Genomic DNA, 144179 nt, shown 5'->3' with positions numbered 1-144179 from the left:
TGTGACCAACAGCGATAAGCCACATTCCAGCTGCAAGGCCGGGGTGAGATTAACCCTTTTTGTGCTGTGAAGAGCTGAAAACCTGAGGGCGAAGAAAGAGGAGATGCTTAAAGCTGAAATTCTGTTGTAAAGCTATGATGTATCAGAGTACCCGTTGTAATTTCATGAAGGCATGGGGGGTGGAGCGTTCAACTTGTATTTGTGAGCGAAAGCACCTGCGCTGAGATAGGCAGATGCTGACACAGCTGTAATTTAATGAGAAGTTTGAACAGGGAGAGATGGACCAGATGAGGACTGTTGCTCCAAATGGAAAGGAGAAGACCTCAGTTCCTAGAGATACTCCCGGAGATAGTCCTAACGATGAAGATGAGGAAGACCCTTTGCTCCCAGGGAAGGAGAAGGGCCTCTGTTCTTAGAGATGAAATGCTCCCAGAGATGGGTGAAGAGAACTTTTGTTTCTGAATGGCTCAACCTTAAATTTATACCCCAGTAATTCAAGAGTGGACCCTGGAAAGCAGTTGTGGGAAAAGCTGCAAGTCGTGGGAAGGGACTCACATGCGAGCAGAGAACCAACCTGGGCGGCTGTCTCACTGTGATAATGTTTTCATAGCACAAGCAAGAGAGACTCCTCTTCCTAAATGGACTGAACAAGGTTATTATGGAAGTGGTAAACAGACTGAACATCTCAAGGGTTGTCTTTCTCCATTGTCAGTGGGAGAAGGGAGGAAGGTGGGGGGGGGGAAGGAGAAGTGTTCTGAAGGTGTGGTATGATTTTTTTTCCTTCTTTTAGGTCTGTTAATAAACTGATTTATATTCTTTCAAGTTTGGTGCCTGCTTTGCGTTTCTCCTAATTCTTATCTCACAGAAGGTAAACAGTAATGAGTATTTTGGACCAAACCACTGCACCTATTATTACCTATATCCCTTAAACCTAATTTTCTACATCTCTACATATTCCACCCAGTGATATAACTTTTAATTACACAGCAACAATCTCAGTGTTATCACATAATTTAGGAAGCTTTTCCCAGGGTTTTGGATCGAATACAGTGTACTTCTGAGGGTCACTGCCTCTCAGCACTGACAGGCTGAAATTCTCAGAACCCAGGGTTCCAACAGGGCTCTGCTGATCACCCAACACAAAACTTTCATTCTGAGCTGTCTGCCTTTTTCTGAGATGTATGGGCACTTGCATTTAATAGAGAGGCAGGTTTTGTGTTTGAGATTCAAGAAGTAGTCCTATCAGGCAACTCCTTTACTGCCAGACAATATCCATAAGGAGATTTTCATATATTGTTCCGTTAAGATCTAATGAATGTGCATATACTGAAGGTACATTTACCTCTACTGCAGACAGACAGACAGCTCTAATTGTGTTTCCAAGTGACTGGAAATCATGCAGACATGGTTGATGCAGGCCAGAGCTCAGGCTAATAGGTTCTACTTGGAAAAGGATTACATCAGCACTGAACAAAAGAGACTCCAACAGGTTCCCAAAAGCTTAACTGTGACTTGAGTAAAAGCAGTACAATATTTTTTCCCACTTATAAATGTTTATTTCCTTATCCATAGAAAATCCTGTTATCGATACCCAAGTGTCTATTTTAAAATGCTTTCTTATGAAATAATATTGATGCCTTGAGGTGGCCACCTAAAACACAGAGACTAGACAAGAATAAGAGAATAAAAGGAGGTATTTATTTGAAGGGCCTTCAAAGGTACACCCTGGGCAGTCAAAAGGCTACACCCTAGATGGACCTCTGGGTCATGAGTTCTTCACACTTTTATAAGTTTGGTTCATTTGCATATCAGGTTAATTCTCCAATTATAACCTCAGTTCATGATGTAATTACCCCAAGTTTGCCCCTCCTTCTCTAGGCTTTAGTTTACACATTTTGGGTCCTGGTGTCCTTGAAGTGCAAACCTAGAGAGGTTTGTTACGTCTAACCAGCATGAGAGAACAGCAGCTAACAGGCCACACAAAACTTCAGCGTTACACACTAGGCAGTACAGGATTTGAAAAATATAAAAGTCAAAACCTAAGGCATCAATATAAGCAAACAAATTTAAAAGTCAAAAGTAGGAGTTCTATTGTGAAGATATTTTTGTGTAAATGATAAGAAAAGGAACATATTGCATAGAAAATGGCTTTGAAAGCCCTGCATGGCCATTCTGAAAAATTTGGAACAGTTGCAGGAAGAAATTGCTCCTTAAAACTGACAAGCCTATTTGAGACATCATCTCATCTGCATTGACAGTGAGTTCTGCAAGCAATGCAGCCAACTTGCTTCTCACAAAGTAAAATTTCACAGCATCCTGGCACAAAGGCAATAAGCTTTTCTGTGCAAATTTTAGTCGCCAGTACATCAATCTGGTACTTCAAATCAACAGAATTACTTTCATGACAAATGTTTGGTAAACAAACTGAGAATAGAAGCAGGCAGAGGAACATTTCATTCCTATTAGCTCATTTGTAAACCAGGTGTGAGCTTGGAAAAATTACTGATTATCCTGCTAAGCCTTTTACTTAGACAGTAATTCTATTACCTTTAGAGAATAGGAACCTGCTTTACAGCAGTCATTCTCAGGATGCTTGTCATAGGTTAGCAAGCTGAGTCTCGGAAGTTGATATTCTTCTTACAGCTTCCTCTATGACCTGATAGAACCTATCAGATGGTCAGTTTGAATACGGACAATTCTTTAAGCCACTTAAAGTTGTGACCGCCTCTGTGATACACACTTAAGAACAGACAACCCCCTCCAGGCTCTCTCTCTCGTTTCCGAGAGAGACAGGTGGCTGCAGGCCCCGTGCGGGGGCCAGCGGGCCTGGCCCAGGCCCTGCTCGGGCCAGGCCGGGCCGGGCCACGGCCATCCTGGAGCCATGGGCTTGTTCCATCCATGGAACCCCCCCCACTGCCTTGCTGTGGGCAGCCGGAGTGGCTTGGCTCTCCCCCCTCTCCACTGCGATAAGCCACATTCCAGCTGCAAGGCCGAGGTGAGATTAACCCTTTTATTGCTGTGAAGAGCTGAAAACCTGAGGGAAGAGAAAGAGGAGATGCTTAAAGCTGAAATTCTGTTGTAAGGCTATGATGTATCAGAGTATCCCGTTGTAATTTCATGAAGATATGGGGGATGGAGTGTTCAACTCGTGAGCAAAAGCACCTGCGCTGAGATAGGCAGATGCTGACGCAGCTGTAATTTCATGAGAAGTTTGGACAGGGAGAGATGGAAGCGATGAGGACTTTTGCTCCAAATGGGAAAGGAGAAGACCTCAGTTCCTAGAGATGCTCCCAGAGATAGTCCTAAAGATGAAAATGAGGAAGACCCTTTGCTCCCAGGGAAGGAGAAGAGCCTCTGTTAGAGATGAAATGCTCCCAGAGATGGGTGAAGAGAACTTTTGTTTCTGAATGGCTCAACCTTAAAATTGTACCCCAAAAACCTTCAAGAGTGGACCCTGGAAAGCAGTTGTGGGAAAAGCTGCAAGTCATGGGAAGGGACTCACATGCGAGTAGAGAGACCTCTTCCTAAATGGACTGAGCAATATTTGGAAGTGGGCGGCTGTCTCGTGATAATGTTTTCATAGCACGAGCAAGAAGAGACTTCTCTTTCTAAATGGACTGAACAAGGTTATTATGGCAGTGGTAAACAGACTGAACATCTTAAGGGTTGTCTTTTTACATTGTCAGTGGGAGAAGGGAGGAAGGGGGGGAGGGGGAAGGAGAAGAGTTCTGAAGGTATGGTATAATTTTTTTTCCCTCTTTTAGGTCTGTTAATAAACTTCTTTATATTCTTTCAAGTTTGGTGCCTGCTTTGCGTTTCTCCTAATTCTTATCTCACAGAAGATAAACAGTAATGCGTATTTTGGACCAAACCACTACAATGCTTTACAGTTTCAAGTGCAGCCCAAGATAACTATTGACCTCAGCTAACATGTCTGTATCAGTGCATGGAGCCATCACAAACAGATTTATAGTAGGACAAAGTGTGTTCAGGGCTATGCATGCTGCTAGTGTAGTAGCGGACTTCCCTTTATCAGAGCTGAAAATGCAGGGTTTCCTCACATATGCATTGTACAGTCTTTCTGCTTCAGCTATCCCTAGAGCAAAAAAGTTCTGTATCTACAAACAGAAAGATAATTTTAATATGAACTACTATTCCATCAAGTTTACTTCTAATGTGCAAAAGGATTATTTGTAGCTTTGTGTAGCTAGTAAAATATGTTTACAAAGTAAATGTGTGGGACTCTTTGTGCAAAGAGTATATGCAGCTGATGGAAGAATAATTCTGATCGGTGTGATGTACTAGCATTTTAAAAGATCCATTATTGTTTCTGTATAAGCTTTCTAACAGCACTCCGACAGTCTGTTTTGTATCCCAGTGAAATCTGTTTATGACTGAGTTCTTCTCAAAATACCCCTGTGTCCTAGAAGGCATTGAAAACCTAAATGTAGTAAAAAATTATATCTGCTTCAAAGAGTTTATATACTGTATTGGAAAACTAAAGTGAGTTTTTGCTTCCACTGACTTTTGCAGAGAGGTGGAAGTATAATTTCTAACCTGCCTAAATTGCTTAAAAATGGTTTATTTGGGAAATTGTATTTCTTTATATGGTATTGTTCCATTTTGATGTTGGATAATAGGTTCAAAGAGATGAACGTGAGCAATCAGAAGTAATCTGCCAGCAAGATAGTCTCTTTGAGGAAATCTTGACTTTGCAATGTGGACCAAAATACTGATGTTTATCATTCTCCTCATGCTGCAGTCCCAACCACTCTTATATGTTCTGTCTCTGACAGAGAAAAAATTGTGGGGTTTTCTTTAGCTCAATGGGATTAGTGTGCTTGGAGCTTAAAGTTGGGCTGTTCTATCAGATGCAGCACTACATGAGAAGGAGAGATGCAAAACAGTTGCTTGAGAGCATTTCCAATCATTTTAATAGTTAGACTTGAATTATTGTTGAGTTATTAGAACTTCCAAAAAGTCATATCTGTTTCATTTAAGATGAAAGATAATATATTAGAAGTAAGATAATTGGTATTTAGTGCATGGAGGATTCTTGTTTTGTAACCCTAGATAAATGATTTCTCAGCATTCACAACGTGCCTTTTTAAAAATTATTTTTGTTAGAACTTTGAAGAACAGAGCAAGAGAGGAATTGAATCTGTGACTGAGTTTCTTAAGTTAACTGTAGAAGAATATTTGTTTCTTCATTCCTCTGCCCAGCTGTTTTAGAAATTCGTGACAGAAGATTTCTTTGGTAAAAATCCAAGTCACTGAGATTTTAATTGAAAAAATATATTGCCTTTAACATAAACATTGCCTTGACGAGTCAAAAAATTAGATGTAGTGTATGGGGCAATAGTGATGGTTGCACATGGACAAATTGCTACAGAGGACCTGTATAAAACACAAAAAGAAAGTTATGCATCTGGAAAGGGATAGTAGGAGCTACATTACTTGTTGGTGATGCTGGTTTCTCCTCTTTATACTGCTTACTCTTTTTACCTGTGTTCCTCTGTGGGTTGCTCCTGAGGCTCTAAAGCTAAATGCCGCCTCTAACTTGCAAAAGGAAATAAATTGACCATCTTGCACTTGCGCTTTTTCATCCGGTGCTTAAGATTTTTAGTCTTAAAAGTTGACAGAAAACCAAAAATTATAACCTTAGCTGTCAAGTAATGTTTTGAAAACTTGTATGTTCTCTCTGACGTTGAAAGGCATGTTTTTGTCTATCAAGCAAATCCAGTAAAATGAATGTAAATACACAATCATATTTGAGAAATTTTGTTCTCATTTCAAAATTACAAAATATGGAAAGATTTCTTGAGAAATGGGAAGTCATCAAATATTAACCATGTGATTTCATTACTGTACTGTGGCATTTCACATCTATCTTTTATGTTAAAATTTAGTTTATGTTTTGTGAAGTAGCTCTTCTACTTTCATTTTTTAGTACTGTTGTTCTACTCTTGAAATATTACTCTGCTGTGTAATATCTCTCTTTTTGTGTCATTGGACCCACGTCTATAAGCTTTTTGTGTCATTGGACCCAGTTCTGTGTCACTTACCATTTCCCTGGCAGGTATGATTTGACATTCCATGATAACCACATTTTGTTTACTTAATCAACCATACATTTTTGAGTGTGCAGTGCAGAAACCCTTGCTTCAGTTCATTATTTTTATATCTTCTGTGGGAGAATTGAGATGTGACAAGGAAAAAATCTCTTCTCTTGATTTTCATGATACTTTTCCTCTCAATGCTTACTAGTGGGAACCATTGATTAGTGATTAGAAATCTAATTCTATGTTTTCCTGTTGTACTTTCCACCTCCTTGCTGACCCCTCAGTTGAACAAGTTCAGCTTCTTGTGTTACCGCACCCTGAACCAGGCTGTGGTTAATTGTTTTTAAATGCTATTTCATTCCTCACTCATTTAGCAGTTGCACTGATCTGTGAAACTCATGCTTCTGATTTTTGGGTGTTGTTTCTATTAAAAGAAGAGAGATGTGTATATTGTGCAAAATAAATATTTGGGAAAGTTTTGAAAAGGAAACTCATTGGTGAAGAATAATCAAGTGGAAAAGATGGCCAGCATGCTTTTGTTCCTTGATAGAAATATGAATTTCTCTCAGTTGCATTTGTTTTTTCCTTTGGATATATTTTCCTGAGCATTTTTCATTGCTCATAAATCTCAAACATGAATAAAAGGGAAATTTGCTTTTGGATAGGGCTAGGATATTAGTTTTTGAGAAAGTTGGATGTGTTCAGACAAGGCTCAGTATTATTATCTCCTTGAGGTACTGGAATCAAGAGAAAGCAGAAACCTTAAATATTGAGGGGTGATTCTGAGATTATAGCTCCTGCAAGTTCTATATTTGATTGAATTATTCATGGTTAATTCAGCTATTTAGTATGAATCTGTTAGATACAGAATGTACACTTCTAACTGTTCAGTCTGCAAATCAAAGAGCATTTCACTGTGTTGTAATCACTAGATTTAGCTTAGCAGGCTCTGGCTTCCTGAGAGCTCAGTGGGGATGCTTAGGGCAATGCGTCCAGGTTGCAAACTGTAGTCCATTTCGGACAACCCCACGGTCTTGCTCAGGCCAGCTATCAGCATTACAACCAGTGATGGTGAAGGAGGCGAGAAGGGTCACCCATGAGGGTTTGAGAAGACTTTAATCACATCTTATCCTGGCGACCCTCAGAGGCAGAGAGACCTCGTGATCTGGGCACGGGGAGCTTTTCTCAGGGTCTCAGGGGCGGTCCATGGGCAGGGTTGGGGTACAGGAACCAGCAGGGAGAGCCTGAGGGAGTGGCCAGGACTAGGGGCAAGGAACAGAGCAGGGAACAATCTGGGATAGGAAAAAGCAATGGGTTAACAGATTGCCACATCACTGCTTGTTTTGTCTTGGTCTAAGAGCAAGATTAATGCAGTTTTGATTAAAGTATATTAAGTTTCTCCTCTTGAACTGATTGATTTTTCTTGCAGTTTCAAAAGGAATATTTCAGCTCAATCAAAAATATTCAACAAAATAAATTTGGAAATTATTTCAAGTAGAAAGAAACACATCATTTTGCATAAGATAATACACATGTATTTTAAACTTCATGTTAAAGCCCATTTGAAGGGGCTACAAATCTTTCCTCAGATTAGTAAAATTAACTGCTTCAATTGGAAAATGTTAATACTTCGCAGGGTTCAAAATTCTTCTTACTTGCAGTGCTACCTTTTCCCCAAAACAATGCAAAAAAAGATTATACATTTTCCTAGAATTCTGCTGCTTGCCAAACTCTTATTTTTAATGAAATGTTTGATCATCTTCTTTGCTATATATTTGTCTATTGAAAATATTTTATGTATATGAAATATAAAACAATTTATATAAAAGTATAGTATGAATAATTTTTGTAACTTATTTTACATGTGTTACAGAGTTAAAGAATAAAATCTCAACATATTATCATCAGCTTTTATGACTCAGCTTGTATTATAACTTATATGTGAAACAGTATTTCCTAATTTCTCTGTAGGGCAATAAACTGTTGTAGTGGTTTGGTTCAAAATATCCATTACTTACTTATTTTGCTTCTGTGAGATAAGAATTAGGAAAAAGCAAAGCAGGCACAAAACTTAAAAGAATGTAAAGAAGTTTATTAATAGACCTAAAAGGAAGAAAAAAAATCAGACTAAACCTTCAGAACACTTCTTCACCACCCCCCACCTTTCTCCCTTCTCCCACTGACAACGTAAAAAGACAACCCTTGAGATTTTTAGTCAGTTTACCACCTCTATAATAATATTTTTCACATCACTTAGGGAGACGAATAACTCTTGCTCATGCTATGGAGACATCTCCACAAGAAACAGTTCTCTCATGGCTTCAGTATCACAGTGAGACAGCTGCCCGGGTTGGTTCTCTGCTCGCATGTGAGAGTCCCTTCCCCTGACTTACAGCTTTCCTCACAACTGCTTTCGAGGGTCTAATCTTGAGCTACTGGGGTACCATTTTAAGGATGAGCTGTTTAGAAGCAAAGGTTCTCTTCACCTATCTCTGGGATCATCTTCATCTCTAGGAAGAGAGGCCCTCCTCCTCCCCTGGCAGCAAGGGTCTTCATCACTTTCATCTCTAGGAATAGGGTCCTTCTCCTTCCCTGGGAGCAAGGGTCCTCATCAAATTACAGCTACTGTCATTTGCTTGTTTCAGCACGGGTACTTTTGCTCACAATTGCAATTTGGACGCTGTACCCTCCATGCTTTCATGAAATTACAACAGGTACTCTGATATATCATAGTCCATCACCACCATAGATTTACAACAGAATTTCAGCTTCTAAGCATCTCCTCTTTCTCCTCCCTCAGGGTTTCAGCTCTTCCTGCTTCACTGACTTTGGTGTCTTTATGGCATTTTCTTCACGTGCCTTCACCTTCCCTCTTCCTCTGACTCGGGAGAGGATTGATGTCTGCAAGCTTCATCTGTTCTGGAGGAAACTTGCAGCACTAAAAGGGTTAATCTCACCCAGACCTTGCAGCTGGAGTTTGCTTATCGCTGTTGGTCACATGATCTTTGCTGGGCAGCGGGGCATCCTCAGATGAATCTTTGGCTGCACTGGAGGGGGGGATGGGGAGCTGGGCCGTGCCACCTGAACGGAGCAGGGCTGTGGAGGGGGGGCGTGGATGGAACACGGGCCTGCTGGGCCACCTGCAGGTCTCCCCCGCTACCTGTCTGAAAGTGGGAAGACAAGAGAGCTTTCCCAGGCTCTGTTTGTTCTTAAATGTGGGTCACAGAGGTGTGTCAAGCTTCTTAAGTGGCTTAAAAACTTGCCAATATTCAAACTAGCCAATTGATAGGTTCTGTTAGGTCACAGAGGAAGCTGTAAGCATCTCTTTGCAAGAGAATCACTTCTGTGGCTGATGGAGCCTTCTTTAGTAAAAAACCAAACTATGCTAAACCATGACAACTGTCTACATGGTTTTTTTTCTGTGTCCTGCTGTGTGGTCAAAGCAAGTTAGATCAAGTTGCTCAGGACCTGAGATCTGATTATAAACAAGCAGAATCCAGACTCCTCAGGCAGCATCAAACCTGGCACTAAAATTTATCCACTTCAGTTGAACGTCTTGCTGCTGAACTCTAGTGGGAGTTTCTGGGTTCAATGGAGGAAGGAGCCCTTTGACATTTCTACCACTTGTTTATTGAAGGTGTTTTGTGCTAAATTCCTCAAACAAGGAATGGCTTAGAATCATGATGTCATGAGTAAATGACAAATGCTGAAAAATCTCTCAGCATTGGATTTTTTTTCCAACCTCCTTTCTTGTCCTGATTTGGGTTGAATTGTCCGTGTGATGAGTCTTCATTTGCAAGACACATTTAGTGCAATGCTTTCTGTGGTTACTTACCTTTTCATGATCATTACACAATGTCTAGATAATAATTTCTCATCACGCCCTAGAAAATGTTACATAAGAGACGCTGTTGCCTGCATTTTCTTCAGAGGCTACAAAAGCATAGTGTTTCCTACTGCTAGCATTTGAGAAATATTGGACTGTTTCAGGGCCATCAAAAAATAAAAGCCTCTAGAAACAGTTATGGGTTTCGGGTTTTGTGTTGGTTTTTTTTCTGAATACCGATGCCCCAGAGAATGGATAAAGCAGGATGTCTTGTTTCGTGTCTCTGACCCCTTCAGAGGAATAGGTTTTTCTTCTTTTCAACTACATTGTCTTTCTGACTGTCCAGCAAGGCTGATATGCTGGTTAGCAGGTAACATGAGATGCTAAAATGGTAGGCACATAGTAGTCAAAACTCATATCTTCCGGTTTACATAGCTCCTGTCTGGGATTAACCATCCTTCATGGATAGCTCTTTCACAAGAGTATTTTCAAGCATGGCATGTATAATCAATGATACTGGGAGATGTGGCCCTACACAACACAGACGTTGAGAGTTTTAGATTTAGAGATTTAGAGCTGAAAAAGAAGTGGGATAATCTTGCCACTTCAGTCTGGATCAGTACCATTAGTGGATCACTATCCTTTCTTTCAGATTTTTCTCCACCTGATATGGCTTCAGCAGAATACTAAGTAAAACAATTGATCATAACAGGTAAAATGGGAAGCTTTTTTTTTTTCATATATTAACTGTTTAATGAGGGAGTTTTCAAAGGAATTGGTCCTTCTATTCCAACAACAAAAATCTGGGATTCAAGATTAAGGTTCATATGTGTTATTCATTCCCATCTCATCTTCCAGATAGGCCCATATAGGTGACTGCTGGCTTCATGTCAACAAAGTCCTTCCTGCCCTAGACAGTCTTGCTCCCGAGTCAGTTCCGCTTCTCTATACAGACACTTACAGAGTGCCTGTAGTAAAAAATCTACTCATCCTTGCTGTGCTACCAGGCCTCCTGCACTAGGGAGATATCTCACTGTCTTGTACTAGCTCAGAATATTCTTCATAATGAAAAATAACCTAGCATGGGCTCTTCCTTCTCTGAAGAATATTGAAGGCGAAGTAGTGGAAATGGGACACATTACAGAGAGAGAGAATGAAAGTGGGGATTGGGAAGTTTTAAGAGACTTCAGAAGGCAGGATCCTACCTTCTTCCTCAAACAGCCTTCAGGCTGTTACCTGATAACACTGCACTGGGACTACAGTCCCTTTACCTTTCCTCTAGGCACCTGTGAAGAAGTGGTCTCATCCTCCATTTTTCACACAAGTACCTATGACAGGAAGAATGTAAACAGGGCTAAGTATTTCATAGTGCTCCAGGTATTGATAAAACTCCTCTGTTTCTTCTGGCACATTTCAAATGACCAGAACTACTGGTATCAGTGCTTATAGGAATGCTACATATTCAAGAAAAACTGCTTGTAGAATATTTGTTAACTAAAAATCAGTCCCATGTTTTGCAATACTACTTTCAAAAATTGTACCAATTGCTCAGAACTAAATGTAAATTTCCCTGTAATTGTGAATCAGATGCCCAAGATTCACTAAAACTAGTATACTCCTTAATAAGAAATTGAAGCGGTCGGAAACTTTTCAATAAAGTTTTTTTGCCATGGGAAAATTCAGGTTGCTAAGTCTGGATACTTTATTGGAATATATCTGCTTCAACAAAACTCAGCCCCAGAATATTTAATGATTAAGACATTTTTATATATTTTGTTGTTGTTGTTGTTGACCATTTTGCCACTTCTCATTCTTCACACTTCGTATTAGAATTACAAGCTAAATGCCAAAGTCATATTTTTGATGAGATAGAAAGCTTGCTTTCTAGCTAGTTTTTATCAAACCTTAAGGCAGTGTTTGAAATTTAATAAATTCAATTTCACTCTGAGAAAGGGAACAGAAATATAAGTACTGCAAGATAGATATGCTTCTTTCAACTAGAATCTTACTTTCATTTTATTATGATGATTTTGTATACTGTGGTAGGTACAAAGAATATTAAATAACATACAGCATCTGATTAGTGATCACTATCTGAACATAGCATTAGAAAAAACTGCTTCTTACTGCATATTTTAGCATTTTTTCTTGTACTTTGTATTTCCATTTCAAAGGGTACTTCCATTTAAATCATATTAACATGTGTTAATAACTTTCTATTCTTTACTGATTCAGCTCCTGTACTGAGTGTACAGCATAAGCAGCCCAGCTCTATCTTATTTCATTCTGCTTCAATGACTTTTTAAATCTCCTGTCAAAGACAGTTTATGTTTTTATTGGTGCTTCTGTTATCAGGATTTACTTTAATATAAAATTAATTAGAAAAGAAAATTGCATGCTCCTGCTTCATCAGGAATGTTATTATTTTTAAAAATTATTATTAAGGGCACTAGTGGAGAAATTCATCCTGATCTAAATAAAGTGATCAAGAAAGTATCTATTGTCACATAGTTTGAATGTATGTTTAATCAATCACTCATACAGCCAGATTGTACCCTCTCCAATACCTGTTAATAATCCAACATCTCTGTTATGGTTTAATACCTGAGATAAATCAAAGGACAGCCATAATCACCAGAATTAACAAAAATAATAAGAAAGATGACTATAGTGTTTAAACTTAGGTGCATTAAATCACATGGTAAATTTAAAATAATATGAAAAATTAAAGTACAGATTTTCTTACTGAGACATACATGCCAGCAGTATTTCTAATTTAATTTCTTTTTGTTCTTTACACTGTGAACACATAACCTCTTTTGATGACTTGCCTTTTTTTTAATGAAGTCTTGCTGTTGACCTGTGTAACCCATTAACATGTTACATGTACTGTCAACGTGGAGTCATTCACATGTCACAGATGTGTAGTTCCTTGATGTGTAATTCATAGAAAGATGCAGTAAATTGAAATTCCAAATATCTCCAGGAGTATTGAAGTATTGCAGGAAATTCTAGTTCTGTTCACTTCTTGAGCCACTACAAAAAACTAGAATAAGAACACAGGCATAAGACAGTTGGATTTTCCTAGCTTCTCAGCAGCTTTATTGAAGATTTATTTTAATATGTAGATATAATAACTGTTTTGCATGAGAGATATTAGTGCCCAGTGTTAATGCACTGCTGTGATACATTTTCTTCTTTTATGGCATAGAAACTTCACACTGACAGAGGACTTTCTTGATACGTGGGGGTGATCATCGCATTTCTGCAGAGACTAGAATGGCAGAGACCATGCATCATAATTGCCTTAGAAGTAAACATTGATCTTCAAAAAGTCTTTTCATAGTTCCTTATAGAAAACTGTTATAATTTTAAAATAGGGGTACCAGAAGAGTGAACAGATGACAGCATAAACAAGCACATGATTACCACCAAAGAATAAATAACTGAAGCCATAATGTGATGGGATCCTCTTCTATGTTGTGTTTGTGTCCCAGCAGGCACTTAAGTCTCCTACTTTCAGATAGGAATATAATGATAAAATAGGTATCTTCTACTACTGCCAGAATGTCAGATGTCAGCTCACAGATGAGAGGAATGGTATTTTCTCTTTAGCCTGACAGAGATATTAGTGTCAAAGAATGGAGACTAGATGTAAAAAGACCAATTTGCATTTTTGTTAAGACAAAGACTATACTGGAACAAAAAATTAATCTCCTGTCACTGGCACAGAGAGACCATGGCTACGATTTAGGCAGAAGGAAGGTACTTAGCACAGTTTTGACTCGTACAAAAGGAGTATGAAACTTATGAAATCAAAACAACTGGGCAATCACACTGTTTGGGCACTGGTAAAGTCAAAACTGTTGGTGAGTAGTCTGAGAAAAAAAAAGTCTGTTCTAAGTTCCAGAAAATATAAAACAACTATTTAACCAAAAAAAAAAAAAAAAAAAAAAAAAGAAAAAAAAAAGAAAGAACATGCATGATATTTCTGAATCCTTTTTCTATTCTAAAAATGCATTAATTCAATTCCATTAAGCCATTTACTATCAGTCAAAAGAAAAAAATAAGTACAAGCCTAGACCTCATTGCTCATTAATCTGATGAAAAACAGGCCCTTAATATTTAAATTTCTACTACTTCAACATTGATTAAAGACAGAGAAGAGATCTTCTGAAAGACTTAGGAACAACTCACACAAACAAAGGAGCAAATAGCTGTTATTCAGCTTGGTTTACCTAATCTATAGCTCACGTTTAATAGGACTGCTATGTCTGGCCAAAATTCTGCAAAAATAAGACCTAAGTATTTGCAAGCACTCTGCAGTAAAAAAAAAAAAACCAACAAAACGTATATACTTTCATTTCCATTCAGCTACTCTGTAATATGTTCTCTGAGTTCTGAGGGACAAGTTTTAAAGATAATGACCTGTATGGAGAAAAACAGACCAATGGAATAGTATTTTTTTTGCTAAACAATGCATTAATACATTTTTCCAGCTGCCAGACCTCTATATACTTAACTGTTTGGAATCTTCTCATTTTCTTGATATTAAAACTGCATAGATACAGCAGTGACAATTTCAAACAAACAATTGAAGATATTCTGATAAAATAAATATATTCTCCTATGATTTGTATTCTTAACACATACTGAAATCAAATTACATTTTGGTCAGTCATTTTTTTATTACATAATGTAGTTACAGAGGGGTAATATGAAAAGCTCATTTGACGTTTGTGGTATTCTTGGCCAGAAAACTGAAAGACAAAATGGTTTTGTCATGGATATAGTAAGCACAATTCAGTAAAAGTTATTGAGCTTTTATAAGTTTATTACTGATTTTCTCCCAAGTGTCAGATATGAACTTCGGTGGTTTTTTTTAAAACTATATCAACATTTTTTTGGGTACTTTTGATGAGGGAGGAGTCAGATACCATTTAAAACAGCTCTAAATATAAACCTGTGTGGTGTCTGGCATTTAGTTACAGTCTATCCCTGCCACCCATTCCTTAGACCAAAAATACTACCGAGGCAGGGAAAGCAACTTCCTTTGCTTGGGGTTGACTTAAACATGAGAACCCTTAGAGAAAAAGGATGAAAAATGAAGGTTTCAAACCCTCTTATTGTACAGAAATCTTTTGGGAAGGACTTTCAACACAAGCATAAACCGTGCAGTTTTCTGTTTACTTTTCTTGCCCCAGAGAGGCCAATCCTTACAAAGGTTGAGTAAAAACTGATCTTCAGGGCAGAAAAAAAAGCTAAATGAGTGTGAAAGCTAGTAGTATCCCCATGGGTTTTAGTGTGGGCAAAATGGAGCACGTTCCATAGCAGATAAACATGATCCTTCTGATCCAAGCACAATTAGCTGTATGGAATGGTTCTAAAACAAGAAACCTTTTGTCAAAGGTTTGCTCTTTTCAGGAAGAGAGAGAGGATTTGAACTATGAACATCCAGTGTCAGGTCATTTCTCCAAGCACAATCTGCTGAGTAAGTAGGACTGAAGGCAGGGAGATTGGCTTTTCCTCTAATTCACTTGAGCTCAGGAGCTTTGAGCATCCTGCTCAGATGTATACCCAGTGATGCATAGAGAGAAAATTTCAGCCATACTGTAATTAGCTGTGATGGGTAGATATTAGGTATGAGATAATAATGAAATCACTGGGTAGTTAAAAAGCTGTAGACATTTGGGCCCTTTGGAAGGATTGGGGGAGGGGGACTGACACAAGCAGATGTTCCAGAGGGATTTACTCTAGGAGATGGCAAAAGTTGTGAAGATCTGAGTTTCACACAAAAGTACCTGACTCTCTATTCTTTGATTTTAGAGGATCAGCCCATTAGAACCACAGTGGTATTTTCCATTTAAATTAGTAGTTTCCATGCAAGGCTTTAATCTCAAAACACTTGGGAACTATTTTCAGGAGAAACATGGGACAGGAGAAATCCCTCATGGGACAGGAGAAATCCCTCATGTTCACATTTGATGTCTGAAGCCAATTGAAAGATCCATGGAACACGAGTAAAACATTGGTAAGGGCTTTTGAAAATCTCACCAGAGCTGTTTACAAAAAGACATAACAGATGGAATCCCATAAACTGCTGTGTTCAGTGAATTTCAAATAGAGGCCACTCACAAAAGGAAGGAGAATAGGGTGTTTTCTTTGGAGGAGTTTGTTTTTCTTTTAAAGACAAACTTGCTGCAGAAGTCCAGAACAAAAGAAGTATGTGCCATTCAACAAATAACATACAGTTGAAGATAACCTACAGTCTGAAATTAGTTTGAAGAATGTTATAGCAGATAGAAAATAACTGCTGCTTTACTTTTTCAAGCATTTCAAAAGATCTTTTCAGATTAAGTATATTAACCTGCACAGTAACTGACTGTATCATTAAAGCAGATTCTAAATTAATATGAATGGACAAGAAATGGTGAACTCATTTTAGAAATGTTTCCGAAGCCATTATCTTTCTTCTTCACGCATGAATCTAGAGAACTATGAACAAAGCATTGACATTATCATTGATTTGCCATTGAAACATACATTATCTACTGCTAAGTGCTGACACTGAAAAATCCACTTGCATGAAACCTAGCTTCTATGAGAAACAGCTATATGGAAAGAAATTTGGGAAAGTATATCTTTCAGTTTTAAGATACTGACTTTAAAATATCTCCCTGCTTTATAGTAACTGTAAGCAGGTTTGTGATTTAAATTATTCCAAAAAAATTGGATTTTCCAAACATGTGTCAATAATTTTCTGTCCTCCAACAGCAATAATGGAACTTGAAACAGGGTACTACATTCAGAGAGATGAATATAAGATAAAAGGGCTGGGAAGGGTCAATTGTGCAATTTAAGATAAAACATAGGATATTGCCAATTTATCCTCCTACTTCATGTCCAACAGTGGTTTAAGAAGAACAAGGAAATAGTCTTCCTCAATTGTACTGATATTCAGAAAAAGTATATCTGTCAGAGCCTTGATAAAATTTTAACTGACACATTTTTAAATTTAAAATCTTTAATTAAAATTTTATACATACGTCTGATAACATATGCCCTTTTCTGACAACATACATACTGTAACATTTTGGGTTCTCAGGCTGAGCATATCAGACCTTAACTTCCTACACAAAATAAAGAGACAGAGTTCCCCAAATTGGTCACTACACTGACACAACTACCTGAAAGCTCTCATACTGAAGGGAGGAACAAATTCTATGTGTGGTTAGCTTGTTTCGTATATAGAAAACACCCTAAAGCTTGTGAATTTAAATTATCAACAGCAATATTAGAAACATGTCATCATTGATGTACTTCAAAAACTGGAAGTCAATGGTTTCAGCATTCCATAATTGAGCAGATTAGATAAAGAACTGGAGCAAACAGAGGCATTCAGGTTTAAAAATGGGCCCTAGAGGGAAGCCCAGAAGATAGATTCTGCTGTTTGAACACTGCACTGTAGACCAAGACATAAACATGACTTTAAATTTTGGGATAGTAGCAAAGACAGGAGGACCAGCACGAGTCAATTAGTGCAGACAATCCCTTGATGCAAGCAGGTACCCCAGGGTTTGACTGGGCTCACGAGTAAGCACAAAGTAAGAATTATTCAACAGAGCAGAATCAGGCTTCTAACTGCTGGACTGGAAGCTACAGATTATTGTTTTGTCCCCTTGTTCACTCCAGCCTCATTCAGGTCGAACGTCTAGACTGAGAGGTATCACACATTACTCTGAGACATGACATGTGCAGCAGCCTTTTGACTTCTACAAGCTGCACACAAAGTTCAACACCATCACCCCACAGTGTAATCTCTGATTTCCCGGAACTTTCAGAGAGTATGCAATACGCTAGCCCAGAATAAGGAGATTTAGGATTTAAACTCATTAATTTTTCTTTTCCCAAGGGAAGAGGCAATCTCTTCATCTCTGATGGGGGAAATACGTATTAAGCTGAAGCCTATAAGCAGGCTGAAGAAAGGCAATGCTATGTTGCTAATGCAGTAGAAGGTCTATAACATGAGTTCTGGTTCCAACTAGGGAAAAGAAACCAAAACCAAACAGCAAACCCTCCCAAATGTTTAGTCTAGCATTCAAGACATGTTCCAGTGTTGATGGTCAGCGATATGTCCAGATAAAAGAATGTATTAAGACAAATCATGCAACAGCAGGGATTGTATCCTATATTCATCCACTCAATCAAGTCTTCAAATCAATAAAGGAAACTCCCTGAAATTTGGAATCATGCCAGAATTTATTATTTGTAAATTAATCCCCTTAAGGATTGACATCATTTAACTGCAAAAAAATTATTACAGACTGTAGTCTACCATCGTTTCCAGCATTAGAATTGCAGATAATTTTGTAAAGAATGACAGAGATTAGAGCCTACCAATATCAGCAAATAAAGTTAATGTTTTACAAATCAGACTCCTGCTTCAAGCAGTCCTCAAGTAACTAGATAAGAAGTCTTCATTAATACTGTATGCAGCTCCAGGAGGGTTTTCTTTCTTGTGAGGAAATTTTGCTAAAATTCAGGGCTGGGGCAGGTGAGGGGAACAGAGAGGAGGGAATTATTATAACCAACTCACAAAGTGCAAACAATATGCTTTGACTAGACATTTTGGTGTTCCAAAAAGGCACCATTTTCAGGTATAAAAGCTCCTTTTCTTCTTCTGAGGAAAAATGCAGAATGCTTAAATTTAGGTCCTGAGAAACTGTAGGGAACACAGCTTAAATGGAACATGATCATCACCATGGGAGACTCTGAGAAGCTCTGAGAAGGTGGTTCCCAAGCTGCTTTCTGTCAACGCTCTTTTGGATTCCTTTCATTCGTTACACGACACTCTACTCCTACTTGGTGTCTACTTTTATTCTGTCCTGATTACTTGCCTTCTTAGCAGCAGAAGAGAGTGACCACTTTATTCCCAGGATGCTTTCCAGTGATTGAAATTAACTTTTCTAGCTCAAAAGGCAGCTTTCTTTCTAACATAGTCCAAACTGCTGTTTGTGTGCCCAGGTAATCCTTGTTTATCTAGTTCTGATGGTACTAGAATATACTGAATTGTACCTTGATTATACTGAATTGTCTCTAAAATTTTAACTGATTTTTTTTTTATTTCACTGATTCTTTTACAAGGAGGACAATTTTTTTAAAGTTAATGTTATCATCTTGCAATATAATATCCCAATGTAAGAGAAAAAGCTAAAAGTTTATGAATTTTTGACAAAAATTGAATCAACTGTGCTTGTTATGCAGTCGTATAAGATCTATCATTTCTATTACTATATCTGAAGCTGATTATAAGTGAAAATCATGTATCAACAAGGATGTCGTATTATCTTTAATTCTCAGAAATAATCTGCTGTAAACTGATTTTAAACTTCAATGGTTACATTCAGAAAAGTGCTTATCACCACTTACTCTGAAGGTGAGAAGGAAAACTGAAGCCACTTGTTAAAAAGGTCAGAATTTTTCATGTGATTCCTTAGAAGTAAAAGAAGAAGTAATCAAGAAATACAGTAAATACTACCTGAGAAGTAGAAAATAACCTCCTTACATTGCAATTCTGCTACAATGGAACTACCTCCTACCAGGACTAAAACCTTTAATTTTTCTGAGATCATTCCGGCATAGTCAAGAATAGGCTGAATTGCAGTACCAGTGAGAACTGACACTGCAAATATTTCATTCTGGTTGTCAGCCGATTCAATTGAAGCACTTCTTTCACTGGTCAGGTTTCCAGACATTTTTATTTTTGGAAGTATGTATTTTTAATGACATATAAAGAAAACCTAGGAAATACCTAATAAAGAGAACACTCCAAAAGTAAGAACTAGTGTCTGAACTTGAAGATGGGAGAGAAACATCAGAAGTGAACAGAGAGAAATGATCCAGGGACTGAAGACAAGGTCTTTGTCTCATTTTATAGGAGGAAATAAAATCCCCAAATTAATAACTCCATAGTCTGCCTCAGAGCAGATGGGGATGGAATTTGATTTAATAACCCCACAAATGTGGAAAAATATCTAATCTCTTCCTCTTGCTCCCAGCTGTAACAAATAGAAAAACAATTCACAGACATTTAAGTGCTTTATAAAGTAAGCAAGTATTTTTGCTTTTTATAGAGAAGGGAAAAGCAACGTAAGTGGCTTAAGAAATTCATATGCAGTCATAAAAACCAGCTAGACTTCAGGGATTCTGGGACAATGTTAAATGAGGAGAGAAGAGCAGTTGTTTAAAACTGAACATAGAAGGATGGAGTTGATACTAGAAGGCATGTGCCAGAAGGCTATAAAATGTTAGAACACATGGTACAGTCTTGATTAGTGTGGGATATAGCCCTTTGTTCCTTGATTCAGATGTTCAGGAATACCTTGGATTCAGAGGATCTGGCGAACAGAATGCCTAGGATTTTTTGTTGAAGAAATTTAATTGTAGGAGCATTTCCATTCAAACAGGGCCAGGTGGTAACTGTGAATGAATTCTGTTAAATAAAAATGTCTTTGAAATCTGTTTATCTTTTTTGATTTTTTAAAACCCAGAAAGTTCAACGGTCTTAAAGGCATCAATTGCAGAAATATTGCCAAGGTCACTGAAGTCTCCAATGACCAGGCCTCACAGGGTTCCTAGTTGGATTTACTCCAAATGTATTTTAACAAGGGTTTCTACAACTCTGTGGAAATTTGATTGTTTGATATCATTCCACATGCTCCAAACTCTTATAATTTCAACACATAACAGTTGTTATATCATTTTTATGCCATTCATAAATTAATGTTGACAGGTTGACAATTATGCGAGGTAGTAAAAAGTGCCTGAAAATATTGTAGGTCTTCATGATGATCTGCAACAATCTAACTAAAATGAATGCCAGAGAAAACCAAATCTATGACTATATTTTCATCTAAAATTTCCTCTGAAGAAGCAATGGACTGACAGTTTCTTCCAGTGTCAGATGGTATTGTTTCTCCTTTTTGGTACAGAATTTGAAATAAGGTATTAAGTGCAGTTAAACAAAATTTAATACAAAAACAATCTAGAATTAAATTTATCTTTTTTTCAAAAAATATTTCTTCAATAAACTTAGTTGTCTATATTTGCACAGGAAAAAAAAGTCCTTTCAGTCTCTGAAAAACATAACTCTCTGATGGTTGGACTGATAGAGAGGACACGGACATGACACAGCTCCAGTTCTCCATTATTTGAGCAGTAGGGTTGCTGTGGCTCTAGGCAATTTTAATACTTCACTGGGTTTTTGCAGGGCCATTCATATAGTCACTTACGTGTTAAGGCAATATGAGATCTGACAGGCAAGAGCTCTATGTACTGGCTACCATTATTTAAAGTCCATTGATCCATTGATCTCAACAGAGTTACTTCTGATTTATGCTAGTTTGAGTCAGTGAAGAATCAGTCTTCCTAAGTTTGCTGCAAGTGTACATATTTTCAGCAAGTTCAAGAAACCTCTGTTACTACAGAAGACAGTTTCTGGATCATATAAGTAAGTGAGATCTTATTACCAGTTAGAGAGAGAATTGAAATGTACTGTTTTAATTTTTTTATAATTTCTCTAGATGAAGTAATCAAATGATATTAACCTGGATTGATGTCTCTAATAGGCAATTTTCTCTAATTAAGCAGCTCAGTTTTATCTTAAACACTTCTTTATTGGAAAATGCATCAAAAATTTCACATGATCTTCACTGAAAAAGAAATTTTTCTAAAGCAAAATTACCAAACAAACATAAACTTAATGCCATTTGATAAAATAAATCCTTTTCAATCTGAAAAATGTTATTAAGTAAATTCTTTAATGAAAGCTGGTACCTCTTGTCTCTCATTAAGATGACCTCTTGTTGTATCATGCATTTTAACCTGAATAGTTCTCAGTTTAGTTAAAACACACACACATTTGTTACATCAGTGCTATACAGTCACCCTGCAGTTTGAAGTTTTACAAGTTTTAGTGCAGGTAAGGAAGTGGAAACTTTCCAGGACTCAAATACCAATAATAACTATGGAGCAGATTGTGGAACTGTCTACATGGTGGCCAACATGTTTTGGCAAGTTCTCACGGGTTTGAGTTTGCTCTAAGTGTGTGTACATAGTAAAACTCCTGTCTATTGTGAGTACGAGCTGGGATTACAGCCAACCAGTAGCTCTTCCCGGGAGGGATTCCACCTCTCCAACAGACATTGCTATTCAGCAACAGAATGCCACCACCGCCCTATATGCTCGGGCCTGAACTGAATATTTGATAAGCTAGTGTTCCGGTTTGGCCAAATTTAGAACTATATCCTCTGAGAGAAGACACAACCACCCCTCCCCCACAAGATTTGGGAAAAAAAAAAATTTTCCTCGAAGGAAAGTGAAGAAGATAAAACTATTTATTTAACAAACACACGGGAAAGGAAAATAATGTTAAATGGTAAAATCTTTCGCTGCAGAGGAAAAACCTGGGAAAGTGTTCGAGTCCTCCCTTTGGTCTCCTCGGAGCTGGGGCTTGGCCCAGGGCCAGGACCTCTGTGCCCGGTGGAAAGTCCTCCTGATGTACTCTGATGTTACAACAATCAGGCAGTCCAGTAGAAAAGGGAGAAAATCCGGAATTCCAGAGAGGGAAAAGCAAGGTGCAACTCTCAGTCTCTCTCCGGAGAACAAGAAACTGAAACAACTGGCCAAAAGCTGACTGGAAAGCCGCAAGCCAGGTGCTTCCTCGCTCCCCTGCCGCAGCTGGGGGGAAAAAAAACCTGCTATCTTTATGTGACCTTGAACAAGCTGCAAACTGCTTTGAGAAAGTTTTGCTCAGTTTTTTCCTTCCCCCTCTCAGGCTCAGTTTAGAGGCATAGAAAGGCAAAAAAATTAATTTCTGGGCATAGGCAGCGATATGGGATACACATCATAAGGTCACCCCAAGACAGCTAGGAAAATTCCACTTCTTTCTAGCAATACTTAATCATCACCCTTTAAACGTGCTCCATTGTCATGACCCAGGAAGCATTGTGCTGGGTTTGGCTGGAGTGGAGTTAGCTTTCTTCATGGTAGCTATCATGGGACTATGTTTTGAATTTGTTTGAAAAGTGTTTTAGCTATTGTCAATCAGGGCTTACACAGCACCAAGGCCTTTTCTGCTCCTCATCTCGCCCTCCAGTGAGAAGGCTAGGGGTGCACAAGAAGTTGGGAAGAGACACATCCAGGGGCAGATGACCCCAATTGACCACAGAGATACACCATTCCCACTCCAAAGAAGGAGAAAGTGGGGACCTTTGGAGTGATGGCATTTTTGTTCCCAAGTCACTGTTTTATGTGATAGAGCTGTGCTTTACTGGGGGTGGCTGAAAACCTACCTGCCCACGGGAAGTGGTGAACGAATTCCTTATGTTTTGTTTTGCTTTGCTTGCACGCACAACTTTTGTTTTCCCTATCGAACTGTCTTTTTCTTAACACATGAGTTTTCTCCCTTTCATTCTTCAGATGATCATCATGTCACCAGGTCTTTTTTGGCTGAGGAAAAGCAGTGGTGAAAAGAGTAGCTGGAAATTCTACAAATGAAAATGATCCTGCAGGTGATCTCCACCTCCTGACTAGGGGCAGATGAAGCACGCCACCTCCAGTCAAGGTACAGACTAGAAGGTGTCATCACAAGCTCCCTTGCTCTGCCCCGGAAGATACCTGTGTTACCTTCTGAAGATCTGAATAAAAAGAAATTTGGAAAACAAAAGAGCTTTTCAGAGTGGGCCCTGGCAGAATGGACAAATAAGACAGCTGAGGCTGCATTCTTCTCCTTCAAGTATTTTGTTCTGATCTTTGGATTTTGCTCTTTGGGGAGTGGGAATGGGGGAATGCCCTGATAGCATTTCATAAAGCTCATGATATTGGATATTTTTAACAAGTTTTTGGGTAAATAGCCCAAAGTCTCAATACATACTCTGGAACTGGACAGTGAAAGGAACATGTTCTCATTTAAGTTTATTGCTACTGCAGGGAACCCTTTCTCAGTTACCTGAGGAATCAAAAGCAGAGTGTCTTTGTGGCTTTAACCTTTCTTACTAACAGTCCTGCTATTGTCAATAGGATACATGGAAACCGAGGCACTCTTGGCCCAAAGAAGCAGGCAGGGGATTAACAGTCTGCTACCAATTTAAACCAGTGCATACTCCTCCCAGTGATGGGACTTGTGTTCCAGACCCCTCAACAGCTCTGCTGCCCTTCTCTGGACACACATCAGAACTTCAATGTCCTTCTTTCTATGGGAAGCCCAACACTGGACACAGGAATCAAGGTGCAGCCTCACCAGTGCCCAGTACAGGGGACAATCCCTGTCCTGGTCCTGCTGGCCACACCATTGCTGATACAGGCCAAGATGCCATTGGCCCTCTTGGCCATGTGGGAACATCCAGGCTCATGTTCAGCTGCTGTCACCAGCACCTCCAGGTCCTTTTCCACTGGGTAGCTTTCCAGTCACTCTGCCACCAACCTATGGCAGGCCATCCAGATAGTTTTTAACCCAGTGAACTGTGTATCCATCCAAGTCACGAGCAGCTGATTTCTCCAGATGAAGGCTGTGGGAAATGCTGTCAAAAGCTTTACTAATGTCCAGGTAGAACATCATCAACAGCCTCTCCATCATTCACTAGGCAGGACACTTTGTCATAGAAAGAAATCAGGTTGGTCAGGCAGGGCCTGCCTTTTACAAACCAGTGCTGGCTGGGCCTGATCACCTGGGTTTCCTGTACATACCATGTCATCACTCTCAAGATAATCAGTCCCATAACCTTCCCCAGCATTGAGGTCAGGCTGACGGGTCTGTAGGTTCCCACATCTGCCGTCCAGCTCTTCTTGAAGATTGGCATTGCATTTGTGAACCTCCATCCGACTGAGGCCTCCAGTACTGATAAAAAGTGGCTTGGTGAGCACTGTCATCATCTCCTTCAATACCCTTGGGTGGATCCCATCCAGGTCCATAAACTTGTGCTTGTGTAAGTGGTCTAGCAGGTCACTGACCTTTTTTCCTTGGATTATAGGGGTTTATTTCTGCTCACCTTTGCTGTCTTACAGCTCAGCAGACTGGTCTTACTATTAAAGACTGAGGCAAAGAAGGCATTCAGTACCTCAGCCTTTTCCTCATTCTCTGTCACTATGTTTCCCTTTGTATCAGTACATGATGAAGATTCTCCTTAAGCCTTGATTTGTTTGCTGATGTATTTAATAGAAACATTTGTTTATTCTTTACTAGTAGTAGCCAGTTCTAGATGACCTTTGGCCCTTCTAATCTTCACCCTGCATAACCTCATGATATCCTTGTAGTCCTCTGGAGTTGTCTACCCCTTCTTCTAAAGATCATAATCTCTATTTTTTCCCCTCTGAGTTCCAACCAAAGCTCTCCATTCATCCAGGCCGGCTTTCTTTCCCAATGTCTGATCTTTTGGCACATGGGGACAGTCTGCTTCTGTGCCTCTAGGATTTCCTACTTGAAGAATGTCCAGCCTTCCTGGACTCATTTGCCCTTCAGGACTGCCCTCCAAGGGACTCTGTTAACAAGGTTCCTAAACAGGACAAAGTCTGTCCTTTGGAAGACCAAAGGGGCAGTCGCACCCTTAGAAGAAGCAGTACTGCTGCTGGTGACCTCACCCTGTGACATACTGAGACCATCCCCAGGGCCATGCTCACCAGAAGCTCTGTTTCTCCAGCCATCACTCAGATAGCAGAGGCCTCCATTTCTGTTGATAAAAAAATTAGGAGGGATGGGCTTAAAATTGCCCCATTAAAAAAGAAATATTGAAAAGATTAGTCACAAAATTTCAGCTACACAAAATCTTGCTGAGTCCAGAATATTCTAGGAACCTTGAAAGTTATTCTGAAGCTCTGTAATACCAAATTTTCTATGGCAAATATGAGAGCCAGAGTTTTTGCCACAAGATTAGGAGTCTGAAGCACCTGGCAGGTCAAATTTCTACCAGAAAGGGTTGACACCTCAGCACTTCAGGTGATATTAAGGCACAGGTTAGAGGCACACGTTTGGTTAGAGCAAGATTGCTCTAGTCTTTCTGGATCACATCTCACCACAGGCCTAAGAAATCAGATGCCTAGAAAATAGACCAGAAGCCCTGCAGTGGAGAGGAGAGAAGGCTTATGGCCTCTGTTGGGATTCAGATGCTTTGTGGTTTTAGGTGAATTCCTCTACATGGACTACCCAAGAGCCAAGGACCCAAACCTTTCCACTGTGCCAAGCAGATGGCTTCTGGAAGTCTTTTGGAGCAGCTAGCCCCAAAGTGTGACATTTCTATAGCACTGCACAGGGCAGAGGTGCACAGAAGCCATGGGCCTAACACCCTGGCAGGAACTGGTCCACAGCATCTTAAAGAACTGGGAAAAAATGCAAGGAGCATTTGGAATGGAAATATGTTTTATTAGTATATCTAATATCTTCTCTTTGGTTCATAGAGAATGAAGAACATTTGGTTCTGTTAATAAGCAGAATAATTAAAAAAAATACTAACCTTGCAATAGCATAAAATTCTACAACTATCAGAGTGTCAGGTAGCTCTGTATTGAGTGCTGGAAAAATAAAATGGTTTTGTATGGCCAAAGGTGGGCTTCCCTCACAAGACAGGTCAGCATAAACAGGTTCTATATTTTGGTAAATATGTATACATGCACTAAAGTATCTATGCTTTAAGCTCTGTCCTTGTGGTCTCAAAATACCAGTTTTGAGAGAATTTAATGTGAAAGAAACTTGGTGTTGCAAAATGAAAGTCATGTCTTTTTAATGGAGAGTAGAATGATTAAAATGGAGGTTGAGTTCAGTGGTAGATCATATTTTCATGGTTATTAAGTCCTGTTACAGAAGATAATAAGTATTAACTATTGTAAAACAGTGTTTCCTTGCTTCATCATTTAAACACAAAGCCGATAGAATTGTTTGTAGCATACCTGGCTCATAGAATAGTGATTTAGGTTATTTCATGAGCGATTACATCAACTGTTATCTCCATTTGCAGAAAAAGGATTAAATACTGCATCAAGTCTAAGTAATAACTTCTGCTGTGGTTTGTCTGGCTTGATGTGATGCCTGAAGGCTGAAAGCAGCAGGTACTGCCTGTCAGTCACTGGACTTGAGCTACCAAATAACTGCACTTTAGCATTGGTTCTGTTCTGCCCCTTCAAGGGCATCTCTAAATGTTTCTTGTTAAAATGTTCTTTCTGAGGCAATCAATATGTTATGAAGGTGTGAATTTGCTGATTTTGTATATCATAGGTTTATAAACTACAGTGAAGTGATTTAAATCAGAAAAAGAATGAGTTTTGCTTGCTTTTTATATATTTTTTTAATCAGGTAAGTAGCTTCGTGTAATAAAAGTGGAGAACAAAGGCAAGAGTAATGATGATTTTTTTTTTTAACTGAGGTAATAGCATTCTCTTTTACTGTTACTTTTCCCTGTGGGATCAAGGTCAAAAAGGCCAGTCAAAAAAAATTTTTTTAGTATACATTATGTTTATTTCCATGTGGAATAAACCTTTGAAATTTTTTTTTTTTCCATAATGCCATTTGAAGGTACTTGCTAACAAGTAAGTTTCTTGCTTATTTGATGTCTCCTTATTCAGAAGCTGACTTGTTTCTGGCTGCCCTAAAGGCATGTACCTCTGTTCCTCTGCACAGACAGAAGGAACAGAGGTACATTACCTTCTGAAGCTGCACCACAGTTCAACACCCAGATAATCCTGATAGGATCATAAGTGGTGATGTCAAGTGTTTTGAATACCAGAGTGCTGGAGTTCTATTGATGATGAAACCTCAGTAAGTAATATTTTTCAGGTGAAATGTTAAGCCTGGAGCTAGAAGTTGGAACAGGATGAAGATGACAGTGAAGACTGCAGGCACCCAGCAGAATGAGCATTAAACATCTTCCAGCTGACCATGATCCATTTATGAACCAACCAGTCTGCACTTAAGCCATTGCAATTACCTGAAAAGAAAACAAAAAAAGCAGTTGGTTGTTTAATTTTTATATTTTCATACCAAAATCTGTATGTTGTCAAGGTGGATGAGACTCTCTAGGCTCTCCTAAATTTCAGGCTTCCAAGTTGAATATCTCAGAATGAGTCCATATCAGAGTAAGGGTTATGACATTTATTTTGTGCCCTGAGGCCAAATGGCATGACCAGTCTGTTCTTGGACAGCTGCATGTTCTCCAAAGGGCAGCAGCCAAACTGTCTGCTAGGAAGAATCCCTGGCACATGCTGTTTTCAGACTGGGCTTAGACAACGTCTGAGAGAGCTGCAGCAGCCTCAGTGACTTTGCTGGGGACAAACGATAGATGGGTGATACAGCCCTTCCGCCTGTCCTGTTTTATTTAGTTTTATGACACACCTACCTACCTATATATCTATCTGTCTGTGTACATATATCTGTACTCATTGTGTACTATGTACCAGAGGCTTTATGCTAAAGTACTAAATGAATACAATCCACTACATTGCCTTCCCCTCCTACTTGCAGGAGTCTCACTGATTTCATTCAGCATCTTTCAGCTCTGCAACATGGGAGTGAAATGTCAGTTTCTGGAAGGTAGCAGCACAGTATACAAATTCACACAGGAGTACTGAACACCTGAAGTACAGAACAGTAGAGATCTCAACCCATTCAAAGGGTTTGTGAGACCTCCAGGTAAGACAGTGGTCCTCAAGGCACTGGGAGGTCCTTGCACCTTTGCCCTGACCTGCAGAGAAAGGGTAAGAAAAAAGTTATAAAAATTAAAATATTATTAGTCGCTGAGTTATAAGTCCCTCCCCAAATCTTACTCCTTTGAAAATATGCTGTTGTCACCTCTGGGGAACCATCACAAGAAGGTAATGTTCTATTCCCTTTGAAAATATGTCCTAAGCAGCGAAGTGAAAAACATCTTTTGCTTTGGGAGCAGTGGCAAGAATTAATTCTCTGTTAAATGCAAAGGCTTTTTTTTCTCTCCTTCTAAACAGTTAACAGAAGTTTGCAAACATTACTGGCATATCTCTATTTCAGAAATTACAGAAATACATCTATATCATCTGGGAGCTACTATTATTAACACTGAATCTTCCTACAGAAGAGAAGTTTAAAAATTACTACTGTGTTTAGCTTCAGCACACATGGATTGTTAAGCCTACAAAAGTTATACTAAATTAAATTGAACTGATGAACATGTGTGTGTACCCTGTGTGCCACATACAACATTTCCTAGCAATAGGAGGGACCTCCTGTGGGTGTTCTGCACATTGGCTGTGAACAGAAATCCCATATAAGCCTGTTTTCAGGGGCTGAGGACAGGGCAGAGTCCTCTGTTTAGAAGGCTTTACTGTTAATGCAGCTGCACACATAAAACACTGCACTGGAAGACACCAGTGAGAAAAAACCAAGGCTGGAGGTTCCTATCTTTTCTATCTTCCTATCTTTGACCCCAGCAAAGACAAGAAAATAAAGTATCACCTCAGCCAAAAAGATTAGAATCATTGAACTAAGGGGCCAATCACTGCATTCCAGATCAACTTCCAGACACTGCTCTAACCATTATCAATAAGGCCCCAAGGTAGTGCCACCTCTGAGCTTTCTCGTGAGGGTCTTTCCCTGTGCTCAAAAGAACAAGATTATTTGGGATCCAGAAAGAAACAAAGTCTGAATGCTGTTGTATATCTTGGTACAAAAAGGACTCATCTGCACATAGGAAACAGGGAGATAATCTGTTTTCCAATGTTTATTTGTATGTTTGGTCAAATGGCTATTTAATTTATGTGGAAAATATGGTCAACTCTAAACAATTTAGTGCAAAATGTCTCTGATAAGGTATTTTATCTGGATGAGAGTAATGTCACTTCCAGATAGGTTTTTGAAGGAAAGAATGACATAGACTTTGTTTGCATAACTTAGACGCATGACTTCATGAGAGGGTTAGGAGCTCTAAATATTGAGCAGGAGCAGGTGCCTCCCTGATGAGTAGGGTATCTAAGCTGTGAAAAGGCAGAGTTTTATGCGAAGGCTTGGGTATTCCGCTGACAATTGTCCTTGTCTGTAGCTCTCACTCAGTTCTCCACCCATGCATTGTAGACCCTACCTATGAAATTCAGACCATGGATTTTGTTATGGAAGCCACAGCAAGTCCTAGCAGATACAAATCCTTGCAGGCTAAACTGTGTAAGAAAGACATCACTTATTGAAAACAAATCAAAAATAGAAGGCAAAAAAGGCAGTAAGAAGAACTCGGTGTGGGAGGCCGGGCAGCATATCACAGTAATTCATGTGAAGACAGACATGTTGTTTAACAAATTAATGTCCAAGATAAAGGGACAGAAGAATAGCTACTGCCTTGGACTTGCTGTAGTCTTTGCAACTGTGCAGAGTGGATGTAAAATTAAACCCTTGTGTTAAGTACAAAGAAAATCCTACTACATATTATGCAGAATTATTACAATATATGATATACCCACTTTTCAAGTACATTAGTGATTTCAAAGATGTCAGGTTTGGGGAAAAAAACCTGAACAAGTTGAAAAGGATGTGAGAAAAAGAGCGCATAAGGGACAGTAGGAAATACTATGGATTACACACTCACAAACACACACTAAGTTTGTCTGTATCTTACATGGACAATAGTGGAGCTTACATGGAGCTCTGCTTGAACTGAAAGCGATATATTTATCTATAGCACTCTTGATAACAAACATGATTAAAACTATACTCAAGAAACTCTTCAACTGATGTCCAGTGTGTGCTGATGGAAGCTGCAGCCAACTGCCTGTCAGAGGAAGCATAAAATTTATGAGAAGCTCCTGAGGTTGGTAAAAAAACCCCAGGGTTTCATCCCTCAGAAAAATAAAGAACAAAGAATTCTTGCTTGGAAAGCATTTTTTATGCCAAGTTCTCCCAGTCCTGCTGCTCTGCAGCTATTGCATTGTCTGCACAGTTTTTTCTCCATTTAGGTATTAGCTGGACCAATTGTCAGATGCAGCCAAGCTTAAGAAATAGCGTGACATCTTCTGAGTGACTGCAGATTACAAAGTGGAAACACCACCAGCAGTCTCTAGTCTTAAGGGACATGGCAGGAAAGAGAGCTCAACTTCATTTTAACTAGGAATAAAAAGGTATGCTAAAACATCTGAGAATAAAGTATCTTTCCACGTTAGGTAAAATGGGATTTAAAAACAAGGCATTTTATCAAAAACACAGAAATCTAAATCCCTCTGTGTGACTAGTGTGTATGCTGTACTTTTAACAGGTAGAAATGGACATCCCTGTACTCTATGTATAATGTTTATGTGACTGGAAAAATTTTGGCAGATTTTGCAACTACCTGGCACAAGTAAAGGTAAGTAGAGGAGGGTCATATCACTGGATGATGCAGATTGGCCAAAGGAAGATATCCATTAATACAAACTAGGAGTTAATTACTGTACACTGACCATACGAATCACCATATTTGACATCTTAGGTGTTTAGAAACACCCCTACCATTCTGCTGCTTGTAGGAAAAGAGGAGGGAGTACAGTCTAGACATAAGAGGGGAAGAAAGGGACATGTGCTTGTTATATAGCTTCATTTTTTTACTGGCTAGATTAAAATTGCCTAGAATCTAAGAAGCAGGACAAATTAATCATATTTCTCAAGAAAACCATTTTACAAAAGTGTTCATGTGTCATCTCCAAGGTACTTTTCTATTAAGCCCAACCACAGGGCATACTTTGGGGTCATTGGAATATAGTGCATTGCCAAACCAGGTTACTAAAGGCATTCCAGCTGGGAGTGATAAGTAGAGAAGAACAGAAATTTTCTACTGAGGAGGAAGCATAGACAATGCTTATGGGGCCCAAATAAACAGCTTGTGAAGGGCATGTTTTCTCCTTTCTCTCATTCATTGGCCATCTTTCTCTGGTTCCCCTTCCTGGTCCCTAGAGTAATGATTAAGAAAATATCAACACCTCATTATGACAGAAAAATATATCAGTGAGTTCAGAAGTAGAAAGGTGTGAAACCAGGGAGTGCTATCTAAACAAATCACGATTTTACTGAATGAAGCTGGAATTGTTTGAAGAAGAGAATTTTTATGAACACTGTCTTATGTTTCCACTCTCTGGAATTTCGGAAGTGTCATGAAGTATTGTACTGGCTTTGGCAGAGGTAGAGCCAATTTTTTCACAGTGGCTGGCATGGGGATGTGTTTGGGATTTGTGCTGAAAATGGAGTTCATAATACAGAGATGTTTTTGTTACTGCCGAGCAGAGCTTACACAGAGCCAAGGCCTTTTCTGCTTCTCATACTGCCATGCTTGCAAGGGAGATGGGAGTGCCTGGGAGGCTGGGAGGAGACACAGCCAGGACAGGTGATCCCAGCTGACCAAAGGGATATTCCAGACCACGTGATATCATGCTCAGTGTATAAACTGGGGGGAAGAAGAAGGGAAGGGGAGACATTTGGAGTGATGGTGTTGGTCTTCCCAAGTCACAGCTATGTGTGATTGGGCCCTGCTCCACTGGAGATGGCTGAACACCTGCCTGCCCATGGGAAGCAGTGAATTCATTCCTTCTTTCATTTTGCTTTTGTGTGGGGCTTTTGCTTTCTCTATGAAACTGTGTGTATCTTAGCCTGTGAGCTTTTACCCTTCTGATTCTCTCCCTTACCCTGCTGATGGGGCAGTGAGAGAGCAGCTGCCTGGGGCTTGGTTGCTGGCTGGGGTTAAATCATGAAAAGTATGATAGACTCCAATGGATAAATTTACTTTAAAGGTTTCAATAACTGAATATTTGCATTTTCCCTGTTCAAAGGGTTTCGATTTGAAGGCTGCTAAATAGAATAAAGCTGATTAAGAGGAAAACCAGAGCACCTCACCTTCTCTCAGCACTTTGAATGTTAACAAGACGCATTTGTAGGGGCAGCTAAGCCAATGGAGAGTAATTTAAGTGAAAAAAATCCTTAATTCCAGTAACATATTGTCTCTAAAGTTACAAATCAGGAAAGGGTTTCGGTGACAATTAAATATGCCACATATTTTGAAATGAGAGATAGTAACACTTAGCCATAAGATTAAGAGCTTTCGATCAAAGCTTTTTCAAACAGCTTTGCAAAAAATAAGCAAATATAGTTGTAAGGCTGAGCCATCATGTTCCAAGTCAGCTAAAAGGAAATGTGCATGGACAAACCCTAACTTCACAGAGTCTAAAAGGAAGTGCTGACCCAAGTTTAACTATAGTGATGTGAATAATACTACACTAATGTAGCATTACCATATGTATTATAATTCCACAGCCATAGATTTTCTTGAAGAAAACAGCTGCAGTGCTGAAGTTTTAATCTTCTCAAAATTACAAGGTAGAAAAATTACTCAGGCCTCGGAATCCAAGTATCACAAAAGGAATGGTTATGAAGACTGTCATTATGGCAACTATTTGCTCTTTCTTTTTGCTAAAAAGATTTTTAATCCTCAAATTCGGTTTTGATATCTTCTGGTAATAGGCCACTGGTATACGTTTTTAAATGTCCATGTATTCTTTCCAAAACAACAGCAAACTTCCTAAGGTCTGTGATAAAGGGAGAGGTGTTAGGGAAAATACTGTTCCAGCTCAGTTAATGACAGATCTTTTGCTCAAAATGAGGAAAAATACCTATCATCTGGATGAGCTGCCAGAGTAAAAAAGAAAAAAAATCCACTTCTGATTAATCTTCAAATATACTAAGGTATACGTCAGTAACGTATACCAGGGTCATTTGATTGTCAGGTGAGGAATCTGTTAGAAAAGTAGTATGGCTGCCTTTTGACTTGCATACCCAAGTTTCTTCTGAAGAAACCAATTCCAGAGGAACTCCTGTCTCTCATTTCATCATAGTGCAGATGTGAGAAGATACATGCTTGGGTCAAGAAGCCTGGGCATGCTTTCAGATCCACTAGGTTAAATATAGTCATAGCAAGGAAAATCCAGTTGAGCCCTAAAAGTTTCAACTATCAAAGATATCAACCTCTTAATGTGTGTGTCTTCCTCCTACACATGCACTGCTAGAGTTTCTCTTGCGATTTGGGACGTCATATGGCACATCTGTCTGGAAAACATGATGGTTTCCACGGAGGGCTCACAGAACAGGACAAAGCTTCCAGTACTGGGCAGTCAGTATTCTGGTTACCTCATGGAGTTCTGTAAAGAAAACTTACAGAAAGTGTATTTTCATTACCTTCCATTTTTGAGCCACCAGGATTCACTTGAGTAATTTTTCCAGATTTCCCCAGTACTTCTTTTCTAACAAGGTCATTTTTCCCTAGGAGTAGGCTGTTTTAAGAAACAATAAAAGAAAAAAAATTGCAAGACTCCCACTATAAGCCTCAAAGCAGACCAAGACTTTCTTAGCCCAAGACAGTGAAAACTACATGAACTGTAGTCTTGGTTGTGCTAGAACAGAATCAATGGGTTTTAACTACCACATGGTAAAGAAGAAGATCATAGTGTACACAGAAATCATGTACATGCATGAGTTAAATGAGAAAAAACCCAAAATTTCTGTGTTCAACAAAGTCTCACTGATAAAAATAGACACGTCTGCAATAACTTCTTTAAGTTAAACCTGAGTTCTACTATTTTTAAGAAATCTCCACAGTGGGGAAATATAACTTCAACAAAAAGATTTAAAACTGGAGATAATAATGTAATGCCTTTTCTCTACTCAGCATTGAATGCCTTATTTTTATTGTAAATAACTACATAAATTTGTATGTTTGAAATACTATGGAGCAAAGCCTCATAACTCATGTCCACACAGGACAGTATTTACTGTTATCTTCATTCTGTAGGTGGGTTATTTGAAGCGGGAATAACACTCCTCAGAGAGCTGGGATTATTAGAAATGCGTTTTCATGGCTCCCCAATGTCCATTCTCACTCCAGTGCCCACTCTGACTCCAAGATAAAGCAGTATAAATAGAATACCAAAAAGTCTTAATCTCACTTGAGGTAAATTGCAGTGCAAAATTTAACTCTGATTTCTGGAAACTTATCTCAGGATTCTCGGTATGTCACAAACTGTTCAGGGGTTACTCTGCCCTATGTTGTCTGGACTTTGAAGACCCTGTGATGATTGTCTTTGTAGCCATCTACAGAGGTAAAAAAACCCCAAAAAATGGCTTCATTCAGCCTTCTTTACCCTTCCAGTCATACAGGGCTGTGCTGAGGGACAGATATAGCACAGGTCATCTGAGACAAGATGCAGAGATTATGAAAACACCTCAGGTCCTGACCTACCTACAAACTTCTCTAGATAGCCACAGTTCAGTGACTAGATAGTTTGTTGTCAGCAATGAAACTATGTGCCTAGCAAGTAGTATGACAATGAGTTTGTGGGATGGGTAGTATTGTAATTTAACCCATAAGTGGTGGGCATTACTGCAGGCCCAGGGTCTGGGTACCCATTTCCTAGCTCTGCTTCTACTTCACTGCTTTTGTCTTCTTTATCCATCCCCTTCACTGTAGTAGTCATATAGCTAGATGGGTGTAAAAGCCAGACAAATTCCTCAGTCATACCTATCCCTGTCAGACACCCAGTATTTTAGATTTATGTCAGCAAAGAGTAATTCTGACAAAATTAGTAGAGTTAAATTAATGAAGAAATCTTGGTATAAGTGAAAAGAATAAACCTCTCCAAAGCCTTAAATGAACATTCATCAATGCATCCTGTATGTTTACTGCTATTTCACTTATGCAACCACTCATAAACTCAGTTTAAATGACAAGTTAGCCAGGTTTATAAATACTCAGTGCTTGAGAAAAAAACAAGGGACACAAGTTAATTCATCTATATACTATTTGAGATTAATTAGTATTTATCTGACATAATTTGTTTTTATTTTAGGTAAGAGTGTAGGAGTTACAAGGTTTACAACCAGGAGTCTGATGATGGTCTTTTCCAACTGCACCAAATTCACCTAGAGGTAACCTCACAAATAATGGGAGGTTAATGATATGTTCAATATGAAGCCACTTAACTGATGCATCAGGTTTTCAAATTACCATAACCCATTTAAAATATCTCAACCAATAGTAAACCAACCAAAAAAGTTTTCGAATAATCCAGGACTTAAAATCAACGCAAAAGAATAAGAACCACTGTCAGTGATAATGTTGTTTTGCACCATATCAAATCAACAGATTTCCATTTTTAGTGGAATGTTTTGAAAGTATATTCTGACCTTTATATTTCAGTGCAAACAACAAGTACTAGTGGTTGCAGATGACAGCACTGAAGACCTTACTACAGCTGAAGCTCATTACTTACTGGTACACTAAATGCACAGCATTGTTCTATTTATTCAGCACCTTTTGTTTATTGTATCTGTTCTGTAAAATACAGCTAATGACATTTTCTTTATGCAGAATGTGTGCATTTAATCTGATTAATTTTTACAATATATATCTTGTTCCTTAAGGCATTTAATGTTGTTTCATGTTTTATTTTGTTGAAGTTTGTTGTCAGTAACACTTTGTTCCAATTCTAATGTTCAGTAGGATTGAGATGGAACCCTGTAAACCTCATTTGAGTAGGAGACACTCTCCTAGTGACCCACGAATCCTGGCTATCCAAAACAAACATACCCAGCTAATGTGTTCTGTCTGGAAAGTGGTCCTAAGGGAGACATAGAACATTGGACCAAATAAGATATTTCAAGACAGGCTTCTGAAGTTTTCAGAACTTTCCAAAAGTTTCTCTGCAACCAGTGGCCACTGCACAAATCAAATTTCCAAGGGTGTGTGCCCTTGCACTTGCATCAGAGGTGATTGCCTGTTTTAACAGGACAAAATAATGTATTTAAACTAAAAGCTTTGTAATGAGAAAAAGTCAGATATTGAAAAAAAATCCATCAGCAAAACTGCTGAGTTCACGGTGACTAATATACTATATTCTGAAAATGAGCATGTATTGTCATGATACACAGCCTCTGAAATGGTATGTGCTCTGTTGTGAAACTTCAGGTGGTATAATTTTTTATGGTCTTCTGAAACTTTCACAGACTGGAAAAGTCACATCTAAACATTTTCTTAAGGGATTCTTGCAATTTCTTTGACTTAAAATCTCTTTTTAATTTTACTCTTCCTCTTCCTGGAGGGAGAATATTCCCCTTTGTCTATACCACAGGTAGAAGCAATCATATCTAGGTGTAGTGACTGACTTGGAAGGTGAGGCAAAAAATACCATCAGATAGCATTAGTCCCAAAGAAGGAGCTGGTCACATTATAGAAGGAGGTTGTGCTTGATCATTTGTGGCTGACTGTAACAGTGGGAATTACTCATTGTTCAGTTTTAGATAAAATTAATAGTGCTGAGAAAGTTATTTTGGGTAAGAGTTATACCTCCCCTTATGACTGGGGAGAAATGACTAATTTTCATATTATGGCACAAGGAGGCTGCACTCATGCAGGTATAATCTGTTTCTCTTGTAAGCTTTGATTAATGTCATGTTTTTTCATGCAGGAGCGTGCTGCTGTTGGAACAATAACTCTTTGGTGGAAGCAGCATTTGCCTTTCAGGCATGTGCTAAAGAATATTAAGGATCGTGTCTCTTAAAACCTTACTGCAAGATCAAGGCCACCAAAGTTCCTCATTTCAAGCCGGGCTGCAGGCCACAGCAATATGTAAGGTGATTGCTAACAACTAGTAATGAAACTGGAAAAATCTGTAGTGTTCAATAAGCTCCATAGTCTGTGACTGGAAGCAGTGATGGAAGAGATACTAGTTCTGGACAAACAATACATGTGCTCCTGTGCCTCACAGGCTACAAAACTTCCCACGGCTTCATAGTAGTCAAAAGGCCTGAGGTGAAACCTCAGAAGCCAGAATCATAGCTATGCATCACAGAAGGAATTATAGGACTTGCTTTTATTGTAACTCTCCACAACAGCAAATAACTTGTTGGGATCACCTCTACCAGAGGTCAGAAAGGAAAGCAGAAAACACCAGAGAGCAAAAGGGAAAGCAGTTCTAAAGTTGCCAACATGCCTTCAGGCAAAAAGTATTTCTTAGTCCATATCTGCTGCCAAGTGCAATGCAGGTGCATTGGAAAACACCTATCTCACCAATAAATCAGCTTTCCAGCAAATAAGCCTTCTCCCACCATGTTCTTGACTCTGTACATCAGGTGAGGAAAGCCTCCACTCCTATGGTGTGTCTGCTAAAGATAAACATAGCATTTGCAGAAGTCCGTAACTGAACCGTGATACCAAAATTCCAGGCTTCATTTCTCAAGGCTAGGTTTTCAAATTTTATAGATAGAGCCTAGCTCTTTTCTTAAACCAGATTTCTGTTAACGGGATAATGGTGAAAGTTACATGCTCTAGTGCAGTTACTCATAGTGATCTCTACCTAGTGAGAGTGAGAGGGCACTCACAGCTAGAAGTTGTGTTCACATACAAGGAAACACTGCACAGAGGCCAAAATTATTCCAAGTAAAGAAGGACCTTCTTTGACTTAGAAAGGTTACAGAGACCAAGGAAGAAAAGAATAATAGACAGAAATGTTTTCTGTCTGCTAGAGAGATCACTGGAAACCCTGAGCTCTTAGTGAGTATGTTTTCAGAAAAGGTCTAAGGAACAGTTTATTTGTTTAAAACTCAAAAAATCTTGAAGTCTAGAAACTATATTGGGTCTGGTTCTTCTATTTTTCCACTACATGCTCAGTCAGCCTTGATATTTTTGTCTTATATTTAATCTGCTCTCAAATTGAAAATAAAGAACCTCTCCATTTTACCTGCACATCATAAATTGATTGCCACTAAGCTGTACACTAAGTTGCATACAGCAACTACCACAGTTATTTCAGGGACTACTCTGCTGTTGTGGTTTATCCCAGAGGGCAACTGAACCCCCCACAGCCACTCGCTCACTTCCTGGTAGGATCAGAAGAGAATGTGAAGAGTAAAAGCAAGAAAACCTGTGGATTGAGATACAGACAGTTTAATAGGTAAAGCAAAAGCTGCACACAGAGGAAAAGTCAAACAAGGAATTAATTCACTACTTCCCTTTGGCAGGCAGGTGTTAGCCGTTCATCCATTCCCAGGAGAGCAGGGCTCCATCACATGTAATGGTGACTTGGGAAGACAAATGTTGTCACGCAGAATGCCCTGCTTCCTCCTCCCTCCAGGTTTATATGCTAAACATAATGCCATATAGGATGGGATATCCCTGTAGTCAGTGGGGCTCAGCTGCTCTGGCTGTGTCCCCTCTCAACTTCCTTTGCCCTGCCAGCCTCCTGGCTGGTGGGGTGGGCTAAGGACCAGAAAAGGCCTTGACTGTGTGTAAGTCCTGCTTAAAAGTAGCTAAAATAGGTTGTGCTATCAACACTGGTTTCAGCAAAAATCCAAAACATAGTCCAAGATAGCTACTATGAAGAAAATTATGTCCACCTCAGCCAAAACCAGCACGTGTGCCCATTTTTTTTTCTAGTGTGTTTTATACCCTTATGACATAGACGGTTTGTCTAATACAGTAAAATTGTTCTATCAATGCAGTTGAATGTGTTGTTGTAGCTTAATTAACAAGCAATTAGAATCTACCAACTCTCAGTCCGTGTATCAGCATTTCACACTGCATTCACATTGCCTTCTGGCATAAGCATTTAATCAGTTTATGTAATTTGATGCTTCTGAAAGATAGTCACTAGACATGATGACTCAGGAGCTGTTTTTATTTAGGGAGCTGTTTGGCAAAAAATCTAATCCATATCTCCAGGTGCCACATGCAGATGCCTCTTGAACACTTTCAAAGACAGTGACTCCACCATGTCCCTGGGAACATATTTCAATGCCTAACTACTCTTTCAGTGATTGGGTTTTTTTTTTCTAATATCTCACATGAACCTCACCTGGTGCAAATTAAGGCCATTTCCACACTTTCACTTTAATCATAGCAGAAGAGGACAATCCCCACCTCACTACCCCCTCCTTCCAGGTAATTATAGAGAGCAATGTCGTTCCCTCTGAGCCTCCTCTTCTCCAAACTAAACAATCCCAGCTCCCTCAGCTACCCCTCATAAGATTTGGTTTTGCATCTGTCAGCCACAGATTTGTTCTCATGGCACATAACAGATTTTTAGGATCTTCAGGACATACTGCCTAGCCTCTGACTACTTTTTTAGCATGGTGCAAAACTCCCATATATCTGTCATATCTATGAGCCCTGTGAAGAAGACTCAGATGTACAATAAAATTAGTATTTCATTAGAGTTTGCATTATAATGCATGGGTGTTTCATGGAAAGAAAGATTAGAGGCACTAGCTTGTCATATCCCCAGTAAAGCCAGGATTTTGAAGCTGTAGATAAAATTACCTTTTTTCTCATAGCTGTTAATCCATTACAGCTCTGGACTTCTCGCAAATGGACTCTTGATTCTGTCTCCTGCTTCTGTTGTCTTTTATCAATCTTTCTCAACTCTTAGTCCACCTTATAGATCAAGATGGAGTTTCTCAAAATGAGGTAATGAAACTGAAGTATGAGTGTGTTTCCAGAAAAGAAAGGTGCAATATATGCCAACATACTGAATTAACTCATTAACCCTAAGACCAACATATGCTGTCCTTAAGGACACAAGCAAGTCACCAAGGTGCCAAACTGCCTTCCATCCATTCCCTTGCAGAAGCTTCCATTTCTAACCAGTTAATTTGAGTAAAAGAAGGGTTTGTCACCTTGTGAGTTGCATGGAGTGCCACAGCAAACATGTGTAATGGGCAGGCACAACAGGGCTGCTGAGGTGAGCTAATCTATCAGGGCAGAGGTTGGGATTTTGCATTGAGTTGCTACATTCTGGAGAGTATAGATTCCTGTTGAGTGTCACCTCTGGTATGCAGCAATCAGCACTGGGGCTATGAATTCTTAATGAGCAATGGGACAAGTAAGTCCGGGAATCATCTTTCATACTCATTCTCCAATCAGTTGAAAATTATAACTGTTATTTATGAGAAGCATATGATATGTTTATTTCAATTTCATTATGACTTTATATGAATGTTTCTGGGCAAACTGTTTCAAACCCATTTATGTTCAGCCTTGAAAAAGAATGTAAGTTAAGTAGACTTGACAAACTCTGAGTAGATGGTCTTTTCTGAATTCTCAGTGTGAACTGCATTTTGCACATGGATCAAATGTGAAACCTTTGCTGCAGGAATGTAACAATTGCAGTAGTGAAAAAGATGAAAATGCCATATATGCTGAGGATCAGAAAATATCACGCAAAAGTTTACACACAAAATGAAAACTTCCAAAAGAAGAGGGGTATAAATGGAGTTTCCTAAACAGTACTTACCTGAAACTGAAACTGAAATATATTGCAGTACTCAGGTACAGAGACCCACAGCATGCAAAATCAATTTGCTATGGAAAAATCCATAAGACTTCACAGATTTGGAGGAGATTGAACAGCATTCATTCAGCAGCAAGCTGAAGCATCTGGGAGGCCACATGAGCCACCAGGCAGTAGCAGTTCTGGACCACAAGTGAGCAAAATAATGCATCATGGCAATTGCTAGGAGCTGAGGAAGGGCAACTTCATTTTTCTTAGGGGTAGTACATTGCCGAAGTCCTCATGTGAGTCCCATTAGCCAACTTCAGGAAGTTTCTGACCTAGCAATGAGTAGACAACAGCTAAAGGGGCAAAATGCGAAAAACATGGCAAAGCGGAGAACCTTTTACTACAGTATCTAGATAAGTACCTAAAAAGTCACTTCTTCCTAGCAGTGGCAGGCTTTGTTCATCTTATAAATGATGTCATTAAGCTTGCATGTTTGTGCTACACACTCTTCTGCATGCCTTTTTAGGAGAGTTTTATTTCAGTAGCACTAAAATGCATATAGTGAATAAGAAGTAAATGGAAAGTATATAATGGGTTTTAAGGGGTTTTAGAATTTTAAGAGGTGCTTCTGGACACATTTCCAATTAAACTAGATGCACAGTAGGTTTTTTATACTTCAACCAATGCCTAAAGATTTTTTAAAAAGTCTTATCTGTTAGTTTCCTTGAAATAGTGGAATGGCTGAACTTCTCACATGCATCTGTTTGGTAGGGTTTCTTTCTGACTGAGTGCAACAAGATAGCCATCTGCCAACACAGGTCAGCTGGCAACAAGCTTCATCAGCAAAGAAAATTACACCATTGTGTACCCTTCCACCCTATCTGCTGTTTAAAAATGCTGTCCCCACACCAGAATGTTGGAGCTGAAGCCTCTGGAGAAGACACATGAAACTTATGTAAACCACAGAAGCATTCCTTCAGGCAGAATAACACTTCCTCTCCAGAGCACTCAGAAAAGGTTTTGAACCCTGAAATCAAGCTATTCCTGTGTTAACAGCCATGGACATTATGGCAATTCTTAGAAGTGGAAGATCTCTGCTCACCTAAGGAAAATTGTCATGGATGTTTCAGAACTAAATCCTGCTTTCAAAATTATTGCTTGAGATTCATTTCTCCTCATGCTTCCCATTATCTCAGTGGATATCTAGCCTAATAGCCCTCCCAACTGTTTTTGCACCTCCCAGACTAGCTGCCAGAGTCCTTTCATGCTCTAGAATAACAAGTTCTCAGCCTCCCCATTCCACCTCTTTACATTTTTGCACAAGCCTAGATACCCTTGAGCTTTGATATACAAAAGATTGGGTCCTAGCAGTGGTGCTTACCACTTACTTTGCCATCTTTTGGACATTTCCTTGTTTTGCATTACAAGGCTAACATGAAGCAAAATGTGACATTAATTATTAGGCAAGAAAAGCCATGAAGCATGCCTTAGGTGCTCATGGCTACTTTTGGTCCTCTGGGTGTTCATAACTGTCATGCTCAGAAGGAAAACTAAGCTTCAGTAGGCTTACATGCATTTGTTCAAGATTCACATCATTTACAATTGCTTATATATGCATTAGCTCTACAGATATTGGCTATATTTAATATCAGTTAAGGAATGCCTAGCATACTGTTGTTAATACGAGATACTTTTAGTTTAAATAGTAAGTAGAAAAAGATGCACACAGTTCAAGTGGACTTTTTCTTCTTCTTTTTAATTAAAGGGTAAAACCAGACTAAATAGGCATGGCCCTTTTATCTTCTGACTCGATCTGTAAGTAGGCAAGACTCCTCAGAAATCTGAATGTAATATGGAATATGTTTCTCTCAGATAAAACAGATTTAAATTCTCTTCTCCCTCAGAAAATCCTTTTTATGTGTAAATTAGTAACATTTGCTGTCAAATTATTACCAATGTAAGCATGATAAAGCATGTAGAAGTATCTCATGTTGGTGTGTGTGCCATTCCCATTTATGTTTATAGTGGAACACATAGTTTTGAGTGGGCTAGAGCATTGCTTTGTGAAAGGTCCCTCAGCCAAATGGTGGTCAGTGTCAGGTACATAGCAGAGGAGTTTATGCCACATTCTCATCCCTCACATGAAGCAATAAAGTGTTTCCAGATAGGAAATTGATACAAAAAATGGGTTATATGAGGGTTTTCTAGTCGATTACTCATTACATATTAGAAATCCATTTCCACAGGTAAAACTCTCTGCTCTAAATCAGCAAATATGACTTACTACACAGGGCACTGTCTAAATCCATGGCATTTGTTGTTACAGTGGGGAAACTGCAACACACGTATCAATCAACGAGGCCCATGGAAAAGAAATATATATGGACCGATTCTTGATAGATGTTTCAGAGATGTTTATTTCCCCAGCCGCATGGCCGGGGCTCTGCCCAGGAACTGCTCAATCACGGGACCCGAGGGTCCTTCTGCCCGCGCAGGGAACACAAAACAACCCATGGGAACGAGGCTGAGCAGGGGCAGGGAAACCCTGTGTCTGTGCCCTCAGGGCCCCTCTCCCAGGGCTACATCGCAGGGGGGAAGGGACCCCGACAATGTGTTACTCTGTAAAGTTAATCCAGTCCAGTACCTTTTATAACTTTGAGCATTTTCAATTTTCTCTTGACATCATGAGACATGGATTAGTCACAAATATACAAAATCAAAGTACTTTTTCCCATAGAAACTCACTTCACATTTGCGAATTTGTGTTAGAGATCCTGTCCTTCCTTCTCCTTATTCACCAGGGTGTATTCACTTGGCAGATAGGTGCTTTTAAAAGCTCAAGGTGGAAGCACGACGAACTCATTCTAATTCTGTCATTAATTTGCTTAAACGTGTCACCAATAAAGGAAGAAAATGACCTCTCATAACATGAGTGGCTTGAAACAATGATTTTTTTTTTTCAACTAAGATTAGTAGTAATGTTTTGATAACGTGTTCCTGAGACTTTATGGGCTTTCCAAAAGGCCATAAACACTCTCGTTTCAAATTTAGCAATTGTATTTTTCTGCTGCCTCTTTTCCAGTGTTTACAGCTATAAGCTTATTAAAGGATGACATGTTCTTTCTGTACTGCACTTATATAATATATAATATCTTTTTATTCTATTCAGTGGTCTACATCCAGATTGTTCACAGGTATATGTACATAATTTGAGGTACTGTTTCTTTAACTGATAACTACCTAAGCAGAAGACTTGCTATGAATGTAGATTCTACTAGAACAGGCAGAAAAATCTTACTCTGTGAGACCTCTGCAGAAAAACTGACCAAGTTATTTTTTGCAGCGGAAGAAATGGGGTTTTTTTTCATGGTGGAAGAAATGAGGATATTTCCAAATAAAACCATCTTCTGAAGTGGAGCAAAATAATTTTTTTTTTTTAATTGTGGTTTCTACTGTGGGGTAGTGGTTAGGTCCAAAATACTCATTACTTACTTATTTTGCTTCTGCGAGATAAGAATTAGGAGAAAGCAAAGCAGGCACAAAACTTAAAAGAATATAGAGATGTTTATTAACAGACCTAAAAGAAAGGAAAAAAAAATCAGACCAAACCTTCAGAACACTTCTCCCCCCACCTTTCTCCCTGACAACGTAAAAAGACAACCCTTGAGATTTTCAGTCAGTTTACCACCTCTATAATAATCTCTTTTTTCAGTTCACTTAGGGAGACGAATCTCTCTTGCTCATGCTATGGAGACATCTCCACAAGAAACAGTTCTCTCATGGCTTCAGTATCACAACAAGACAGCCGCCCAGGTTGGTTCTCTGCTTGCATGTGAGAGTCCCTTCCCCTGACTTACAGCTTTCCTCACAACTGCTTTCGAGGGTCCAATCTTGAGCTACTGGGGTACCATTTTAAGGATGAGCTGGTTCAGAAACGAACGTTCTTTTCACCTATCTCTGGGATCATCTTCATCTCTAGGAATAGAGGCTCTCCCCCTTCCCTGGGAGAAAAAGGGCCTCATCAAATTACAGCTACTGTCATTTGCTTATTTCAGCACAAGTACTTTTACTCACAATTACAGTTTGAAGGCTCCAACCCCCCATGCTTTCATGAAATTACAACAGGTACTCTGATATATCATAGTCCATCACCACCATAGCTTTACAACAGAATTTCAGCTTCTAAGCATCTCCTCTTTCTCCTCCCTCAGGATTTCAGCTCTTCCTTCTTCACTGACTTTGGTGTCTTTATGGCATTTTCTTCACGTGCCTTCACCTTTCCTCTTCCTCTGACTCGGAAGAGGATTAATGTCTGCAGGCTTCATCTGTTCTGGAGGAAACTTGCAGCACTAAAAGGGTTAATCTCACCCAGGCCTTGCAGCTGGAATTTTGCTTATCGCTGTTGGTCACAAGATCTTTGCCAGGCAGCGGGGCAGCTCCAGCTGGATCTTCAGCCTTACTGGAGGGGGGGGGGGGTGTGAAGCGGGCCGCTGCCTGCACGGAGCAGGGCTGCAGGGGCTGCGGGTGGAACAGGGCTGCACGGCTCCAGGATGGCTGTGTCCTGGCCCGGCCCAGGCCGAGCAGGGTCCATCCCAGCCCCACTGGGCTGCACGGGCCCCCGCCCAGTTACCTGTCCCAAGGCTGGAAGCAAGAGATAGCTTTCCCAGGGTTTGTCCATTCTTAAATGTGGACCACAGAGGTGTGTCAAGCTCCTTAAGTGGCTTAAAAAGTTGTCAGTATTCAAGCTAGTTGATAGGTTCTGTTAGGTCACAGAGGAAGCTGTAAGCACCTCTTTGCAAGAGAACCACTTCCGTAGCTATGCTAACCCATGACATGTGGCCTCACATTTCAGGAAAACGAACTTGGGGTTATGATAATTCTACGAAAACATCATCTCAGCAGCTGAAAGCAGTCATAGAAAAAAACAAAATGCTATGAATTACAATTAGAAAGCATAGGAAACAAAACAGAAATCAGTGTACTGCTGCACAACTTAGAGGCTCATCACTGTCTCAAGCAGAGTGGGCATATATGAAAAAAAATCAGGGAAGAACAACAAGGGCAGCTAGAGGCACAGGATAGCTGCCATGCAAAACCCAGTCCAGTAGGCTGGGAATCCTCATTGTGAAATCAAGACTGTTTGGGGAGAAATATGATTCAGGCCCACAGATGAAGAGGGAAAAAAAGAATAGCATAGATAAGTGAGATACCAAATTCAACAACGAGAAATGAAACTAGAACACAGAGTGAAAAATACAACAGGTCTCTGTCAAGGCAAGAAATGGTAGCTGTCATACAAAACTGGACTTGACACCAACACAAGGAGATGGAATTTCACAGAAATGGTGGCAGATTGATGGATCCTTGCTGCAAGATGTTGGGGATGCCATCTCAGGACAAATGAGGACAGAGAAAGTACTGGAAGAGAGAGCGACTGAGAGTTAATGAATAATGAAAAAAAAATAGATTAAGAAAATTCATTATATTGAAAAATAGAGAGACTGGAAAAATCTTTTGGAAAATATCATTGATGCCAGTTGCATGGGCATCCACTTAACTGCTGGAGACAGAAAACTGAGCAAGACAGGCTCTTGTCCTGCTATGAGCAAGGCTCTTGTCTTGATAGGAGCTATAGCATAGCTATGAATTTTAATATTAAAAAAAATCAAAGGGCTTGGATTATGGGTGTGAAAAAGAAGAGCTGGTTAATCAGAAAGATTAATTTAGACAGTGGAATAGATGGAAGATCTTTCTGAAAAGATACAGTTGCTCCTAATATTCATCAGAGGTACTTGGACTAGTCAATTGGGAAGAATATTCAAGTGGACAAAAAAATTCAAAAACCCAGCTAATTTTAACAAACTTCACTGTTGTATTTCAATGTCAGTCAGAAAAAACATATCTTCATTTTTCCTTAATTTTTGAGGAATTCAAAAGTACTTGTTATTTCACCATCTCTAAGTTTTCATGTGTATTTAGCATATTGTATATTTAAATATGCTAAACCATACCAAAACCCCTTTTTTAAACTAAACTGAAGTAGACCTAAATCAGGAATTATTGCATGGTTTAAGGGAAAATTTGGTGTCCCACAAAATAAAACTCACCCTCCAAAGCAAAATATTTTAGATAAGCTTTGATGCCTGCATTACAAAAAAGAAACCTCTGAGCCATCTCATCTACCTTTACCAATTCTTTGTGCTGTAGTCTGCTACAAAAATTAAATTTCCTGGATTATCTGAGTGAGTTTTCATCTTGATATAGGAAAGTAATTTTTTACAGGAAGAACAATCTTTCATTGGAACAATCTCACCAGGAACATAGTAATTGCTCCTAAACACAGGTCCTTGATGAAACAGCCCCAATCCAGAACTTGTGAGCATGTGTAGCATGTGCTGTACATATTCTTGAGAGACAAATATTTTTTAAAAGGGAACACTTTTTAACCTGCACAGTGTCTTACTGATCTCAGTTATTTTAGTTTCACAACAATGTAATTAGATAATATTATCATGGAAAGAATGATATATAGCTGTTTACTCTCACCATTCTTATCACAGCAGAAGACTATCTGTGGCAAACACTAATTTGCCTCAGTTGTAGTGTAAATAATTCAGCTTTAATCAAAAGCCACATTTGGTGAGGCTTACACAATAAAATATCCACCTACTAGTCTTCCACTTGATTTCTGTCATTTTTGTGTGAATATATCATGGTAGAGAACAACACATTGAAACAGTTGCATTCAAAGCACAGAGGCAAATTCAGATGAAGAGCTGAAATTCTCATTTAAAAATACATCCCTGTGTTCCGTACTGGGCAGAAACTTGTACTGTGTTTATCAGTGTTTGCCTGCTATGCAACACTCCCACTGCTATCATTCAACTAGAAATCAGTGGGAGTTGCATGTGTCACACACAGAAGAAGACAGTATCATGCTTGCCTTTATAACCCACAGATGGTCGTTTGCAGGGCAGGAATACTCTGCCGTATCTCTCTATTGTGGTGGGGTGGGTAGTGTAGCTAATGTTCTGGTGTAGTGTGCTTGCACAAGACAAAACATCGCATCAAAAGAATGACTGAATGTTATTCTAGATATAAGTAACAAATTTGTTTATAATGAGAGTGGTAAACCATTGGAACAGGTTGCCCAGGGAGGTGGTAGATGGAAACATTAAGGTCAGATTAGACAGGGCTCTGAGCAGCCTTATCCAGTGTAAGGTGACCCTGTTTACTGAAGGTGGGTTGGACTAGGTGACCTTTGAAGGTCCCTTCCAATCCAAACCTTTCTGAGGCTTTGATTCCACGTTGGTGTTACTGCAAGAAAAAGCTAGAGTGAAGGAGTCTGTTCTGACATGATTTAAAGGCTGTGGCTTGATGGTGTAACAAACTGTTTGGCATATATAGTAGCAGACAAAAGCAGTAAGATTCCCTCCCGCACACACCTCTATCATGTCCTAAAATTAGCTAGCATTTTGTTATGGGGGATTTGACTAGGATGCCACTTTTTTCCCAGTTAGAAACATTTACTGACCAGTTTATATCTAGCCATGGCCAGTTCATTCTCAGGGGTTCTTTGCCTGAAATGAAATATTTTCATTCAGACTAAATAATTCTTTTCCCTATACACCCTTGCTGCCCTGGTGTATTTACTTGTGTGCTTCTATCTTCTGCTTTACTAAACCAAATAGGCTGCCACCTCTGGGAATATTTTAGCTGACTGCATCCTGCAGGCAAGTGTGTAAATTCAAATTGTGAGTTAGCTCTGGTACGAGAAACAGCCAAACCAAAGCAGCTTAGAGCCTAATTCAGGATAATTTGCTCTACTTCACAGCAATACCCCTTTATTTTCTTTGAGTTCTCACCCCTGTTTCCTCTAGTTTGACTAATAATTTCTATGTGCCTTCATATCAGAATCTTACTGAAATTCAGAGAGAGGCTGCTTTTCTGTGAAAAATCTTTAATTTCCTTATGAAAGATGAATGCTGACATAGTCTATCTTTGACAACCCATATGTATTTTATGTTATTTTATGTATCTTTAACCATTATTCTTCTCAGTATATCATAATGCTTTGCACATTATTCAGATCAGGCCAAAAGAATAGCAGTTATTTGGATCTCTTTTTTTAATATTTTTCCTCTCCTGTAATACAGCCAGGAACATTACCATTTTGCAATCAAACATTGTTGCACTCTTCTCAGTAGCCTCTTGTAAACACTTTTTTTCTGTGCCTGCGATTCAAGCGTGAGCCTTTTTAAAATCCAAAACTCTCAAATGCATCATCTCCTTTAAGTTTTGGTTCCTTCTCTAAGCTAAGATAAAATTCAACACCATGTCCTCATTTACATTTACCAGCCTACTTTGTTGTCACGGGATCGCTGTATTTGCTGAAAACTGGTGCAAAATATATATTTGATCTTGGCATCATATGTATCCTCTTTCTAATGTGTACCCCACCATCCTTGTAGCTACACTCCTCCATATTGCTACCTTTTCTTTTTAAGATGACAATACAACCTTTGCTACTTGTTTTCATTTTCTTCTCAGCATCAACCTCAACTTCCTGTTGGGCAGGTGTCACTTTGCTCCTCCATATCTTGGTCTGAAAAAATGGCTTCTTTTGTTGGCCAGTCAAATTCTGTCATCTGGGTCCTTGGTTACTCTGATTTTAATCTTGAGGTAATTTTTCTTCTTCCTACAAGATCTTTCCAGTTTCTGGAAGCTGAATCCAGCATCCCAGATACACAGAGATTTCATCACTAGCATAAAGGAGACAGGTTAGTTGGTAAGACTGGCAAGAATGCAGAGAGAATTAGGGGAGGAAAATGTACTGAAATGTTGAAAGCCAGGAAGCTGAAATAGTTGTTCTTAAAAGCTGATCATAATGATAGAGTTCCCTTGTCTGGAAAACTGGCTGGTTACAGAATGTTGCCCTCTGAATATAGATAATAGACATTTTATTACTTCTTATAAAACAAGAAGATCATGTTCTCTTAAATCCTTTCTTAAACTAATTACTTCTTCAAAAATATATAATATTGCTAGTATAAATTGTTCCCTTCTGCAAGGAATAAACCTTTATTATCAGTAGACTTCTTCAGTGCAGCATATCAATCTACAAATAAAATATTATTGCCAATAATCTTTGCAGTTCCTATACCAGCAGATTATCAATTCAGAGGAAAAGCTGTAGGACTGTCAGCAATAGATTTGTCAACAACAGCACGGAAAAAGATATTTCAATATATTTAATTCCAGAATTACTTTTAGTATATTCTCTTTTTTTTCTTAATTGTTGTATGTAGCTATTTATTTTGACAGCAGTGGCATATTTCTTTTAAAGACTTTCTGAAGAAAGTAAGTTAGTACCTTACACATTTCTCATTAACTTTGGGCTATTTCTCTTTCAATTATTTTATTACAATTATTTGCCATCTAAATTATCATATTAGTTCACCCAGAAAAGGTAGTTCAGAAAAGGTGATGCAACCATCAGCTGCCTTCCAGCAGGAAACTTTACAATTTATTTGTATTCAGTCAGGCTAAATTTTGGATTCATGTTTATCTCCCTTAACTGTTAATGGGTATAGATAGTTCAGCTCAACTTCAGTGTGATTGCAAATGTCTCCTTAGGAGAAACCAGGGTAGTGAGACAAAAAGCAATTACTGCTATTCAGAATTAAGGGTCTGAATGGAAAGTTGTGTATGATCTGATTTACAGGGTTTTTTTCTCTACATACTGTTGTCAACCCCCTCATGGTAACAAGTATCAACCTTTACTTAGCCTAACCCTAAAAATATGAAGCAAATTGCAAATTACACAGTGAACTTCTATATGAAAAAAAAAACAAAAAAAGGAATTATGAACATTAGTGAAAACTTAGTTCTTCAACCTGAGAGGTTTTCAAAATACTTTTTCCCCACTGGAAAAAGAAATAGGTGACTGGATCAGAAATATTGTGGCAGAAGCAGCAGACAGCATTAAACTAAGTCCCAAAACATTTTCAGGCTGTGCGAAAGACAGATCTTCTACTTGAATTGAGCATCTAGAAGATGTGCTGAGGAGGAGCCTTTAGGACATCAATAAACCAATGTCTAAGAAAAGTAATGCTCTTAATAACCCTACATGAAATGTGAGATAGATCTATTCTATAGCTGAGAAATGGCCCCAAAGAGTTACTTGCTAAGGAGAATATGATAAAAGATTAAGAAAAATGTTCTATGGAAATCATTATAAATGCTTCATTTATTAAAGAAATAGATAACTTGCACTGTTTTGTAGCAGATTTGTGGCCAGCTCAGAGGCATTTCAGTAAAGATGGCTTCAGTGGGAAAAATGGATTACTGACTTGGGTTTCCTTCACGTAATACACATCCTCACAAATAGGCTTTTACACAAATCTCTTATGAGGGCCACAGCACAGAATTGGAAATAGAAAGACTTTCTGAAATAATAAAAATAATTAATAATGTTTTGTTTTTTTAGAAAACCTCTCTGAGTTGCAGTGTCAGATGGGGCATTGATGGCCCAAGGCAGGATCACAACAGGCAGCTCACTGTGCATCTCCACTGCAGAGTTCACCTGAGTGACTGATAGTGGTGATACTGGCTCAGGTGCAAGTCTCTGCACAGCTAGATCACACTGATGTTTGCTCCATGCAGTGGAGGTGAGCAATGGAACACAACATTTTAGGAGGGAATGTATGAGTATGGGCATGTGTGTGCATGTATGGCCAGGCACAGAGAGTCATTCTCCTAGCACCACATGATATTGACATAACTGATGAATCATCTGGGAAAGCACTGCTGGAGAGCATGACTGTTTATTCTAAATACAGAAGTGGCAATAGTCTGCCAGCAAAATACCATGAGTTTTTTGCTTCTATTTGTTTTTGTGTTGTGGCTTCTGTTCCAAATTCTAACAGGCTTGGAGAGTACACTAGGACACTGACTTGTTCCAAATCTCATCATTACTGTTACCCCTATGCCAGCAAGAGTTGCAAGGCCTGTGATATACCTGTGAACACTGTATCCTCTTTTTGATACCATGGGAAAAAGAGGAGAAAGTGCCATGCAGCACAAAAGGCATATATCTACATTGGTGCACTCAGAGAAGACTGATTAAAGTAGTTCAGTAACCATTAGATTAAAGATGAGTTCTTTAGCTGTATTTTCTACATTAATTAAGAATATTGATATGTAATATAGCTCATAAACAAAGTTTATAGTGCCACAAGAACTAGTCAAATCTCCATGTCTTTCAGAATTAACATAATCACAAAATCACCAGGTTTTAAGGATGATCCAAAACCAGGAGCCTGAGGAGACATAGAACACTAAATATAACTTCTGCTCTGCAATTTTGCTGAAGTTATACAATCAGCCACTTAGTCATGACATGACAATCCAAACAGTTGTTAATTCAAAGTGGTTCCTCAGACCAGTCCTCATGTTATAAAAAAACCCCAACCAACCAAAAAATTCCCAAATTAAAGCTTTTCCTTGTTTTATTACGTCCTATACCATATCTTATCAGCAGTTTATAATTGGCTTTTCTGTCCTTTATGAAGTCAATGATAAAGACTAGGAGGCATGACTAATGTCCTACGGATACGTGTTTAAAGGGTATAGTTTCCTTTCACAACTGAGTATTTCATTAAACTCTATCCTGAGTGATCCACTCAGGATAAGTAATATTCACAGGCAGAGTTTTCCTGAGAATAAGCATTTTTTTAATTGGGCTTCCAGAACTTTCCAGCTAGAGATCCCATTTCCAGTATCTTAGGGGACTGTCCCAGCTGACAGCTCAGGTTCTGCACCTGAATTTTCACCTGAGCTTTGACTTCATTCCCAAAGGACAATGATTTAGACTAGTAGCAAGAGCTTCAGAGCACAAGAGGGTGCTCCATTTCAGAACACATATTTGTAGTACAAAAGTTACCAAAGTTAAGCAAAAGCTTTTCTATCATTTAAATTTTAAACGTCACTTAAAATTCTTGCTTTCCATTCCGATTAGTTTATCAGTTTTCCTATCACAGATAAATACACAGTCATCTCAGAATCCCAAATCCTCTTCTGAAATAAATCAACTATGCATTTTTGGCATTCAGTTTGTCTATTTCTTATTTATACTTGGCATCAGAAAATGTTCTGAGAAAATCCTTTGTACTGATTCTGTCCTCAGTTCTCATCAGACATCTGCAGTGGCCCCATTTTTATTTTATAGTAATTTATTATTATTACTTTATTTTGTTTCCTGAAGATCACCTCTGCTGTCTGCTTCTTGGCCACCTACCCTCACTTAGACTCAATTCATAATACTGTTCTCTATTGCAAAAATTGGAATACTTAGGGAAAAATCTGGATGAAAAAACTCATGCACTGTTTCTTATCTCCTAGTGTGAGAGATTCACTGTAAAATGCACAGTGGCAGTTTTTACTTGCTGTATGCCAGCTCAAGAAGTTCACAGGAGATCATGAATTCAGTAAAACCATCCATATTTGATGCCTGTTAATCACTTCTCAGCCTCATTTAACACCATTTGCAAGCCAAAGTGTTAAAGTCACAGCTGATGCTGTTGGAAAGGGTTATCTTTGTACAGGCATCCAGAAAATCCCATTGCAATAGGTGACATTCAGGTTCCACTCCATATATCAGGGAGGAGTATTTATCTATTGACTTGCAGCTTACCAAGATGGTTAACTGTACACTCCACTCAAGAGTGCAACTTTGAATATATTACATCAATGAAAAAGTAGTATTTTCTCACAGGTCGACAAGATACCTGTTTCTGAGGAGAATTGCTATGAAATAGGAAGACTAAGGAGTGATGGTCAAGAGAGGGAGCAGAGAACAAATTTCACCTTGTCTTGTAGAACACCAAATGTGAAAGTACAGGTATTTTCATTATGAAGACCTCATTATGAAGATCATGTCTAAGCCTTTAACTTCTAGGATTTCTCTACTTCCCTATTCAGCTCAGGTTTTGAGAGGAATGGGCAAGACTTCATCCCTTCATATAATCATATAAAGTGTGGTCAAATTTTAACACTGAGGAACTAGAGGAGTGTTAAATTTTCTTTCATAAATTTCTTGATAGTGAACAAGCCCAAACTTTATGGGAAAAAATGTGTTAGATGTTCAATTGTATGGGCAGTTTGTATGGTTTTGTCATTGTTCTCCAAACACATCCTCAGGAGAAAAGGATTTGGATGTGAAGTTTGACCATGAATAAATGCACCAGTAAGACCTCTTAGTTATAAAAGGATATGGTTGTATATATAAAAATACAGTGTGTCTGTAAATACAATATATGTGTACTGTCAATAAACCCTCGAAGCCTGATACATAATTACATATAGTATAGAGCTACACTAAAAAAAATCAGTGTAATTACTCCTTGTACTTGAAGCCCAGTCGGAAGTTAAAGGTTTCCACATAATGTATTAGTATATTGGTAGGACAGAATATTGTATTTTGAGTCAAAATTACTAGTGGTCCACAGCCTGTTTTGACTTTCCACTGTATTTGAGAGCAGTACACAAAATTCTTACTGATGATTTATCACTATGGGAATTCATTCCTCCTCTACAACTTGTCCAAAAAACAAGGAGGAAGAGAAGCTCCCTTTTTTTTTTTTGGACTACAGTGTGTCTTGTTGGCTGTACATAAAGGGGGCTTCTCAGTTTCTTAAGGTTTGTGTATTGTATTTTTAATTGGTGGAAGCATGCTTAAAGCCTTAATTAGACATCCTTCTACACAAGCTGTTGAAATGGAGACAACCTAGTTATTTACCAAGTTCACAGTGAAGAATACAAACCTTTCATACCTTCTGCTTATCTATTGCAAGACTCACATTATATATACAACACTAAATCTAAGGTCTAGTTCAACAAGATTCATACTATATACTTAACTTGTCTCCTCTTCTTAAGTGTCTAATCAACCTAAGGCTTGATTTTTTCCAAAAATTATTCACCTACCTTATCCTCTCACATTTTAAAGTGGACCTATTAGTTTATGCTTTAAATTGAAAGAGTAATTTTTAGCACATTGTGTGAAGATTTAATTGTGCAACTCTCATTAAAGTTAATAGGGATTGTGTTGTTAAATCACACCGTGCAGAACATTCCATATTCCCTTAAGTGCCCTTTTGTTGCTGACTGAGAACAGGCCTGCACTGCCAGAGACATGTGCATATCTATTTCAGTGAGAATCTCTCTAACTGGCTTCATTTCATTTTCAGGTCTGAGTTCAAAGTCCTTGAATAACTGGTCTCATATGTGTAATCAAACGAAACCAGGCATTTTGAGTTCGGGAGAAGAATTATTTAATTAAATGTCCAGATCATGTATTTGGCCCATGAGAAAGGGTACCTGTATCAACTTGCAAACATGGTCCCTTCACTTGTGCTAATAGTCATCTCTGGTAAACCTACTAAGTGAATTTCAAATGGCTAGAGCAGATTAACTATTTGGGTTAACACTGTCCAAGGCTGACTTCTTTGTTTCCTACTCCTTTTGCTAGGGCTATTTTTTTGTATTTTTATTTACTTAACAGATTTCAACACAAATTTGGCCTTAGAACACTGTTTTATTCCATGAAGAATGAGATTAAATTTAGCTTTGATTATGTCATCTTTGTAGGAAAAGAAATTTGATGATTATTTCCAATTAATGCAAATTAATGCTAATCTCTTTCACTGTAGGGAAAAAAACTTTAAAAGGAACCCACTTTGATCTGTAGTAGTTTTCATTTCAGCTACACAAAATATGACTTTCACTTATCAATTAAGAGGAATCACCTGAAATTTAGATAAACAGATAAATAGATTCAGCTGAGGAACCTTCACTTGCTTGGTGTGAATATTTACTATAAGGTCTTACTGTAAAAAGCTGCTATAGCCCTGAATAAAACCCAATAGCTAGAATAAGAATTAAATACCTAATATCAAAAAGGTAATAATGGTTGTAACTGTACAGTTTTAGCCCAAAACTATGCTACCATTTCCACTAGATCAACAAGATTGTTGTAACAAGAATGTAACTTTTTTGGTGCACTTCTCACAAGCAATTCCAGCCTGAGCAGCTAAGGAACTCTTCTGATACTGACCAGAAGCATGAGGAATGAGTAGGGAAAAATGCTCTACTTCATGTCAGAAAACAGGAATGTTAATTAGATCTCAAAGAAGTGGTGTGCAAGGGGACTTTTGGACATATCCAGGACACAGGGACCTCATTTGAACATGAGAATTCTCCCACAGGTACTTTGTTGTTTGCAGGTACTAATTAAAAATATAAGGAGATTATGGATACGCTCTCATTATCCATAATCTGTCCTCATTTTTTTGGTGTCAACTATGTATCTCAAATATATCCCTGCTTTCGAGATATCCCTGCTTGACTTAAGGCTGCTCTCTTTCCCAACTCAAGGTATCAGTATAATACTCCCTCCAAAGGAAAGAAATTTGCCACCTCCCCTGCTCCACCATAAAACATATGGAAGTGTACCATAAACAAGAAAGTCTCACAATTGCCAAAAGACAACTATTAAATAAGGAAAAGGCATTCTGTATTGAGCCTAGAGGGATGAAAGCTAGGGATAGACATGATTGCTTATATTGATAAGGTAATTTTGGAAAACTGCTCAAGATGCACATTTTCCACAAGATTAAAGGACCTGTTGAAAGGATCCATCCACTGTAGGTTTGTTTTCTTCCACTTCCTTTTCACAGTACCCACTATCACACTTGCTATATTCCCTCAATTTTCTCTCCTATCACATCTGCTGAGACTCCTTCTGCAATGTCTACCTCCTCCTGCCTCCTCATCCCTTCTTTTCCCTCCCATGGTCCACCTCTCCCACCAGTACCTTGCAGTCCCCTGTACATGCTTTATATACCCTCTTGCTGGCATGTGGAGAAAAAGCAGCATCTTAGGTTTAACGCAGATATGCCAACAGGCTTCTACCCAACACAGTGAAAAAGGGCTGAGTTTCCTCTGTCCTGCTGTGGTGGCAGGCCTCACAGGTGCCTGCTGTCTCTGAGACAGTTCCCTGACCACCATCACACTTTCATGAAAGATTCCAGCAATTCAAAAACAAGGCCAGTTGCACAGTCTCCATCTCTCTGGAAAGCATCCTTTAAAAAAAAATTATAATGTTACAACAGCATTTGGAATTAAAATAATCAAGAATATATTTTAGACCGGGAAATACAAGAGAGTTTGAAATTTTTTAGGTTATGATTTGAAAGCAGTCTTCTGACACAAGTTGTACAGAATAAGAAATATGGTTTTAAGGTTAGCTTGATAACATTTCTAAATAGCAAGCTATGCACATTGTGGTAGAAGACAGACTGTGATATCTCGGGATGTTCCTTTCACTTTCAAGAACTTGTGACATTTGCTCTGTGATTTAACATGTTTTTAAACAGTGTCATTCAGCACAATTAAAATACAGCTGAAGTGAAAGATTATTCTCTCACAAATAATAAAACAGTAATTACCAGGAGCATATGTACTCAAAACTGATGAACCTGTGGATCCAGACCTTCAGCAGGGGATGAGGTAGAAGCTCTACACTTCTTACCAGGAAGACAAAGATCCTACAGAACGTCCTTTTTAAAGAATATTTTGTAGTATTGTGTGCAACTTTTATTTTCCAAGGATTAAGACTAATTTTCAGCTTTGTTGCACCTTGTAAGTGGCAGAGGTATCAGCTGCCACTACTGCCAACTGCTATTAAAGCCTCAAATGAGTTCAGATATGTATCTCTACCATTCTTTGATTGCATTGGGCTCATACACCTGTCCTGAGGTCAGAGGAGAAATGAAACAGGAAATAGCCAGGAGAAATAAAAAGATTGAAGAGAAAGTCATAAGAATGACATATTCAAGTGTGCTTGGATATCTTAATAACAAGCAACTGAAATTAATTTCAATACTATCTAAGATTCCCTCTGCCAGAATTCTCTGAGCCAGAATTAATGGTTTTCTCTAGTTTTCATGCTCCCTTATCTTGCATCCCGGATGACTTTTAGATTCCTGCTATCTGTAAGACCTCCAATTTTTTTTTTGTTTTTATTTTTAATTGAAAAAACAATCCCACATGCACTTTTGTATATTTTTGTGCCCCTGAATAAAGACTTGAACAACTCTGGAATGGAAATCACTCATAAAGCCTTCTACAAGCCATTTAATCAGCTTTTCTGTAGTTTATGATGTATGCAAAATCAATTAAAACAGTCTCTGATTCATGACTCATTGCTGTCCTCTGTTGTAAATCAACCATTGCAAAGTTTATAGCTTGCTTCTCATCTCATTTAAATTCAAGGTCCAGCTGGGGGGAATAGGAAACATTTTGCTGATCCCAGTTTTCAGGATCTGTAGAATAGTACGTGTTCACTATTGAAATGGAAATACCAGTTGAAACTATGAGATTGCTGAAAAAATCTTAGCATAACTCCGTAGGTGGCATTTTTCCTTCTGCACTGATATAAATGAGTGCCCTGTCATTGTGCTTCTGAAGATACCAGAACTGGTACTGAAGTACTGGAGCTAGTCTTTGACTGAGATGAAGAACTGAGACCAAAAGCTACGTATAGAGTTTAAAATGACAGTATTGTAACTGAGAAGGGAGGACTTGTAGTCCACAAGACCTAGTTTATTTAGCTCAGGTACCAACAGAAATACAGGCTGAAGATCATGAGATCATGCCGTCCCCAAAGTGCTGTGGTACACAACAAATGACTGATGCCCATGCTGTCCTGGCTTTGCTGTTCATCAGATCCAAGCTGCTTCAATCAAATTATCTGAGATTAGGCTTTTTCCAATCATAGAATAAATTTACATAGAGACTCTGTGGCATTTTTGTAAGATGAGGATCTTGTTGAAGACTTTACAGTCAATATGACTATACCTCATTCATGTAAATGCAAACCATCTTTACAAAGTGTCTTGTTTGCTTTTCCCTGTGCCCTACTGCTTTATGCTGCTATATATTTTTTCTTCAGTTGTACTTCAGTATCTTGTGAATTGATTCATTTGTATCCCATGCCTGCTCATTGTACTCACATCTGAGATATTAAATTCAACACTTGCAATCCAAACCACAAAATTTAACTTTAAGTGCAGTGTTCATTTTGTCCCTCATTTTTGTGGGATTTTTTAAGAAACTGTATTTTGGTTAAACACTTGTAAAAATCTCTCATGCAACCTAATTTTCATATCAAAATATAAATAAGAATAAACAGAAACCCCCAGGAGGGAGCAAGCAAGCACAGAGCATTCTTAGGTTTTCTTGAGCTTTCAAGTGGGACAGGATTAGACTTATATTTTTTCTCTTCTAAGCTTTTCTAACTTCAAAAAGGTGCCAGTTGAGATACTTACAGCCTTCTGTCACTATGAATATTTTTCTGACAATGCAGGATAATTAGTCTATAAAGACAAATAAACTAGCAGAAGTATTTGTAAAGGAATTTTATTTGCTAAGAACTTTATGCTATGGAAAAAAACTGGGCTACCGTAGCAAGGAATATATCTGAAAATGCAATACTCAGAGGTGTGATATATATACAGAGAGCAGACTTGTGGGTCTTCTCCCACTGTTCCTGCTGTTAAGTCTCAGACTGTATGAGTTAATGTTTAGTTCATGTTTTCTGAATTCTCCAAATGAAATCTTCTCCTCTTGTCTCAACATTTCCAAAATCCTTACTGGAACTGGCATTTATTTGGCAATGTATGGTTGATCTGATAAGAATAAAGATGCAGGAGAGGAGGAAAGCAGGGAAATTGCACAAGGAATTCATGGGGAGATAACGGAATACAGGCCAGTAAGCACCAAAAGTTAGGCATATCATTATGCAATTAAAGGATATATTCTGTTACAAGACAAAGTACAAAACACTGCACAGACAGATTGGCATATCACGTTGCACTGATTTCCAAAATTTTAATGACATCCATTTTATTTTAAAATCTTTTAAAACAGATTTTAAAATCATTTACTCACATATGTACACACATATGTAATGCCAAACATAAAAAACACTTCTTAAAATACCATTTTGGTTGCATAGCCAAATATTGAAGACTTGTGAGATGCCTGAAATATGGTTCCAGGCAGCCCGATTTTCCCTCTTGTGTGACTACACTACACTACAGCTAAATCACAGGAATTTCTGGGGCTGAAGTTCTCTATGTATACCAACAGCAGACAAAATTCCTATGGAGATCTTTCCAGTCATAAGGCTTGGGAGCCTTTCTAATGAATTTCGTACAGAAGAATTATGAGTGCTAGTAATGCTGGCATTATTTCTGGAATCAGCTTAAGTGAAAGTATTATGGGTGCCATTGAATGTTTGTCGTTAGCATCAATAATCAGGTGTCTTACTAACCAGACTGTTTACCCAAGACATTGCTTCTTGTCCAGTTTCACAAGTTTGCAATAAGAAGTTTATTGCTAGTGAGATCTTTGAATCATGACATTTATTTTAAAATAATTTTTATCTTGTTGACAATGTTTTGCTGTGCAAAAGCATGACTCTGGCAAAACATTTAGAGTAGTTTCTGGTTTTGTTTTCAAGAGCTGACAGAATGAGTTCTAGCTTGAACTCAATGATTCCCTAGAAAAGCTAACAAAGGAAAGGGCCATACAGAGGGTAGGGTCATCAAAAATCACAGCCATTTTCCTGTTGTTTTTGGAAACTGAAGGGAAAAGTATCTATGAAACTGTAAAATTTAATGAATATTTTAAAATCACTCAGAATGAGATGGCACCTCTATGGTACAGAAAGGTATAAGCTCATCCCATAAAAAGCAAATTGGGAGAGGCGCCACAAATTTTGGCTCTTCCCTATCTGTATTCCTATGGTGTGCACAGCCTCAGTCACTCTAGAAGAGGGATGTTTCAGACTTGGTAGTAGATGGAAGTAGTAGTCCGAAGATTTACCCTGTGCAGCAGAAGGCTTGTGTTTTGAGGGGCACAGAGCTTTGGGGAGCAAGTTAAAATGAAGCACTTGCCTGTTTATCCAATCTGAGAGCAACTTGCAAAGCTTTGCAGATTCAGTTAGAGGAAACCTGCTTTCCTCTGCACTGAGATCCTCATCCTCCGTGTGAAAAAGCAGCCTTGTGTAACAATACTCTCCCTTTGAAGCACACAGAAAGAGACCAAATGCTGCTCATTGCTCTGCTCTTTAAATCCTGTCACTGAGAGCATGCCAAGAGACATGGACTTTCCCCAGGTAGATTTACCTACTTTTGAAAATCTTTTTCACAAAAATACTCATCCCAGACCCTTCTTGGTCCCACAAACTGTCTTTTCAAGTTCAGGGCAATGACCGTTTCTGAAATCGTAACATTGTTTCTAAAATCAAAACTGGTAAGTCTCAGACTTCAAGATGCTTATTTTTGCCTTGTTCATTCAGTCATTACACAGGCAATAACCCTAGTTCATTACAAGCCTGAATCATTATTAGTACGAAGCTTGCTTATTCAGGCTTTGCATGGCCTTCAGGCTCTTCAGAAAAGACTTTGTGGTGGTTGCTACTTCTCAGATGAAGTGGTTTCCCTTCCCTTTTGTGAAGGACTTCACACAACCAGACTTCAAGTAGTTCTCCACACTGTTTGATGGATTTTGAAGTTTCTGAGTCTAATGGCCAAGTATGCACACACCTTAGTCCTGGAGTAGCTCATTGCAGGCATTCTGGATTTGGTTTCTTCATATATTATGTCCCCAGGACCTCTTAAAACTGCTTGATAAACCTCTGCAAAAATCTGAAGCGGTTTCATCCCGTCGTATGTTAGATCTTACCTAGCCATGCCAGTGGTGATCATATGCTGCAAAGGGAGCACATTCAGAGAGATATCCCATGGCAGGACTGGTGATAGACATCCATCTCCTGGACATTTCTGCTTCTCGATACATGCAAGAGAAGTCTCTTTTTACTTCCAAAAGTAAATTTGTTTTCCATATCTGTTGTCAAACGTGCTTCATACTTCTGTTTCACATGGACGGCCTCAGGCTCCCTGATTTCCCAAGGAGGCCAAGTACAGCATTAATGTGCTGGAAAAACCTGACTTCTGTGAAGCATGTACCAGACATTTCTCCTGTGCCTTAATGGCTAGTAGTTGAAGCAGTGGTGACCAGAACCATCCCAACACCTTACATTGAAAACTAAGGGAGTAGAACAACCTTTCCACTTTGTTGGGAAGCAGTTCATCTTTTAGGACTCTTGTACGCAATATCAGTATTGCTGATAGTAGTACCTAATACTTTAAGGTTTAGAACACAGTGTTGTATCACCAGCTCAGCCTTCTCAGGCAGAAGGCAAGAGGTAGGAGGTGCTCTCATATGCCAGGCTAAAATCTGCTGAGATCTGTAGATACAAAAATGCTGCTAGCAAGGATTTTCTTGCTATTTTCCAAGTCCGTGAGAGAATTTTCTCTCTCACAGAAGAGGTAGCAGAGTATGTAAACAACCAAACACCTGCAGCCTTGAAAAGTCTTGTTTATGGTACAGTAGAAAAATATTTTGACAATGGATGTTTTAGGATTTTAGCCAATTACCCCAAGGGGTGGCTGATCCTTTGTCCAATTAGACTATGAAGAAAAAAGTCTATAAAAGAGTTTGTAAAATAATTACATAAATCAATCTTGCTGCACAATTCCTGCCTGCTGGATCTTCTCTCCTCTTCCTCCCTATGGCTGCAGGACACGGTGATATACCCTAGGGCCTAGGCCTGTGGTAATAGAGATCGTCTCCATCTCCTAAGCTAACCAGAAAAGACACCCCCTTGTGATCTCTCTAGGACATTTCCCCCTGATACTGCAAATGCAAAAACACCCCTGGGCATGTTGAATAAGGACACATCTATACTGTGAACAGCAGTGTGAACAATACTTCTGAAAAATTCCTATTTAGTAATCTATATAAAACCACTTTTCAAGAAATAACCATTATGTTTATTTCTGAAAGCCTTTTCTTACTATGTTTTGCTTATGACAGGTACTCCTTTTTCTTAATACTATTGAATTAGGTCACTAAAGATTTTACATTTTAGAAAAAATTTTTCATTGCAATATTTACAAAAAAAGCTCTTCATGATCTGTTCTAGATGATGATTTGCTTAATTTTCATGTAAGTTTGTGTAGTAATACGCAAAAAAAAATGAGACATTTTATCAATCCATGCTAGAAAATTATTAAAGATTAATTATTTCTTTTTAAAAGTCTTCTTTTTTTTGTTTATTTGCTTTATACTACATGCAAGACTTTATGGGTCATGTTCACAGGGCAGCCAACTATGCAGAAAACATTGTAATAATTTTCAAAACTTTGTAATATCTCCTCTTTAATTTCCTGCCATGATGCTAGGAAATGTCTTTGATCTGCTCTCATAGATCCCAGGCATTTGGCTGCACTTGATTCACAAGTGAAAGAGCACACAAAATGGTTCTCAATCATTTACATAGAACTTGGGGAAGACTATCAGTCATCTTAGAAATACTCACAAAAGATTTTGAGATGGATGAACTGGCAAATCTCAGACTTTTTTTTGTGTTTCCAATAGCACTGAATTTGACCCATTTCTATCAATAATGTCAAGTAATGGTTGTCTTACACACTTCATTAAATTCTATCCTTAAACATAAGTATTGAATTTCAATTCACCCTTCTTACTTCTACAGTGTCAGTTGTCATGAGGAACAATTATTAATGGATCATGAGGTTCTTACATACAATAATGGAAACCAAAAAGCACCTACTGTTTGGTTTCTGTGTCCTAAAATAACATTTCCACCTTTTATTCTACCCTCTTAAATAATTAGATATAAAATGTATTTTAAAATTCAGCAATGAACTTCTGTGTTTTCTCTACTGAGATGCTTTGCATGAGTTTTTGATAAAGTTCAAAATCTGACTTTTTGTCTAAGATAATTGAAATCCTTAGCAAGAAGGTTTTTTCAAACCAAATTACAGCTCACAGTTAAGAAGCTGGGGGGGGGGGTGTTTGTTTGTTTGTTTTTCAGAAACTAGACACACTTTCATTACTATTTTTACATTTGGCATATATAACTGATCCCAAAGTGTTCATTCCTAAATAAAAGAGGTGCTTAGTGGAGTTTTCAGTTGTTGTCTGATTTATGTCTTGTCAACACTAGCTGTCTGGAGAACACTGGGGAGTCTCTGCCTTTCAAATGAGTAACAGACAAGGAGCAAGACTGAGAAAAGCCACCTGACAAACTTTGCTTGCTGTCACTGTTTTAGTCTAGGAGTACAAACTTAATTTGTCACAGTTGCCTGACATTTAGCATTCACTAGCAAAATTTCTTTTGGCTTTCAAAGTGCCTTGGACTCTCCAGTGCAACAATGTTTGTATATCCCTTATATGTGTTCCAGGACAGAGACTGCCTCTTCTTATAGAACACAGCACTGTGATTTGCGCTTTACTGCATACTTGAATACTTGAATATTTCTGGTATTCAGGAAGACAACGGAAATGCGAGTCTTGATTGACTACATGTGTAATGTTCCGGTTGTCCATTATGTCCTTGGTTTATATCTCCAGTTATTCTCAGTTTGCACTACTGTGCTGCAAAGAGCCTCATTAGCTATATACATTCCCCTTTCCAAACCTTACTGAGCTCACATATTGTGGCAATCAATTCAAGAGGCTAATTTTATGTTATCATTAAAGATGTCCTGCAATTAGTCTTACAGTTCTTGCCTTTAATTTTTTACTGGATGTCATTTTATTCTTTTGCTGTAAGAGTTGGCAAACATACTTTTCTCATCTACTTCCTCTTTTGCATTTATTATGTTCAGTAACAGTAATTAATCTCCTCTGCAAGGCAAACAAATCTAATCCTCTCAGTTTCCCAGAGGAGTGCTTTCTGTATCTTTGATTATTTCTTGTCACTTAACTGCACACGGTATTTTATTTGCATTTGGTAAATAACTTGGTTGAACTATCACATTCATATCTGCGCAGTCCATCTCAAGGGGTAACATAGCACTGGTTTTTGTATTCTTCTTGTGTCCTACCATGTCCTCATTAGCTGTATTTTCTTCTCAAGTTTTCTTCCTAAGAGGTCAAAGCTTAGCTTGAAAACCAAACCAATAACCAATTATCAGCAATACAGGTTGGTTCTTTCAAGTTTTCTAACCCAGCCTTTTCAGTTTTGTTTCTGAAGACTTATTTTTATCCATTCCCTGCCTGTGAAAGTTATTCAATTATATTTTTTATATCTAAAGTTATTCAATTTCTCTATCACTTGCTTTACACAGAATATCTGTAGTGAAGATAATACTTAGATGGAAATTGCAGTACCTCACTTCCAAGTCTGTCACTATTCACATCCTGTCTTGTGAAGCTCCAGTCACTGCTCACTTACCAGACTTCTGCATGGACCTTCACTTGCTCCTGTTGACCCAAACCCACTTGCAGCTCTTGTGATCTCTCTGGTGCTGTTTTTGGATGAATCTCAGTCTTCCCGGTTCAGTCTTACAACTGCTTCCATGACCTGTTCTGGCTTCTCAGCTACTGAGAAAAAGCTCCTTAAAATGCTGTCGTTTAACAAACTACAACTGTAGTTCTACTGTAGTAAAAACTGGAGTTTTACCTCCATCTCAATTTGCAAATGATGAACTTTAAAGCCATCTTTCTTGATGGTGTTACAGAAATAACGTCCACTGTTTGCCTTCCCACATTACACACATATCATCAGAAGTTAATCCTCCTAACTTCAGTCATTACTGTAACTCATTTAGACAGGCTTTCCATTTTGCATGGCTTGAGTTTGGAACACTGTGTATTTTATAAATCAAGTAGTTGGGTTTTTTTCCATATCAAGCTTTGCATATACTGGGTATTTATTTAAATGCACTGCATTTAATTTATTCCTTTCTACTGTAAACAAAACAACAGACATGTTGGAAAAATTTCATCATTTCACTGGGTAACAATCTATGGCTCTTGGATAGGGGCCGTAAAAACACATATTGATTTACTGCCAACATTTGCAATAATTTAACTTATGGCTTAACTCTTGTGTACATTTAGGCTTCACAGTTGGTGTAATACCTGGATATTTTTTTATAATCCCTTACTTCTATGCATCCCATTCTGTATCTTCAATGGTTATTTATATTTCTGGATGTTGTTCACTCTAATGAAGACCTACGAGGAGATGGTAATAAAAGCACATTTTCATGTTGAATAAGCAGAGAGTTTTTGCCAGGGTAAAATGTATGTAAAATATCACGGCATGACCTCTTCTCTATTGTGTATCAGTATTTAAATCACATATCACTATTGAAGTTCATGATCGTGAGCTGGCTATAAGAATCTGTGGATACAGCCCAAGTGCCTTGACATTCCAAAAATAAGGTGCCTCCAAATTTAAACACGGAGTCACAGAATCATAGAATATGTTGAGTTGCAAGACACCCTTTCGGATCATCAAATCCAACTCTTGGCCCTGTGCAGGACACCCCAAGAGTCACACCATGTTCCTGAGTGCATTGCCCAGACACTTGAGTTCCCCAGGGAGCCTGTCCCAGTGCTCAACTGCCCTCTGGGTAAAAAACTTCTTCCAGATATTCAATTTAAACCTCCCCCAGCGCGTTTTCATGCCATTTCCTTGAGTGTTGTGATGGGTCACAGGAGTGAAGGGATCAGTACCTGCCCCTCCACTTCCCCTCATAAGGAAGTTATAGACTGCAATAGGTCTCCCCTCAGTCTCCTCCAAGGTGAAAAACCAAGCGACCTCAGCCTCTCCTTATATGGTTTCCCCTCCAGACCCTCCACCGTTCTTATGGCCCTAGTTTGAATGCTCTCTAATAGCTTAATATCTATTTTATATTGTGGCACCCAAAACTTCCCCCAGCACTTGAGGTGAGGCCATGCCAATGCAGAGCAGAGGGGACAATCCCCTCCCTTGCCTGGCTGGCAATGCTGTGCCTGATGCCCCCCAGGACACAGACGTCCATCCTGGCTGCCAGGGCACTGCTGACTCATATTCAACTTGCCATCTACCAAGACACCCAGATCCCTTTCCATGGCACTACCTTCCAGCCTCTCATTCCCTGGTCTATAAAAGCAGTTGCCACATACCAGGTGCAGAATCTGGCATTTGCCATTGTTAAATGCCATACATTTGGTGATTGCCTGTCTTTCTTATTTGTCTAGGTCCTCTGTCCTGGGGTGATGTTATGAAGCTGCTTTATTCCTTAACCATCCACTCAATGCCCAAGGACGCTGTTTCTCTAAGATGGACCCGGGGGGCGGCACCACGGGATCTGGGGCAGTTGAACGGCTGAGCCCAACAGCTCAGGGGCTCTGGGGTTCGGCAGGGCTCAGGAGGGAGTGCGTCAGGAGTGCTGTGCTGTTTTTCTGGGATTCCTTTGTGTTCCAGCTAGCTGGGAAAAGGTTGGGGTTTTTTTCCTGTTCTTTTTTCCCTTTCCTTCCCCTCGCTTCACTGCCTCCCTTCCCTCCTCTCCAGTCCGGTGGGTCCGTGGGATGCCCCCGGCTGGTCCGAGTCCGCGTGTCTGTTCCCTCTCTGGGAATTTGTTGTATTTTGAGGGGTTTTTTTTATCCTGTTCTACCCTGTTTTGTTTGGTGTTAATGAACAGTTTGGTTTCTTTTTCCCACTTTCACTCCTTGTGACCTGTTTGTCTCATTGACGGAGGAAAAGGGAAGGAACACTCATTCTGGAGTGCTTCCTCCTGAAGTTTTGTCTCAAAAACCAATGTGGGGCATGTGAAAGTGGAAAAAAACCCAAAAAAACAACATTTTGCTTTGAATCACTTTGTATTGAACTACAGCAGGAAGACCATCCTGTTTGATTTAATAATTTTAATTTTTGATTTAATAATCAGGACTGCCATTTTGATATGCCTGGTGTTAGTGATCTCTCGAAGTTTGACGGAAGTAATGGAAACCATTGAGAATGTGTATGTCATGTTGTTTTTCCATTCTGGCCTTGGTAGTTTCCTTTTGGAATGTATTAGCAATTACACCCAGTTTGTTAGGGGAAAAGCAGGGGATGATAATTCCCAGCCCTTCATCCCCTTCTTCCCCTTCAGATCTGGCACGTCACCTTTTGAAAGTGTCCAGTTTCCCCTGGATGTCAAAGATACCACCTCCTTATTATGTTATCTAGCAGGGTTTCTCTATGTGGTCTCCAGCTTGTCTAAAACAAGGGCTGAGATTTCCAGAGGGGTTTCCCAAACACCTGTCCCAATTGTAGAAAATCCTATATGGTGTGGGATGTGGGAGGACACAGGCCAGACCCTGGAGCAGTTTTCTGACCTAGTAGTCTGGAACTTCCCCTCTGAACAAATTCAGAATCCAGCTGAGGTGGGGAAGTATCTGAAGGAAAACTGCAATAACAACACTGATGAAAAGGAAAAGCTCATTGTCATGTGCTGGGCCCTGGCTAATGCTTACTGCACACTGCTGGATACTGTAGGGCAGAAGATACAGCCCGAGGGGCAGGAGAATAAGCCAGCAGACACCCCAATCGCTGCAGCTAAAGCAGATGGGGAGCCTAAACGAATAACAATTGCCCCTGTCCAGAGAAAGAAACACAGAGCCAAATCCATTCGCCCAGTGGATGATAATGGGCAGCCAGGACCTTCACAGCCAGCAGAGGAATTGGAACCCGAAGTCATTACCGAGCTCCCGTCCACAGAAAGCCTTTGTACCCTGACAAAGGATTACACCCGATGGCCTGATGAAATTATATTAAGTTGGATGGTCCAAATCTGGGACCCTGCAGGCAATGGTACAATTCTGGATGGCACTGAAGCAAGGCATTTGGGATCCCTGTCACATGATTTAAGTATTGGCCAAGGGATGACAAGGGGGCCTGAAACTCTCAGCCTCTGGTCACAGCTTTTAAGAAGTGTGAAGGAAAGATACGTGTGCCGAGAAGATCTCCAGCTGCAGCTAAACCCCTAAAAAAACATGGAACAAGGGATTCAATGCCTGAGAGAACTGGCAGTGATAGAGATCATCTTCTCAGATGACCAAGCAATTAGGAGCCCTGACATGGTAAAATGCACACCGGTGATGTGGCTGAAACTTGCCGAACCAGAACACGCCACCAGAATACGCTCCTGCTTTAGCAATGATGACATGGAATGCGGGGACGAGACAATGAGTTCTATGGTGAGGAGGCTCTGAGCATATGTAGGCCCTCTGCACGGCCCAACACAAGCAAGAATTGCAGCTGTGGAAAAGAGTCTGTCAGAGACCATACAGAAGATGGAAGATAGGATGGACAAGACTCATCAGAAACTCAGGAAGGAGCTGAAAGAAGGCCTTCTCCAAATCACATCAGTGCAGACCAGAGGCCCTGTCACCAGAAACAGATGTCCCATGGCTAGGGAGAGAGGGTACACCCCAAGAGCTGAACTGTGGTTCTTTCTGTGTGACAGTGGGGAAGACATGAGGAGGTGGGATGGAAAACCAACTTCTGTCCTGGCAGCACAGGTGCGTGAAATGAAGGATGGTAATGCTGAGAGAGGGAGTTCCACCAGAAGGGAAGTAGCTAGAGTTTTGAAGGATAACCAGGACTAGAGGGGCCCCGCCTCTAGCCAGGTAGAGGCCAGGGAAAATTGCATCTTTTGGACAGTGTGGGTTTGATGGCCTGGCACACCAGAACCACAAAAATACGAAGCCTTGGTTGACATGGGCGCACAGTGCACCTTGATTCCATCGAGATACGTGGGGGCAGAACCGGTTTCTATTCCTGGAGTGACGGGGGATCGCAGCAGTTGACCCTGCCTGAAGCCGATGTTAGCCTAAATGGACAAGAGTGGAAGAAACATCCTATTGTGACTGACCCAGGGGCCCCGTGTATTCTGGGCATAGACTTTCTCCAGAGTGGGTATTTAAAAGACCTGGAGGGACTCAGGTGGGCCTTTGGAATAGCTGCTGTGGAGGCAGAGGGCATTCGGCAATTGAACACCTTGCCTGGGCTGACCGAGAATCCTTCTGCAGTTGGGCTTCTGAAGGGAGAAGATCAGCAAGTGCCAATTGCCACCTCGACAGTGCATCACTGGCAGTATCGGACAAATCGAGATGCTGTGATTTCCATCCACACAATGATTCGCGAGCTGGAGAGCCAAGGGGTGGTCAGCAAGACCCACTCACCCTTCAACAGCCCCATTTGGCCTGTAAGCAAGTCGGAAGGGGAATGGAGATTGACTGTGGACTATCGTGCCCTGAATGAAGTGACTCCACCACTGAGCACTGCTGTGCCAGACATGTTGGAGCTCCAGTACGAGCTGGAGTCCAAAGTAGTGGAGTGGTATGCCACTATTGACATCACTAATGTGTTTTTCTCCATTCCTCTGGCAGCAGAGTGCAGGCCTCAGTTTACCTTACCTGGAGGAGTGTGCAGTATACCTGGAACTGACTGCCCCAGGGGTGGAAGCACAGTCCCACCATTTGTCATGGACTAATCCAGACTGCACTAGAAAAGGATGAGGCTCCAGAACACCTCCAGTACATTAATGATATCATTGTGTAGGGGAACACAGCATTGGAGGTATTTGGGAAAGGAGAGAAAATCATCCAGATTCTCCTGGAAGCTGGCTTTGCCATAAAAAAAAACAAAGTCAAGGGACCTGCTCAAGAGATCCAATTCCTGGGAGTAAAGTGGCAAGATGGATGATGTCAGATTCCCACTGAGGTCATCAGCAAGATCACTGCGATGTCTCCACTGACCAACAAGAAGGAAACACAAGCTTTCCTAGGCACCATAGGTTTCTGGAGAATGCACATTCCCGAGTACAGCCAGATCGTGAGTCCTCTCTACCTGGTTACCCGCAAGAAGAACGATTTCCACTGAGGCCCTGAACAGCAGCAAGCCTTCGCCCAGATCAAACAGGAAATTGCTCACGCCGTAGCCCTTGGCCCAGTCAGGACAGGACCAGAGGTGAAAAATGTGCTCTACTCTGCAGCCAGAAACAAGGGTCTGTCCTGGAGCCTTTAGCAGAAGGTGCCTGGTGAGACTCGGGGTCGGCCACAGGGATTCTGGAGCCGGAGCTACAGAGGGTCCTCTGACTCCAACAGAGAAAGAAATCCTGGCAACCTGTGAAGGAATCCAAGCTGCCTCAGAGGTCATTGGCACTGAAGCACAACTCCTCCTTGCACCCCAACTACCGGTGCTGGGGTGGATCTTCAAAGGAAAGGTTCCCTCTTACCTACCATGCCACCCATGCCACATGGAGAAAGTGGATTGCCCTCTGTCCTGGGTTGCAGTGTATTCCATTACCATCCTCATGAGCTGTTGAAATCAGGTGGGGGAGTGTTTCCTTGCCTCCTCCCCCCAGACTATCTTTCTGTTAATGGCCCATCATTGTCCTGCCACATGACTCAGAGATAACTCCCTCCAGACTATCTTCTGTTAATGAGCCTAATCAACACTTGGCCTCATGACTCATCACCCCATTGTGAGATGCTCCACCCAGAGGGAGGAACCAAGCATCCCATCGTGGATATAAGCTGAGACTGAACACCAGAGACAACACCTTTCCACTGGATTTCCAGAGGACAGGAGCTACACAGCCACCACTGGACCTTCTGAGGAAGAGCAGACCCTTTTTCTACAGGATCACCGCTTCAGAGGACTGCAGCCACCATTCTGTCAGACTGCTACCACCACCCTGCCTAACAGGGTGTCAGGTTGTACCCTGACTCTGTCAGTTTGAACCAGTGTTTTCTTTTAGTTTTTTTTTTCTTTTCTTTTTTTAACTTCTCCATTAAATTGTTATTCTGACTTGGTGCCTCCCACTGGTTTGTTTTCAAACTAGTACACCCTCATAACACAACCCCCCCCCGTACTGGAAACCTGAATCGCCCTGGGATCTAAGAAATAATCATGAATTGGCCTGAAGGTGAAAGCTTTGGTCTCACTGATGAAGAGGAACCAGAACAAGTGACACATGCTGAGGAAGCTCCACTGTACAACCAACTGCCAGCAGAAGAAACACTCTACTCCCTTTTCACTGATGGTTCCTGTCACATCGTAGGGATGAACCAGAAGTGGAAACCAGCTGTATGGAGCCCCACACGACAGGTTGTATGTCCATGTTTGTTGAATGTCACTGCTGCTGTTTGTATATAGGTATGTATATACGGATAAACGTGGTTAAAGCTGAAATGTATTAATGTGGGCATTGAGCGGATGGTATGGAATAAGGGGTGGAATATCCTGGGGTGACATTATGAAGCTGCTTTATTCCTTAACCATCCACTCAATGCCCAAGGACGCTGTTTCTTTAAGATGGACCCGGGCGGCGGGGCCACGGGATCTGGGTGCGGGGCAGTTGAACGGCTGAGCCCAACAGCTCAGGGGCTCTGGGGTTCGGCGGGGCTTGGGAGGGAGTGCGTGGGGAGCGCTGTGCTGTTTTTCTGGGATTCCTTTGTGTTCCAGCTAGCTGGGAAAAGGTTGGGGTTTTTTTCCTGTTCTTTTTTCCCTTTCCTTCCCCTCGCTTCACTGCCTCCCTTCCCTCCTCTCCAGTCCGGTGGGTCCGTGGGATGCCCCCGGCTGGTCCGAGTCCGCGTGTCTGTTCCCTCTCTGGGAATTTGTTGTATTTTGAGGGGGTTTTTTATCCTGTTCTACCCTGTTTTGTTTGGTGTTAATGAACAGTTTGGTTTCTTTTTCCCACTTTCACTCCTTGTGACCTGTTTGTCTCATTGACGGAGGAAAAAAAGGGGAGGAACACTCATTCTGGAGTGTTTCCTCCTGAAGGACAGCCTCCCTGTCCTCATAGGAGTTGACAGCTCTTCCCAATTTAGTGTTGTCAGCAAACTTATTTCGTATTCCTTTAAGTCTTGACCCTGGATTACCAGGACTAGCCAAAATCTCAGACTAAAAGAATGACCTTGCAAGTATGTCATGGGTTGACCCAGGCCACATGCCAGGCACCCACAAAAGCCACTCACTCAGTCCCTTCTGCAATGGAGAGTGCAGAGAAAATTTAACAAAGGGTTCATGGGTTGAGATAAGGACCTAAAGAGATCAAATACCATCAAGGGAAAAACAGGCTCAAGTTAGAGGCATGAAGTGAATTTACTACTAACAAAATCAGAGCAGGATAATGTCTCCCATGGGAGACAATTCTCCATGAACTTCTCCAATATGAATCCATCTCATGAGCAACAGCTTTCTGCAAACTGCTACAAAGTGAGTCCATCCCACAGGCAACAGTCCTCCCCAAACTGCTGCAGTGTGGGTCACTCTTCCACAGGGTGCAGTCCTTCAAGGCTGCTCCAGCATGGGAGCCTCTCTCCACAGGTCTCCCACAGGTTGGCAGCCTCCTCTCAGGCATCCACCTGCTCCAGCGTGGGATTCCTCCACAGGCTGCAGGTGGATCTCTGCAGATGGAGCTGTGCTCCATGGGCTCAGGGGCACAGCTGCTTCACTATGGTCTTCACCACAGGCTGCAGGGGAGCCTCAGCTCCAGTGCCTAGAGCACCTCCTCCCCTCCTTCTCCACAGACCTTGGTGTCTGCAGTTGTTCTTCTCATATACTCACTCTGCTCTTCTCTGGCTGAAATAAAACTGCAAAAACTTCTGGTTTGATTTCTTCTTAAATATGTTATCACAGAGGCATTACCACCCTCTCTAATTGGCCCAGCTTTGCCCAGCAGCACATTCATCTTTGGAGCCTTTGGCTCTGCTAGACATGGTGGAAGCTTTCAGCGGCTTCTCACAGAAGCCACCTCTGTGGCTCCACCGCTACCAAAACCAGGTTATGCAAAACAAATACAAGGTGCCATTTCTCAAACTGTCTCCTCACAATCTCCAGTAGCCTGTTTCCTTCTAGGGAAGCTAGGGAAGAGCAGTCTTGGCCTTACCTTCTTCATGCTTTTCCAGACAACCACCAAGTACAAGAAGAAATCTCAATGTACATCTGGTGCTTCGAACTTTGCTTGTGTAATCCAACTTTGGTCTTTGGAACTGCTGTCAGAAAGGCATCAGCACCCTGAACCCTAAGACAACCACCTCCTGAGGTCTCTGCCAGGTCTTTGCTGAGCTCTCCACTTGGTATTGCCAAAGGCTCTTTTAACGTCTCATCTTTATGTCTTGTCAGCATGCACAGCTCTTAAAAGCCACCAGGTAAATCATGATTTTGAGTCTAGTCCGTGGTTTTTTTCCAGATGAAAATAAAACCTAGCTTTATATTGAAAAAGGCACGTGGATATTGTTCTATTTCTTTACAAATATCTGGAATGTTTCTTTCTTTATAGCAAACTCAGCAGTAAATACTTGTTGTAGTGGTTATTTCTTGCAGCTGAGACCTTTTAAACAACCCTGTGTAACTTGAACTTACAGACCTCTATATTAAAGCTTTTCCTGTTCAGCTTCTGCTCTTATGCTGAGAAAAATTTAAAACTGATTGTCCATATTAGTGACTCTTTGTACATCTTCAGATTCTGCTGCTGTGGATGTTTAGTAATTTCAAGAGTCTTTTAGGTTTTCCAAAGACTTTCTAAATATTCTGCTTTGCATTTTGTTTGTATACGCAGAGAAAGCATTCAAACAAACCCATGTTGCCACTCTCTTGCCCCTGTTCCCAATATCTAGATACAGGTTACAACTTCATCTGTTTGCAACCAAAAAATCTGGCATTCATGTCAGCAAATACTTGATCTGGCAGCTGAGTATTTGGCCTTTCCTGTGTGCTTCTTGATCACACAGGACAAAGTGGACTTACACATCCTCCTCACTCCACAGATGCAGCAAGGTTATAACAGTGCTCTGTCTTGGGGCTCTCATACTCTGCTTCTTGCTTGTGCCCACACTGGCATAGCAGTTTTATGCCTGTCCATGCATTAGTAGTGTACATGACCATGAAACTTCTCTTAAAAACATTACATTAGCTTACAGGAGCTATCCCTTTTCCATGCCTTCTCCAGATTTTGCATTCAAAAGTACTTAATAGTTCCATCTTGACTCAGAAAGTAGTTTTTGTGAATACTTTGTGGTTATATCCTGCTTATTTGTACTGAATTTTAAAGTCAGAGGAGGGATGTAGCAGAATATTAGGGGAAGGAAATGTTTAATTTCTGTCATATAATCAGCATATTTCTGTCCATCAATCAAAAGTTAATTTATTTTCTTCCTTTGTGGTACACAACTTCAATTGTTCAACTGTTTCTTTCCTCTGCCCGTGTTTCTCTTAAGTCTTACAACAGCTTTCAGTTAAATGAATGTCTTCCAGCAGGTAGGAAGAAGATGCAATTCATGTTGTGCACAGATAATATTAAGCATCCAATACTGTGAAATTACACACTCCATTTAAAAATAGTTGACAGGAGGAGGAGGGGGTGGAAGAACAAATTATTAGCAGCCTGTTTGTCTGTCACACTGCTGATCAAATCTGGAGAGAAAATAGGAGAAGAGTTGTTGGGAAAGCAGTGGGATCTTACACTGTAGGAGGCCTCCTTGTGATTAGTGCTCATGACATAGAGCTTTTGCCCTTCCTGTCAAAAATCAGTTTGGTAACCATTTCCATACATCTTGTTCAACCTGAAAGAATGGCTAGTATGAAATATTCAGGAGGTGTGCACTTCAAAAGCTACATTCTCTACGTTATGTATAGTTCACCTGGAAATACATAATACCTTTAAAACACAAATTGGCTCTCAAAGGGCACTCATCCATTTTCCTCTCTGTTTTATGCAGGGACAAGAATGTGCCCTCTGGTGACTGCAGCTGACAGCTGTGGATGAAAGCCATTCTATCAAAAGCTGTCTTCTCTGTTTTCAAGCCCTCTCTCATCATGTCCAAGCCAACGTGTATTAGGCTCCAAGGCTTCTTTCATTATTTGTCTTTGTAATCTGAAGTTTTAGCCAGTTCTTTCAAGGTTGGGAGGAAGTTTGAAGGTCTACACTGAAACCTCTCTAAAAATGGAAAATCAGGGTACCACTATCAAAATACAAGGTATCAAATCATATTCAGATCCAGATTCTGCAGAAGTTAATTTCCACAGCTGTAAAGATCAAATCCAGGAGTTTGGGGTTATTGCTAGTGGTAAGTTAAAACACCAGTACTCCTTTCTGTGTAAGTGAAATCAGCCTTCCCTTTGGACCAAAAATATCCTGGAGGAGCATCCTCACTGCCAGATGGACTTCCTCAATTGATCTTAAAAACCCTGAAATTTGTTGGTGAACACTGAATAGTTGTCGGATTGCACCTCTGCAAAGTCACAGCACTTGAAGAGTCATCTTTATCTTAAGAAGCAAATTAAGCTTCTTTTTGTCAGCATAACAACCTTGTTTTCTCTTTGAGTGTCTTGGATTCAGTAGTGTTTCTCTGTTTAAAGAATACATTTGACTGAAATAATTTTAAAAAGGTTTTAGAAAGCTACATGAATATGATGTGATGAGGCAAACCACTGTGCCTCTGGTATAAGCCATCACAGCTGTCCAATCTGTGGCAGCTTGCTGGTGACTTGAATGGTCCATTAAATTACATGGTCTGATTCTTCTCTCTCCATGGAATATTGCAAAATGAGCTTTTAAGGAAACCACGTAGCTACTCAACATGCATATCTAAAGCCGCAGTCATGCAGTCATTTAACACAGACGGCTCTTTACTTCTTCGACCTCAGTAGAGCTGGCTCAAGACCATAGGCAGAGGGTAGAGGGCTGGAGCCAACAAGGTTTAGCTGATCTGACTCAACACCTCATCTCTACCTCTACCTAGCCATTGGCTGTTGCTGAGAGAAGTTGTAGGAGCCAAAGGACAAACTCCTGTCCTGACAACTAGAGAAGCAGAAGCTCCAGTCATTTAGGCACTCTCCTCTGATTCCCCTCTTTCCTCATGGCAATGAGCTTGGTAGTATTCCTGCTTCCTCTCCCAGAAAGCAGTTGCAAGGTGAGAGGGGGCTGATGTGTGGGAAGTGGCATGGCTCCTCTCAGGGCCTAAAAGTATGTGAGCAGAAGAAGGAAAGGTGGACAACAAGATTTCCGGCCTTTGTCTTCCCAATTCACTACCTCATGTAATAGAGCCCTGCTTTCCTGGAAATGGCTGAATATCTGCCTGCCCATTGGAAGCGGTGAATGAATATCTCGGTTTGGTTTGATTTGTTTGCATGTACAGCTTGCAAGCACAGCTTTTACCTATTAAATTATCCTCATCTCCACTTGTACTTTTCGGATTCTTTCCACCTCCCCACTGGGGTGAGTGAGCAGCTCTGCAGGGCTTTGCTGCCAAATGGGGTTAAACCATGACAAAGCTGAAAATCTGCTTTATCTCTGCCAGCCTTCCTTACTCATCTTTACCTTCTGAGACTCCTGAAGACTTTCCAATCCTGCCTTTAAACACTTTTCCCACTCAAATCCCTTCTGCTGTCACTGCAAAACTGAGTTCTGCCATTGAGCCAACCCTGATGTTTTCTTCACCTGTATTAATTGTACATATATAGATTCTCAAGTGTTCGAAAGATTATGGTATGTGAATTTATTAAAACACTGGCATTAAAACTTCTGGCAATAATTTCTGCGTGAGTAACAGACTGAAAATCCTCAAATACAAAACAATATTTTCCTAAAAACAGCAATTATAAAATGTTTACCAGTTGTCCTGGTTACAGGACAGTAGGGTGCCAGTTTAGGACTATGTGGGTGTACCACACTGTGTATTCTACTCCCCTCTGTCATTTCTGATGAACTGCTAATGATGGGTCATTTTCAGGAGCTGTCCTGTGCACACCAGACACCTCAGGCTACAGGCTGGGTAGGCAGGGTAGTGCAAAGGCAGGGTAGTGTTTCTTCTTCTTCACACCTACGACTCAGCTGTGGTAACTCCCTCCGGGAAGCACCAGCACAGTTACACCAATCCTGAGGGGTCATTTCTGCTAATGGGCTGTAAGGGACTCAATGGCACCAGCAGAATAGGCAACAACTCAGAGCATCAAAGACTTCCAAGTATCCCATGACTCACAGGATTACATCATCCAGTGTAAAACTCCCTGCCCCAGGGGAGGTCCTGAGCATTCCCACCTGAACCTAAGCATATATAATCTTTGGGGTTTTGGGGTCTTGGGACAACACCACTTGACAGATCCAGAGGAGGACCAGAGCTTCCATAGGACCACTGCTTTTGACAAGACTGTGACCATCACTTCAACAGGATGCAACCGCTTGACAGGACTGTGACCATCACTGACCAACAGCATGCCAGTTTGACTTTGTGGGTTTAAGCCAGTTCTCTGTGTATCATTGCATTTATTGTAATCTTTCTATTAAATTATAACTCTGACCTGAAATCTCTCTTAAGGTAAATGAATGGGGTTCATTTCTCCAACCAGTTTACTTCTAAACCAGCACACCAGTTCTTCTCCAACTCTCTCAACAAGCAGGCTCTGGTTCACAAACGGCCTTTTAACTTACATCAATTATATTGTTTCTATACATTGGTGTTATGTCTTGATTAACTATTTCATATTCTGAACAACTGAAATGCTATAAAAACCTAAACACTTTAAAGCTAGAAGAATTAATCCGTAATGTGCACAATTCTTAACTGTGCCAAGCTGAAGTCAAGTTTGAGCTGAAGGTGTTTGGAAATATTCCCAAGTGATATTTCTGTCATCACACTTTCCAATTTATCTTTCATTTCTGTTGTGGTTGCTGCTGCTCAGCTTTATTTATAAATCTTTCAAAATAGGAATTTATAATTAATACACAGTTTCTTAAATTAAAGCACTGAGGCACTAACAAGTAAGCACCACTATAATCAAGCTAATTAAAAGGCCACGTTAAGGATAGGAATCTGCATATGAAAAGGAACATAATTTTCCTGATGGTAGTTTTACTATCCTCTTATATTTGCATGCACCCTGTAGAGTCTCACCATCATTTGAAGCTAAGCTACTTAAAGAAAAATCAGGTTTTTACCCCTTAATCTCTTTAAACTAAAGCAGTATTTCCAGTTTTGACCAACAGGTTCTGTGTTTTTCAAAGTTCATTCTTTGAAGAATTGAAATACTTTAATTTATCCAGAGCAGCAGATGCACAGCACACTTGGGGACAAATGAGATGAGTGAGCTGTGTACTGAATTTTTAATTATGTTTCCTGGTAGAGACTTCAGAAAGCACTTTTGAAGACTACAATCTAACTCGGTAATGAGCAGTTTTCTTCATCTGAAAACTATGTGGAAAGATTACTATGGCCTTTCATACTCAGAAGCTACTGCAGGACATTTTGGTGATAGCATTTTTTTTTCGTTGCCAGAAGGGTAAAAAGGTGGGACAGGGGAGACACTAACAAAAACCAACATAAGTTGCACACACATCCTCTTTCCATATCCAATAAAAATCCTTTCTGTGACTAAGTTTTACTTAGTAAAATCCCCGTTCTGGTGACAACTAATGTTTTCAAGCAGAAAAGACTATTTAGGATAGGAAACCTTTCAAGGCACTCTCTCAAGTATGTGATGTAGACATAAATTTAGAAAGAAGGACATTGAGGTCACTTGGAGCTTAGATGTTAAGGAGCATGAGGTTCATACCTTAAGTTACATTCTTTTTTGACTTTATTTTTGCAATATATACTTACAGTCCCAGTGCTAAATAAACACTAAAAACTCAAGAAGTAATTTCATAATATTCTGAAGGATTGCTGTGGACTTGAAAATTTACCATATACAGTGTCTGTCAATCATCCCAGTCTCTTAACTTTCCATACAATGTCCTAGAGTTGTTAATAATTCTGTGACTCAGAGAGTGCATGCACTGTGGAGAACTGGTTAGTTAGCTGTGGTGTACTTTATAGTGTTTCTGTGACCACAGTCTGGTTTTTTGCTGGTTGTCTTTAATAGGAAATCTGAACCAAAGTTTTTCTGGAAGTTGACTACTACCTTTTATATTGTGCAGATCTGCAAGTATTTCCAACCGTGTCATTTCACTGCTCAACAAAAGACTTCCATGAGTAAGTCAGCACATCCTGTCACATCCCTGCACTTATTTTGTGGTTTAAGTTCCCTTTAGTTGATTTCCAGCAAAATCAGGCTTGGAGAACCTTTTGTTGATGACAGTTAACCAATGAAGTTTATAATAACCATCCAGTCCTTCAACTGGATTAAAGCAGTTGTTTCTATACCAGGAAACCTTCCTCAAATGGCAATAAATAATTCATCAAGAAAATACTGTGCTGGCTTCCTGATGTGGAAAAGAAGAAAATTTTCACTTATGTTTTCCAGATAATAATTTCCTATCCATCTGCATTATCCTAGAGCAACTTAAAGCTACCATAGAGCAAGCATAACATCCTGTAGAGGAAAATGTGTGGGTTGGCCCCAAGCCTGTACAGTTGCATTGGGTTATTCCTTCCCAGGTGCAGGACCCTGCACTTGCCTTTGTTGAGTTTCAGACAGTTCCTCTCTGCCCATCTCTCCAGCCTGTTGAGGTCCTTCTGAAGACCTCCTGAAGGTCCTTCTGAAGCACAGCACTCTGGGGTATCAGCCACTGCTCCCAGCTTTGTGTCCTCAGCAAGTAAGTTAAACTATACTGGGCCTAATATCAAACCTTGAGGGATGCTGCTAGTGACAGGCCTCCAACTAAACCCTGTGCCACTGTTTACAGTCTTCTGGGATCTGCCATTCAGCCAGTTGTCAATCCATCCCATTAGCCACTCATCCAGTCCACACCTCCTGAGTTTGCCTATGAAGATGATGTGACAGTGTCAAAAGCCTTGCTGAAGTTGAGGTAGACAATATCCACTGCTGTCCTCCCATCCATCCAGACAGCTGTTTCATTGTAGAAGGCAATCAGGTTGGCCAAACACCTGATTACCTTTAGTGAATCCATGCTGACTACTCCTGATCACCTTCTTGTCTTCCACATGGACAGAGATGGCATCCAGAATGAGGTGCTGCATCACCTTCCCAGGGATCAAAATGAAGCTGACTGGCCCATAGTTCCCTGGCTCCTCTTTCTTGCCCATTTTGAAAACTGGGGTGACATTTGCTTTCTTCCAGTTGTCAGCACCTCTCCTGATCTTCATGACCTTTCAAAGGTGATCATGAGCAGCCTTGCTATGGTGTGCACCAGCTCTCTCAGCACTCATGGGCTCAGCACTCATCCCATCAGGGCTACTGGACTTGAGAATGTTAAGTTTTCCCAGGTGTTTTCAGACCCAATCCTCCCTGACCAAGGGAATTATGCCGTCCTCGGTACAACAGCAACATGGGAAAGTCTTCTTTTTGTTTTTTCACCCTGGTCACCTGGCTCAGGGATCCTTGAGGCCTGGTCTTGTCAGTGAAGATTGATGCAAAGGCTTCTCTGCTTCCTCTCTTACGTGAGTCCCCTCTTCATTTACTAATGAGCCCATATTATCCTTTGTTTTCCTTTGGTTATCAATTTGAAGAAACCCTTCTTGGTGTCCTTGGCATCGTTGGCCAGATTTAATTCTAGATGGATCTTGGCTTTTCTTGTCTTATTTCTACTTACTCACAGTCTCTCAGTATTCATTCCAAGTGGCCTGACTCTGCCTCCATCTTCTGTGTAATTCCTGCCTACACCTGAATAATGACAGTTCTTTATTTGTCCTTGCCCCTTTTGCCTAATTTCTTCTTCTTTGGAATGCACTGTTTTTGAGCTTAGAGGAAGTGATCCTTGAATACTAAGCAACTCTCTTGGACCCCTCTTCTCTGCAGAGATGTTCCCATGGGATTCTTTCAAGAAGATCCCTAAGAGGCTGAAGTAAGCTCTCCTTAAGTCCACAGTTGCAGTCTTATTTGCTGGCCTACTTCCTCCTCATCTGATACTGAACTCTGCAATCTCATGGTCACTGCAGCCACGGCTGCCCCCAACTTCTACATTTCCAACAAGGTCTTCCCTGTTTGTTAGTGTAAAGACAATCAGAACACCATTCCTTGTGGGATCCTCCACTACCTGTGACAGGAAGTTGTCATCAATCCTTTCCAAGAACCTCCTGGATTCTTTGTCCTTTGCTGTGTTGCTTCTCTAGCAGATGTCAGGGTAAAGGCCCCCACAAGAACCAGGTCCTGTGACTGTGAGGCTGCTTCCAGCTGCCTGTTTAAGACCTCATCCACTTCCTCCTCCTGATCAGGTGTCCTGTAGCAAACACCCACAGCAGTGTCACCCTTATTAGTTGTCCTTTCATCCTAACATGTGAGCTTCTCAACTCGCTCATCATCCTCACCAAGAGAGAGCTCAATGCAATCTGAGTGTTGTCTCACAGAAAGGTCAACTCCATTGCAGCACCTTGGCATCCTGGTCTGTCTTTCCTAAGCAGCAGGTAGTCCTTCTTGACAATCTTCCAGTCATTTGAGCTATCCCACATCTCTGTAAGGGCACTGAGATCAAAATCCTGTGACTGCACGTAGATCTATAGCTCCTCCTGTTTGTTCCCCATACTGCATGTGTTGGCTTACATTTGATTGTGTCAATATCCCAGTAGGATTGCAAAAGGATTCCCCATAGTTCTGTTGTGTTACATCTTTGGCTGCTTGTGCTTGAATGAGGTATTTCGTCTTAAGACTCCTTTTGCTACTGGGGTGGTAACTGTAGTTCTCCCCTTCCCACACCTCATCTCTTTGAGCCTGGCTATGTCCTGATCCCATTTCAAATCTGGTTTAAAGGTCTCTCAGCAAGCCCTGCTAACCCCCCAGCTAAGATCCATTTTCCCCTGTCAGATGGATGGACCCCATTTGTTGCCAGCAGGCTCGGTATCGCATAAACTGATCCAAAAACCCCATATGACTGAGTATATTTCCTACAAATAAGTGGTATGACATTACTAAGTAGCCATTACTATTAATGATTTTAAAAGGAACATTATTATTGAGATGATGATGATCGTGATGATGATGAGTATGACAATGATGATGATGATGTTGTTAGTGGGAATAGAATGGACTGAATATCTCACCCTTCATATGATATACCATGATCAGGTAAAGATCAGGGTATACTACACTACTCATATCATTAAGAAAGAAGTTATGTAGGTATGTATAAATGAAAGAAAAAACCCCCAACCACTTACTTTAGAAGAACTGGACTGTTCTAAAAAAAAACTATGTAGATTTCAATTACGGAAATATTTTAGTACCTAATGTTTTGGCTAAAATTTGGACTGGCTACAGATATCAATTATTCAAGCAACATAAGTCCAGTAATCTCTTTTGACAATACATTAGTGTTGCTGGCATTAATGAACAGCAGAAGCGAGGTTCTTGCAAGTCCTGATAAATACACTATAACCAGAGCTTCAAAGCTGTTTCCAGAAATGTGTGCTGCTCTTCCTCTCCTCACTCAATGGCATCTTTGAAGCAAATCCTATGACTAGATATGTATGCATCAGAAGGACCAAATTCTACCTTTGTTATTCACATAAAGAATCATACAGAACAATCACAGACCGCATGTAATTTTCAGCTGAGCTGTGTGAAGAATGATAGCAGTAAAAAATCCCATGCTTGCAAATGAAACCATATAAAATCCACATGATATAAAGTCTTCTAAGTATTTCAGAATTCCTTACAGTGTTTGACAAGGCCTGTCAAACAATTATCATCCTGTATCGAATCTCTCTTTTGCAAAGAAAGACTAAGAATATTATAGTAGGGCAGTTCTGGTTTCATGCTGAAATCCTCGTTTGTCTGTTCCTTTCAATCAAGCTATAAATGTGAGGATAATACAGAGACTGAGTTGGCCTTATACACCAACTCATTTTTTACCAGCATAAAGTTGCCCAGTGCCCACATGGATTTCCTTGCATCTGTCAGCAGCTTTTTAAATGATTGGTCACAGTCCTTCATGGTAACTGTCCTTCACAATGAGTGAATGAGACACAGGAAGAACTGTTGAAAGGATTTCAGTCGAGATGTTTCCACTGTACAACATTTATAAACAGGCCAGTACCTTTTCCCATCAAATGCTGACGGTTAGATAAGGTGGAGGTGTCTGAGACATAACCCTCTCATGATGAAGTTGATGTCAGTATGGCAAGGTAAGTCAGCAATGTTCCAGTTGTTTGTTGCTTGATCTCACTGTTCTTGCATGTCACCAAGTACTGTTGATCCTTGGTTTTGCCTGTGCTCAATGCATCACTGCATCCCTACTCTATTTTGTGCTTCCCATGGCTCATCAATTTTATCTTCCATCTGTTCAGTGACCTGGGCTACAAAGCCTCAAACATTGCTGCAAAGTCCAGGCAGGGAGCTCAGTAAACATTTCCATTCCTTGGGCACATAAGAAAGTTCATCCATGCAGGAGCAAAAGTTTCCTCCTGGGCTGGTTAAAGTGGATCTTTTACCACAAATGTTCCTCACCTTTTATCGCAGTGTCTCCAGGCTTATGAGTTTGCTTGATGTAGCACACACACTGTTTTCATGCCTCATGTCCCACCATTTCTCCTCTTGCTGCAGAATGACAGACTGTCTGCAAAAATCATATCAGAGGGCTCTTTTGGGTAGCTTACCCACAGAAAAGTGTTGCATAGTTTGGCATGCAATGCAACACCAGCAATCTGGAAGCCTGATGTTAAAAGAGACAGTTATTGCAAAGCGGTCTGGTCAGCACTCTCGTACCCTAAAGCATCAAAGTGAGATGCTTATTCTGTAAAAATGCAGCAATGCTATCAAATAAGTGGAATTAATCTGTACTTTTGTCTTTGTGAGATATATGGATTGAAAAATCAGTATACGTATTTCCTGAACCCTTTTTTATGGGCACTGACCAGTCAGAACCCAAAAGACTTTATCAAGGAATTACTTTTTTTCTTTCAGTGATTTGGAAGTAGTGATTATATTAGGTGGGTTCTACAAAGAGTTTCAGTTTTATATTCACCCCAGATGCCTAAACCTGCTTTTTTCACTGCTATCCTGAAGATAACAAGAAGAAAATATTTTTTTTGCTCTTCCTAAGGCCCTTGTTTTGGGGTGGAGAAAAGGAGAGAAACTGCACATGGAGGCAGTGACTGCTATAGGAAATGTATTTTTAGGTACCAAGATATAGTTATGTAGCTCTTTGAAATGGTATTGTGGTAGGTAATGTTGTGCATGAGAAAACTGAGGCCAGATGATGTCAAGTTCACATGCACATGCAGTTTGTATGCCTTTTAATAATACGTCTTCTTGCACCCAGTCCTCCCTTTCCTAGTATAGCAAAATCTGCTCGCTTCCAGTTGGGTAACTAACAGCTACAACTTTCTTGGCAAGAAGCAAATGGCTCTAAGAGATGTTCCTTTGAGCTTCCTCATGGCACTCACACTGCTCAGCTCTGGCAAACATTATGAAAAATCCTTCACAGATTATTCATCAGTGCCCAGCTCACATTTTACAGTAATCCTACTAAGAAAAAAATCCTTAAATGGAAGCTTCTGTAATATTATTAATGAAGAAATGTTAGCTGTCAAGCATGGTTAAAAATGGAAAACACTCACAAGAGCTGATGGGTGTTGGGTCTATGTAGCTGTTGGTCTACAGAGGCAGTGCAAGTCACAGTGCTCTGCCCTGAAAAGAAGCCTTACACAGCTCATGGAATGGTAACTCCTCTCATTAAATTTGAGGGGTCTTTGACATTTCTGAAATTGCTACTTCCCTTTTCCAGCTTTATTTCACTTTCCTTAATTTCTATGCCTTTGAAAATCTTCTCTTTCTTCTATACACACCATATTGACATAATTCAGATTTTTTTTAAAAAAATGCTCTCCACATGAGAGAGAATTCCTGCCTTTAATAGCAAGTACAGCTCAAAATTTAGAAATTAAATAAAAATAAAAAATTGCAAAGCAGCAATTCAGGGAGGTGACAAAAATCCAAGAACTACTTTTCAGAAGAAGATGAGTAGCTTGTTTTTATTTGTGCTGGGAATCTAGAATTTATATAAAAAACAAGACATCTCGTGTTGTGACAGATTCTATCCTCACTAATGTTAAAAAATTACATTTTTAAAATTCTTTAACCTCCATAAAAAGTAACTGTGGAATGACATGGTGATCTCACCATGTATGGGAGGCCTGTTGGAGAAATTCCAATAGCAGTGGGACTTTTCTAGAAACCAGAACACAACAAGCAGAGGACCCTCCCTCCCTCCCTCCCTCCTCCCTCCCTTCCTCCCTCCCTCCCTCCCTCCTCCCTCCCTTCCTCCCTCCCTCCCTCCCTCCCTTCCTCCCTTCCTCCCTCCCTCCCTTCCTTCCTTCCTCCCTTCCTGCCTGCCTGCCTGCCTTCCTGCCTGCCTGCCTTCCTGCCTGCCTGCCTTCCTGCCTTCCTGCCTTCCTGCCTGCCTTCCTTCCTGCCTTCCTGCCTTCCTGCCTTCCTTCCTGCCTGCCTGCCTTCCTGCCTTCCTGCCTGCCTTCCTGCCTGCCTTCCTGCCTGCCTGCCTTCCTGCCTTCCTTCCTGCCTTCCTGCCTTCCTGCCTGCCTTCCTTCCTTCCTGCCTTCCTGCCTTCCTGCCTGCCTTCCTTCCTTCCTGCCTTCCTTCCTTCCTTCCTTCCTTCCCTTCCTGCCTGCCTTCCTTCCTGCCTGCCTTCCTTCCTGCCTTCCTGCCTTCCTGCCTGCCTTCCTGCCTGCCTTCCTTCCTGCCTGCCTTCCTGCCTTCCTTCCTGCCTTCCTGCCTGCCTTCCTTCCTGCCTTCCTGCCTGCCTGCCTTCCTTCCTGCCTTCCTGCCTGCCTTCCTTCCTGCCTTCCTTCCTGCCTTCCTGCCTTCCTGCCTGCCTTCCTGCCTGCCTTCCTTCCTGCCTTCCTTCCTGCCTTCCTGCCTTCCTTCCTGCCTTCCTTCCTTCCTTCCTGCCTTCCTGCCTGCCTTCCTGCCTGCCTTCCTGACTGCCTCCCTTCCTTCCTCCCTTCCTCCCTCCCTCCCTTCCCTCCCTTCCCTCCCTTCCCTCCTTCCTTCCTGCCTTCCTGCCTTCCTTCCTTCCTGCCTTCCTGCCTGCCTTCCTGCCTTCCTGCCTGCCTGCCTGCCTCCCTTCCTTCCTCCCTCCCTTCCTCCCTCCCTCCCTTCCCTCCCTTCCCTCCTTCCTTCCTGCCTTCCTGCCTTCCTTCCTTCCTGCCTTCCTTCCTGCCTGCCTTCCTGCCTTCCTGCCTGCCTGCCTGCCTCCCTTCCTTCCTCCCTCCCTTCCTCCCTCCCTCCCTTCCTCCCTCCCTTCCTCCCTCCCTTCCTCCCCTCCCTCCCCTCCCCTCCCTCCCCTCCCTTCCCTCCTTCCCTTCCCTCCCTCCCTTCCCTCCCTTCCCTCCCTTCCTTCCCTTCCCTCCTTCCTTCCTGCCTTCCTGCCTTCCTTCCTTCCTTCCTGCCTTCCTTCCTGCCTGCCTTCCTGCCTGCCTTCCTGCCTGCCTTCCTGCCTGCCTTCCTGCCCTCCTCCCTCCCTTCCTTCCTCCCTTCCTTCCTCCCTCCCTCCCTCCCTTCCCTCCCTTCCCTCCTTCCTTCCTGCCTTCCTGCCTTCCTTCCTTCCTGCCTTCCTTCCTGCCTGCCTTCCTGCCTGCCTTCCTGCCTTCCTGCCTGCCTTCCTGCCTTCCTGCCTGCCTGCCTGCCTCCCTTCCTTCCTCCCTCCCTTCCTCCCTCCCTTCCTCCCTCCCTTCCTCCCCTCCCTCCCCTCCCCTCCCTCCCCTCCCTTCCCTCCTTCCCTTCCCTCCCTCCCTTCCCTCCCTTCCCTCCCTTCCTTCCCTTCCCTCCTTCCTTCCTGCCTTCCTGCCTTCCTTCCTTCCTTCCTGCCTTCCTTCCTGCCTGCCTTCCTGCCTGCCTTCCTGCCTGCCTTCCTGCCTGCCTTCCTGCCCTCCTCCCTCCCTTCCTTCCTCCCTTCCTTCCTCCCTCCCTCCCTCCCTTCCCTCCCTTCCCTCCTTCCTTCCTGCCTTCCTGCCTTCCTTCCTTCCTGCCTTCCTTCCTGCCTGCCTTCCTGCCTGCCTTCCTGCCTTCCTGCCTGCCTTCCTGCCTTCCTGCCTGCCTCCCTTCCTTCCTCCCTCCCTTCCTCCCTCCCTTCCTCCCTCCCTTCCTCCCCTCCCTCCCCTCCCTTCCCTCCCTCCCTTCCCTCCCTCCCTTCCCTCCCTCCCTCCCTCCCTTCCCTCCTTCCTTCCTGCCTTCCTGCCTTCCTTCCTTCCTGCCTTCCTTCCTGCCTGCCTTCCTGCCTGCCTTCCTGCCTGCCTGCCTGCCTTCCTGCCTGCCTTCCTGCCTTCCTGCCTGCCTTCCTCCCTCCCTTCCCTCCCCTCCCTCCCTCCCTCCCTCCCTTCCTCCCTTCCTCCCTTCCTCCCTCCCTTCCTCTCCTACCTTCCCTCCCCTCCCCTCCGTCCCCTCCCTCCCTCCCTCCCCTCCCTCCCTTCCCTCCCTTCCCTCCCTTCCCTCCCTTCCTTCCCTTCCTTCCCTTCCTTTCCTTCCTTCCTCCCTCTCCCCCATCACACAGTCCCATGTAAAATGGGTAGGACAGCTGGCTAGTAGCTACAAGAAGTGCTAAGTTTGAAAGTGACATCTGGAACATCAGATGCAAAGGTGAAACGGAATTCAGAAACGGTTGCAAAATACATCCCTTCTGTTTTCTTGGAAAGCAAGAAGTTGGCAACCAACACATTTTTCAGATTTTTGTTTTTCAGTTGCATGTTCTGATCAGGTGTGTTTAAACAGGAAATTAATTAGTCAGTGTTTAGAAAATATCCAAACGAAACTGGTGAAGTACATCTGCATACTGATGAGACGGTATCTTAAATCTTTGTAGTCAGAGGCAGGATTTAGAAAAGCAATGACAAGAATTTCCAGATGAAAGTCTGCCAGGCAGTTGGCCTGGGAGAAGAAGAGTCCAGAGGGAGTAATGTAATCTTGTATTTGACTGAGCAAGCACCTGATTCAAAATCCTTGAGGAAACATCGCTAGCACAGCTTTGTGAAAGACAGAACGGCAGTCTGGCAGTGGTAATTATGTTCTGTACCTCTACTTAAGGAATGTTTGGAAAAGCCACAATCAGGAAAAGATGCTTGCAAATTATATTGATCAGATCAAAATCAGAATTTAAGAATTTAAGAAATTTAAGAAAGCCTGTGACAATACTGGGGAAAATATCCATTTGTGTTCTTAGGGGATTTTTCAGATTTTATCAAAAGGTATTGCTGCTTGTTCTACATTTGGCATGGATCAAAGAGGACTGAACTATGCTTCCTCATTAATGTCACAACATGATCCTACAGGGATCACCAAAAAAAATGCATCAAAACAACTCCTGGTCCTCACTAACCTAAGTGCTAGGGAAATTTGACAACAAATATTTCACATAACAGGCAGTGTAATGGTTTCTGGTCAGAAAACACATTCGGTCATCTTTAAAGAGCATTAAAGAAATATTGATGTTGTTTTGAATTTTTTAAAACCAAATATTCTAGGGACTTAGTGCTGAAAGCTCGAAATGTAAGCAGGTAGCGGTAGTGCTGCATGTTAATTTGGACTGGAAAAAAAAAGACAACAGCTAGAAATTAAATTATACTCACAAAATCAGTCCAAAACAGTCTTATAAAACTGAATCTGGATGAAGCCCAAGGGTTTCCACGAACATTACCCTTTAAGTCTGTGCACAACTTGTGAGGAATAATATTAGTTCTGTAAAGCCCTTCATTGCACTGCCTAATTCTAAAAATGACATAGTACTCTATCCCACATAAATATAGCTCAAAAAATCTAAGTCAAAGATCTTTTTTTTGATGTACATACAGATCATACATTCACTTAGCAGGGGAGTGTGCAGTACTGTTTTGGGGTGAGAATTACTGTAACCAAGGGGCTGATCTGACCCTGTACAGGCTCCTTTCACCTTATGTCTTTTAAAACACCATCCTGTCTTCTAAGCTTTGCTCAGTGAGTATAATGAAAAAAAAATAAGACCAGATATAACACAGGATACCAGAAAATGTTAGAAAACTGGTGCCTTCCCTAGTAAATCACACCAACATATTTATCACTATTTAAAGCCTTTCTCAGCAGCTGATCACTGTCACCAACAATCTTCAACATTATCCCATTCCTGAAGCTCTTTATCACCATTAGGCAGAATCACATGATGCAATTTGAAACGGTGGAGCTTGATTGCAAATCAGTGTTGGATGTTAAGATTTTTTTCTTCTTCTTCTCAGAGCACTACAGGAGACAAGAAGAATGATTTATATTACCAGCTTAAACATTTATGAAAAATTTATGATAAAAGTAACACAAGACTGACTAGATAGACACAAATAAGACTAATAGCACTGTATATGTAATCCCAGATTTCATGCTGCCACAAGAACTAGTTCATTAATAAATATTTCTGTATCCTTGGTATACTTTTTATGACAACAGGGGTTTGTATTCAAGTGAGTGAGCACAGAGGGGAGCACTTGCAGAACTTCTTTTTGTTCTGATTACTTTGGTTATAAAAAAGATTTTGTCAAATTAATTCCAACTGAAAAGCTATTGCAAGCCTGGTAGAAGCGACTGTCTCATGCTCTATACGTAGGCAAAACTCCAACTGGCTCATTACTTTAAAAATCTTTGCTTCTGTTCAGCATCTGGCCTGAATATACTGGGTTTGACTGAAAAACACAGAGACAGTCTGTTTCTTTTTTTTTTTTTTCTATTTACTTCTACATCTAACTGAATTTAAATGGAAGAAAAAGCACCAAGACCTAGCTAATGCCTAGCTATGGATAACATGGAATAATGTCTTCATACCCTGTGAAAGATAAGGAGCTAAGGCAGCTAAGAACTCAGCCTACTTCATGTTAGTTCCTGCTATGATCTTAATACTTCCTTTGGTTATTTGACTTTGGACCACATTTTGTGTAATAGAGAGAGGATAAACTAATCTATGCTTACAAAGCACTTTGAGAACTATAATGAAAACTACAGTATAAATTCTATGTGTTGTTCTGGTTTGGTTTGATAAGTTTTGGTGACTCACTCTCTACTCAAAAGCTCCGTGTATCTGTAATGCAATGATTGGCAGAACATCACAGGGGATATTTGTAATAGGAAAAAGTCACCATCTTACAAATAGCATCTTATCTTCTTTCCCCTGAAGTATGTGGGAGTTTTGCCAGTAATTTAAGAGGAAATGTGTCCACTCACATAATATGCTTTGAAAATTCCATGCAGAGGGGAAGACAAGAATGATCTAAATACAGAGGGAAGGGCTCTTAGAACAGCATTTGGTGGTGTGGCAGCGTCAACACTGGAAACTTGTTTTGTTCTTTCATTACTAAAGAAATATAATCCCTTAGACTTAACATCACAGTCATACTCATTTGTATGTGCACTAACATACTATCAGGAGCCCTTACAGAAATATGTAGCATAGATTGCTTGAAATGGTTTGAATGAGCTATTACTTTCTAATATCTGAGCTATACTGTAGAACTAGTTCTCATAGTTCCATTCACTTTGCTTCAATAAAGCCAGACTCATACTTTGTCCAGCAATTACCAAGTGGGATTCTGGACAGGTAACCATGTATCTCAGAGAGTACTTCTGCAGGTTCACCTCCCATTTCTTTTCCATGACAATATATGCAGGCCATTTCTGTTGGAAAGGAGAGGTAAGGCAGCTGAAAATGGATGTAATGAATGTAGTAAAAGCCTTCTGAGGACACCCCTCTTACAAATCCCTGTAACAAAAGTCACCTGAAACGTCTTCACTGCAAAGCAAAAACAGTGCAAAGAGTCTGAGTCAGCTTGCACTTCAAGTTTGTCATAATCTACAGTTACAGCAGCAGTAACTTTCCCCTGTGAACAGGACAGAAAGAGGTGTTATGATCAAAGGGGTGCCCTAGACATGTGGACATTTCAATTGCAAGATGTCAAAAGTACCAAGGTGCTTTTTAAAAAGAAACAGAGATCATAAAATTATGTGCTCCCACTCTTTGACTATAAGAGCAAGAAGAACAAGGGCCCAGGAACAAAGGAAAGACTGACCTTCTATCGTCATGAAGGGAAAGTGCAAACCACTTGTCCTAAATCCACCAGCATTTTAATGCCATCAAGATCTCTCTATTTATGCATATTACTGGCCAGTAATAAATATGCTTCTTCTTGTAAGACAGCTGTAGAAAATAGGAAGTACTTAGCAAGTCGTCTTGCACAACCAAGACAGTAAAACCAGGAAAGGAAACTTAATTTTGCCAGCAATCAAAAGGACACGAGTGTTACAGAGAAAAAGTCTGTATTGCGTTTGAAGTGTGTCAAAGCTTGGCAGAGCTCAGAACATAAATTTAGTCTGGGTTTGTAATTGTTATCAACACAGGATTTGGATTCCTAACCTCTTACTGATGAAGGGCATCAGAGGTGAAACACATCAGGGATGTCACTTCTCTCATAGATGCCTTCATAGTAATTTGATCTGAATCGTTTAAATGCAGTTGATTCTCCATATTTTGCATGCAGAGCACTTGGTTTGAAATCACTGAGAGCTAGGGTGCAGCAATGACACCACACTTTCCCTGGGAGCAAAGCCAGTTCAGGCACCAGGGAGATGATTAGCTGAGGCAAATAGAAACATCCAGCCAGCCCAAAAATACGTGAACCTGCATTTGCCTGAGTGATTCTGCATAGACATTTTCAGCTCTTGGCCATGGTCCCTTTTTCCAAGGGCTCCCCTGATGTCTAACAACTTTGTGAGCATCTCTGGTGCACTCCTGATCTCATTTGTCTTGCTCGAAGCACAGCACCATTTAACTTGAGCTGGCTTTGCAAACATAACTCACAGTCAACACAGAAATCCCTGTGCCCAAAGAAATAAGCCCTGCTGGTTATTAGCAGACGCTATGGGCATCTGTGTCGTGGTAGCTGCCATAAGAAGGAACAGAACCAAAGAGATCCTGTAATTTCCTGATATCCTACAATTTCCTGATTTTCATATTTTCCAAAGCATTCTGGCCCCACATTTTCCATGGAACAGAGGTCTGATCTGAACTAATTCATTCATTATTATGGCGTACTCAAATTTATGTTGAAAAGCTCAGTGGTTAAAGGGCATGGATTGGAATTTAGCAATCCAGCTGCCCAGGGGTGGGTGACTGGTGTCATCTGGGCCCCGTGCCAAGGGAACTGAAGAAGCAGCTTAAACAAACAGGATTAAAAGAAGGCCTCAACTTTTTCTTTTTCCTTTGTCTTTGCATACAGGATAAAAGACAGACTGCAAGTTGCAGCATTCAAAAAATAAAGATACCCTAAATTTGCCATTGTAGGCCATAATTTTGTGATCTCCAGTTTGAATTCTCAAACTGAAATATGATAATTTATCTTTGAATGGTATTTCACCTGTCCGCTAGTTGAAAGCATGGATTATAAATGAGCAGACTATTTTTTGTCTTTGATTTAAAGGATGAGACTGAGAAATTCTGTCCATTTCAATGGTGATCAAGTAGGTGGAAATAAATACAATCATAAATTCCATCTTTCAGAAACAAACACAGCCATATACTTACATGTGAAAACCTTTTTGGTTTGCAACAATGGCAGTCTTAGCTCAAGAAAAATAATGCCACCTGACCATGTGTGAGAGACTGGACTGGCTAATGACTCAAACAATGACCACTTAATTGATAAGGGAAGAGGATGATAAGAGGCAAATCATAGGAAGTGGGATAGTGCTTTTTTACCATGCCAATGCCTTCCTTTTATGTAATGGCTCAGGTGTGAAAACTCCCCTCCGGTTTGGGGATATTCACACATAGCCTGAAGGTATTCATCCCTTCTGATGGGCTATAATTGACTAAACTGCTCTTACCTGAGAGGCAGCTGCAGCATTTTGAGAGGTGTCCTGGACCATCAGAGACTCCTGAAGTGTCCTGTGATCTACAGCATTACATCATTCAATGTAAAACTCCCCACTCCTGGAGAGATACTTGGGCCTTCCCACCTGAACCTGAGCATCTATAACTCATGGAACTTCGGTGCTTTATGGGCTTCCCCCATCCCTGATGGATCAAGACAGTGACCACCACTTCAACGAACAGACAGTGGAATTGCAACGATGAAGTCTTGTCACAAGATCCCCTGGGTGGTGACTCTTCTTCCTTCTACTGTTATTCCTTCTCTTCCTTTTCCCTATTTCATTCTCTCTCTCATCACATTTACTGTAACTAATAATCTGTACTATTGACTTCAGCATATGGTCTTGTTTGCATCTTAATTCAGGCAGAGGTATCTCTCTAGTAATTTTAACAATTTAATCTTAACACCATGATTTGGAAGCAGGGAGAGGTAGGCCAAACAGTGCCACTTCCTGTGAACTGATGTTTTCAGTAACAAGAGCTGCTTTTGCAGTTATTTTAATCAGAAGAAATACTGAGGAAGAAAAGACTTCGGTTAAATCACAACAACTTCAGTTTTATTTTCTTTCATCTTGCATATGTACAACAGGAGATTTTCTTTCTTTTATAGTTTTGGGATCACGATTTTTATGTGCATACTTTAAGGCACAGTATCACCATGGAGTAGCATTATGTAGGGTGTGGGAAAATATGCAAACTAGATTCCTTCTTTTTTCTGTCCCTGGGTAATAGGCACATGGATGCACAAATTTTGAAGATCTCATGTGCCTTGGATGGCAAAGGAAATAATAAGCTTGGTGCAGATGGTCTCTACTAACCATTACCAAAAATTTACTTTCACCTCTTGTTTCTGGGAAAGACAAATGAAAGACCCAGATAATGCTTTTTTGAACCACAGTTTGCATTACAAACTTTTTAGTTAGGAAAAGACATAAATAAATAATGTTTTGGCTTAAAGACACTGGTTTGGAACTACTTCAATCAGTGTTCTAGCCAGAGGTCTGTGAGTGAAAGCATTGCGATAAGAAGATACAGTTAAGTCGGCCATATTAACATAATACAGAAATAGGTGTCCAACATCTAGCTCAACCCTCAATTTCTCTAGGAAATCAAGGTACAAAAAGCCTAGAGCACACATTTAAAGAAGCTAAATTGTGCAGCTTGCTGATAGCCACAGTAAAAATTCAGAAAAGAATTTATCGACACAGGAAGACTGAAGAAAAATTCAAGTTCTAGGCAATCATCTGGATGTTATGGTTGCATCACGAAAGAGTGTCCATCAGATCAATGGTGCATACATACTAATTTTATACAAATAGAAGCAAAATATATTGAATTTAACAAGATGCATATGGTCACCAGAAACCTTTCTTTTCCTATTTTATGTTCTGGTGTCAAATAGTATAAGCCAACTTTGAGGTCAGCATTCAAAGTTATAAAAAATATTGTACATCCCCATTATGTGTAATGCTACATGGAAGGTAATGAACTCATAATTTAAACATCTTACTGACCAGTGACTGGATTTGGTGGTTAAAGTTGATATCTTGTGACTAACATATATACTATGGCCAAAAGTTTCTCACCCTGCGCATAGTGGCGTTCACAAAAATATCTACTTTGTGAGTGAATAAAACAGAACTGGATTATCATATGAAATGAAATCATAACTCCCCAGAGCAGGGGCCAACTACAGAATTCATTAATTGTTCTCAAATTATGAAGCAAGTAGTTTCTTGGCATTCTATGCAGCAATTGACAACCATCCAGTGACAATTAAATACAAACAGTAGCTGAATGTCTGGTGCAGCACAGATGGATATAATGTTGAGTGACTTACCTTAACTCAAACCTCTTGATCTTTCTACATCATTCTAGAAAACAAAGGGTAATAACTGTTCTGTTGTTATGCATTGTTGTATCTTCTGGACATATGCAGAACTGATTCAACTCAGCAACTATGCACCTTTCACATGTGTAAATTTGAGTATTCACAAATTCACCTAAGGCTCAAGAGGCAGCCTGCTAAAGCAAGTTGCAGCACTTGTGCACATAATGGCAACAGAAAGCTCTATAACAAAGGGGAAGCAGACCCATTTGAAAGGCAATGAGAGATCCCAGCCAACCAGCCTTTTAAACAAAATGCTCATAGATGACTCTGGAGGCTTGTGTTTTGGGATCCACTGAGGTCAATACAAACAAAAGGAGGATTTTTATAAGCTGTAAAACTTTCTGCCTCAAGGAAAAAAAAATAATTTCGTTGCCATCCTGTACAATGTAGCACTTATCTATATCCACAGTAACACAGTACGAACTGGTTTGCTATATCCACGGTAACACAGTATGAGCTGGTTGTTTTTACAAGCATCAAAATGAAAGCAGTGAATTTTGCTCTACAAAAGGAACTGGATATAAGCTGAACAGCCGTAGAAACACCAAGTATCTGGAATATGTGATAAATGAAACATCTTGCTGGCTCTGCAGGACATCTTGAAACCCTAGTGTTATGGAATGGTCTTCTATCATACACCAGAATAAACCAGAAATTGGAGCCTTTTAATAGTTCCCCAGACAGGAGAGCTTGCTGCCTTACACTGTTTCATTAACAACTTCCTCTCCATGCCAAGAAGCAGATCAGGAGGTCCCTGGCTCTCTGTCTGCTTTAGGTGACTTCTGCAGTTTTTTTACTGCTATCTCCATGAGGAGTTCATCACGAACGGCGCTGAATCTTTGATAATACAAGACACTGGGGTACTGGAGAGTGTCCAGAGAAGAGCAAAGAAGGTGGTGAAGGGTCTGGAGAGTGAGTCATGGGGAGCAGCTGAGGGAGCTGCTGAGGGAGGGCTTGCTTAGACTGGACAAAAGGAGAGGCAGAGGAGATCTTATCATTCTCTACAACTGCTGAAAGGAGGTTGCAGTCAAGTGGGGTTGGCTTCTTCTCCCAGGTAACAAGTGATAGGACAAGAGGAAACAGCCTCCAGTTGTGCCAGGGGAGGCTTAGATTGAGTATTAGGAAAAAATTTATTCACTGAAAAGGTTGTCAAGCATTGTAACAGGCTGCCCAGGGAAGTGCTACAGTCCCCATCACTGGAGTTATTTAAAAGATATGTAGACATGGTGACGCCTTTTCCTGGTCTTAAATCATGAGTCAAACACGGTGGGAAGGGGAAAAGGGATTTTACCTTGGTATTTATTTTAAGGATCTTTAGGTGCACACATCCAGGTCAAATGCACTGAAATGCACACTGCAATGCACAATACCAAAAGATCTGGTATAACACTACAGGTTTTACTAATTAGCATATCTATCCAAGATTCCCCAGTGAGAGGGTTGAGTGAGCCCCCCTCCCCAAGGAGCCTTCCGCTGGATGGTTCTATCTTAGTTTACAGAATGTGTTCTGGAGAGAACCTTGGGGTCTGGGGCACACTGATCCCTAGCTACGAAGCTTCTAAAATGTTTAGTCTCTCAGCTTGACAGACAAGTCCAAGAATGTAGGCAAAAAGCACTAGGAATACAGAAGTTGTAAAAAGGTATAACAGGGGTATAAAAGAAAAGGCAAAAAATCTTCATGGCATCAATGGCACCATGGACATGGTTTAGTCGTGGAATTGGCAGCAGGTTTACAGTGTCACTCAATGATCTTAAGGGTTTTTTCCAATTGAAGAAATTCTATGATTCTGTTATTTTTAACTTCTAAATTTTTTCTCTCACAGTTAAAGACGCCACATTTTGCCCATGAGACACTTGAAAGTATCCTGTGTTGTCACTATTTATTCTTGTAAGCATTTGTTGTGTAATCTCTCTTATTTAGTGTGTGTATCCCTGTACGGTTACTAAAGCATGTTCATAAATGATTCTTGATAAATTACAAGGTGACTCTTAACTGGAAAGCATTGCAGGATACTTACCTCTTAATACAGCTTAGCATTTTCTGGTATATTTTCATCCTACTGAATCACAGGGAAAAAAAAAGGATTTGCATTCATTTATAAATTAAGCTTAAGAAACAGTAGATTTAAGAATGGCCTTTATAAAACCTTTTTTAAAAGGGCTCTACCAGCAATATTTTTGCATAGACTAGTGCACTGTGCGGCATTTATAAATCAGTGAATGCCAAGCGAATTGTCAAGGACTTTACTGTCTTCCCCTGAGGAGAGGTAACTAATGTTTCTGTTACCTGTTTTGAATAACACTTAAAAGCAAGAAGCAAACACACAGGCAGTGAAAGCCTGTATCCTGGGAAGAGTATATGGATGCTACCTCGTTCTGTAGGGATGGGGTCAGGAAGTCCAAGATGTGGCTGCAGATGAAGCTGGCAAGGGACACAGAGAATAAGAAGGGCTTCTACAGATGTGTCATCCAGAAAAGGAAGGTTAAAAAAGAATGAAGTTCCTCTCATGAGCACAACAGGAAAACTGATAAAAGAGTGCAGGAGAAGGTGGAGGTACTCAACAACTTTTTTGTCTTAATCTTCTCTGTCAGCCACTTTCCACACCTCTCAATAGGATATACCACAAGAGACAGAATGAGGGAGCAAAGCCCCTTCCACTGTAAGAAATGCTTAGGTTTGAGATCCCCTGAGGAAAGTGAATGTATGTAAGTCTATGGGAACTGGCAAGATTCATCCCACAGTCCTGAGGGAACCAGCTGATGTAGCTGCCAAGCCACTCTTCATGATATTTGAAAAGACATGACAGTCAAAAGTCCCTGATGTCTAGAAAAGGGGAAACACTACAACCATTTCTTAAAAGGATAACCTTGGAAACTACCAACTTGTCAGCCTCAGCTCTGTGCCTGGGAAGATGATGAAAGAGATCCTTCAAGAAGCTGTGCTAAGGCACATGGAGAACAGGGATGTGGTTTGAGACAGCCACCATGGCTTCACCAAGGGCAAGTCCTGCCTTGACCAATCTAGTGGGCTTCTGTGGTGCAGCAACTCCATGAGAGGACAAAAGAAGACTGACTGAAAACTAGGTATAAGGAAAAGAGTTTTATGATCAGTGTGGTGAAACACCAGAACAGATTGCCCAGAAAGGTGTTAGATGCCCATCCCTGAAAACCTTCAAGGTGAGGACAGGACTGAGAAACATGACGTAGTTGAAGATGCCCCTGCACATTTCAGGAGGGTTGAGATAGATGACCTTTAAAGGTCCTTTCTAAACCAAAACCATTCTGTGATGTTACAATTCTATAATTCAATGATTTTTTCCACCCATGTGGATAGATGTCATAGAAGAGGTGACAGTGACAGTGTCTAATTACATTTACCCTCATATGAAAAATGATTAATGTATGTTGGATACTCCAGAGATTATTAGCAATCAGCCTTCAAAACAAGAAATCTAAGGATGACAAAAGTAATTAAAATTCAGGTTCCAAAAGCAAAAAATACAAAAACTCCAGAAAAATTACTCTTAAGATTATCACCCTGTTTCTATAGCTTTAAAGCCATTAAGGCATTTCGACTTCTTAAATACATATGAGTATTTATTGCCTAAAACAAAAGGAACAACCTTGACTCATTCCCCATTATTCTCTATGTTGTTTATGAATATGCTTTCAAAGAATGAAGATGGGGGACAGTGATTTAATTTCATAGATGAATAATGCCAGGTTACATGTTTTGTATTTTATGATAGTTATGAATTATATAATGATATGCCATTACCATGGGTTGTTCACCCTTCATCTACCATGCAAATCAATTAACAAATAGGGTGAGGTTTTATGTAGCTTTTTCTAACTCTGGACCAAATTGTTATCATTGTTGTAGTGGTGTACATCTGGATGACCTACACTGAAATCAACTGTATTACTTCAGAATTACACCAACTTAACTAGAATAAAATTGTTGCTGCACAAAGAAATTGTTTGACAGGTTTTCCAGCAAGACAAAATCTACAGTAAAAGAAGCAGGGCTCATATAAAGCAAACTGAACATGGTCTGTAGATGAGATCCACATCTCAGGCTACACTAAGAGAGCAGGGGTGCAAAATTAATTTATGGGCTGGATTTTCCAACACAGTATAACTCTTGCAAACACACTGCCATTCTTCCCCAAAAGGCAGCCCTAACAACATCATGCTAAGGAAAAGGGCATCTTGGTGGCAGGATGCCAGACAAGAACTCTCCCATGGCAGCACAGCAGGCGAAAGGGATTGCTAAAATAAGAGAGAATGTCTCTGCCCCAGTTCCCCAAAAAATACATCTGGTCAGCCACTTGGGGCTTACATCTACCTTAAGGCTGCCCTAACTCAGCATAGAGAGAGCTGCCGTGAATAGAACTGTAGCAGGGCTAGGCAAATGAAATGGGGTTATTTGCTTTGTATGAAATTGTTTCCTGCTCCTTTAAAAGGTTCATCTTTCCTAGAATATCCTGTATCTTTCTTTTCTTCATGATTTCTAGAAAGAACACAATGGAAATGACGGCTGGCTTGTTTTTCTTTTTTTTTTCCTGGTATATTCCCAGAAACGTGGCCACCTCTTTTCAATACAGCTTGAAGAAATGGGGAATAAATCCCGTGGAAGTAATTTCAGGAGGTGTTACAGTAAAAGGTTTTATTGTTAGTCATATAATAACAGGGGGCAAAATAAGGAATGTAGTTCTGACATGAAAATATACTTTCTCTGAACAATGTTGTAGGGGTCTAGTTTAAATTTTAAGCGCAGCTTTTGGTTTTAATGGGCTAAGCATTAAGACATTATTTTTTCCTTTTGCTGCCAGTCCTTTATGTCAATGATCAAATCACCCTTCCATCCCTCTTGGTACTAGTGTCATTCATGCTTTTCAAACTCTTCTGCCTGTAATACCAACTCTAATGAACCAGATTGGAGTGTAATAAATGGATCCACCAGGGACTAAATAGCGAGAAGGTGACATTTTCAAAGAGAAAACACATTTTGAGAGTGCACATCTCTTTTAGTTAGGTAGCCCCTCCCTTCTAAGCTCTCTTTGCTTTTTGTAGCCTACACACATACAAATCACAGCAGTTCCTCCTAGCTCAGTAATGTCTCTGGAAACATGCAAGGGAAATCCAGAACTACCACTGACTCACCACTAAATTGGAACTACCACGTAAGGGGGCACTTTTCAGAGGACTAGAGCTAGGACACCCATCACTTTCTGTGATTCACTTGTTCCCTGAAACAGCAGGTAGTCGGGCCTAAACACTGCATAAACTGCTTTAAGGTATTAGGTCAAAAAAGAGTCTCAAATCTGAGTTCTTTCTGACAAAACCCACTAATGTCACAGCAAATATATTTGGTCCAACATTTTCTCTGCATGCTTACTTTTCAATATTTCCAGTCATTCAGAATAAACATCAGTATAGATGTTTCTGCTTCTGTCTAATCAAAGACTTTAAATAGAATTCATTGTCTGAGAAATCAATGCAGGTGAAACTCTGAAAGGCACAGTTCATGCTTAATAAATCTATTAACTGTGATTGGCAAATGAGATAGGGTTTAAATCTCCCTGATATCCATCCCAAGATTTTTATGGCACTCAATTTTTGGTTAATGCAATCAGGAACCTTTGAAGACTTAGTTAGCAAAAGCATTTAGGATGTTTGAACTAGCAATTGAATACTGAAAAAAGAGTTGAGGAGAGACAAGGTAATTTGAAGAATGATCAAAAGGTCTGTTGCGGCATATCCACATATACTTGTGGATAAACAAGGAATTATCCCTAGCAATAATGCAGTGTTTGACATTTATAAAAGAGTTGGAATGAGATTGCAGAAACGTGGTTTTTTCTCTCAATTAACTGGAGGCAATGTAACTTCTTGCATTAGCTACCATAGAAAATTCAGTAGTTAATATAGACTTTGTATTTTAATTAACTTGAACAGGAAGTCTTTCAAAGTATAGACGCCCAATCTGCCTTGCCTGAGGACTGAATGCATACATCTACCCATTATTGTGAGAGGTTATGGTATTAGTAAATTCAGCGATTCCACATGCAGCCAGCAGTTCAATTTTTATCTGTGAACATGAATGCACTGCTGTGACACTGCCTTATGGATGAGCCTTTTTAACACACAGGGATTAGATTTGTGAACAGTCATTAGACAGATCTCTTTTTCTATAATAAATGCAAATTTTACTATATCCAGAGAAAATATTTTGTTGTGACTTATAAAGGGCTTCTGTAAATTCAGTGCTCCCTCATTATTAATTCATGTAATCATTTCAACGCCTGGTCTTTGACTAACGCAACTGATTCTGCTTGTTCTGTCCACGTAGATTTCTCTCTTGGTAGACACGACATGATCCTTAGCATGGCTGTGGGAAGTCCAGCTCAGAAGATTCAATTTTCAGATCCTTCAAGACTCCGAAATGGTGTAGCAACACTTAATTTGCATAGAAGGTGTAAGGGACAGCATACCCCTATGTCACATATGAAATGGAGTGTTGGCCTTTGCGTATTAAGTGTTTTCAACTATTAATTGTTAATTGTTTAATTATTGCTTATTCAAATTACCCATCAACCTAGTTGAGTTATTAAGTTCCAAAGTTATTCCCCTGATTAGTTGATTAAAGCGTTTTACATAATTCCTCGTTAAAAATCCCTTGTTAATAAAGTTCCACAAGTTTGTTCCCCTCTTTAGTCCCTAAAAAGTGTAAAAACTCACAATGTCTTAATTCCTGTATGTGTCCAAGTTAATTACCCTGTTTTTAAGAGTTCTCTGAAATACTTACAGCCCAGTTTTAAACCTTTTACCAAGTGTTCTTAACCTTTCTAAGTTTTGAGTGAGTTTTAAGATTTGCCAAAAAGGAGACCTTCTAACTGACAGGGAGCTATTTTTAGAACCTGGCCATTGGCCTGCAACTCAGCACCATGGCAACCTGGAACATTAATGAGAACTTTTCCCGCCTTTGGAGCCAATGACAATTTTTCCCCTAGACAACAGTGAGCCATTGGCAGACTGAGATTACCTCACCTCAGGACACCACCAATCATCCAGGACCATGGAGGCTGGACAGTGAGTGGTCATGGGTGGGACCCAGACTTTATAAAACTGCTGGGCACCAGCTCAGAGGTGCCATTTTCAAGTCAGATGAGCTGCTGGTGAAGCCTGATGCTGGGAGCACAGGCCTCTATCTCTTTCAAAAGGCAATTTAATCATTCTGACTTTGGGCTAGCTGAAGTCACCCCAGCATTGTAAGGTCTCTGCTTTGGGACTTTTGAGCCGGTTCGGCCAACAAGGCCTCTAAGCACTACAGACCTGGGGGTTTTTTTGGCTTTATAATTCTTTTGTACTTGCAAATTTTTTTTGCTGATTGTTCTTTCAATATATTGTTCTTAATTATTTTAATTAAGAACCAAGAGTTATCTTATTCCTCACACCCATCAGTGCTCCAACCCGATATCTCCAAGCACAGTCAAAGGTCTTCCTAATACTATCTTTACTGAGAAGGACCCACAGACACATCTCTGTACTGCTCTCCAGGAATATACATGAATTCCCACTGTGTTTCAGCCAGCTGCTCTTTCTTTGTAAGCAATTCCCTGCCTTGCTATGCTTTTATTTGCTTGTGCCTTTGGTGTACACATTTATCTATTAATCAGCTTCAACAAAAGCTGTCCCTAAAACTGTGACAATACCAGAATGTGATTCACAATGCAGGGATCCTCTGAAACCCCTACCAGCATTGTCTGAGCTCTTCCTGTACTATGAACATCTAGGACTCACCATTTCTCAGCTTTCAGCCACGTGTTTTTTGCTGGCATGCTTTCTCTGAGCAAGTTATGTCTCCTTTGACCAGAAACATACTACAAAATAGAAGAATAAAACCAGAAATGCCAAGAACTGCCTCCAATCTCAGGCAGCCAAACAGTACTCAAGAATTCATTATGAAGATGCAAAGTAGTTAAGGCTGCTGTAAAAACTTCAGAAACTTAAGAGCTGGAGACAAGCTGCACTAGATATGGGAAGTGTTACTCAAAACACGAAACCATGTTAACCAAGGCTTGTAACTTTGTAAGAGATTTTTTTCCTGTGAAATCCACAGATTTTCAGACACTTGAAAAATCGTCTAGATTTCTAGTTGAGCATCTTATTAAATGATTAGACAACATTTTTCAATTTAAGTTCATTAACAGTGAAATCACTTTTTTTCTCTAAACAACAGTCCATATTGGGAATGCTGTATCTGTAAAGTCTTTTAACACAGTAGCAACTGTATAATATGGATGAGCCAAGCCAGCCAATACTTTTTTCAAAGTTCCTGTTCCTGTAATAGACATAAATAACATTGGCTTGTTTCTCCCATCAACAGTACAATGCTAAACACAGCAGACCTCAGTCATCATCTAAAGAGATGTCTGTTGCGGTGGTTGAGACCACCACAGGAGTGACCAAGGAGCCACAGGGCCCCAAGACAACTAGTTGAGATTCACTGGTGAGCCGGCACCAAGGCCTGGGAATACCCCCTTACAGCGAGATCCCACAGTCCTTTCCTCCCCTATGTAAATTATTCTCCTTTGGTTGGCCTGTTGGCCTACCACCCCTTTTACCCCTTGTAAGTCCTGTGTTCTGGAAAGTTCTCCCTTATTCGGTACCCCATGAGTTCTTGGTTCCTTTGCTCCACACATCGCTTTCCCCATTGGTTACTGTTATGTCACCCCATGTTCTCTCAACCCCTTGGCCCTCAGATGATTGGACCTGATGCTTTGCCTGCCCCTTGTACCACCCCCGTATAAAACCCTGGACCCCTCTGTGTTCTTGGTCCTTTGTCCCTGGATCCCTCCGGTGAATAAACCTCTCGGAATTCCATACAAAGGATCCCTCCTGCCTCTTCATCTCCGGCGATGCTAAAGGAGCTATCCTATTTGTGTGTGTGTGTGGCTGCGCACTCCCACCTGCGCTGTGTGTTTGGGTGTGTTCTGTGTGCTTGTGTAGCACCACACGAGCGGATCCGCATTGGGACGCTTTCGGGAAGGACACGGTACTCATTCCATCCACCACATCACCGCGTCAGATGTCCATTTTCCAATGTGATGTTTTAAGCCCTAATGACATATGCATTTAGATATTGCAAAATCTCAGGCACGCATTAAACTTTTGAAAGTACAAATGTAATTAGTGACAGGTTTTGTTCTGGTTGCCTAGTTCACCAGTTCCGATGATACCTAAAACCTGAGGCACACATCCATGTCTTTAGACACCTAGATACCTGTAAAAAGTGTATGTGGCTCTCTACATCAAATACCAGACTAGGGGGATATGACTGGCAACAAAACTGGAGAAAACTGGGAAGCCGTATTCACATTCTAACAGAGGCTGTAACAGTATGGAAGTTACAGAGTGAAATACAGCTGCTACTTCATGGATGGAATGCAGTTGGCATGCACAGAATCTATTCCATGGTAGTTCCCTGCACAACAGAGCCTGCAACCTTAAGCACCTGCTAAGGGGGATGAAACAGAGGGTGGAGCAAAGACACCATGGCCAGGTGCTATGGAAATCCTTGCACAGTCAGGAACCCAGTGGTACCACGTAGCTGATAAACTGCGTAGCACCTGTCAGCCAGGAGGGATAGGAGATGTCTTATTGCTGAACCAGCAAATGTGGCAAAATACCATCCCTCAGATAAGCTTGCTTCATTATAATTTCATTGTAATGCTAATGCACCTGAATCCCAAAGTTACAAGGTCTGATTTCACCTCTCTAAGCATATGCTCTGTATTTTATTGACTTCAAGACCGAAGCAAGTGAATTTTACACCAATCAGTAACCAAAGTATGTATGCCTAGAGTCACTCAAGATTCAACTAAATAAAAATAAATAGTATAAAAGTCGGTTAGAAATGGGAAGAAGTTCTGAGAACAGTTGACTGACTGAACCTGTCTTCTCCCTCATAAGGATACCTATGAGATAAGAACCTTACTCTGAGCTAAATTATGATCTCAAGCTAGATTTCATTGGTGATTAGAGCTTATCTGTATTTTGCTTGAATTTTTTTTTTGCCATCAGTAAACTATCGTTTTGAACTTTAACCTGTCACAATTTTGAATTATCAGTGATTCTATTTAAAAGGTGTGTTATTCCATAAACTGTTCCGTGTGAGTCTTTCAAGGGCACTAACAGTTGCTGGAAGCAGATACCACACTCAATTGTGAGTGGGCAGATCCAAGAGGGAGTCTCTCTTTCTAAATTGCAGTAAGGATTCACCTCCAATAGTGTGTTAGCACAAGTCCCTGAACAAGTCAGTTGAACTGAGCTCTGATAACATGGAGTCACCATAATGGGACACTGACAGAATGGTTGAGTACAAGGGTCTAAAATTTCCTGGGGCATTGACTGACTGATCAAACACAAAGGGTTCAAGGAAGCCCTCATTTCACAGGACACAAACTGACAGTGTCACATGATGAATCATAGACCCTGTTTTCTTTTAAAATGGCAATAATGAATGATCCATATATATGCGTATATATATATATATTTACCTGGGGTATTGCCAAATGTTTCTCTGAGTCTAACCTTACATGTCCAATTGCCAACTCACTGACTCACACAGCAAGGGGAAGGCTAACATTCTCCACTATCAAATTCAGCCTTCTTATAAATAATTTTAAAACTTTGTAAAACATTTGATCCTGAAACTACAAATACACCTTCTCAAACATTCCAAGAATTATTTGGGGTTTTTGTTGGACACAAATGAATTGAACCTGATTTGATTCATCAGTGCCTGCTGTCAACTCTAGTTGTATTCAGATGACCAACACTGTAATGAGGTCACTCTTCTGAGCCTTCTCCTCCTACTCATTCATTTCTTCCAAAGCACTGATCAGATTTTTGCAGTACACTGGACACTTACCAGTTTAAATGAGACCCAAAGACACTCACTTGATGAATGCAAATGGAAGTTACATCATCTCTTCGCAAGACCCTTGAAATGAATTGCCTGTTTTGAGCTACTTTCTGTGGTAGAGGTCATGGAAGTAGCATGGTTAGAAATAAAAGATTTTAAAATATCTCAATGAAAATATTTTTATAGAGGGAAGCAAACAATTAATGAATCTTTATGGTTTACTGAAAAGTTATTTTCCCTACCCTCTTCTGGTTAAGAAATAGAGTAGGTATGTCCAAGGCAAAGAGCTAGAAAACTGAGTTTTCTGGAAGGAAAGGGGATGTTCAAGGCTGCAGGGCTGTTTTACAGCTGGGGCTCAAAGCAGCAGGAGCCCGTGGATGTCAAGAAACTGACTTGCAACAGTTCTGTCAAGGAATTAATATACTATGAGATTTTTAAAGTTAAATCTCAACTTTGTTAAGTAGGAAGAAACAGAGGGGTTTGAAAGAGGATCAGCAATGATTAAGCAGCATATGCAACAGAAGGGAGTTAATGCTAAGAAGGCATGAGGGATGTGGGGCTCCTCTGGCTGGGGAGTGCCCTCTGAGCCTCCATCGCTGCCACTGCAGGGAAAGCTGTGGAAGGGACTCAAGATGTGAAGACTTCTCAGATTCAAAGGTCGCCACAAGCACAGGCTGAAGCTCAGTCCTCCCTGGCCTCGGGGATATTAAAAGCCCAGACTTTTGCAGGAGAGGTAGGCTGGTTTTCGTTCACTGATGGGGGTGATCAGCAGAGGCTATGAGTGCAGATATGCTTCAACAATTTCAATGAGAGGGAACTTGAACACTGGTAGAAGCTCCTATGCTGCTAGTGGCTGTAGAGCAGCTCACATTGGTTAAAGGCTGTACTTATGTATCATTAGCATTAATTCCCTAAGTATATAGCTAATATATTCATAACCTAATTCCATAATGCTACAGAGGAATTATATCTATCTTATACTGCATCTATGTAGCACACGCATCTGAAGACTTTAGTGACTGAGGGTTGAGGTATCTTATGACTGATTTTTGAGTTGCTTCCAACACATTAATATAAAGTCAGAGCCCTCTATTAGAGCACTGCAGGAGTTTAGGAAAGAAACCAAAACCAGTCTGTGACTGACAGGACTGAATAGGCAACATCCATATTTTTCTATTAATAATTCCAGTTCTGAGATAAGCATTTTACTGTAACTAAAAAATCTAAATGTGGATTTTTAAATAATAGATGAGGATTTCTTTATTAGCAAACTATAAAGGTATTTGTGTATAGTTTCCCAAAAATAGCTTCCTCAAAGGGAGAATAAGGATGCACACGCAACACATCAAGACAGGAAGGATGGTCCAGCCATTAGGCCATCAGCTAAATGAGAGAATTTTTTCTAAGTTCTGCCTCTTTCGCATTTAATGAGTGACTCAAGCACAGTGCTTTCTCCACATACCCCCTTTGCAGAATGTTCTAGCTGGCTTTTCCATTCTGAACACCAGTCCTACACAAAGTAATCTACCGAGTGCCAACCTGTCTTCATTCTCATTGTAGCTGCTTTGAACCTCTTATTTACGACAGGGACTACCTGAGTGTCTCAGTTTTGAGACAAATTTAAGAGAAGACATTCTGGAATTAGTCATTTCCTCTAAAAGGGTTCCAACAATCCCTTTCCACCAATAGGAAACGAATAGGGTGAATTAAAATGAGGAAAAAAACCCCAACAGTTGATTAACCAACAGAATGTTCACAAGGCAAGGGGGAAAAAAGTAAATAACTGCTAGATATTAAACTGTCAGACCTTACACCCCCCCACCACACACACGGGAACAAAAACCCAAAATACCAGGGAAAATACCTGCTCACAACTGACACGTGGTACCAGATGGCACCGACATCTCTGTCAGGTTAAAACCCAAACAGGAGCTTCACCCAGCAATTCGGGCAGCATATGAAAATCTGGTGACTCTCTGGCATCAACCTCCTCTCCATGGAAGAGGAAGTAACTGGGCTGGAGACTCCTGGTGTGCTTTCCCTCCCCAGTCCGGCTTTCCGGGGTTTGGGGCCGGAACGGAGCAGCCCCTCTCCCGCAGGTCCCGTTGCTCTGGTCTTGGACTAACAAGCTGGCCAGCTCACCTCAAGAAGTTGCTGGAGGATTGCTGCTGCAACTTCTCCAAGGCCAGGGAAGGGAAAAACTTGCCTGGGTCAACAGAACGAAGCTAGCCAAGCAAAACCAAACTGCACTACACCCCGGATGCCTGGGGAGTGAGGCTTTGAAAAAAGCCTGCCACAGAGCCCAAAGCTCCCCCCTCCCCAGCCACACACCTTAAAGATACAGCAGCCATTTTGGGGCATAGAGCAGAGGATCAGGGAAAAGACCATCATCGTAAATCACTCCAAGACACTGAGAGCATATATTTTTCAGTGCCATTGGAGGTTAGCTCATCCATTCCCGCTTTTTGTCGCAATAAGTCTTTTGTTCCCTGTTCTGCATGAGGTGGTCCTCAAGTGTTTTGGGGTTAGGGCAAGCAGTCCTGAACTCAGTGGCTCTCTTACAGATTCACGAATTGGACTAGCAAATTTATGCAATTAATTTAAAAAGAAAACTAGCCTAGAAGCTTAACCCCAGAACGGCAGTGGCTATCCTGACACAGTAACTACTTGTAACACTTTGTTGTTGTTGTTTTTTAGAAATCGGTGTACAATGTACTTATAAAGAATTTTAGAATTTATAGTAATTGTAGTGCAGTAACATTAGAAAGAAACATACGAAATTGAAAGAGCATTCATTTCATTTGCAGTCCTGGATATCACTACATTCAATTTGATGCCTGAAGTACAACATAATTACACAGGTTTTTCAGATAAATCGTCTTCAGTTTATATGGTTTTGTCAACCCAAATGAATTGATTACACTGCTTCCAGAGCCCTTGAAAACACCAAGGCTCTTGCTGCCAGGTTCTGTGACAAAGGCCAAAAATCTCTAGTCAGGTTTCCTAAGAAGCAAATCCCCAGGAGCATTTTCACACCAGTTTTAATAGCAAGCCATGACTGCTTTCTCAGTTTTTGCAGCTAAAAGATGCTGCAGTTACTTCCATACCAAGTATAAAACATGAGCTGTATTACTTGGTCTAAAAGGAGGTCTAAAGGTCTAAATTTTCTTCTGGACAAGACAAAGACAATAATAGAGTCATAGAATCATAGAATGTTAAGGAGTTCGAAAGGACCTTAAAAATCTTCTATCTCCACCTCATCCTGCCATGGGCCAGGTGCACCTTCCACTAGACCAGGTTGCTCAAAGCCACCCCATCCAACCTGGCTTTGAACACTGCCAGGAATGGGGTGCCCACAACTGCCCTGGGCAACCTGTGCCACTGTCTTACCACCCTCACAGTAAAAAATTTCTTCCTAATACAGTGCCAGTGCAAGTGGCTCTGGCCATCCTGACCACTGAAGCTGACACCAATAATAAGCTGTGGTGGTCAGAATCCCATGTTTCCAAGTTACAGCGAGAACCCATAATCCCCCTGTTTTGTTATTTACGTGTTCTTCTACAATTGGTTAGTGTTTTCACCTCCTAGTTTTATGTCTGAGGTTGTTACGTATTTGTTCCCCTTCATTAATATGTGTAAGTTCTAAAAAGTTCTGTGTTACTCGACACAGCATTGGTCCCTTCCCTAAGCCCCTTCTTTGTATAATCCCCATTGGTTCCCTTTCCCTAGACTCCACCCAGTACCCTTATTCCCATTGGCTGTGATCCCTTTCCCCGCCTTTCCAGTCCCCAGGATAAAACCCCTGGTAACCCTCAGATGTTTGTCACTCCGTCCCTGGACTTCCACGTTTAATAGACTGCTGGTTTTGGACCTACACCGAGTGTCCTCTCCTGCTTCTTCATTGCCGCAGATGCTGCTTTTCACCTGAGCCTTGGGTGTGCTTCCCCAAGTGAGGAGCCAGCTATTAAGCAAACATGACCCAGAGCCCTGCCAGGGGACGTCACTTGTGTGACACTGCACCTTCCCTCTGAGCTATCCCAGAGGCTCGGCGTCGCAAATACCTGACCTAAATTACCCCTCTTTCAATTTGTACCCGTTACTCCTTGACCTATCACTACAATTCCTGATGAACAGTTCCTCTCTGGCTTCCCTGTAGGTCCTTTCAGATACTGGAAAGTTGCTGTGAGGTCCCCACACAACCTTCTCTTCTCTAGGCTGAAGAGCCCAAAACTTCTCAGCCTGTTTTCATACCAGAGATGTTCCAGTCCTCTTACCAACTTTATTTATTCTATTGGCCCTCAATGGTGTGAGAACCAGACTGTCTTCCTGCCCTTTGCCTCAGTTGACACAGAAGCTCTGTCTGACGCAGTTAAAAAGAAGTCAACTCTGCAGTCATCATGTATGTGTGGAAGAGACTTGGCCATTAACTTTCCTCCTCTACCTAGCTACTGTAAAAAACATAAATTAACAGAAAGCTTTTTGAGACTGACATGCTTTTAGTGGCTGGATTTTTTTGTTGTCAGCAGAAGACCACTGAGGTGATGTCTGCCAGCAGCAGTGTAAGCTGGAGCACTGCCAAAAATTCTGACATGAACTTCAGAGGTACATTCACCCTTATTTAATAAAACTGATCATAAAGGATCCCAAAGTGCTTTGAAACTGCACAGGATATATTTCAGGGAGTAATTTATCACTAGGGCTTCTCCATGGCACAACCATCCCCACACATCTTGTCAGCTTCTGGGGTCTTTAATAGTAGCATCTTCCGTTTAGCTTTCTAAAGCATAGGGTGGGTGGTGTTGGCGGAGAGCTGCGTGCTAGCTAGAAAGGGGCCCAGAGGTCTAGCCACTGTTCTGTCTACACTAAGGCAGTCACACACCCACAAGTAAAGCAGGTAGACAGAGTTGAGCTCCTCACCCAAAGGGGCTTCCCTCTAAGCCGGTTGAGGCGCGCAGTAGCAGAGGCAAAGAAGGAAAGAGAGAGGACTCTCTGAATGTGTTCCACACAGGTTCTTCCAGTGAAAAAGCTGGGACGAAGAACCAAATTGGTAGGAGGTTCCAGGGATCTTATACTGGCTACAAGATAGGCTGGGAAAGGGATCACAGCCAATGGGATAGGGGCAAGTAGGTGGGGTTGACAGCAAGGGAAACCGTGGGAACAACACATAGGAGGGACTTAGGGAAGGATCCAATGGGGCATGAAGGAACAAAGAACTTTCTAGAACTGATACATATTAAAGAAGATAAATGAATATACATAACTTATACATAAAACAGGGAGGGGAAAACATTAACCAATTGGGAGAAAACATGCAAAAGGCAGAACAAGGGAATCATGGGTTCTCACCATGACTGCAAAGTTATATGCTAAACTTGGGTTGCTGACCACCACAGCTGGTTGTCTGAGGTTTTTGCAGGAGACAGAGTGGGTGGAGTCACTTGCACCACCACACGGTGTCTATACTCAAATAATTTTTGCCTGTGGGGTTTGTCCACTTTAAAATAGAAAGAGGAAACAGTAATATTGAGCAGCATTATGGCTCAATTGCTTGTAAGTTCTTCTTTAAAGCACAGACATAAATGTTTGCCACTGATTTGAGACAACCTGGTAAAATCCGCTCAGTTGCTGAAATCTGATGAAACCATCACAACTTCTGAGCTGCTAAAATTCTCATAGATTGAAGATAACTCAAATTACTGCCACTTTCAGAGTGTTTTTATGACAATTTTTGGTTGCACTATACATACATATCTCTGAATGTTACCTTAACACCTTATGTTATGTTTAACCCCAGCCAGCCACCAGGTCCCCCACAACGGCTTGCTCACTGCCGTATCTGTAGGATCTCAGAATCAGAAGGGTAAAAGCTGGAAAACTTGCAGGTTGAGATACACGCAGTTTAACAGGGAAAGCAAAAGACACACATATAAAAAAAGCAAAACAAGGAATGAATTCACTGCTTCCTATGGGCAGGCAGGTGTTCAGCCATCTCCAGGGCCCCATCATGTGTGACAGTGACTTGGGAAGACCAACACCATCACTCCAAATGTCTCCCCCCCTTCCTTCTTCTTCCCCCCACTTTGTATACTGAGCATGATGCCATATGGTCTGGAATATCCCTTTGGTCAGTTGGGATCACCTGTCCTGGCTGTGTCTCCTCTCAACCTCCCAGGCACTCCCATCTCCCCTGCCAGTGCAGCAGTATGAAAAGCAGAAAAGGCCTTGGCTCTGTGTAAGATCTGCTCAGCAATAAAAAAAAAGTATCTCTATTATCAACCCTGTGTTCAGCACAAATCCCAAACACAGCCCCATGCCAGCCACTGGGAAAAATTTTAAGTCTACCCCAGCCAAAACCAGCACACCTTAAAACAGCTTTTATGAACACTACCCCCCTCCTTCCCTTCTGCTGCAAATGGTTAAACTGTATCAAGCATTTTGGAAATTATTTCTCACTGGTGCTTGGAATGAGTGATAACAACTGTCTTCATTATGGGTTGCTTTGTAATAGGAGAAAAGAGATCACACAATTGCAAGGTTGGGAGAAGCTTCATTAAAACTAGTATCCATAAATGCTCATTACAGTGAAACAAGATTATAAAATTGCTGGATAACATTAAGATTGGGGGGTTTTTTCACTCAGAACAGAAATTGGCTGCTGTAAAAATTACCAAACTAACTAGCAACCTGATGTATTTTAAAATAAATGTGACTCATGAAAAAAAGCCAAACGTACTAATAACAATCCAGTAGGACATGCCTCCTAGGACTGAGGGAATATCTTGGCACAAATAACAAGGCAAAGAGAGTTCCAGTCTCAACACATAATTTCATTTCATTCTAGAAAGAAACCAGAAATACCTGAAGGATAAAAATCAGTAAAAACTATAATTTAGAATTGCTAATTAAAGTAGTTACAGAAAGACCAAAAGCCATAGGCATTCTGATGGAATTCTAGTCAGCTTGATGGATGACCTCAGGGTCTCAGGTTCTTAAAATGACAAAATCACGATACCACAGCAAAACCTGAAACAAAAAGAGAAAGTTGTAATCTTCCACTGCATAATAGCAACAAACAGTTCAAGGTTCCTCATTAAAAGAAGAATAAATCCAGTATGTCATTTGAAGGGAAGTTCTGTCCTGTGAGCTCTGACGTTGGTGTTTGATGAACAGTCATTTGTATTTGGCTAGAATGAGGGAAACTCCATTACCAGGCATCCAGATCTAAATTTATGACAATCAATGAAACAACAAGGAGAAAACTCTGTTAAGTGAACAAATTCTTGTAAAATATACAATTTCAAATCATGTAACCTGAGAGCAGAAAAGGTGGTATTAAAGCCAGTATAAGAATTAGCACAGAACAGAAATTCTTGGTGGTTTCTCCTACAGGTAGCTTAAGAAAAAAATGTACCAGTCCAAGATGATTTGAGACTTATGATTTTATTGTCTTTCAGAATTACATGAAGACAATCACAACCTTAAAAATGCTCTAGCAAGTTATCTCAAAAAAAAAAAAATTGAAATGTTTGAAGCTTTCTATTTTCAGAAAATTTATGGAAATGACATATGATGTGTTGTTTAAATTTTGGAACAAAGTCAATTAAAAACTAGTACACTGACTTTTTTTGAACCTTGCTTTCTCAAGAAGTGATATTTATGTTCTTGTGCTATTTGCTCATCTCTGTAGAAAACAGAAGAACAGATTCCTGCTATTTTGTAAAAACAAGATTTTAAAGGTATTGTAAGAGAAAAATTTGTCTTTCCTAAAGGGATTTTTTTAATAAAAAATGTGCAAAACCTGATGCATTAGAGAAAAACTCAACCTGGTGAACCAGTGCCTTCTGATAAAACTGTTTCGACTTATAAATCACTTCCATATGCCAAATGCAATTTCGGCAGTTTGTTGCTAGTTGATATGTTGTAGAATAAAATAAATTTGTTTCATATAAGTGTTCATAACTTACACTGAATAGGATTAGACTCCACTGCCCCAACCCAAGAAATAAAAGATATCTGAAAAATATGCTATAAACAGAATCACAGAATAATTTAGGTTGGAAAAAACCTCCAAGATGATGAGAACAACCTTTGACCAATCATCACCCTGTCAATTAGACCATGGCAGTATGTTCCACATCCAGTAATTCCTTGAACATTTCTAGGGATGGTGACTCCACACCCTCCCTGGGAAGCCCGTTCCAATGCTTGACACCCTTTACATAAAGAAATTTTTCCTGATGCCGAGCCTAAGCCTCCCCTGACACAGCTTTGAGGCCATGTCCTCTCATCCTCTCACTGGTTGCGTGGGAGAAGAGACTGAATCCCATCTGGCTACAGCCTCCTTTCAGGCAGTTGTACGGTGTGATAAGGTCCCTTACGAGCCTCCTTTTCTCCAGGATAAAAACCCCCAGCTCCCTCAACTGCTCCTCACAGGACTTGTACTCCAGACCCTTCCCCAGCTTTGTTTTCTTGACCTGCTCCAGCACCTCAATGTCTTTCTTGCAGTGAGAGGTTCAGAACTGGATGCAGCACTCAAGGTGTGGCCTCACGAGTGTCAAGTACAGGGAGACAACCCCTGCCCTGGTCCTGCTGGCCACACTAGTGCTGATCCAAGCCAGAATGTCATTCGCTTTCTTGGCTACCTGGGCTGTACTGGTTTTTGCTAGCAGTGGGGCCCTAGAAGTGGCTTCTGTGAGAAGCCACTGGAAGCTTCCACCATGTCTAGTAGAGCCAATCTTTGGTGGCTTTGAAGGTGGATGTGCTACTGGCCAAGGCTGGGCCAGTTTGAAATGGTGGTAATGCCTCTTTGATAACAGATTTAAGAAGAAATCAAAACGAAAGTTGTAGTTTAGTTTTAATTCCAGCCAGAGAAGAGCAGAGTGAGAACATGTGAGAAGAACAACCATGCGGACACCAAGGTCTGTGGAGAAGGAGGGGGAGGAGGTGCTCTAGGCACTGGAGCTGAGGCTCCCCTGCAGCCTGTGGTGAAGACCATAGTGAAGCAGCTGTGCCCCTGAGCCCATGGAGCACAGCTCCATCTGCAGAGATCCACCTGCAGCCTGTGGAGGAATCCCACGCTGGAGCAGGTGGATGCCTGAGAGGAGGCTGCCAACCTGTGGGAGACCTGTGGAGAGAGGCTCCCATGCTGGAGCAGCCTTGAAGGACTGCACCCCATGGAATGTTGTGGTGGCTAAATCCACTTTACATCCCCCCAAGTTACCCTAAAAGTGGTCTCTCCCTACAACGCTGTGCTAGAAGGTTCTCCCTTTGTCTAGATTCTGCTGGTCACTGACCCTCTCCCCCCTCCCCTCCCTTTTCCCATTGGCCCCTGTTATGTCATTCAACCTTGCCTCTTTCCCCTAGCCCTCAGACTATTGCTTTTGGATGCTCTGCCTGCCTTGGAGAGCTTTCGGGATAAAACCAGTGCGGGCTTTCGGTTGTTATTCTTTCTTGCTTCTGTTCCCTTCAGGTTGTTGCCATTAAACACCTTGGAATCGCATGCAGAGAACCCCTCTCACCTGTTCGTCTCCAGCTCATGCACAGACTGTGTGTGTGAGCGGCTGCTCGCGACCACCTGCAAAGCTGAAATCGAGTGCACACGTGGGTGCTGGCAGAGTGCTGCTGAAGTGTCTCCACGAGGGACCCTGTGGAATAAACGTGGTACCGATTCACCGACACCCTCATTCAATAGTGGAAGAGTGACCCACACTGCAGCAGTTTGGGGAGGACTGTTGCCTGTGGGATGGACTCACTTTGTAGCAGTTTGCAGAAAGCTGTTGCTCATGAGATGGATTCACATTGGAGAAGTTCATGGAGAATTGTCTCCCATGGGAGACATTATCCTGCTCTGATTTTGTTAGTAGTAAATTCACTTCATGCCTCTAACTTGAGCCTGTTTTTCCCTTGATGGTATTTGATCTCTTTAGGTCCTTATCTCAACCCATGAACCCTTTGTTAAATTTTCTCTGCACTCTCCATTGCAGAGGGGACTGAGTGAGTGGCTTTTGTGGGTGCCTGGCATGCAGCCTGGGTCAACCCACAACTCCGGGCACATACTGGCTCATGTTCAGCTACTGTCACCATTGCCCCCAGATCATTTTCTACTGGGCCATTGTCCGATCACTTTTCCCCAAGCCTTTACACTGCCTGAGGTTGCTGTGACCAAAGTACAGGACCCAGCACTTGGCCTTGATGCACCTCAAGTGAAAATATTATGAAAAAATACAACAAAACCAAATTAAATATGGACTATATTGAGCAGTAAAACACCTTGTTAAATATATAGTATATGTAAAGTTTCAAGGGCAAAAATACAGAACACAGAAGTTAGGAAGTGAGCCTGTATGTGGCAGTTGTAGATTTTAAATAGAATACTCCTTTGGCTAAACTTTTTGTAAAGCCCCTACCTTATCATTAGCATTCACATACATAGTTGTGACCATCTAGGAATAATATTCACCAATTCAGTGCCACCTCTGAGACTCTCCAAACCACATGGCCACTCTCTCTCACTCCCCCGATTTTCCCTTTCCCTCCCCAGTACAGCAGGCTGGAGAGGAAAATTGGGGCTCTAAAAGGGATCATGGGTTGAGGTAAGAACACTTTCCTGGAAACAGCAATTAGATAAGAAAACAAACAGTAACAGTAACAATACTAATGACACAGGAGATAAGAAAAGAGGTGATTCACACAGAAAATAAGAAAATAATAGACAGTACTAAATGGCTTCCTATGTGATGTTTTCTCAACCAGAAGGAACCCCTTCTACCTGGAAGACACTCCCTTTACCCCAGCCTCAGCAATGACATGAGGTGGTATAGAATAATCTCCACGTCTAGGCATGTCCCCTTCCAGCCACCGCAAAAAATTTACCCTGAACTGGCCAGGAACAGGAAAATAGTAAATGACAACTTGGTGCTCCAAAAAAGGATGCCTAAGCAATCAATGTGATGAGAGGGATGATGCAGGGAAAAGGAGTAACAGTAGGATAAACTGAATACAACCATGTAAGACAGCTTTCCCCTGCGTAAGAGAAAAGACTATTTCCTTGTCTTTCATTTTGATTTTGCAAGGCTTTGAGTTTGGTAAGAAATGTGGGATCAGCAGCCTAAGGGTCAGATTTCCAAAATGTAGACACACACAGGGGTTTTCTGATTGATGATGCCCTCAATACATGACAGATTGAAAACACTTGAGCAAGCTAGAGAGGAAATGTGCCATGCTCCACCAGTGCGGACCAGAGTCTCTGCTATTGGGAAAAGCACCCCCCTGCTTGAGAGAGAGGGTACACATCACAGTAACCTGCATGACCACAGAGAGGACATGAGATGTGACAGACATGTCACTAGAGTGGTGGAACTTAGCTGCATAATACAATGAAAAATGTATTAGTCATGTTTTTCTCATGAGGAGAGACGGTCAGCACAAAGAGATTTGCAAAAGCGTTGCTTTTTCATTCCTGTCTTTGACTCAGCATCAGCTGTAGCTTTGAGTGCAGCAGCTGGCATGTTTACAAGCAATTCAGAGAAGCAGTGTGCTTCCTTCCAGATGCATTTGCCAGCTAAGATACATGTGAAGATGTGTATTTTTCAGCTGTTACCTGGAGAGGGTTCTGCCGTAGCTGAGCATTATTTTAAGTAAGACTACACTGCTTTATTATAGCAGTCAGTTTGCCTCATGCCATAAACAAAAGAGCCTTTTTAATAACACACACAGCCAATATGGCCATTTGCTGCCAGAAGCAGCATTTTTGTGGGATGTCTGGTTTTGAAGGAGAAAAAAAAGCAGCTTTGATTTTGACCTTCTTATTGCTATTCAAGAGGGTATTTCTCAACTGTAAGTGATCTGATGGCTAAGTAATCATACCACTGGCACCAAACTTGTTAGCAAGAAAAAATCCTCGTGTACAAAAGGCCCCATATGGTTAAATATGTATTTTTCAAAGAGAAAAATTTTCAAAGAGAAAATAATGAAGCTGTCTCTTCCATTATACATTAATGGGTTCTTTATTATGTGCAGGAAAATAATCAGCCACTAAAGAGAGAATATAGAATGAGACTTGTTTGTCAGTTAGTTGAAGATTTATTTTCAGGGCTTAATATTCATCTGGAGATGTTCATGTTAACAAATCTGTCTCATTAAAATAGTATTTTTTTAAGGATTTGGCAGTTTGAATTATAACAGGAAATGCAATACTAGAATAAATTTATGACCAGCTGAAAGCAGTTCCGAGATGTCATATATTGACTCAGCAAGTTTGCTTATGATGCCAGGCTTTGTGGGGCAGTCGACACCCTGGAGGGAAAAGATGTCATCCAGAGGGACCTGGACAGGCTTGAGGGCTGGGCCAGTGCAAACCTCATGGAGGTCAACAAAGCCAAGTGCAAGGTCCTACACCTGGGTCATGGCAATCCCAGACACACCAACAGCATGGGCAGAGAAGTGATTGAGAGCAGCCCTGTGGTGAAAGACTTGGGCGTGATGGTTCATGGAAAATTCAGCATTTGCCATCAGTGTGTGCTCACAGCCCAGAAAGCCCATTGTGTCCTGGGCTGCATCAAAAGCAGCGTGCGGAGCAGGGCAAAGGGGGTGATTCTGCCCCTCCACACTGCTCTGCTGAGACTCCAGCTGGAGTGCTGCATCCAGCTCTGGAGTCCCCAGCATAAGAAGGACAAGGAATTGTCAGTGAGTCCAGTGGAGTCCATGAAGCTGATGAGGGGACTGACACACCTTCTCTTTGAAGACAGACACAGAAAGTTGGGTCTGTTCAGCCTGGAGAAGAAAAGGTTGTGTGGGGAGCTCACAACAGCCTTCCAGTTTCTGAAGGGGCCTCCAGGGAAGCCAGAGAAGGGCTCTTCACCAGGAACTGCAGTGCTAGAAAAAGGAGTAATGGGCACAAAGTGCAAGAGGGGAAATTTAGATTAGGTGTTAGGAGGAAATTTTTTGCTGTGAGAGTGGTGAGACACTGACACAGGTTGCCTAGGGAGGTGGTGGATGCCCCAACCCTGGGAGTGTTCAAAGCCAGGTTGGATGGGGCTTTGAGCAACCTGGTGTAGTGAGAGGTGTCCCTCCCCATGGCAGGGGATGCTGGAACTAGATGATCTTTTAGGTCCATTCCAACTCTTTAACATTCTGTGTTTTTTTTACTTCAGATTTTGAATCCAACCCCATCGAGGCTGAAGTAACAGCCTGTACTTATAATTAGAGATATGGTAAAGCAGCAGCTTGGGGTCTGATGGCCTTTCAAAATAAACATGCTTGATTTTGAGTATTTTAGGAGTCTTGTCTTGCTAAGTTAACCACATTCTTATATTGTTTACCTATAAAAAAGTGTATATAGTGTACCTATAAAAAGTGTACCTATAAAAAGCCATTTCACTTTTTTCTAACTCTGGGTAAAACTGACTACATGCCTGAAAGTAAATGCTGAAAAATACAATATTTTTTTCTTACTCAGCAGTAGGAATATTACCGGGGTCCCTCCCCTGCCATGGAGCCCTGGGAGAGGGGCCCTGAGGGCACAGACACGGGGTTTCCCTGCCCCTGCTCAGCCTCGTTCCCATTGGTTGGTTTGTGTTCCCTGCGCGGGCAGAAGGACCCTTGGGTCCCGTGACTGGAACAGTTCCTTGGGAGAACCCGGCCATGCAGCTGGGGAAATAAACATCTCTCTGAAACATCTATCAAGAATCAGTCCATATATATATTTCTTTTCCATGGGCCCCCTTGTTTGATACATCGTGTTACAGAATCCCCACTGTAACAGAATATCTAGCAAACAACAGGGTTTTATTTTTGTCTAAAAGAATAATTCCAAAAAGTAACAGGATTTCGGAGGACTCACAGGTCATTACCTCTAAGAGCCTTATTTTTAATTCAGATATTATATTCTTCAAATAAACTTAGGGATAAAAGTGAGATTTTAACAGATAGCTTGAGATGTGAGTCAAAATTGATATCTAATATTTGCTCTAACTACAAGAAGAAAATCAAATAGAAGTTAATATTTTCTCACAGTAAGAAAAATTCCAATAAAGTGAAGTCATTAGTTTTGATTCTTGTGGCAGGAAGAAATTTAGTATTGCACATGGATTTTACTCTTCCATTAGCTTTAGCCATTTAGTGTCTGCTGAAGGTTTGTCACAATAATGATGCCACCTAAACATCAGCTTGAATACATGCTCCTGTAACTGAATATATCAGCATACTAGAAACAATGGCTATAATGTTATCATGAATTATAAAATACTCTTAATTTTATTAAAAGCAGTACAATTATCCTGGGTTTGTCTTATTTCACTAGCAGTTGTATGTAGTTCTGGTGATTCTGACTGCTCTAGTTGAAGAATTCTTCCACTGATAAGAAAAATTTTGAAGGTAATATTGTGCCATCTTAGTAGAGCTGAAGGAGAGTAACAAAACACATACCTCCAATGAAAAAAAGTAGATCTGTTTCAACACTCAGAGTATTCATATAGATCAAAGAATTATTTCTAAAGTCTTCAACATTGATAACAATGCATTTTATAAGTTGAGGATATTGTGAAAATATTTTCTAGTATTGTTGCTATGTATTATATAATCATAAAATTTTCTTCTATAAGATTCCTATATCATTCAGTGTTCCCAGACAATACTAGTAGATTTTACTCTCCCTTACCAGTTGTCATAAGAACCTACTTCTTAGGACCCAAATGTATTAAAAGTAGCAACCACATGTTTGCTAGGATGATCTTTGTATGTCATTTTACCATTTCATAAAGTACGTAGAGTAAGTAATACTGCTCCCTTCATTTTACAGATGGAAAACCAGAAAGGGGCATATTAAGGTCAAAACATTTCCCTAATTTAAAGTATACTAATTGTGGATATCTGAGACCTTATTTTGTGAGAGTTTTGTGTTGTGCTAATCACTATGTATGGAAAGATCTCCATTATTTAATTTTCAGTTATGTTTAGGTGTCATCAGATGTGCTGCAGATAGGACCCCACAAGATGAATTGAGTATCCATAAAAGGCTGACAGCTACCAAAGATCTGGGCTGGGTCAGCCAATGTAGAAGGAAATAAGGAGTCGGTGACAGAGGCAGTGCAGCTGCCATTTCTACCAAATTATATCCAGCTGCATCAGGAAGGCTTCGCTGTTCTGCAAACTGTTGTCTTATCTAGCAGGTGCATTCCCAACCTTGGCCTATGTGAGGGAGAGTTCTGCCTTTTTTCCCTGCTGTTGTGTCATTGCTGTACAGCAAGTCTCATGCTCAACCTCACTGTCACAGAAAGATGTGTGAGGAAAAACCGTAAGCATGAAATAAAAGCTAAAAGGAGTAGCATTTGCAAAGTGCTGACGTCAGCCATGCTGGAAGTCTTAATAGTGAAGTTTTGCAGCCTTTTGCCAAATTGCTCTGCACTCTTAAAAATAATGTAAGCTCAGCTAAAGGGGGATATTTTCCTACTTACTTATCTTTTTAAAAAGTAGGAAAATAGCAGAAAGTACATACTGGGCTTTTGTATTTGAGCCTATTTAACTTCTAGTTCTATAATAATCAATTTGCTTCGAGTTTTTACAGTGTACATTTATAATAGTTCATTTCTAAATGGAAGCATTATTAAGATAGTCCTAGCCTATAAATAAACTATATTTAATTTATTTATATAGATCTCTTGACTGGTTTGTGTTCTCTAATGATGAAGATAAATTTAGGTTTATTACATACATAAGACCATTTGAAATTTAGGTCATACTTGGTAGATGAAAAAGTCATCCAGGTTTCTCTCCTTTCTGCCATGAATGCTGACTTGCAAGAGCCAAATATTTGCTTTCCAAGAAGATGGTTTTATATGAATCTGTTGTCATGCATGTCACTTACTTCATACTTTAACCAATAACAAAAATGAAATAGGAAGAACACTGATAAATCAAATTTGCCTAAACACTGAATGCGTATTCACAGAAATACCTTCCCCTACAGTCATCTAGTAGTGGTATTTCATTCAGGACATTTTCACTTCAAGTCTCCAAGAGCTTCACAAATAGTAATTATTAATAAAGAAAGGAAAGATAAAAATACTGCATGACAGTACAGCATGGGGCTCATGAACTTTCTAGGTAGGCATTGCACACTGAGGCTCAGGTTTTACAAGTTTTACAAAGCCAAGGGACCACTTAACAGAAACAGTGGGACAGAGCAGAACACGTTTCTGAGGGCAGCAGATGTCAGAAGATCATCACCACAATAAAGCTCAAATACTACTTAAAACCACCCATCAAGAGCCAACTTGAAGTGCTGAAAAGCAGTCACCCATGAAGTATTAGCATTCAAGTGCATAGCAGCCACCAAGTATTGGTTAAAATGCGCGAGGAACTCCAAAGCACCCAGGCAATATCAAAACTTAAAGAGCTGTTGCAACAGTTCCTGCATTTCATGAAACTGGAGAGATGCATGTCTGTTGCCTTGCCTGTCAGAGCAGCTGAACTAGAGTATAGTTGAAGGCTGTAAAAAAACTTGTCCATGACTTGCTGTTGTAGAGACAGCTCTTCAGATTTTTTTAGAGTGAGCAGAGCTCAAAAGCACAGCAGGAGCTCTGGATTCAGAGAGTGACATCCACTCTGAGTTTTGAAACTCCTGTGGCTAAAACTATTCCGGAGCTGAACTGATAGTATTTCTGGAACCAGGTAAATACTGGCCTTCCCTAACCAAAATGAAGTTCCAAATTTATACAGAAAACCAGAAAATGTTCAGTGCTTCAATAAAAAAACCAGACTATATTGCATGGATCTTCAGCTGTGTATTATTGCTGCTGTTGTTTAATGCCCCGAATGTAAGACTGAGGGTGACTGTAGGGTATGCCCAGCCCCTGCCCTAGAGGGATGTCTGCTGAGATAAAGATTGCTTAACCTCCCAGCAGGACCCCTCCTGGGAAGGCAGCTAACTTTTCAGTTACGGCAAGAAAAGACAGACCCAGAATCCTCTGGGAGACCCTGTGCAGATCCTTTGTAACCCATTGGCCTTTACCCTCTGACACCCTCTGTATCCCTATACAAGCTAGCCTTCTGCCCCTGCGAGGGCAGAGAGGGCTCGTCCCTAGCTTCCCCTTCGCCGGAGTACGCACCAGGTGTACGGGCCAACAATAAAGCTACCTTCATGCGGAACCAGCAACACGAGCCTCTTGTCTCTCTCTGGTCTGGCCTGGAGGCTGCCCTGCAGAGCTGAGCTGAAATCACGAGCTGACAATCACTAAAGAGCTGACAGCTACTGCACAGGCCCTCCTGCCAGCAGCTGAGGGAAGACACCAGGCCTTGGGAAGGCCATTCCTTTTGGGACCATCCCTCCGGACCAGTCACCTCTGCCTTGGTCAGAGCTACTGACCCCTCACCAGCTGTCATAGGTGACTGCCAGAGTATGGCTGGTGTACCTATTGCATTGTCCTGGGTTTGCACTGCAGCCATATTAGCAACCTCATCTCTACAGGCAGCAACTGTTCACAGCATTGTACACTTCTTACAGCTCCATCAAAAATACAGATCCTCTCAAAATCAGCCCCAGTGTTGCTGCAACCTTTCATCGCAGTAGCAATCAACGCCTAAAGGTTGTGTTGGCAGTTCTGAAGATCTGAAACTCCCTACTGGGAGCACAGCTTTCAAACCGGCCAAACCTACGGAGTGGACTTGGCTCTCTTGGCCTTTCAAATGCTCCCCATGTCATGCCAGCCTCTTTGCATAAGTTAGTCTCTTAGTTTGCAAAAGGTTGAGGATCAGTCCAAAATCTACATCAGTCACGATCATGATACAGAACTTTGCTCTACCTCCTGCACCTTTGCTTTTTGAAGAGCCTTTCACCCCAAGAAACATCCACAGGAACTGTTACTCTGGGGATTTTTTTCCATTGACTCCTTGGAAGATGAAGAGAAGCTTATAAGGAGAGGCTTACTTTTTACCTTTCCCATATTATCTATCTGCAGAAAGATTTGCCACAATCAATTTATGTCTAATTATGTCTCTGTCATTCTGATTAGTTACTTCATATGATGCCAATAGCTGCATTTGAGGCATAACAAAACTGATTTTGTTATCTTATATATCAGACATCTGGTATTTGGCTGCTATATCAGTTGCAATCTATGTCCATGCCCTGTAGCTTTCTGCACCATTGAGACGGGTATTTTATAGTGCCAATCAAATGCAGTCCTTGAGTCCTCCTCAGAGGGACACTGACAACATCTTTGCTTTGAACATTGGTCTTTAAATATACAGGCTCTGCAGACATACAGGCTTTCCCTATATGTCAGATAAGGCCTTTCACAACATTAGTTCCAGTGGTTCAGAGCTCAATTTTCCCTTTTGTTTACTGTTAATTGTATCTGTTACTTCTTGAAGGAAATAGCCTTTATATAAGCTGTGCTAATGACATCCTGTCATGGTTTAGGAATGGTACTCCCCAGTCCAGTGCCTCCACCAAGACTCTCCCAAACCAAATGCCTCTGTCTTGCTTCCCCTTCCTCTCCCCTTCTCACTGAAGCGGGATGGAGTTGAGAATTGGATGCACAAAATGTGAAGATCACGGGTTGAGATAAGAACAATTTACTGGAAACAGCAATGAGATAAGAAAATGAATAGTAACAGCAACAATGTTAGTAACAAAAATGTACAAAAGAGAACGTGGTTTACATGCAAAAATGCTCACCGTGGACCCAGGGCAACAATGAACATTGGCTTGCCCCCTTCCTTCACATTTGCTCAACAGCAAATGCTGCCTGCCCTCCTTCTCAGATGCCTGGGACAGTTCCTTACCCCCCACCCCTAGTGTCATAGGTTAGCAAGCTGAGTCTCGGAAGTGATGTTCTTCTTACAGCTTCCTCTATGACCTAACAGAACCTATCAGATGGCCAGTTTGAATATGGACAGTTCTTTAAGCCACTTAAAGTTGTGACCGCCTCTGTGATACATGCTTAAGAGTAGACAAACCCCCCACAGCTCTCTCTCTCTCGTTTCCGGCGCTGGGACAGGTGGCTGTGGGGCCCGAGGGGGGCCCAGTGGACCAGAGGCCAGGCTGCTCGGGCCAGGCCAGGCTGGGCCACAGCTCCAGGATGATCCCCCCCAGCAGGGCTGTGGGCAGCCAGAGCGGCTCGGAACCCACCCCCCCTCTCCACTGCGGCCAAGATTTCAGCTAAAGCTGCACCGCTGTCCGGCAGAGGCCAGGTGACCAACAGCGATAAGCCACACAGCTGCAAGGCCGAGGTGAGATTAACCCTTTTATTGCTGTGAAGAGCTGAAAACCTGAGGGAAGAGAAAGAGGAGATACTTAAAGCTGAAATTCTGTTGTAAAGCTATGATGTATCAGAGTACCCGTTGTAATTTCATGAAGATATGGGGGGTGGAGTGTTCAACTCGTGAGCAAAAGCACCTGCGCTGAGATAGGCAGATGCTGACGCAGCTGTAATTTCATGAGAAGTTTGGACAGGGAGAGATGGACCAGATGAGGACTTTTGCTCCAAATGGGAAAGGAGAAAACCTCAGTTCCTAGAGATGCTCCCAGAGATAGTCCTAATGATGAAGATGAGGAAGACCCTTTGCTCCCAGGGAAGGAGAAGAGCCTCTGTTAGAGATGAAATGCTCCCAGAGATGGGTGAAGAGAACTTTTTTTTCTGAATGGCTCAACCTTAAAATTGTACCCCAAAAACCTTCAAGAGTGGATCCTCGAAAGCAGTTGTGGGAAAAGCTGCAAGTCGTGGGAAGGGACTCACATGCGAGCAGAGAGACTCCTCTTCCTAAATGGACTGAACAATATTTGGAAGTGGGCGGCTGTCTCGTTGTGATAATGTTTTCATAGCACGAGCAAGAAGAGACTTCTCTTTCTAAACGGACTGAACAAGGTTATTATGGAAGTGGTAAACAGACTGAACATCTTAAGGGTTGTCTTTTTACATTGCCAGTGGGAGAAGGGAGGAAGGTGGGGGGAGGGGGGGAGTTCTGAAAGTATGGTATAATTTTTTTTCCCTCTTTTAGGTCTGTTAATAAACTTCTTTATATTCTTTCAAGTTTGGTGCCTGCTTTGCGTTTCTCCTAATTCTTATCTCACAGAAGATAAACAGTAATGAGTATTTTGGACCAAACCACTACACCTGGCAATGATGTGCTGTGGTATAGAATAACCTCCTAGCCACACCAACTTAGACATGCTACTGCAAAAAGTTAACTCTGTCCTGTCCAGAACCAGGGTGCATCCAAAACACAGACATCACTGTATTTTTATCCTTCTTTGTTGGGTGTAAAGGGGTGATATCTGTAGTTTTATAATATGCATGGCTTAATCCATACCTTCTGCACTATTTCATGTTAAGGTTGAAACACAAGAAATTATGCCTTAAATCTGGCATTATTAGACAACAAAATATTTTTTCCTTTGAAAATGGGGTAGTTCTCCAAAATCATGTAAACGATGTGGGGTGGTTTGTTTTTGTTGTCAGTTATGTTATTGCCTTAGCAAAAATTATCTCTGTACCAACACACCAAATGTCCAAATGCAATATAGTTCCAGGCAGTATATCTGGATGCATTGCACAGCTTGTCTTTGCAATACCTATTTCTGGAGCTCTTATAGAGAGACTCTTTCTTTCTCAGTGAAGTGCCACATAGGAAAAACAAAGAGGAATACAACAAAAATTGTACAGCCAACAAAAAACCAAATGAAAACAAAAATCATTCTGTAATAATGTGGTGAAAAAACTGAAAAGTATAAAAGAAAGGTGAAAATAATATGAATAATATGAATAATATGAAAGGCTTTGAATGGTAGATGATAATGCATAAAAATAAACTGTGAACAATTGGTCAATATTTAAGAAAATTTGGGCAGATTTTCTTCCCTAGGTTTCTGGGTAACTTACAGCACATGATTTAAACAGAGATGGATTATGAAATTCTCACTCTACTGCCATACTTCTGACACGTGTTTTCTTACTGTCTAATCCATTAATGCATTCCTTTTAGGCAATCTGCTTATCTTAATATCCTTTCTGTGGTGGTCTCTTATGCAAACTTAGAATCTTTTCTTCATAGATTCCATAAAAATTCCGCAAAACATTTGCATTTCTAGCTCTAAATGTTCTAAGTTTCCTCAGTTTTCCTTTGAAATTAAAAAACTTTAGCCTAGTGTCTGTCTTTCCATTTAAGATTAAATATTCATTGTTCACAGCTCTTTTTTTCCTAATCTTTACCTGGGAAGTGAAAACATGGTTACATTTACCTAAGTAATACACCCATGTCAAAAATTTAGTCCCACCGGGCAAGAATGGAAGTCCTATCAGTTGTCAGCTCTTCCAAAATATCCAAAGAGACAGTATGAGCTCTGCAGCTATCCATCAGCCATTTCAAATCATTAAGATCTGTTCATGTCACCTCTGTTTTCTAGAGACAGTATGTGATCAATGTATAATATTATCCTTTTTTAACTTATTTCTCTCTTTCCTGAACTCTGCAGATCTCTCAGCCTCTGTATTGTGGTCATGACAGTGTTTCTTACTTACCAGAAGCTCTATTTGGTACTCACTTTCTTCATATTATTGAACACATAGGTCTGTACTAAGTGTAAGGACATAACAATTGACCATTCCAAGTCAATGCACACATCCTTTCAGACCTATAGTGATTTTCTAATAGGATGACTCAAGATAACAGGACACACATTGATTCTCTCCTGCCACACATTCTAGCAGAAGCCATAGGAACTTCCTGGCCCAAAGGTTACATGAGGATCACTGTCTACAACTTCCAGCAATACAGACCTGTCCCACTACCCATCACTTAGTCTGAGAGCAGGGGTCTTGCCCTTAGGCCACTTCTTGTAGTACTATAAACACATGTTACAGTACTGCAATCTGCCTGGAGCCACTATAGTTTATTTACTTCTGTGTACCTATTCCAATGCAGTTCCAAAATCTGGTTTCTTGTGTTTCAGTGGTATCCTCACCAGTGCCTGTAATGCCTATCTGGTGTTCTTATATCCCTGAAGTCTCTCAGCTGTTGAATTTTGTAGTGTTTTTTTTTCTTTATGCCTTTATTCTGTGAACTGAAGCTAAGTGCCAAAAAATTGTGCAGGTCTCTCCTTCAAGCATTATTGTTGTTTTCAAATTAAAATTAGTATGTTACAATATTTAACAGAATTTTGTATCTAAGTGTCACGGGTTAACCACAGCTACCAAGCCTCAAGCAACTGCTCTCTCATTCCTACAACAACAGAGTCGGGGAAAGAATCAGAAGGGTAAAAGCTGGAAAACTCCTGGACTGAGATACACACAGTTTAAAAAGGAAAGCAAAAGCCACACACACAAGCAAAGGGAAACAAGGAATGAATTCACTGCTTCCCATGGGCAGGCAGGTGTTCAGCCATCTCCAGGAGAGCAGGGCCCAATCACACATAGCCGTGACTTGGGAAGACCAACACCATCACTCCAAATGTCCCCCCCTTCCTCCTTCTTCCCCACTTTATACACTGAGCATGATGGTCTGGAATATCCCTTTTGATCATTTGGGGTCACCTGTCCTGGCTGTGTCTCCTCCCAACCTCCCAAGCACTCCCATCTCCCTCACCAGCGTGGCAGTACGAGAAGCAGAAAGGCCTTGGCTCTGTGTAAGCTCCGCTCAGCAATAACAAAAACATCTCTGTATTATGAACTCTGTGTTCAGCACAGTTCCAAACACAGCCCCATACCAGCCACTGTGAAGAAAGTCAACTCTACCCCAGACAAAACCAGCACGCCAAGGTAGATAAATCCTTAAAGGTGAAGAAAACACTTCTTCACTTTCTAAAAGTCTCACTAGTCTTTCATGTCCATAAAAAAAATTTTACTGGCATCTTGAAAAATATTTTCACTTATTCTTATAGTTTATGATACTCAAGAAAAAAAATGCTTTTCACTAGAAAAAAAAAAAAGAAGAGGGAAAAGAGAAACAGCTATTTTCCCATTCACTTAAAAAACCCAAATTATTTGGAAAACCTCATAATTTTTGAAAGGTTTTGGGAAGAAGAATTCAATAACTATGTTTCCTCACACACATTTAAATAACGTGTTAGCAAAGGTGTACTGAAGAAACACTTACTTCTCAACACAAATAAAAAAATGATCAAAAATGCAACTAGTTCCGTGTACATTGGATGATTCACACGTGTAAGACTGTACAGGATTGAAATTGTAAGCTGGATCTCATTTCGTTTCCTAAGGTACTATTACTTTCTTGACTTAGCACCTAGAACTGTTCGTAAAGGATAAGGGACATGTTGGTTTGTCAAAAATTGTGTTGGTCTGCTAAGGGTCTTCTTGGAGCAGCTCTGTGAGCTGTACATTAACAGATGTAACGTCACAGATGCTGAAGATCTGCCGTTGCTATATCAGGAACAAACACAGAGGAGACATGGGGAATACTGGTCCCAGCTGGCTGCATATCCATGAGCGGCTCTCACTCAGCTCTTCACTTCTTGGCTTGTGAAGAATAGACCATGACCATTCTGACCAAAAATCCCTGGCCACAGTCTTTACCCTGCTGCTGCACCATGTTCTTTTTCAGCAGAAAACGTGAAAGTTAATCTGAGGCACTGTACACCAGTACCTAAGTATTGAACTCCCTGCATTTGCTGTCAGGAGAAAGAAGGCGACAACCTGTTCTTTCCAAGGAACTTTAAATATCTAGGTACTGCAGAAATGTTAATTTTCTGTTCAGACAATCATTTACCCAAGTGTAAACTCATCCACCAAGAGTTTTCCTCTTTCCATAAACAGCTTGTAATATTTTAATACTCTGTGCGTACCTCATAGTACCACTTCTTGACAATATGCTAATCTTTAGAATTGGGATATCTCAGCTATCTGAAAGGAAAATCATGTCTCTTTCATACGTCAGGAACCTCCAATAGCAGTTTGAGTGTGACAGCGAACAGTTTCTGTGATGATTTCAAAATGCAACACCTTTATGCCGTTCACACTCATTTTTAGCAGAGTTTTCATGTTGCCTTTATTCTCAATGGTTCTTGTTTTATAAGATAGGGAGCAAGTCCTTTGCTAGCCCGAAATGAGAACGTTTTTTTCTTTCTGTAGTGCTACCTGTCCGCAAGGCTGCAGAGCATATGCTTCAACTGCTAGCTAGAACTACCATCCAATTTAACAATGCTTGCGAACAGGAAAAAACATCAGCATCATTGCTGGCCAGAATATCCCTGAGGAAAAGCGGAATGTCAGACACATAGAACTTTACATGAACTGCCTTGTCCCATGGGGCTGGAAATTCTGCAGGAACTGCCACCGGTCTGCTGGAGCTATTAATTTAGTCAGGCTTTTTTCTGTCAAAGGATATTGTAATAGGCTCCTTCCCATTCCTGCTATGCAGCCAGTGAGCAGAATGCTTTCAGTAAAGGTGCACCCCTTTGAAAGGGCAAATGAATCCTGGGGTACCAAGAATGACATCCACTGAATGCTATTGGAAAGAGCAAAATAAAAACTTGATATTGCACCAATATCAGCATTCAGACTTCCCTGCATAAGATGGGTAAATATAAAAAGAGGTGGAGTGTCTGCACAGAGGTGCATGGCAGGTGGAAGGAAATGGAACAGAGTGAAAAGGAGAAACTTGCAGAGTCAGGAGGAAAGAAAGTAACACTATTAATAATCTGGTTTGTTAAAAAGAAGAAGGGAAAGGGAAGACTGCTGACTGATGTAGATTTCTGCCTCTTTACACCTCTGAACATTTTTATCTCCTATGATGCTTTTTAGATGAGCAGTACATGCAGTCTGTACTAGCAACAGCAAGGCCAAGCTATTTATGTCCTAGAACGTGCTTTGTGGATTTACACAAGCTATTTCCCCTAAAATAAAGAAACTAGTCTCAGACCTCCCAAATTTCAGGGCCTAACTTAGGAACCAAGATATAGAAGGTCACATAGAAGGATAAACACAGGCCACCTGGTTTGCCGATTCAGGTGCCCAGCATTTCCAGTTTAACCATACACATTCAGTATCTCTTATAATGAATTATATCCATCCCAAATCAGAAAGAAAAGTTGTTGAAAAGATTTGCTGATAGGACTTGGAACATTTTATACCTAGATTTTTAAATTATTATTTTTTCTTTTCAATCACAGCAGATATAATCTCAGGTTATCTTTTGGCTACTAGGTATCTGCTTGCTGTCCACACTAACCGGCATCTTTGGCACCAGTCTTAATATGAAGTCCAAATGATAGGTGGCTAAATATCCTGACATGTATTTCCAACTCTGCACCAAAAGGCAGATTAGATAATCACAGCAGGAAAAAATCCACTTCCTTTGCCTATTAAATTGACAAGAAGCTACCCCTGAGCCAGCAGTGTGGCCTTGTAGCCAAGAATGAAAATGGTATCCTGGGGGCATTAGGAAGACCACTGCCAGCAGGTGGAGGGAGGTGATTCTGTCCCTCTACCCAGCCCTGGTGAGGCCTCACCTGGAGTGTGAGTGACACCTGCTGTGTCCAGTTCAGGGCTCCTCAGGATAAGTAAGACATGAAGAGCCTGGAGCCTGAACATGAAGAGGGTCCAATTAAGATGCCTCTGCCTAAATTAAAGGTAAAATGAGACCATGTGCCAAAGTCAATAGTATGGATTTTGTTTAACAGTACTGTTAAACAAAGCTCCATTTAGGCTTGGAATTAACTCCTTCCTGTTTGTCATCTGTGCTTATGGGAATTTTTTCTTGGACAATGTTTTGAGACAGTTCATTGTGCTCTTTGAGTCCTTACAAGTGCATCCAGCAGGTGACTGTGAAGATGATCAGGAGACTGGAGTATCTCTCTTATAAGGAAAGGCTAAGAGACCTGGGCCTTAGCTTTGAGAAGACACTGAGAGGGGATCTTATCAGTGTACACAAGTATCTGAAGGGAGGGTATCCAGAGGACAGACCAGGCTCTTTTTGGTTTGGCCGTGGGCATGAACTGAAACACAGGGAAGTTCCACCTGACCATCAAGAAGAGTTTTACTTGTGAGAATGATAGAGCACTGGAACAGGTTGCCCAGAGATTGTGGATTTTCCTTCGCTGGAGATGCTCAAAATGTGTCTGGACTCATTCCTAAGTACTGTGCTGTAGGGGACCCTGCTTGAGCAGGGAAGTTAGCCTAGATTCACCTCCAGTGGTCCCTTCCTGACTTACCCATTTCGTGATTCTCTCTCTAAGAAGGATCTCAGCTACCTGATTTTTCAGTGTGGTCCTTTCACATACATTAAATTCAGCTGAAAAAAAAAATGGGGAAGGGAAGAAAAATTCTCCATGTCTATCGTCCTTTAGGAGTCTCAAGCAGATCTAGCATTTCCATGCAAAAAATGTAATCAAATTTTCATCAAAGGAACTGAAGTTCATCAAAAGTATTATCTGTGTCTTTGTAAGCTTTCTCCTAACTTCCATGTGCCTGAAGTTTTTAGTGATTTTATTCAATATGTATTCATATAATAAAGATAATTCTTTCACTTTCATTTGAAACTTCTTTGTACATTCGATTAGGAAAGATTTTTAGAACGTATCAGTAAGGACAAAAAACCCTGAACTTTTTAAAATTGATTTTTTTACAGCTTTTGCAATATGCTAAATTGACTAACAAGTGGCTTAACCATAATCTCTTACTAGGTCTAAGTCACTAAGTCACTTTGCGTAACTGCTATATTCACAAGTGTCACCCAACTAAACTCAAATGCACATTTCCATTTTGATGTCTCATGGGCACATTTTAACTCTCCATTTAACGTATTTGCTTTCTTATGTCCTGCTATATCCTGTCTTTCTATTTCTTTTTTGACTGTTCAATCTGGCCAAATTTTATACTGTTGTAACTTTCTTCTGAACAGTCTTATATGCAATCCATTAGCTTATGCCTAGCTGTGTTGCGTTTCCTGCTCAACATCTCAAACATACTGACGAAACGCGGAGAATTCTTCTAGCTTGCTACAGTTTTCTGTGGTTTGTTTCCCAGATGCCAGATGCTGTTGGATATCTAACTCCATCAAAATATTGCAAGTTATAACACTAAGGCAAGGGTAAGTATTGTGTTCCTTAAAATTATTCTCTGTGTCTTCAGAATACAAACACTTGAGGTGCAGATGATACTAATGGCCTTAGATTCCTCTGGCCAATATATGTATTTACACGTGAGCTACTGCTCTAGATCATTGCCACATTTTTTATCTTAGAGTAGATGTTACTTTAAAATGCAATAAATTATATCAAAGAATACCTGTTTTTCTCCTATGGGTGATGGGGATGAATAGCTCTATTGTATAGGTTTGGGTTAATTACACCCTCAATGTCCAAAGGAAAGAGAGTTGTTAGCATGTATGGTGCATAGGATACTCAGGGTATAAACTGGTGGAAGTTGGCAGGTAGGGGCTGATCCGTGCTGACGGCCGGGCTGGGGATCAGTCAACAGATGGAGAGACCTTATATTGTACAGCATTTGTTTCTCTGGGGTTTTATTCTTCTCTCTCCCTCCTTTTCATTGCAATTATATTTATTGTGATTACTATTTTCTTTTATTTAACAGTTCTTATCTCAATCCACAAACTTTAATTTTTATTTCAATACTCCTCCAGACTGGGAAGCCAAAAGGACTGTCATGTTTTAACTCCAGCCAGCAACCTGGCTTATTTTAAGATAAGATCAAGATAAGAAAAATATTAAATAGTATCAAAATAATACTAATGATAATCATAGAATCACAGAATCATTTAGGTTTCAAAACCTTTAAGACCTAGAGTCCAACCTTTGCTCAATCCTGTCAACTAGACAACAGCACTAAGTGCATGTTCAGTCATTTCTTGAACACCTGCAGGGATGGTGACTCCAGCACCTCTCTGAGCAGCCCGTTTCAATGCTTGACAACCCCTTACGTTGCAGTGGTTGAGTTCACCATGGGATTGGCCAGGGAGCCTCAGGACCCCAAAACAGTGGAGGTCTGCTGGTGGGCAGGCTCAGAGGTCTAAGACCACCCCCTTTACCCCTTTCAAGTCCATGTTCTAGATAGTTCTCCTGTCCTTGATACCCCACTCGTTCCTGGGTCCCTTGTTCCACCCCTCGCCTTCCTCAGTGGTCACTGTCCTGTCAACCCACGTCCTCTCCACCCCTTGGCCCTCAGAAGATTGATCTCTGATGTTCTGCCCTCCCCCGGTGCCACCCCGGATAAAACCCAGGACCCCTCGGTGTTCTGTGTTCTTTGTCCCTGGATCCCTTCGAGCGGGGACCCCAATAAACCCCTCAGAACTCCATACAAAGGACCCCTCCCACCTCTTTGTCCCCAGCGACACTGCAGAAGCTGTCCGGCTCTGTGTGTGTGTGTGAGTGGCTGCGAGTATCCACCAACTATGGTGTGTCAGAGTGTGTCTGAGTGCGTTTGCGCGGCATCCCCTGGAGCTGCTCCAACAAGGACGCTGTCGGGACGGACGCGACACTCTTTCCACCCCCCCCACCCTTACATAAAGAAATTCTTCTTGATGTATGTCCTGAATCACCCATGGCATAGCTTGAGGCCATGTTGTCTTGGTTTGTCACAGGTTACCTGAGATAGGAGAGCACCCCCCCATTGCTACACTCACACAAGTGTAGAGAGTGGTAAGGTCTCTCCTGAGCCTCCTTTTCTCGAGAATAATAAAACCCAGCTCCCTCAGCTGCTCCTCACAGGGCCTGTCCTCCAGACCTTTCCCCAGCTCCATTGCCCTTCTCTGGGCTCACTCCAGCACCTCAATGTCTTTCTTGCAGTGAGAGGCCCAGAACTGGACGCAGCACTCAAGGTGTGGCCTCACCAGTGCGCAGTACAGGGGGAAAATCACTGCTCTGGTCCTGCTGGCCACACCATTGCTGATCCAGGCCAGGATGCCATTTGCCCTCTTGGCCACCTGGGCACACCCTGGCTCATGTTCAGCTGCTGTCACAAGCACCCTCAGGTCCTTTTCCACTGGGCACTTTCCTGACACTCTGGCCCAGCCTGTGGCACTGCCTGGGGTTGTTGTGACCCAAGGGCAGGACCTGGCACGTGGCCTTGCTGAACCTCACACCATCAGCCTTGGCCCATTGATCCAGCCTGTCCAGATCTTTCTGCAGAATCTTCCTGCCCTCCAGCAGATCAGCACTCCCACCCAGCTCCATGTGGCCTGCAAACTTTCTGAGGGTCCACTTGATCCTCTCATCCAAATAGTAAACAGGACTGATCCCAGCGCTGAACCTTGGGAAACCCTGCTAGTGACTGGCCACCAACCAGAGGTAAGGCCATTCACCACCACTCTGGACCTGGCCATTCTGCCAGTTTTTAACCCAGTGAAGGGTGCACATGCCCACAGCCTTTCCATCATCTACTAAGCAGATCACCTGATCATAAATGGAGATCAGGGTGGAAGGCCAGGACTATTCACAAACCTGTGTTGGCTAGGCCTGATCCCCTGATTCTTCTGTATGTGCCATGTGATCACACTCAAGAGGATTCGTTCTCTAGCACCAAGATCAGGCTGACAGGCCTGTATTTCCCTGGATCCCCCTTCTGACCCTTCTTGTAGATGTGACTGTTGGCCAGCCTCCAGTCACCTGGGACCTCGCTGGTTTATTAGGACTGATGATAAATGATGGAGAGCAGCTTGGTGAGCTCTTCTGTCACCTCCCTCAGTACCCTTGGATGAATCCCATCTGGTCCCATGCACCTATGAGTGTCTAAATGGCTTAGCAGGTCAATAGCTACTCCTACAGGACTCTGCGGAGTGCAGTCTGCTCCCTGTCTCTGTCTCTTTCTACCAGCTCAGGGGACCGATTGCTCTGAGGATCACTGGTCTTGCAGTTACAGACTGAGGTAAAGAAGGCATTAAGGACCTCAGCCTTTTCTTTCTCCTTGATGACACTGTACTCCCTGCATCCAATAACGGATGGAGATTTTCTTTGGCCCTCCTTTTCTCCTTAAGTATTTATAAAAACACTTTATCATCATTCACAGCAGTGACCAGATTGAGTTCTAGCTGAGAGCTCACCTTTCTAATTTTCTCTCTACATGACCTAAAGACAACCTTGTACTCTTGTGGAGTTGCCTGCCCCTTCTTCCAAAGGTCATAAACCCTCTTTTTTTTCCTGAGTTCCTGTAAAATATATTCAGCCAGTCTGGTCTTATTCCCTGACAACTTGCCTTTTAGCACATAGGGATGGCCTGCTCCTGCACCCTCAAGATTCCCTTCTTAAAGTATGTCCAGACTTCCTGGACCCCTTTTTTATTAAGGACTGTTTTCCAGAGTATCTCTCTGAACCAGTGTTCCTAAAAGACTAATAATATGTATATACAATAATATATTAATACTATATATACAGTAATATATTAATATTGAGAAAGAATGAGAGGGAAAGAGGAATAAAACCCATGAGAAATAAGTGATATATATTAGAGTTGCTCACCACCAGCTGACTGATGTCCAGCCCAACCCCCAGAGCAATCAGTAGCTCCCAGCCTACTGTCCCCAATATATATGCTGGCCATTACTTTTTCTGGTATAAAATACCTCTTTGCATTGTTTAGGTCAGCACTAGTGGCCATGCTCTTTCCAAGAATCTTGTGCTCCTGCTTGGTGACAGAATGGCAAACTGAAAAGTCCTTCATTTAGGGTAAGCACTAATTAGCACAACTAAGCATCATTATGTTATCAATATTATTCTCATTCTAAATACAAAATGCAGCACTGTACTACCTGCTAGGAAGAAAATTAACTCTATCGCAGCCAAAACCAGGACATGGGCATACTCTAGGTGAGAAACCTGAATGGTTTCATGATATTCCTACAAAAAGGTATGTAAAGGACCATATAGAATCATGTCTGTTGTAGCAAGGCCTTTAATCTGCAGTCCACCAAATTTTTTACTGTAATACAGCCCTGCACCTCCAGCCTCTTTTGAGGCATGAAGCTTTGAAAGTCAAGTTAATTACTTTAATTTTTATTATTCAAATACTACCTGTAGGTTGTGATTAGGGATAAATGTAGAGAAATAAATTAGTCATAGATTAATTACAAGGTTGCTCCAAATTATGGTGCTGAGAATGTGATCAAGACTGATCAAAAGGTCAGAAATTTCAAGAGGTTTTGGATCCAGAACTGAATTCATGACTCAGCTCATTAATTCGTATGGCAAATCAAAGGCCACTAACACTTGGATTACTGGGGTTTTTTAAGCTCTATAGGCATTAGAAATTAAATTATTATGCAGTGTTTAAATGTTCTGTATCACAGTGGTTGCAGTTAAGCATCTTGAAAGGACATGGTGCTCACAGAGTAGGGACATTATCTTGGGTCCTCTCTGGGGATAGAACAGTATCTTCTTGTGTCTGGCTGGAAGTCAGTATCTATTTCATACTTTTCTGGCAAGCAGGGGCCACTGGACTAAGTCCCTGGCTGCAAAGAGTTACTAATATTAGCTTGTTCTGACTTACAGGTGCGCAGGGACCACAGTCTAGTCCAGAGTAGTCTGAATCAATGATCAGGAACTTGCTCCTCCTCATAATACCACTGTTTTTTGCTGCAGGCACCTCTCCTAATGGCCTTCTAAATATCTGGATCTTAAGCCCACAGACTCACTGCTAGTCTTACTTGAGTTGCTGTGTTCCCTAATTCATTTAATTTACATGATTTGCATGGCACAAAGAAACCATAATCTCTGCAAATCCCTTTTGATCACTCAAATGTGCCTAAGAAATGCCAAGGATTAGATGGGTTCTCAGTCTTTCTGATTATGAGTGTTAATGCCGACACAGAAACTATTCGCAAAGTACAGTAGCAGAAATAAAATGTTTTTAAATGAACTTATCATTAATTCCCACTAGATATTTACTCATTAAAAAGTCTTGATTCAAGAACAGCTTTGAAGCTGACTCTTATAAAGATGAAGCACATGAAGATCCAGAGCATTTCCTAGTACAACTATGAAATCTGAATCACAAATTACTTCCTTACAAGGGCTGTGATACTGTTTCTGTTGAAGAGTGTTCTACTGTTGGAACATAACCAGGATTCGATGGAAAACATTTATATAAACTTTCAAAACTGCTGTGTGGAAAGCCTTGGAGGAGAGGCTAAAGGGAAGATCAAAATAGGGACAAGTAAGTATCTGGAAGTGATTACATCAGCTAATGCCTATGACAACGAGAGACTTGTCCAGAAGGGTAAGATCATAGACAGATACTCTTTACAGAACTGCTGAGAGCTATCTGCACAAGCAGAATTAGGCTAGAGCATCTTTCTGAAAAGGATCGTCAAAAACAACATTATAAGACACACCATTAGTGTGAAGTCTAGAAATTTTTTCCTGACCTCAGTCAGGTCAGACATGGGGATGTCTAGACAGTATTAGAAGAAAAACAAGAGGCCTTGAAAGAACACACATTTTTTATATTCACTGACATTTATGCTTCATGCCTCTGTGTAGCATTTTTTTCATAGCTACTGCCTCTGGAGGCAATAGTGACCAATCAATCACCTCCTCACATTGCTTTTGTAATGACTCAAAGTTATGTTCAACAGTTATCTGTAGTTGTTTACCATATTCTGATTGATTGGCTTACACTGGGCTTGGAGCATTAGTATTTTGACTCAGCTCAAATCAAAAGTTTACATGTCTCTTTTTCATGTTAAAACAGCCCAAAACCAAAAGAACAAACAATTCAGGAAATAACTAGAGATGCACCTCATCAGTGTTAAGTGGTAACTCACACAAGCATGGAGAGCAAGCCAGCCTGTAGGGCAAATCTCTGCAAAAATAGAAGGGTGATTAGAGAACAAACCTGACCTCACCACAAAAAGTCTTTCACACAGTCATTCAAAGCTATTTTTTTCCATCTATATCAATGTAGCGGGTTGAGTTCGAAACCAGGCAGAAACACCAATTAAATGTAGTGGTTTTGATTCAAAATATCCATTATTTACTTATTTTTCTTCTGTGAGATAAGAATTAGGAGAAAAGCAAAGCAGGCACAAACCTTAAACAGTTGCAGTACAATGAAAGAGCTTTATTACTAACAGAATTAAAAGTAAAGAGAAAACAATGAAACAAAATTAAAGTAAATTCCCCCCCCCCCCCCTTTCCAGCACTTCTCTCCTTTTATCCAGCTCACACAAGGGATAACAGAACATGGGATGTTAGTCAGTGTTGCAGTTCTTGAAATGTCTTTCTCTTATGCTTAAGGAAGAAAAGGTTTTCCTTCAGTTGCACGTGGTTCCCAAACTGCCACCAACAGCACACCCGCCCGGAAACAAACAGTCTGCTGTGTGTAGAACATCTCTCCCATGAAGAATTTCACAGTTCTTTCATACTACAAAACATGGGCCATCACATGGGGTTATTCATCTTTTTAAGGATAAGTTATTTTGGCCTGCACACAGAGGCTTTTCTTCGCCACAAGTCTCTAACAGCCTCTCACTACTTCTATATAGCCTGGCATAGGCACTCTTCACAAACTTCATAGGCACACGAGGATACTCCATCCCCCCATGTTCTTCAAATGGATTAAAGAGACAAACAGTTTGTGGTATTACAGTTTCTTACCACGGCATGCAAGAAGGTTTCTTTTAAGCTGCGCGCCAGAATCGCGGCACCGCCCTCTTTTCTCCTGTCGCCATTTCCAGCTCCGTCCCATGTGACTCACTTCTCTTTCTCTCTGACTCTGAAACCGCCATGTTGAAGGGTGTTCTTGTTCAGGCTTTATGGTGGGGAAAGCCTCGCTCCCTTTGTGCTGCTGGCTGCACGGTGTCCTCTTCAGTTCAGCATGAAGTGTCCTGGCTGCAGACAGGAGGCTCCGCCGGCTCCCGCTGGCTCCGCCGGCTCCGCATGGAGAGGAGAGGGACCCGCCTGTCCCCAGAAGCCGCGCTGGATGGGTTTAGCTGTGAGCAGTCCATGGCTGGTTTTAGCTGCCTGCGGCTCTGGGACAGTCCCCCCCAGCGATGCCTGGGCCTCCGTGGGTTTTTCCCATCTGGATACATCTCGTCTGCCACCCGGGATTTGCGTTCGTCCCTGCCGTTCCAGCCTGCTGTTCCTGAGAGCCCGGGATCAACTGCCCAGCGGTTTGTGAAGCCTTTGTTCCATCCCTTCCCGGGATCCCGGGGCACCGGTGCCGCGTGTGTCCCGAGCTCGCTCCGGAGCGCCCCCTGCAGCCGCGGGGGAACCATCGCACCTGCCCTGCTCACCGGGAGCCGCCAGCGCCCCTGCCGGCTGCGAGCGGAACTGCACCCGAGGGGAAATAGCCTGACAGCCGAGAAGGCTGGCACTGGGTTTGTGATTGCTGTTACTGCCAGAGTTGTTGTTGTTTTGTTTGACTGGTTATATACATATATATATATATAGTAAAGAACTGTTATTCCTATTTCCCACATCTTCGCCTAAAGGCTCTTGATTTCAAAATATAATAACTTGGAGGGAAAAGGGGTTATATCTGCCACTTCAAGGGGGGCCTCTGCCTTCCTTAGCAGACACCTGTCTTTCAAAACCGAGACAATCAATAATCAATTGAGGAATAAATTAGGCTGTAACTCTTTTTATGAGAAATCTGAAAAAGCAATGATTGTCTTCAGATCAGTGTGTACCCCGAAATAATACCAGTGAAATGTGATGTAGTCCGTAAATTTTACTAAATGCATACTACACTATCCCAGACTGACTGGGCTGAATGTTCTTAACTTCCATGCTTTTTATGGTCTCTGGCACCTTCATAGGGAATTTTGGTTTTTTCATTCAGTTTTGTTGGTTGGATTTTTTTCAGAAAAGAAATTTTGGTTTTAATAAAGTTGCTTTTGACTACAGAAGGTTTTCTACTGCAGTGTCTTTTTTACTGTCACGTTTCCATTGGAAGGCAGTATCCTGGAACCTCCACTGGAAATGCTGGGTGACATACTTCCCCCACCCCATCATGCACGCACCCACACATGATGTTTGGCTCACTGGTGATCCTGCCCAAGAGGAGAAGCAACTCTCATACACAGCAGCACTTCCACATGGCTGAAGGGTTACTGTGCTGAGGAAAGCATGAGGATGCTATAAGATGCAGGGAAAGGAATAGCAATTGAAATTCAGAACCAAACCAGAGAAGAGGAAGGGCAACAAGGAAAGCAATGATCCCTTCACTTTGTCACCTGACCTGTATCATAACTGTTTACATGGATCTTTTCTGACAGCATAGCATGAGACAGCATCTTTTTCTTCATGGTCTGGCTTTGGGGTGGCCAGGTGACAGTCTACCAGGGACTTAAGTCCCTTGGGGCTCTAACTACACCAGTCAGGGTATTGTACCTCAGTTTGGATGATCTTCACAGCAAAAGCATGGCAGCAAAGGACACTTCATTAGAAAAGGGAAGAACCATTACAATGATAGCTGAAGAATTCTTCAGTTAATTACAAAACTGCATGGGCAGCTAAGTACCACAGCTTTTAACTTAATGAATTACTTCCCTATACTTAGCTACCGTGGGCATGTCAAACCTTTACCAGCTGATACAAGATCAAAGCTGTAGCAAACAGCTGATCCCTATGCAGTGTCCCTACAGCTTAAACTTGACATTTTGCAGTTTTTAGATAACAACCATCCAAGTGTGAATAGCTCCTTCCTCAAAGTTTATAGCCAGCCATGCAGAACATCAGCAAGTGTGTTTTAAGCAATGACTACTACTTTGTATGATCCACTTATTCTTAGTGAGAAAGAAATCAGAAAAGATGGTGTTTGCATGTGGCAGATTCAGCATATCTGTCACAGCAGCTTGGCAGAGTGGTGGCTTGCTCATGTCAAGTCTTCCCTCAGGGTAAGAGGCTGGTTTGGCAGCAATACTCAGACAAAGCCATGTGCAGTGAGGAGTTGATTAATAAACTACCTTGCTGAAAGTGGCAGCTCCACTGCAAAATCTCATCCACATATAATCCCACCCTACAGAAAGAAATTTAATTTAGGAGGGCCAGTCTCATCCACTCATCCATGATTTTAGCACCCCAGGGCTCAGTTACTCATTGAGAATGGCTGCAAAATACAGGGAAACAAAATAATCCACACTTTGAAAAAGTATCCAAGGCTAAAGAGGGACTAAATACATTTCAGTTCATCAAGTCTCGTTTGTTTGCAAACAACCATAGGAACTAATTAGATGAACTACTTCCAAAGGAAAGCACACAGTTTCATTTCCCTGTTCACCATTCAGAGGATCCAAACTTACCTTGTTTCCTGCTACATACAATCCACCTGTCTTCCTGTAGAAATACTCCCCTACAGCCACATCTACACATTTGTAAACACACAAGGATGTTTGTAGATATTAGCCCCAAGTTTTGAGTTTAATATATACAATGCCATCGTCTCCTAAACTGAGTCCTCACTGAGGATATAGTTCTCAGCACTGGACCAAGGAACAAATACAGTGCTACTGGCAAGGGAGAATGCAGAACTCAGAAAACCAATGCAGAATTACACCATGAAAGTGGCTGACTATGTCACCCCAGTCGTTCTGTCACCTCAGTCTTCATACATAACCCACCCTATTCAGCAAGTTGAAAGGTTTCTCTCTGTGTGAGAGCTGTGGATGAGTCATTTCACGAAGAAATATAGAACAACAGAGAATTTGAAAAAATAAATAAAAGTAAACCTACATACTACTAAATAGAAAGGTTTTCCAAAGCGTTGTCTTTCATTTAGAAACTCCCTCCTTGTTTTCTGTTGTAGCCACGGGATCTCTCTTTTTGTGTTGCACAGACAGAAGAGAACTGCTTCATCAAATACAATAAAAAAAATATTTAATTCTGCTTTTAACACTGCTGTGTTTTTTGGGTCACTGCACTAGGGTTAATCCTCTCTCAAAACTTCATGCCACCTTACTGCACTGAATTAGCAATACATTTGCAAGAAACCACCATGCGTCAGAGTGGTCTTTAAAATACAATGCTTTACAATAAAGTTTAATTTACTGGTACTTACAGCTGTGTTTTCTTATGCTTTTTCAGGTACAATGGAATAATTGGTGCTTCCAAAATTAAAGGTGAATTTAACCAAAAAAAGTTTGAATCGCAGCTGTTGTTTCTACCTACCATACATTTAACCTTGACTTTTTGAATCAAATTCCTGGAAAGACTCAGTTAAAACATTGTTTTACTTTCCCAGAATTAAAAAGAAAATGTATGTACTTAGGGTTTAATTCTAACCTCTAGCATTCAGCTCTGAATACTGCAACAACAATAGAAAATGTCATTAGAAGCTGAAAACTGATGAAGCTCTAAAAAGCAGTAGTAGTTTACAGTACAAAAAAAAAGCTAGTTGATTAAAATTATCTAAAAGTTAATTCCTCATTGTGTATCAACTAAGATACAATGCTATCAAAGCTGAAAAAAAATGAAAGTCTGTACAAAGATAATAACAATGCCATCAGC

The sequence above is a fragment of the Corvus moneduloides genome, chromosome Z (genome assembly GCF_009650955.1).
Source record: "Corvus moneduloides isolate bCorMon1 chromosome Z, bCorMon1.pri, whole genome shotgun sequence".
NCBI classification, from domain to species: domain Eukaryota; kingdom Metazoa; phylum Chordata; class Aves; order Passeriformes; family Corvidae; genus Corvus; species Corvus moneduloides.
The sequence above is the reverse complement of the archived record's forward strand: the minus strand, read 5'-3'. Positions refer to the sequence as shown.